General features: G+C 40.4%; 7 protein-coding genes across 15 annotated transcripts; 2 read left to right on the plus strand and 5 right to left on the minus strand.

Annotated features, from left to right (window-relative positions):
- Window positions 1-4,928: 4,928 nt before the first annotated feature.
- On the plus strand, window positions 4,929-12,914 carry LOC133974857 (interleukin-31 receptor subunit alpha). Of its 2 annotated transcripts, none has more exons than XM_062412647.1 (16): window positions 4,929-5,072; window positions 5,190-5,237; window positions 5,479-5,541; window positions 5,656-5,773; window positions 5,894-6,039; window positions 6,146-6,282; window positions 7,895-8,036; window positions 8,233-8,321; window positions 8,625-8,832; window positions 8,957-9,145; window positions 9,962-10,093; window positions 10,316-10,474; window positions 10,996-11,142; window positions 11,266-11,350; window positions 11,465-11,537; window positions 11,634-12,914. In XM_062412647.1, exons 1-16 carry the CDS (start codon window positions 4,997-4,999, stop codon window positions 11,982-11,984), a joined length of 2,163 nt encoding a protein of 720 aa, XP_062268631.1. In that variant the 5' UTR covers window positions 4,929-4,996; the 3' UTR covers window positions 11,985-12,914. The 2 variants fall into 2 exon arrangements, with proteins under 2 accessions (XP_062268631.1, XP_062268632.1); XM_062412648.1 differs by having other exon boundaries at window positions 8,960-9,145.
- Window positions 12,681-22,275, minus strand: srek1 (splicing regulatory glutamine/lysine-rich protein 1). Of its 3 annotated transcripts, XR_009924704.1 has the most exons (12): window positions 22,025-22,275; window positions 21,735-21,868; window positions 19,620-19,735; window positions 19,384-19,533; window positions 18,660-18,838; window positions 17,717-17,847; window positions 17,539-17,641; window positions 17,344-17,451; window positions 16,694-16,765; window positions 16,409-16,523; window positions 14,658-14,860; window positions 12,681-14,491 (listed from the first exon to the last, which is right to left on the minus strand). XR_009924704.1 is itself a non-coding variant. In XM_062412650.1 (11 exons), the coding sequence occupies exons 1-11, from the start codon at window positions 22,150-22,152 to the stop codon at window positions 14,717-14,719; spliced, it is 1,377 nt and encodes a 458-aa protein (XP_062268634.1). In that variant the 5' UTR covers window positions 22,153-22,275; the 3' UTR covers window positions 12,681-14,716. The 3 variants fall into 3 exon arrangements, 2 of the variants coding, with proteins under 2 accessions (XP_062268634.1, XP_062268633.1); XM_062412650.1 differs by having other exon boundaries at window positions 12,681-14,860; window positions 17,344-17,448; XM_062412649.1 differs by having other exon boundaries at window positions 12,681-14,860.
- Window positions 22,276-24,214: 1,939 nt separating this feature from the next.
- Window positions 24,215-77,596, minus strand: erbin (erbb2 interacting protein). Of its 3 annotated transcripts, XM_062413422.1 has the most exons (27): window positions 76,874-77,590; window positions 68,046-68,111; window positions 52,747-52,941; window positions 52,459-52,576; window positions 50,727-50,805; window positions 50,507-50,596; window positions 49,772-49,828; window positions 47,448-47,511; window positions 47,067-47,141; window positions 46,202-46,346; window positions 45,020-45,092; window positions 43,486-43,615; window positions 43,279-43,394; window positions 41,749-41,818; window positions 38,113-38,212; window positions 35,935-36,056; window positions 35,452-35,625; window positions 35,099-35,284; window positions 34,854-34,971; window positions 34,584-34,767; window positions 32,412-33,942; window positions 31,372-31,515; window positions 29,588-29,644; window positions 28,905-29,078; window positions 28,141-28,233; window positions 27,937-28,011; window positions 24,215-27,252 (listed from the first exon to the last, which is right to left on the minus strand). In XM_062413422.1, exons 3-27 carry the CDS (start codon window positions 52,930-52,932, stop codon window positions 27,145-27,147), a joined length of 4,269 nt encoding a protein of 1,422 aa, XP_062269406.1. In that variant the 5' UTR covers window positions 52,933-52,941; window positions 68,046-68,111; window positions 76,874-77,590; the 3' UTR covers window positions 24,215-27,144. The 3 variants fall into 3 exon arrangements, with proteins under 3 accessions (XP_062269406.1, XP_062269407.1, XP_062269408.1); XM_062413423.1 differs by lacking the exon at window positions 31,372-31,515 and having other exon boundaries at window positions 76,874-77,589; XM_062413424.1 differs by lacking the exons at window positions 24,215-27,252; window positions 27,937-28,011; window positions 28,141-28,233; ... (11 more) ...; window positions 43,279-43,394; window positions 43,486-43,615 and adding an exon at window positions 43,637-44,768 and having other exon boundaries at window positions 76,874-77,596.
- An 804-nt stretch (window positions 77,597-78,400) lies between these two features.
- nln (neurolysin (metallopeptidase M3 family)) lies at window positions 78,401-87,771 on the minus strand. The gene is made up of 13 exons (XM_062413425.1): window positions 87,622-87,771; window positions 86,892-87,142; window positions 85,666-85,814; window positions 85,085-85,189; window positions 83,997-84,099; window positions 83,749-83,909; window positions 82,411-82,546; window positions 80,974-81,340; window positions 80,223-80,424; window positions 79,934-80,120; window positions 79,709-79,837; window positions 78,842-78,978; window positions 78,401-78,745 (listed from the first exon to the last, which is right to left on the minus strand). Exons 1-13 carry the CDS (start codon window positions 87,663-87,665, stop codon window positions 78,602-78,604), a joined length of 2,115 nt encoding a protein of 704 aa, XP_062269409.1. The 5' UTR covers window positions 87,666-87,771; the 3' UTR covers window positions 78,401-78,601.
- A 95-nt stretch (window positions 87,772-87,866) lies between these two features.
- On the plus strand, window positions 87,867-96,673 carry sgtb (small glutamine rich tetratricopeptide repeat co-chaperone beta). Of its 3 annotated transcripts, none has more exons than XM_062413427.1 (12): window positions 87,867-87,965; window positions 89,498-89,610; window positions 89,950-90,053; window positions 90,694-90,769; window positions 91,665-91,764; window positions 91,992-92,096; window positions 92,211-92,349; window positions 92,916-92,978; window positions 93,322-93,359; window positions 93,446-93,529; window positions 94,400-94,520; window positions 95,854-96,673. In XM_062413427.1, the coding sequence occupies exons 2-11, from the start codon at window positions 89,511-89,513 to the stop codon at window positions 94,509-94,511; spliced, it is 921 nt and encodes a 306-aa protein (XP_062269411.1). In that variant the 5' UTR covers window positions 87,867-87,965; window positions 89,498-89,510; the 3' UTR covers window positions 94,512-94,520; window positions 95,854-96,673. The 3 variants fall into 3 exon arrangements, with proteins under 3 accessions (XP_062269411.1, XP_062269412.1, XP_062269410.1); XM_062413428.1 differs by having other exon boundaries at window positions 87,868-87,965; window positions 89,495-89,610; window positions 95,823-96,673; XM_062413426.1 differs by having other exon boundaries at window positions 87,869-87,965; window positions 89,495-89,610.
- Window positions 96,674-97,274: 601 nt separating this feature from the next.
- trappc13 (trafficking protein particle complex subunit 13) lies at window positions 97,275-107,381 on the minus strand. Of its 2 annotated transcripts, XM_062412904.1 has the most exons (13): window positions 107,241-107,381; window positions 105,807-105,875; window positions 103,428-103,527; window positions 103,239-103,323; window positions 103,013-103,140; window positions 102,299-102,371; window positions 101,929-101,973; window positions 101,480-101,497; window positions 98,622-98,755; window positions 98,314-98,512; window positions 98,111-98,211; window positions 97,700-97,847; window positions 97,275-97,607 (listed from the first exon to the last, which is right to left on the minus strand). In XM_062412904.1, exons 1-13 carry the CDS (start codon window positions 107,284-107,286, stop codon window positions 97,500-97,502), a joined length of 1,254 nt encoding a protein of 417 aa, XP_062268888.1. In that variant the 5' UTR covers window positions 107,287-107,381; the 3' UTR covers window positions 97,275-97,499. The 2 variants fall into 2 exon arrangements, with proteins under 2 accessions (XP_062268888.1, XP_062268889.1); XM_062412905.1 differs by lacking the exon at window positions 101,480-101,497.
- Window positions 107,382-108,316: 935 nt separating this feature from the next.
- LOC133975313 (lysosomal membrane ascorbate-dependent ferrireductase CYB561A3-like) lies at window positions 108,317-111,797 on the minus strand. The gene is made up of 6 exons (XM_062413241.1): window positions 111,687-111,797; window positions 110,816-111,004; window positions 109,715-109,923; window positions 109,453-109,607; window positions 108,703-108,859; window positions 108,317-108,519 (listed from the first exon to the last, which is right to left on the minus strand). Exons 2-6 carry the CDS (start codon window positions 111,000-111,002, stop codon window positions 108,475-108,477), a joined length of 753 nt encoding a protein of 250 aa, XP_062269225.1. The 5' UTR covers window positions 111,003-111,004; window positions 111,687-111,797; the 3' UTR covers window positions 108,317-108,474.
- Window positions 111,798-118,409: the final 6,612 nt, after the last annotated feature.

Below are 118,409 nucleotides of genomic sequence, written 5' to 3' on the forward strand. Positions count from 1 at the left end.
GATATTGTTTTTCTCTGCGTATTCAAATGCCAGTTCACGGCACTTAACTGGAGCAAGGCCATGGAACTGGTCAGCTAGATGTTTCAAGTGTTTGGCAAGCTCCTCCTCCATCTCATCTGTGAATATTCTCTTTACCTCAGCTACTGCACCCCAGGCTACTGATTTTACTTCCCCTTTCTCTTTTTTCTTTATGAATCTTTTGAGGTTTGTCTTATCAATATTTCTATCCCTTCCAGCTTTTCTTAAGGACTTCTTTCCTTGCATGATCTCAGCGGCTGCACTCTCCATCTCTGCGAGGGGTGTTTGGCCCCAGGTTGTCTTCCTGGTGTATAGTTTCTTGGCATGAAGGCTTTTCTACAATGTTTATGACATTAAAAATAAAACATATATAATGTAATATAGCACTAAAATATGTTTAAGACTAAACTTAACCTGTGGTTCATGGTAACTGTCTCACTTTACCCCACAGCCACCGTTTTAGAAAAAACAACATCTCTTAGCAATTCAGGCTAATCTTCAGCTAGCATCAATCACATGGGTTTATATGTTGGAAGTTCACCAACATGTATGATATAAGTTTGTCTACCTAATTCTATTTGTTTTGACACAACAGTTGATTAAGTTCAAAGCAAGAAAAGTTACTTTTACATGCAAAAAAACAAATTTTTGTGAAAAAACATACTTATCACAGCACCAGCACCAACTTCTCCTTCATGGCAAGGGGGGAATGGGAGGGGCTTGAAAACGTAATGGTCACATGACCACAAATGTGTTCCGTTGCTTAGATACAGGGGGTGTCTCACATTACCCGATGTCCCACATTAACCCGCTCTCCCTGCAACAAATGTAGTAGTTCATACAAGTACCAGAATCACTTGATCTACATAATAATCTGATGCAAAAAGTTGCCTTATTTGTTTTAGTGGATTAAGCACAAGTTTGTTATGTGAAATATCATGACAATCAAGTTACAAAGTGCAATACAATTTGAAACTCCTTTGTTCCATGTGCAATGAACCTGCTCAGTTTGCACATTTTAAACAAGAATATTCATTTTAATAACTTCAGTGGACCAAGATAGTGCTGCTGTGGTGTACCACTTTGTTTCGTATGTTATACTATACCGCTTTAATGTCTTTTATCTTTTGCACATGACTGCAAGCCACTTTTCCAATCTGGGATAACAGACGACTGAACTGAACTTGACTTTTATAAAGAAGACATTATTTGAGCACTACCTTGTGCAGCTTTTCTTTTATTTACAAAGACAAACTGTTTATGGTTTTTGTGACTGTAAAATTCTGTTCACATTTATTCATGAACATCATAAACTTTATGCATGTCTTGAAGTATGAGAAACAAAGGTTGCTGCTTGTGGTGTTGAACCCAGCAGTGTATTCTCTTTCTCTCGTGTGTCTCATATAGGGGTGTTCACTCAGAGACTTTCCACTAGAGGACACTGTGTGCTGATGCTGCTGATGCTGCTGAACAGATGTTACTTTGTTTAGCAAAGTAACATCTGATTTGTTTAGCACTGTCCTGACTGTAGTTCCTTTTGAAAGGAAACTGCTGGAGTTTAAAAGTAAGAATTATTCTCAAATTAAATAAATTCACAAAGGCACAAACACAAGGTACAAATATCCTTTTCAGGTTTCTGTGTAGACATATGACAAAGTATGCAACTACTGTCGATGAGACACTGAACTTAAAATTATTTACACAGAAATATTCATAGGCTTGATTTATTCTATACCACATATAATTGATTATGTTGAGTTTGAATTCAAACATTCCCCACCCCCATCCTGTATGTTGTTTTCATTATCAGGACCACTTAACATCCACGTCAGTCTCGGTCACATGTGACTATTGAGAAGTTGTTAGAAAAAGTGCGGTCAACAGGAAGTCACCAGATTAGATTTTCACCTCACTTCAATGATTTTAGTCATATATTTGTTCAGCTGTCTTCTTTTATTAATTCCGTATACTGCTTATCTTTTGAGGGTCGCGGAGGGACTGGAGCCAATCCCAGCTGACGTTGGGCGAGAGGAGGGGTTAAACCATGAACTGGTCACCAGAGTATCACCGGGCTGATATACAGAAACACACGTTCACACCTAAATCTCCAACTAACCAAACCCCAGTCTGCATGTCTTTGGACAAACTCCACACACCAAGGCCCTGGCCAAACTGAGATTTTGAGGGGCGAACTTTGCTGTGAGCCAACCACTTTACCACTGATCCGCCTTTTACCAACCAAAAACAACCAACAACTTACTCAGGTTGCAATTATTAACAATCGGTGTTTATAGCGTTCCTTAAACATGAACTTTGCATGTTCCAGTAAACACAGTAGTGATGATAAATACCAGTTCAGTGTAGAAAGGGAGGCTGGTTCAACATCAAACTAAATTCTAATCAAAGCAGAACACTGCGAGAGAAAACCCACATCATCTTTCAACTATCGTTGCCCACGGGCGACTTGCAGCACATCGCTGATCTTAGAGATGATAAGAAAAATTGAAGGCGGGGAAATTTACACATGAGAAAAACGTGAGTGGGCAGGAACTTACACATTCATCGGAAATTGATTTCCTGTGGCAAGGATCTTAAACATTCTTTTTTCTAATTTGAATCATGGCTTTTAATGGAACCCATACGATCCTCCCAGTTCCTCTAATCTGTTTACGAACACATCTAGATAAGTGTTTCTGAGAAAAGAAAGGTTGTCTTCTTCTGCCTTGTGCCTGATCAGACGACTTCTTAAACCTAGATTAAAAACAATGGCAGAAAACGTGAAAAGACGAAGCTTGTGCAAGCTTCAAACTTTGCTCCACAGCTGGCGACGTGCTCAAAAAACAGTGTTAAAGATGAAGCTCCTGATAAAACAGCGTTGATGACATTCTATTGGCCAGCTATCTGAAGTCGGTGAAGTGTGAACTGAACTTCCTGTGTTTGCTGCTCAGCACTGAAGAAGGAACATGCAGTAAAATGTACATGTGTGTGTCTCTGTCTTTGATTCTATTTTTAAAAGCACACATGACAGCATGTGCACATGTAGGTCCCTTGTTGTAGTTCTTACTTAGGTTGGTGACACTTTTCTAAGAGCTCCTTTACCAAGCACCAGGTGCAGCCTGCTTCCATAATGTGTATAGGTCTTAATTGTAGTTCAAAATAAGTTTTTTCAAATAGAATTGTTTTTGCGACATGCTTAGTTTGTTGTAGTTCCTTTAATAATACAGATTTTAGCAAGCTGTAGTCAAACTACAAACAAGACAAACATAGAACTACAAACACATAGGACAGAATTGATCTCAGTAGAATCGGCTTGGCTGTGGAAAAGAATATGGATACTGTCTGCCTGTAGTTTGCAAGAAAGTGAGCGAAGATACTTTATCTTCAGTCATTGGATTGTATTCAGTTTCATTGCTGCACAAACGATCCAGCAGAATATGCACATGATTATCAAGAAGAAGTTAAAAGAAACAGATCAAATGTTTCTGTGAAGCGACGCTTTACAGATTTGATAAAAAATGTATGTAATCACTAATCATTTTCAGCCTGATTCATGATTTATGAAACCAGGTAAAGTCAGAGAACGTCTCAATGAGTAAACATTTTTGGAAAAGTGCATCTTTCTGTGAATTCCTGTCTCATTGAAGGAACTCAGATTTCATACAGTGACAATTTCTCACATGTTATGTGTCAGTCTCACCTATGATTGATGATTCATACAAAGGAATCAGATTTCTTCTAAGCTGGTTTGTCTGGAACATAATTTATTTTAACTACTCATCCACCAGAAAAAAGTCTGGCATATATGCATTTTCATAGATGCTGATAAAATGTTCTGTTGTGTATTTAATATGAGTATAAATGTTTATTCCACACTGATTTTTATCAAAACAAAATACAAGAAAAGTTTTTGTCTCCATCGAGGAGGTTATGTTTTCACCCCTGTCCATTTCCTTGCTAGTTAGTTTGTCAGTTAGCAGGGTTATGCAAAAGCTGCCGGACGGGTCCCCATGAAACGTGGATGGGAAGGATGTGCTATGGGTCAGGAAAGAACCCATTACGTTTCATTGATTTCCAGGGAATCATTCATGGATCTTGATGAAAAAATTGGGCACATTTGCGGGACTGATATTCATGAGCGTGTGTGATTCGGTGCAGCTTGATTGAGTTTAAGGGAACTGTTGGGTCCAGGCACATGCCCCTCACGGCCATTCTTTATTATGTTTTCAGAAACAAAACTTTACTTTTGTTTACATGTACATAAAATTATATTTGTACTCTACCAACTCTTCCATTCTGGTTTTTATTGTTTTGGCTTTTTCAGAAAGGAAATTGCAATTTCTATATTTATGTGTACTCCATGTCCACTTAGATTTAAAATAAGTGTGACTATTCTCAGCGCACAGGTAAACTCTGACAACTGATTCTCACTGCAGCTCTTTCAGCCACAGAAACCGAAGAAAAGGCAAATCTGTTCTCTTAAATAAAACGACTCCTCCCCTGATTCAAAGTGAAACATTTGCCAATCATGCCTGTCAGTGAGAGTTGTGCAATTTGTCACTCAGTTCAGTTCTTTGAAAGCAAAATAGGCCTCGAAAAACTTTTTGTAGTCACAGAGAACTTCAGGGGAAATTATCCATTTAAACAATCCACTGCTCTGACACTTGACAGTCATTTCCCCCCGGTTTATACAACACGTCTAACATGTCAGAGTGAACGTGTGATGTGAAATGCTCATGCCTCGTGTGCACAGCAGCTCTATTTGTGGAAAGAAGAAGTGCAAACTCCAGGGAGCCTACAGTAAAGTCTCTCCTATATGAACTGTGTGAAATCTCGCCCCCGCCCCTCTACAGTGAGCGTAGGACTCCTTAAAAACATTTCCTCCTCGCTCTCACTTGTCTGTGGGGCATCATGAGTGTTGGTAGGAGACCGTCTCACACGCTCTCTCTTGGTTTTAGTCTTTCAGTTGGTCTTGTGAAACATGTTCGCTCGTAGATTTCAGTCAGATTTTTTAGAATCAAGATGTTCTTCGTGTCTTCCTCATCTTTTCATCCTTGGTAAGTAAGCTGTTAAATAACTTCGGATTTAGCATTTTCTTTATATCGTTTTTCTAATTAATAAATGTCTGCCAATTAACGGGTTAAATCTACTGTCCATTGTTATTCCCCCTCTAGGTCTGATTCTTGCTTATTTTCTCTCCTCTCATGTTCAAGCATCTAATGGTTTGTTATTTTATCACAATGTTTTTGCCTCTATCATCAGTAATGATATCAGACAGCTACGCAAATATCATTTTCTCAAAGGAACCACATTATTTGTAAAAGATAATTACAAAGTGCCTCTTCTCAGAAAAGAATAATCTCTCATTTGTTTTACTGTGAGATAACAAATTCTTGTAAAAATGACACAACAATAAGGGGGATTACTGATCTAGTTTCACACCATTTTCATACCATGTTTCAGGTCAAAGAATGTGCCGGTCAAAGAATGAAACTTCCAAATATCAACACTGTCGGCTTCACCCAGGTATCGGATCCATCGCAGGTTGAGTCATCAGCCGCACTAAACAATAAAGACATTTTTAAGGACAAAAGGTTTTATTTTATCTTAATTATTACTGTTTTGCTGCTTCTCTTTCAGATGGAGTCCATGATTTAGATTGTTTTGGTAGATTTAAGAATCGTGGTATGAGAGAGTGTGTGTGGAAACCTGGAAACCACACATCAGAGAAGATATACACACTGTTACTGATACAGAAGTAAGTTTTCTATTTTTTTCTTCTCCAGCTCATAAATACGAGAGATAACACAAATATTTAACATATTTGTAATGATTCTTTAAAGGCAATCATCTCATTTCTAACTATTTGTGCTCCTAGGAAAAAAAAGGAATATTGCAACATCACCGAATCCTCTATAATCGTCAAGGTATATGACAAACTGAACATGACTGTCATCGTTTTTGAAAATGGCGAGTCAGAGAAATGCACAAAGGCAGTTTTCAGCGGTTCACCGAGTAGCCTTTGTGAGTCCCATGATCACATTGATTTTTATTTATAGGTATATATATTTATATATTTTTTCTAACTCTTTAACAGATCTAAACACAAATTATTTTTTTTGTATTTCAGTGAGATGTGATCCTCCATATGAAGTGTCCTTCCGCCGCCGGCTGGGAAATCTACATGTGAATGTGAGCTGGCAACAGACTGTCGTAAAGCATTTCTCTGTGAGGTATAAGGTGCTGGGAAGCCTGTTATGGACCGAGGTCAGTATTCAAAACCTGTTAACACTAAATACTTCATTGTGCAGAAGAAATACAAGTTAACTTGTAACTTTATGTGGATTAACTGCTGGACTGGGTTACTGTTGACACCCAAACGGGGATGTTGCCTTCCAGTACTGTCCAGTAGCAAGACTTAGGTGAAAGGGATCTAATGGCAGAAACTAAATATCAAATAAACCTAGTGATGTTTATTCAAAATGTTATGAATTGTTGTTTCCTTTACCCTAGAGTGAGCCCTATATTTAAATAGTTTATATTTAGCGGAGCGGGTCCTCTCTATGGAGGCCACCATGTTTTTTTACAGACGTCCAAACTGGACAAACTAAACAGCTTTTGAGTTTTTATAACAACTGAAGGTTTCCACAGATTCTCCTTCATGTGTGGAAGTCCTGATGTCAAATTTCATGGTAGTGTATCCCCTGGGCTTTTTACCCTCATTTAACCATGAGGATGGCATTTCAAAAGTCTTTAGGGGAAACCTTTTGTTAGCATGATTGTCCAAACAAAACCTTCTAAAGACTTACACCAGGATCAGTGAAATGTTAACCTGCCTGAAGAGCTGCAGGGAATTCATTTGGATACATCTTGTGGGGACCATGACCTGTTGTGTAAAGCTGACAATGTGGGATCTTGTAAAGTTGTAAAGTTTCAATATGTCACAGATGATGGCTCCTTGATTTACAGAGAAGGCTGCAAACCCCTTTATTAAGCGAAGCCGTATCTGAAAAAGTTTCCACTTCCAAAACTGAAACCTCCAAATACCAATGCCCATGTCAATTTGGCCGAGCTGGTCAATCTACATAAATCAGCATCATTTGAGATAACCCCCCGTCCCTAAAATAATTTGGAACATGTAAAAGAGGGACTTTAAAGGAGACATATTGTGCTTTTTCAGTTTTAGCTATCCACTTTCCTCTAGTGTGTTCTAGGTGTTTTGTGAATGTTTAAGTTCTGCATTGTTAAAAAGCACAATACTCATGTTAAAGAGAACTCCCTTCACCCCACAGAAAATAACTCCTGGTCAGTGGTCATATCATCATGGTTAAAATACCCCCCCCCCCCCCCCCCCAACAAAGCCATGTAGATTGAGAGCAGTCCACGCTGGAAGCCGTTGGCCAATCAGAGAAGAGTGGTTTCGGCCGACCAATCAGAGCAGACTGATATTAATGGACAGGGGGTTAGAGAGACAGGAAATAAAACCAAGCATTTAGACAGTTGAACATTTAAGCAGGTAAACCCTTACAAGCAAAAACACAAATTAAAATCCTGAACATGAATATGAGCAGAATATGTCTCCTTTGAAAAGATGGGCTGTGCATGGGCTGCTCTGTAAAGATGCTAATACCTGCTCTCTGGATAGAAATGCTGTAACGGCTGAGTAGGCCTCCAGGGTTTGTACCCTTGCCACCAAGGGGAGGACCCTGGTGAGCACAGCCCAATCTTGTGAAGCCAGCCTTGCACATATGCCATGTGAACCAGGGCAAACTCTTGATCAGGGTAATTTGGGGAAACAATGACTAAGAATGAAATATTTGGTCGAGAGAAAAAGGAAGTGGATTCTTCTGTCATTCGTTGATTTCTATGTTTTTCACAGCCACCAGTTCAATCCCATAACGAAAAGGGATGCACCGTGGAGAATCTAAACTCTTCTGTGTTCTACACTGTACAAATACAATGTGTCACTACTGAGAAATGCTCCCAGTGTCCATGGAGTGAGTCCTACACGGTCCCATCAGGTCAGTTTGTTTCAACTTTATTGTTTGAATGTAAAATAAATGATTTCTGTCCACTCTGTTAATTGAAATAAATCATGATAAATAAATAAGAGGCAGTTGACAACAGACTTTTGTTTTTAAATAGATTTTACTCCACTATAGACAAACCTCTGACATATTGTTCCTTGTTTTGCGATAACTAAACATCCTCTTTCAGAGCTGACAGCACAGCCGGCCATCGTCCGGCTTGAAGACAGTGACATCACAGAGAGAACAGGCAGCAGGCTGCTCTCTCTGCACTGGAAGGTAATTTTTTTAATAAACATCTCCCTTCATTTTCCACCTTTCAAAAATATAACGGGGAAATATATCCATTCACTTGAGAGGGAAAAAATCTGAATTCATGATAATTTAATATAGAAATATTATTTTTTTATTTCTTTTGATTCACACAAACCTTCCAAGTTTTTCTTTATGAAAAAAGAAAATTATCTTTGAAAATAAGAAAATCATGGCAGATTTTTCTCTCCTCTCAAGTGAATACAATGCCTTTTGCGTGCGTGCACATTGCTGATGTGAGCTTGATAACAAAATGAGCCTGTTTGTTAGTTTCCTGCCACAGAGTCGTACAATGGTTACTATGTGACCGTTGCTAAAGCGTCAGGAGAGGGTCCGTGCGAGCGGATGAACACGACTCGGCCTGAGATCAGACTTATTCTCTCCTTCTCCTCTTATCGTCTCAACATCAGTGCGTGGAACAACGCCAGCATCTCCCCAGCAGTGAGCCACACGATACCTCAGCGAGAGGACGTGCACAGTGAGTACGCTCAGTTTCACAACAGCTCAGCCTTTTCAAAAGAAATTCAATCAAATATCCCCATCAACACACACGGCCTGTGGCTATTGAGATTAGATTGAAAACGATGAAACCTTTGCATCAGCAGGTCTTGAAGAGGGGAAGCTGAACGTGACCGTCCACAGCAACACATCTCTTACTGTTTACTGGAAAGACGATCTCATCAAAACCTACGTGTGCTTCTCTGCTGAGTGGATGAGAAAGAGACATCACAGAGCGTCCATGTCCTTTTATCAGAACGCTTACAACTGGAGGACCTTATCTTCTTTACAAGGTCTGTGCATATATGGACATGCTCTGGCCAGCTCTGATTTGCATGTGACTCATTTGTATTACCAGGTATTTGCCCACAACGTGGTTGCGGGATGGATTATGTTAAGTGGTGTTTCTTTTTTTCAAATGAAGGAGGTGAACATTTTTTCGAACAGACGAGGGTTCACATCTTGAACCTCACAGGATTAGATGACAAGATTACTTTGGTTCATTTAATTGCCTCATGGCTTTAAATCTCTCGTCTATTTTCCAACACTTTAACTACTGGATTTCGGCAGTGCATGTTGTCAGTTGTCGTCCATTATCAGTGAATGCTCGGAAGATACAGTCTGTATAAACGTGTGACTTGCTCTATTACATTTCTCAGGTAGTTACAGGTTTCTATCAAAATCCATACTACGTACCGACTGAAAACGCCTGCACCCCCAATGAAGCCACATTTAAATCCACTAGATGCAGATTCTTTGTTGGATCCCCACTAAATTGCACCCACTCATCGATAAGCTCCAAATTAGATTCACATACAACTCTATGAGTAATCAAAAACTATTTTTAAAAACACCCTCATATCCCCCAATGTTAAAGAGAGTGGGGGCTGGGGAAGAACTCCATCCACAGCTTAATTCAATGGGTTCTTCCCTAACCCATTCCAAATCCTTCCATCAAGGCTGGTGGTAATCTGTCTGCTAGTTTTTGCATCCTCCTGCAAAGTGCAAACTAACAACAAATGGAGACAGAGCTGATTTTGGTATGTGATGCAGTGTGTTTAGCTTTTATTTCTCTGAGCTCATTCCTTTGCTTTCATTGAAATAAGCAGAGCCCCTGGAGCCTTACAAGAGATACAGCCTCATGCTGCACACACGACCAAACAAGGAAACTTGCAACATCAAGTACATCAACAGGAGTGAGAGCACCTACGGGACGACACAGTTCTACTCCGTCCAAGGATGTAAGACACACTCTCTCTCTTGTCTTCACACTCTCTCATTGTTTAACTGTATAAAGTATAAAAGAGTAAGTCATAAGGCTCCATTCACTGGGGAAAATGAATATCTCTGCACGATTACTGTGGCCATCTAATAAGGTAATATCTAAAAGGCCAATGCTGTGAGTTTCTTCTTATCAAGTCCATGACAAAAGAGTCTGACTGTTTGAATTTGTGGCTGCAAAGCTCCCGTCAGCGCTCCCAACGTCAGCATCTGCAACATGACGAGGAATTCAGTGGTGCTGCAGTGGTCGTCCATCCCGGAGGACGACATCAGAGGCTTCCTGCTGGGTTACATGATCCACTACACGGAGTACCACCACGGGGGGACGTATAGGGAGAGAAGTGAGTCTCATACACCTCAAATTGACCCAAATACAATAAATATACAGGACAACATATGGATTGCTTCCAGCAACGTAAGCTGATTTCAGTGCTGTCTCAGTCTACATACACTCTGACCTTTGACCACTGAAATATAATCACTTCATCTTTGAGTCCAAGGGACAACTGATACAAATTTGAGGAAACTCCCTAAAGGCAGACTTGAGATACCACATGTTCAAGAGGCAAGAAACATGGTTGGTGTAGCCACCGTGATCTGGATCTTTAATCACCAAAATCGAACCAATCAATCAGTGAGTCTAAGTGAATATTTAAGCCAAATTTGATAAATTCCGCCAAAGGCGATCTTGAGATATCGGGGTTCACAGGAACAGGACAACTGGACAATCCGAGAACATGCCTCTGGCCACTGGCTGCCATTGGTGCTGAGGCATGATGTTGATATACTTAAAGAGAAAGTCAACACGATCAAAATATATTATCGTATATATTAACGTATTAAAAACTGTCCCTCTTTGCAGATATCACAGTGGATCCACAGTCTGACACCTGTGAACTGGGGGATCTGGAAGGAGGCACAGCCTACCAGGTCCAGATATCAGGTTTCACCCAGGCAGGAGCAGGAGTACGAAGCACAACCTGCATCTTTAAAACCAAGATGCACCACGGTGATATAGATCCTACAACTTTTCAACCTTTTAAATCAAATTTCAGATTTGCAGATTTGCATCACATTCCAAAGACACGTCTTTACCAATAGTGTAACTTCCGCCATGTTTTTCTTTCCACAGGATATTTTCGTTATCTTGCTGGTTACATCATTCCCATTGCTGTTGTGGCCGCTGTGCTGTTTTTTGCATCAATAATGATAAAGAGGTACATTAAGCATATCAAAATCTGCACAAACTCAGATACTCTTTACATTGGCACGTACAAATCTACTTTCAAACTACTCTGTGACTCTCTACCTCCCATTTCTACTTTATCCAGAGCGAAAGTCATCCTGTGGCCCAGCATACCGAACCCTTTGAACAGCAATGCAATGCAGAAAATAGCAAGACTGGTAAGACTCTGTGCTATTACGAGACAATGTATCTCCAGTTATAAACCAGTATATTAAGGATTGTTTACTGGTGGATTGTGTTTTTTTTCCACTCAGGAACTCCTGGATTCCCTCAAACACCTGAACGTAGAAGAGTCCACGGACAGTCTTCAGATAGTAGAGAAGGAAGCTTTGGTCCCTCCCAACACATTAGCATCAGTGTTAGTGCTCCTCCATGACGAGGAGGAGGAGGAGGAGGAGGAGGGACACTCACCAGAAATGACCTGGTTCCATAGTGACATCGAAGAGCATCCAGCTGGAGATATCGAACCCGACCACACTACAGACAACTTCCGCAGTCCCCCTTGTGCCTTTTCAAGTGACTACACAACAATGGAGATGTTCCAGCAGCAGATGCCTCAGGGCAGCCCGGCGAACCCAGAGACTGATCCACAGGACACGTATTGAGGTCAACATTGGACCACATCGGACAATTAAGTTTCAGTTCAACGCGGGAGGAGGAGGAGATGTCCACGATTTTCTATTGTCAATGAATGTCAGAGTCAAGTGACAGTCCAGATTTGGACAATGTCGGGGGGAACTACTGTTTCAGAATCAGAATCAGAATCAGAAGTATTTTATTGCCAAGTAGGTTTACACCTACAAGGAATTTGCTCTGGTTATTGGTGCTTACAATGAACATAGAAACATAAAACGCAATAAATACAACATACATAGGAAAAGCAATAAAAAATAGAAAACCAGTATATATTTACTCACTGTTTACTTATTTACTCACTTTTTTCCTTATTTATACAAAGTAGCATTTATTTTGACATAAACCTTTCTGAATAAAAATTTATGAAAGATAAAAGATACAAAAAGTGAAGTAAAAAGTGAAATGCAAAACAGTAAACAGTGTCCGATTGCAATATGCAATGTAATACAGTATTATATAATATGAGATGTGTTCATTTATTAATTTAACACATCCTTGAGGTGTGGGGGTGCTGGTAGTTGCAAGTCTACAGCTTGGATTCAATGAGTTGTAGATAATCTATAACCAAACTACAAGTGCATTAAGTGCCAACTGCTAAAGGGACAGTTACAAGACTAACTAGAGTAAATAAGGATTCAACAAACAAGCTTATCATGAAGAACATCTGAATGAAAAGTCTCTTTATTGAGTGTTGCGTTGGAAACAGAATGAATATATTGTTAGATTCAATCTGAGGACGATCAGATACATTCAAGCTCTTCAAAAAGAAACAGTGTCACCAAATCTGTACATCGAGCGCCCCAGTCCAGTCCGGCGGGAGAAAGTCATGTTTCTACAGTATATGCTCTATGTGGTGGATACACAGGTATAAAAAAATAAACCTCTTGTTTTGTTGGAAATGCTCTTAACCTCATCACATGTTCACCGATTCAAACTGAATCCTCGTTTAAAAACAAGAAAAGCAGGGGGGTGGAGTTGTAAAAGCAGAAAAGACGGAGAATTTGGCAAAGACGTTCAAAAAGTAGTTAAGTCTCCTTTTTTAAGTACTTTCATAGTATGACAAGATTATGTAGAAACTCTCCTCGCTGTGGGGCCAGTTTACAGATTCTCTTTTGACACATTATTAAACACTGGCTTTGTTCACTTCAACATGACGACAACAAAACATTTGAAATAAAAAATATCCACCATATCTTCAGATTCTTTTGCTATTAAATACTACAGACAATACTTTCATATATCACATCTCACTCCAGCTATTTAACATCCAGAACAATAAATTCAGGTTGCGTCTGTCAATATGTCTCCATAGTTTAGTAGAGTATTCTGTACAATCTATGTTCGAGGCACTTCTTGACCCGTTCTGTGCTTGTGAGCGTTATGTTGCGCTGTGACGTGTCTCGTGAGGGAATTCAGCATCAGCGTCGACTTTCTGGAGCCGACGCACATTCTGCACAACAACATCCTTTTACAGTACAGGCCTGAATTGTAACTATAAAACAGTTAATTAGTTATCTCTCGCACCATCACAACAACAGGAAAAAGACGTGAGACGAGGGGATCTTGTGGCAGCTACTAGCAATGAGAAAGATTAAAAAAGCAAGAACATGAGCACGCATGGGAAAAAACAAACAGGAAGTGAAGCAACACATTCATGTTTTGACCAAATGAAAAATGGATCTTTAACATTGTTTTTGGGACCGGTTCACAGAAACAGTTCACTCTCCAATCTCACAATTACAGCACTTCAAGTCGTAAAATCAACACTTAATCGTAGACGACGCAGAGTTGGCGGATGATGGAGGGAATAGCAGATTCTTTCACTAAGTCATTAAACAGAAGGGAAGTGAGCACTTCAGCAGCAACACAAGTTTTTACACCATCAATGTTTTCATGATCTTACACTGATCTCACTCAGAAAGTAGGAAGTTGCCGTCACTTTTCATAAATCCGCAGCAGCAGAATAAGAACTACACTTGAGGCCTCGGACAGACAGAGAGAAACTTAATTGTACCTCACCGTCAAAACAAATGACAAATGAGAGGAATAGTTATTTTATTTAAACAAAATTCAGCTGGCTAACAAAGGATCTGTTTGAGTTGGTAAAACGACCTTATCTTAACTGGTACGCCCTGGATTATGTAATAATTAGTATGAATTGTTTCCAATAACCATCATGTGACTGGGCAGCATCACTCTCTTGGAAAACGGTGATCTATGAAAGACCAGATAAGGAACCGACGATTAGACAGGGTTAAAAACACCAAATGCAGCCATTTACAATAAAGTAGGAACTCCGTCCTTCCTGTGGGACTGCTGCTCGGTTCCTTCATGACTTTCTTCAAAATGACGTTTCTGAGAAAGCTCTGGAAGTCGTGTGGGAGACATTAAGAAGTCCGTGGTTACAGATTGTGATGATGAGGCTGGCTCAGGCCCGTCTCTAATCTGCTGATGCAGGTGCCTCCAGCTTTCCTATCTACATAGAAACAATAAAAATGCTTGAGTTCTTCAAGCAGTGAACAAAACTGATGGAGGACACTGCAGAATATGTACAATATCATGCAATCCAGTTCAATTCCACACACACGCACGCACACACACTCATGTAAGTGGTTATCCAGTGTTTCTGCATGTATACACACAGTGGGGGTTGATGACATCCCTTGATGCAACAGGATTGGCTTCAGTAATGTTGTAACAGTCACTTGGTGCTGTCCACGTCATTGTGAGTCTTGCTGCTGCCGTTGTGCAGGATGTATGGCGATAGTGTCACATCCTCGCTGGCTGAGTCGTCTCGCTCGCTGGCGTACTCGTCCTTTTCGTCTCTCTTGTAGTTGATTTCCGCCTGAAGTGACAAAATCCATTGGAATGGGTAACAATCAAAGCCAATTAGCCAAGAAAAAAAAAGCTCAGAAAAAATCCTTGAGAAACTCTTCCACCGGTGATTTAGAAGCTAAATGTCTCGTATCAGCTACATATATTTTGTGAGGAAGATTTAAATCCGTGGAAGGGGAAAAACTCTTTGTATGACAGCAGTCACCTTTCAAAAGTAGGTCAGTGTTTGTGGTGGTTTGACAAAGGAGCAGTGAAAAGGTCCACCTGACAATCAAGGTTAGTGGATTGTCAGGTATGTTTGATTCTGTATCTAGTACGATTGTCAAAGGTTAAGGTTAAAGATTTGCTTGCCGTTTAATATTCATCACTGAAATACTTGCATCATTTCCTTCACACGCCAACTCTGTATAATGATGATGAGCAGTATATTACTGGCTGACACCTGTTATAAATGGAAACATGTCCTTATTTGGTCTGAGGGCTGAAAGTCAAGAGACACACTAGGAGATGATGTAAGGGTTATTGCTAAGAAATGTAGTCATATGACTGCACAGTGGGAGTCTGCATTACACAGTATTATTGGTATAAAACTCTCGACACTTTAGGGATGGGTTACATAATTACATTTGATGCTTTACTATTTGCTTCATAAATCAATTTGATTGTTTAATATATTAACTCTGAATTAAATTGACTAGTTGCTGTTTTTTTATTATATAGTTAATGTGTTTTCTTCAGCTCCTCTCCTCAGGTCGACAGCACATAGTGTATTTTCCCCGTCCAGTAAAGCCAACTCAGCCGTTGCTGAAATAAGTGTATATTGTTGTTGAAAATGTTTTAAATAGCACTGTATTAAATTGGAATTAATTACCTGCACATGATTTACCCATTACACAGTTCTGTGTAATCTGCATGCTGTTTTAGCGTCATATTTGTAGGCTACAGCCTCTTTATGACATGAAAATAACACCCACTTAATATGTTGATTCCATCTTATTTTTTGTCTTCACCTTTAAGTCTCACAGGATAAAAAGTGATTGAGTCACATATTCTTTTACCAGTTCTTAAACAACAACAGACGAGCAGGAGCTGCAATTGTTAATGATGTGATATAAGATTCTACTAACTACTTGTATTTAATTCATTGCTCAAACACTTTATTAAATTAAATTGTTCTGTAACTCTTTATTGATGATTCCCAAAGATAACAATCAAGGTAAACTGCATCTCCATTTGCTGGCAGATGTCTGTTTATTGAGCACATCTGTCGGCCCTGAAGATCAGTTCACTGAGAAAGGAAAACAAAGTCTTTATTAATGTCTTCTTTCTTCTGTAAGAAGGGAAGAAAACTCTGGAGGGAGCTCCTTCCATTCATCTGCTTTCTACAACACTGCAGACACCTCATTTAGCTCCTCAGGCCTGTTTTAGTGAGGCCCGGCTTGGTTCATTAAATTGTCAGTAGGGAGAAAGCTTTATTTGCCAATTCGAAGACGAGAGATCCATCAGCGGATACTTTATCGGCAGGTATGAGCATGAGGGAGTGTTAAACCTTCATTACCTTTGCCGGCTTCGCCTTATTTTTGATCCTGTCGTCATCTTTGCGGCTCCTCTTCCTGGACGTGGAGAGTTCCTTTCTGTCCCTGCTGCGCTCCCTCTTCTTGTCTTTCTTACTTCTGAAAGAGCAACAATAAAATACCAGTCACAACCTTGCAGACAACAAACAAATGATTTATATTGTGGACACATGCTGATAAATCTACCTAGAAGCACAGAAATGATTCAGGACAAACCTAGGAACTTTAAAGGTCACTTTGTTCAGCAGAGGGAGCTCTAAGGGTTTTACCTTTTTGTTGATGGTGATCTGACTTTCCTCCGAGGGCTCCTGGATCGATCCTTGCTCCTCCTCTGGTGGCCCCTGACAACGCATTAACTGGATTAGAGCACAGCACAGATGGCAACCCACAAAAACGTTCTATACAGAGTCAAAAATATATTTATATAAATTCAAGGGTAAAAATGTAATAAACTAGGTATTAAAACCAATCGGCAGTATTTTGAACATGTAAATCAGCAGATATGAAACCTAGCCAGGCGCCAGGATCTATTTTATTATAAAAGCCTATGACATCTCCTTTGACCACTTCACTTCCTCTCAAACAACCAGAATGAATCACAAAGACAGAAATAGAAAGCAGTGACTAAGTGGGTTGGCTTCTTGTAAAAGGTGCCAAGAATGTATTAGCTTTTACAGCCACAAGCTAAAAAACTGTACCGTACACACAGTCTGTTTACATGGCGCTGAAACCACCCATGCAGGAGAAAAGATGCTGAGATGGAATGATACTTTTCCAAGAACAAAACTGATTGTGCAAGTGTGTTTATTCACGAGTGCACGTTGGGTCACATGTTAATGGATCTGAGCAGGTCCAGATTGGACTTGATTTCAGATCCTTTGGAGAGTGACACCGTTTATGTTGTTTGTTCTAAACGTACCTGGAGCGACTGCGACTGTGTCTCCTGTCTCTGGAGCGAGAACGCCTCTTGTGGCTGTTTCGTGAACTGTGGGGCTGAATCCCTGGCACCGACCTCTGTGACGGTCTGCTACGACAGGACAAAATCAGAAATGGTATCATCCTATGATCACAGAATAAAGTTGGTAGCATCTTTAACCAAACGTTAAATGGACACCTGTGTTTCGAGCTGGACTTTTTCCTGCGCGTTCTTGAGTGTGAACGGGAACGTGACTGGCGTGACCTTCTAGATCGACTGGGTGATCGCGTCTCTGTGTCCGCTAGAGGAAGAGCAGCAGAGTCAGAATCTGTTTGCAACACAACTTTGATGTTTTTACGACTAAAACTCATTGTACCTGGTTCTATGGCAGCAGCAATGGTCGACTGGGCCTCCCTCACCCTCTTCATCACAGTCTCCAACTCCTTGGCTGCAGCCTGTGCCGTCATCTCTGGGGGCTTCACTATGGCATTATTGGAATGGTTAACCCTGAAAGACATAAAACGATATCAACTGTCACAGAGCCGTGAAGGGAATTTCAAGAGTACATAACTCATTTATTCCAGTATAGGACTTTGTATCTGTTTTAAAAAGTGCTACATGAATAAAGTTTATTCTTATCATGATTTAGGCCTTATGCAACATATGCAAGTATATACTTTTAAAACCAGGTGCAAAGTTTCTGTGCTCCTCCCTCTGGAGCCAGACGAGGGCACGGCCACACACATATCGTGGGTCAAAGTTCACACAAGTTAAACCCCACTTGAAACCATGCAGTGATTTGCTTCTCCATAGAAATCGAATGTTATATATTCACCTCCTCGCTTACACAGGAATTTAACGATAGGTTAACTGTGTTATGGGAAATGTGCTTTGTTAGCGCTCCTAACCTGCAACATCGTTAAGAAGTAGTCTTTCAGACAATGGCTGACACTCTAAGACGGGAACGATATTGAACCAGATTACATCATCGTTTATTGGAGGAGGGGGGGGGGGGGGGGGGAGTTGTTTTGTTTTATAAGATTTTGAGAAAAGCGTTGATTGATAATTAAAGCCAAATATTTAAGCAATGAAATGTTTTTTTTAATTCATGTTTCTATCTGCCTCAGACACTAAGACATTTTAGTTTTTGTAAATGTTGGAAACTATCATGATCTCCATTAAGCTCTAGAATTTAGGTGTGACTTTTATTGGGTAACTTAAGTCTTAATGGTTAATCATGACATCAAATAAATTTGGCTTAGTGTTAATAAGATGCAGGGCTTCCTTTTAAAATGATAATTTAACGGTAAAATACATACTTCAGGGGCCTGTCCCCAAACATTACTCCGTTGAAGGTCAGGGCTCTGGCAACCGAGTCCTGCCCCACGAACTCCACGAAGGCGAAACGCGTCGGCTGTGTCTCATCTCCTGCCATCCGCACAAACTTTACTTCTCCCACCTGCTTGAAGAATTCCAGCAGCTGGTCCGCAGTGGTGGTCTGAAGAAAGAACCATGATCAAAATTGAATAACATAACGTTTAATGGTGCAGAACGTAAAGGTTTAATTTTCTGTCTGAACCCGATTAGAGCTGCTGATTGTTCCCTCTTGGAGGAATATTGTTGAAAAGGTGTAAAAAAAACCTATTGGTTCATTATGAAATTGTAGTAAAATGCTGCATGTCCTCCCTCCCCCACTGACTTGCGCTCACTTCACTGTCAACAAAGAACACAAACACTAATCAGAAGTTATGAGGACATGTACAGGACAAGATGTGTACATTGTGTTTGTTTGATTCAGTCTAGGGTTTATGAGACACGTATACATAGTCCAACTTTTTGTGAGCACGCAGTTCACGCGACGTGACCTGCAGAGCCAGGGCATCAGGGTTAAAGTGTCAGGAACAATCCGGATTCATGATCCACCACAATCGACTAGTAACTAAATAAAGGTTTGTGTGAGGAACGACAGACGAGCGGGCTTTGAAATAATCGTGACATTGAGTTTAAAGCCTCTATCTGACACTAATTCACCATAAAGTGTACCTGTGAGTTTAGGTTGCCGACGTAGACGGTCCGCCTGATCTCATCAATTTTGGAGGGATCCACATTTCCCATGAGGGGGGGCTGGGAGAGCGCTGAAGCTGTGGAGTCAACACTGGCTGCTGGTATCAGGTTCACTAACGGAAGGTTCAGCTGAAGGTGGAGAAACACACAGGTTTTACTTACATGACACAAAATTATGGACAACACAAAGAGTACCCCTCAAAAGGCGGACTCACGGTCTGGATCGGAGCTGGACTCGGAATCGGGAGCAGTCCGCCTCCGGGAATCAGACTTGGTGCTGGAGCGGCAGGTGCCAGAAGTGACAAGGCCTTGGCCTCTTCTGGGATTTTTCCTGCAGGACAGAAGCAGATATTAGTGAAGGCAATAGAGGGAATTTTCTGTTTCCTCTATGTCTGCACAATTAGCCCACTGTATTCTAGAGAAAAAGAGAGCATACACTTCCCCATACAACCTACAAGTGTGCTACCGTCTACTCATGGTGTACTGGTGACAGAGCTTCCTTACTGGGCTTGTATCAGATTCTTCTTTCCAGTCAATCTGAACTATTATTTTCAAGTGCAACAATCTTAACCTTTCACCCACAAACAAAAGAACACTGATTTTGTCCTTGGTCTCTTTTCATAGATCAAAAAATAAAAAACCACAATGCAGAGAATGAGTCAACACTTTGATGCATGATTCACCTGTACTGGAAACATATTGGTCATGAACCATACTATATCAAGCATGGGCGCGTTTCCGTGAGGTGTGGGGGGGGGGGGATTGTTTCGAACTGATGTAAAGGTGTGCAACACTAGACAACCCAAATGGCTGCATCACTAATAGCACACAGGACATCAGATACAGAAAAGAACAACAATTTAAAAAACTGTAGGAAATGCTAACCAAGACCTGGCTATGAGAACAAGGAATTTAGGAATTTTGCTCCTCCTTTTCTGTTAGAGAAGAGAGGATTAGTGACTGCAAATTTATATCACAACAGCTTGAGGCACTGTGGATGAATGACAATTTAAGTTTTCCAACACTTCCGGTGCTGAAAATTTTTCTTAAAAAGGGTAATGACGCAAAACGTGAATGCACGCGGCACGAGAAAATATGTTAAATGGACAATTTGTGTTATTAAACGCGTAATATTTAAATAAGAGCTGTGGTGTGGTGACTGTGAGGCAAATACAAGATTCTATCTTGAAATTTGGTGAGGTTCTTAGTTACTGGGTCTCACTTTGTTATTGTCTAGCCCCCTGACTACAGCAACAGGAGTGGGAGAGTAAAGGGTTAGTGATCCTCCTAGCATGTCCCATGTCATGTGTGACACACATCCCACCGGTATGCCGTAGCAACCTGGACAGAATTCAATCACACACAAGCTGCAGCTGTAGCGGAAAGAGAGAGGGGGGTGGGGGTTGGACAATAATCAAAACAACAAACCAAAATAACAAATATAAACACAACGCTAGAGTTAAGCAATACTGTAGTTTTCTAGATAGAGACAGTAGAGAGTGGACAACATGGGAAAGTATGAAAGGAAACAAACCAAAAAAAGAAAAGAAAAAATTAAAACGAAAGAGACAAGGTGTCCATCTTGGAAGGCTCAGCGGGCTATTCTCCGGGTCACATTCCCCCTTGAAGGATGCGTTGGCCCGATCAGGGATAGTGGCTTGGAAAACAATGCCTGACTCAGGCTAGTGTAGTGTAACAGCTGGGCCAGTCTAGTCATCTGATATGCACACATAATCACACAGAAAAAACATACAAAACCAAATTAATAAACTCAGTAGCCATCCACGAGTCACGTGGACAAAAAGCATCAGGTTAGAGGTGATTATCATTGTTTCACTGAACACAGGAGAACAACAGTGGCACCAGAGGGAGACATTGAAAGAAAAGGAGCACCACAAATGAAAACTGGGATTAAGGGCGGTTACATTAGCTGTGTTCTTATGGGATAGTCCCATAAATAGCAGTTGCCTGTGTAACATGAGCTATGGCAGGTATTTACAGGGACGGTAGCCTGGATAGTGAAGTGTCCTGCAGCTTGAAAACGTGGCTCGTGATGTCTGCACAAACCGCGGTGTGTCCCCATACACAGACCTACTCTGTGAGAACATTAGCTGGTAGCTAAGTGAGCTGATACAACCCGTGTCCTGTGTCAACAAAACAACAAAACAATGGCTGTAGCAGAAAAACTAGCCATTTGGAAGTTGTGCTAATTTCCCATGTGAGTGAAAAACAGAAGAAAAACAACCAAACGACTGAATAGAAGGGGGGGGGGGGGGGCAGGTCCACATGTCGTGTGTGTGTGTGTGTGTGTCTGTGCGAGCTGCACTCACCTTCCGCACATGGCACCACTATGAGAGCTCTGTCAACAAACACAGTGTTGGTGAGATGCTGCGCCACACCAACACTGGAGGGCTCCCGGTACTTTATATAACACACTTTGGACGAGAACGACAGCGGCGCGTTGCTGTGGAGGACACAAGCGAGTAAAGATGGAGGACGGGTTAGTTGTACAGTGGATGTGGGATGACGATTTATTGCGGTTGTTCTCGCGTGGACCGCGGGGAGGCCCCAGGTCCGCGGTGTTGCTTGCGGGCGCGTGCCCGGGAGAGGTGGTGCTTACTCGGGCGGGTAGAGCCGCAGCTCCTCGATGTCTCCCAGGAAACCGAACAGGGTGCGCATCTGCTCGCTGCTCACGGCGGAGGACAGGTTGGTGACCTGGACCACGGCGGTGCCCGGGATCCCGCTCATTGTGCACAGTTGACGGACACGTTGGCAAATCGGTCCCGGTGGTGTTGGGTTTAATGTTTGTTTCTCACCGCCGCACAGAGCTGAGTTCCACGGTTCATCCGGGCGGACGGTGTGGCGGAGGTATCCGTCTGCCCGCCGAGAGTTGCATGCACCTGGCGGGGGCGCGCACGCCCACAGTGGAAACACGCAAACAGTCGAAATCTTATGTTTAAAAATGATATATTCTTGTTGGTTTGTGTTTATAATTGACGATATATGATCCTATTGTGTCATCAATGATTTATTAAACTCATTATTTCCAATATTTCTGAGCTTTTTAATGTGGAACAATCCCAAACTGTCTAACTCAGTCAAATAAAGCTTTATTCAAGTTTATAGGGTCGTTATTTATTGTTGAAGTGTGACTTTTTATATGAAACTCTTTCTACCTTTAATTTGAAATAAATGATTGCACTGCTGAACTGATGTCTTTAATTTAATGTTGACTTTGTGTGAACTTCTCTTTAAAAATAAGCTGCCATGTGATGTATGACAGATATTTCCGCATTATTGACATTTATATAGCACGTTTATAGATGTCTACAAATAGAGTTGCTTTGTCAATCATTATTTGGCGGTTGTGTATTTGATTAATTGCTGAGATGTGTATCTCCTACAACTGAGTCTAATAAACCATTGAGTCAATACGATTATTTATCATCATTAATAAACACCAACAAACAAGATGATGTACTTTTCTATCAGCACGTTGCCATAGAGACGATGACGACAGGTAGCGTGTTTCCACTGTAGCTGTGCGCGCTCCCGCGAGGTTAATGCATTTCTCGTTGGGCAGATCTCGGCACAACACCGGAAGTTCTTTCAGTTGTTGGAGCAGTTATCAAACCAGCTAACAGGCGCGTTGCCGCCACCTACTGTGCTGGAGTATAGAGCAGTTTAAATGGCAGGGGAAAAAACTGGTTCAGCTGCAACATGCACCTTCACCACCAGATGTCACTAAATTCTACACACCGAGACTTTAAGAGGTACGTATAATACTCATACTGGTTTGCATGAAGGGAAATAAGTATATTAATGATTTCAGTGGTGCTCCAACTGAATGAAACAAGTGAATGGTGGATATTACCCATGACTGCCTGCTTCCTGAACCAGAACAGCTGCGACTGACACAAATAAACCAAACTCGGGTTAGAATTCTTAATTTTTTTTATCGTTTCCCGAATGAATATTGGAGATAAACTCAGTTTTTTAAATGCGTTAAAAGGTTTTATCAGGTATTGTGACCTTTCAATGTGTTTTCTTTCACGGACTTCCTCGACTTCCTCTACCATCTTTCTGTTTTCTCTGGTTATGATCAGCTCCTACCATCGCCACATCCAGGACATTTATATGTCCTTAAAACACGCTTTCAGTTTACTTAGATGCTCACTTTGTTCTAGTCTCATAGATGTGTTTAGATCACATCTTACATCTATTGCTCTAATGTGTCTTAATCAGTAAACCAGTCATCACTCAAGCTATTGTACAAGATGTACTCTTCAAAGGTGTGTAACCAGACACAAGCAAATCTCAAGAAATCTTCCCTCACTGAGTAGAAGATACTACAGAGATGAGCTTGTCAGTAGTTACAGGTGAAACTATTATGTTGGAAGCATTGTTGCTTTGTGTGTGATTCTAGTTGGCTTGTGCATGTTTTAGAGGAAGTGGTTCATTTCTACTTATCTGCCAGCACAGAACCCCTCCACCACTGAGAGCCCTGCAGTGCCCCCCTGTGGTAGCAACTCGCATCATACATACATGGATCAAATGGAATTCTTTGCTGGTTTATCACAGACTACTACATGTCTAACCAACCACCTCTTCATTATTGACTGCAATAACAAGCCGTAGCAAAAAAAAAGTGTAAAGTGCACGATTAAAGAACACGAACACACACGCACGTCCATTTCTCATGTTCTCTATGCAAGTAATTTATTTGCAAAATTGTTTGAGGTTCACCCTCATCCCAGTTCTATAACTTCCCCCTTTAGCTCAAACCAAGTGAATGAAATAAAGCAAAGGATTGTTGGTAAAGAGCATTAGTTTATTTTCCACAGGTTACTTCAGAAACAGTTAATTATGTACAAAATCTGGAATGTTGGATAAATGCATATCAATCCTCTCACTGTGACGGTTTCAACAGAAACCTTAGAAATACTAGCTATACATTAAAACAGGTGCCTCTGCATTGCAATTTATTGCTGGTTTTACAATCGCAAGTCACTAATGCCATTAATAACTCTTTTGTCAAATTTTCTTAGAGTATTTACAATTTGATTAATAAGGTCTAAAGTCCATAGAAGACTTCTAAATAAATAAGAACAAATACGGAATCGTAAGAAACAGACCAACATGGATGACGAAAATGTTTGATCTCCGTAGATTGTCTACAATGTCAGACTGTACGTTTTTGCCGTGAATATAAAGTGACCATTACCCCCCCAATTTTCCCCCTCTACTCTAAGAAAGTTACCAACAAAATTAGAACAAATAAGAAACAGTAAATCTGTGTAAAATATAAGATGTTTTGTGAACATTTGTTTGTGGGGAACTGCACATTACTTCGTTGCTTTCCAGCAAATAAATTTGACCAGTTTAAGATTTTGTTAATAAATTGAGGGCACAGCTTCACTTTCAAACAGGACGACAACTCATTAAAAAGGATAAAAAGTAAAATTTCTATCATATACTGTACAAACTATTCAGTGGTCAAAAATGTACTGCTGGATTGAATGGACTCTTTGCACTGTGCGTGAATTGGATCATTTCCACTTGTTTTCTGGAAACACGTCTCACTGAGTAATCATTTACCACCAACAGGCTGATTTCATGCAACTGACAGGTACATGGAACATTTGATGTTTTTCCTCTGACACAATTTGTTGACAGTCAGATGGTTTTCAATAGTGGATGTTGTTTTCTTTGCACAGATGAACACCGGAAGCGGCGGTATTCGAAGTGTCCGACATTAAAAAGCATCGGGTAAAGTGACACAAACTTCACTTGTACACATTGCAGAGATGTGATTTTTTTTTTTTTCAAGCACTATCATACACATGTCCTGTGCTGCTTCATTACAAAAAAAGAAGAAGACATTTCACAATATAAAAACCATGTTAAACCATCAGGGACTAGTAAAAGGTTGTGTTAAAAAAAAAAAACCCCGCTATGTGTTTTTCTGAATGAAAATAAAGGCTTTAAAGTATTGCTTTTTTAGCCGTTATGCAGATGAACTCAGAGGTTTGTGGACATGTGACTATTGCTCGAGTTCTGGGGTCAGAGGTCCTCCCCTGTTCAAACAGCTCAAGGTCTATGGCACTTGACAACTTGTTTCTCCCAACTCTATTCTCTGTACAGCAAAGAAGAAAAAAAAAATACATCGCTCCAAAGGTAGGAGTAAAAATGAGGATTAAAACATTTGTATAGACACAAAAGGCAAACTGTGGTCTTCTCCTATGTAAAGAAAATGAAAAATGAAAAAGATACTGCCAGATGCTGAAACCCTTGTAAAACAAACGCACACCTCAACAGTGGCTGCCTGGAAGATGAAGCCCTTGAAAATAAAACTTTAAAAATGTACGTATTCCAGCAGCTCTCTTTAGTCATCTTCTGCTTTCGCCTTCTTTCCACAGCAAACTTGCTTTGGTTAACGAGAACCACCCACCGCTTCCTCTGCTTTAGATCTACGTTGTTGGAAATAAGCGTTTTCGCTTTTTGGCGGAGAGATGAGACGTGACGACTGATACCGTTCCCATATCCGTCTTTTAAGCAAGGATCCAGCTAGCAGCTTGTTGGCTTCTCTTAGAAGTGATTACTGGAGACGGGGGCAGTTAGTCAAGCTCTAACCAAAGAAATCTGACTTCTCAGTTCACTAACGGACATGTTGTATCTCATGTTTGTGTGTAAATCTGATATGGTGTCATTTTATAGAGGGCCAAGACAATATCCTGACTGTGAGCCACCGCCAGTAAATCAGAAGCTGAGCCAAGAAATAGTTTGTACATTACCTCTTGTAAAATGTGCCATGCATCGTATTTGCACTTAACAAGCGCGTAATAACAAATAAGATACAATTTACAGATTCAAGGAGCCTTCCGTTCAATTTCCCAGTCCTATCCCACTAAATTATCACATCCAGAGATTCCTTTGATCCGTTTGTCTCAAACGGCACAGGTCGTGGCCACGTCAGGCGATGAGCTGAGCGGCTGAGTTGCTGTGAGGATATTTGAGCTGGACAGAGGACAGGTGTATGTGACCTGGAGCGTGTTCACAGGTTTATGGAAGCAGAGGCGGATGATCTTTTCCTCTTCTCAACTCCTTGATCTTGAAAGACAGAGACAAAAAGCAACAAAAAAAAATCTCCCGAAAAAAACCCAAAATCAAATCACCACCTTGATCTACATTCGTCTCCACGTGAAAAGCACATACCACTGTCCTCCATATAAACCGCTTGGCAGATCCCCCCCCCAAAAAAAGGTTTCAACATCTTAAATAAAAGTGTAAAAAAAAAAATGTCGAAGTGAATAACAGGAGAGTGGATGCCCTCCTAGTGGTCAATTCATGTCCATGCGCAGAAATATAACCCAAATAATGATAATGGATTTTAAAGAGTTTTGGACTAAGAAAAAAATGACCTGTACAGAGACCACAGTAATTATTTGCATCAGAGCATCTTCAGCTTCTTTTGTATAAAAATATATATACCACAGTGATGGCCGTTAGAGGACTCGTACTTGCAGATGTTTGCTGCCCCCTCACATGGTTCCACTACATTCAGTGGTTTTCCCAGTTTGAATCAAGACTGTGAAGATCTCCAGTAGGATAGTCCTGACGGAAATCGACACATCAGACTCTTCTGTGTATAAAAAAATATTAGAGACGACATAAACGTCTCTCTTCTTCTTCTTTCCTCACATCCCCCACGCACACTCCACAGTTCAGTCTCGGTTGAGTCTATGCTTGCATTTCTCTGAAGATAATCATATCCACAGTGCATGGAAACGTCTTTAGCAGGGACACTGCGTTGCCGTGATCGATATTCACAAAGCTGTAGCCATTTGCCTGTGGAAAAAGAAAAAAAGGTCGGTGAAAACCCCTGAAGACTCGTAACTTTTTACAAAGACTTTGCCAAGAATTCTGCAACAGTTAAACAAAGTGTAGCAGTCACCGCCCACTTGTAGGACGGCTCTGGCTGCAGTGGTACATTTCCTGTTCACGAAATGAATCTTAACTATAAACGTTTTTTTTTTTAAAAATATTGTAAAAAAAGGTAAAGGTACAACATTGTACATAATTAGTTTAACAGTGATGAAACTACGCTTCCCAAAATCGCAAATGATCCCTAGACAAAAACTGCTAGTGTGCATTTTCTTGAAATTTACTTATATAATACTAATATCGTGTTGCAATATGTTGTAGTTTGTGTCCTGTATGTATACAATGGGTGCAACAGTTACAACACGATTTTCGCCATTATTGTAAACATTTCAATGATAACAGCAAGCCACACCATTTTGACACTATTACACACGAGGATTCAACATGCAAATACATTATTATTACATATTTTTTATCATCCAGTCTTCTGGCTACTACAAGAGCAAATATCATTGTTTCAGAATTGAGTAGCATATGGTAAGTCTTCCTTGGATTGTTTCAATATTGCAGCTAATGATCCGAATCTCTATTCAGACAAAAAAAAAAATGGGATTTGAACTTCAGGAAACACACTGTTGATCTCTATACCTGGATAATTTTATCTCCAGGCTGAAGAATCTTGGCTGCCGGTCCCTCAGGCTGGACCCTTGTCACATATATGCCCTGAAAGGATGAAGAATGTTTAAAAAAAAAACGTTGCTTGCACATCTTAAGCTGACAAGAGTTGTAGAAGGCAGATGAGAATAATGCAGGGCACTACAACAATAAATCTTAGTAATGGTGTGTATTTACATTGTCATCTGGATGAAAGGGGTTTCCTCGTCCTCCCACTCCTCCTGATATGCTGAAGCCCAGCTCTGGATTCTTCTCCACTTTCACACGGAACTGAAACACACCCACATAGTTTCGTTTACTATTTATTCAGTCATTCATTGATAATAACACTACTTTCCTATATTAGAGCTAATGTACTTCTGCAATGAAAGGACTCAAATTCTGGTGCATAAAAAGACCTTTTGATTCCTAACGTCTAAGCTTCAAAGAGGAACCATTTCTTTGAGGTATAGTTTTGGGAGATGCACTGATTTGCCTTCTGAGAGCTGGATAAGATCAAAACAATTCTTAGTTTTCGACTCAAAGCCAAAGTCCAGCATTTTACTTGTGTGAAGTCTGTTTGTTTTAGTACAATTTAAACAAACAAGATTAAACATGTTATGCATCTAGCACAGTAGAGGATAATCTGTCCAATTTCGGGTAGGATTCAGCCCTCTGGACGATACTAAGAGCTACTGAAGAAGAACTGAAACTTGGCTTCCTACAGTGTAAATAAGCCGTTTTGTTCCTGTACCAGGTGAACAAAAGAAAAGGAGGACCAAGGTTAGCTGTTTATGCTAGGCTAAGCTACTGGCTGTAGCTTCATCATTGGACAGTGGTTCAAGATTTTGTAATCTCACTCATATCAAACTTTTCCTCCTATCAAACCTCATACAAGACAATAAAGAACTCCCTTAAAGTCACTTTGTAGCATCTGAGTTTCATGTTCATGCTTCCTTCACCTCTTGCTGCATTGCTTCTTGAGGGCCCCGGGGGGGTGCTTGTGGCTGGGAGACTTTGAGCATCAGGTAATCAATGAGTTGCTCTCTGGAAGGGTGGCGAGCCATGGGCATCTGGTTCATCTGGTTCATCGGAGGACGACCAGAGGGTCCCATCTGACCGTTCAACAAAGGCACCTGAGGAACAAAAACACAGCGGTGAAGTGAAAAGTTCCAGCTGAAGTTTTCCCTAAAGATTTCTGGACCTTTCAACAAGTTAGTGTACTGCAATCAATTCTAATCAATCTAGCAGGCTCAGGTATTGGTTCCACATTGGTCCTGTTTGTTGTTTTATTACAGTGTGCCAATAGCTGTATCGCTGAGAAAGAACTAATACACAGTTGAGACATTACAAACCAAGCGTGCCACCAAAATAAAAAAAATATTTTAAAGCACAATACAAACAGCATTAAATGATAATTAAGACATAATCTAACCTTTGTAAGTGCTTAACTACTTTACGACTTGTTAAGGGCTAAAATTCAAATGATTGAATTTAAGAAAAGCAGAAAACTCTCAAAAACAAGCCCTATAGCATCAGCGTAAAATGCACACAACATCTGCAAGTACAGTAATTCCGCAAATCAGCTAGGTTTAAATTGTCATTACTACCCTTTCGGTGTACTGCAGAAAAAAAAAAAACCTACTTTTCTGTGGGGGTCCAAGGTGTAGCTCTGCTGCCCTTGTGGACTATAAACATCATCCTGAAATGGAAGAAAGTGGTGATTAATTACACTGCACTCACTCCACTAAAAACCCATTTATAAACAAGGGATAAGCGACAAACACATTTTTCATGTTGGGTAAATGATATTAGGTAGTGCAGTGTTGATTTAGAGGAGAGGAAAGGAACACATCTGATTAAAATGATGAAAATCTGTGATGTAACTGTTTAAAGTTTCTATTCATACACTATGCAACATGTAATTGTGAGTATTAACTTCCTTATAATCTATATAAACGCATTCTACATGCGAATATGCAGAATCTGTAGGAGAGGGACAGTATTTTGGGGCCGGAAGCATTCCGGTTCTGTCCTTAATTTGACCAATCAGCAAGCTTTGGCTGCCTGAAGGTAAACACATTGATCGAAATGCATCAGCTATCTGCTTTTTAATCTCTTTCCATCCATATGCAGATAGCTGTTAACAGAGATTACTTAGAACCCGAAACGCCTACAAAAATCATCTCAGTTTGTGGTTTTTGTGGAGAAGGTTCAGATTGTGTTATAAAGAAACTAGTAGGAATGTATACGGTGAACTTGGCCCAGATAACAGTCTACACCGGATGCCCTGAAATATTAGCTAATTCGTTGTCAGAAATGGGACGATCCAAGAATGACCTTCTGAACATGAAGTGAATCCTAAATGTCAAGTGGTGAAGAGGTTAAACAACAGCCTCAGATGTCTCTAGAGAAAACAGCTCTGCCATCCACTTTGTAGATCACTGGGATGCACAAGTCTACATTCTTACCATTCACAATCACAGTTTTCATCCCCACACAGAAAGTGGGAGGTTAAGACATGATTTAATTAGAGTTAAGGGAGATAAGAAAATCAAGGTTGCTGGGGTGTAGTACAATCTCAGGATATGATCACAGGAGTGGGGCAGGTTGGAGGAAGAATGCACAGGGACAGTGATTATGACCTTAAAGAATCTAGCAGGTTTAAAAGGGGGCACTTTGTACCATATAAAACATTCAAATTCCATATATGGTGGTCAGCTTTAATGCAATCAAAAGCATGATTACCTTAGAGAGAAAGTAAGCTAAAATAATAATGGATTCATTAAATTATGTAGCTCCATCACAGCTTACAGTGACGCTTTTTGTTGTCAGCTGGATTCAGAGTAATTACAGACTGGCAGTGAATGTGTCAACAGAATCATACAGCAGCCAAAAATACCTTTAGGTTTAATGCTTGAATGAGATGTAGCAGCCACATGCAGCTTGTAAGACTTTATATCATTTCTTCACTCGCTACAGCTCTGTAGTGGTCCTCTGACAACAGCTTTCCTTTGTTTTGTCCTCATCTGATTCTGCCATGCAAAAAGTCGACTAACCCGACTGGCACATGGCACGAAAACCAAGTGGGCCCCTTTTAAACATGTCTGTTTGAATTAAGCAACAGTGAGCTCCACAATCATCCAGTTAGAACACATTTTATTTTTCATCAGGAAACATCACATGTTAGGGAAGGGTTTGTGAGAGATCAGATGTTTAGAGAAACGTCACCACCCAACATATACTTTCGCTTGTCTATAAAAGGACAAGTAAAAGATGTCTTCTGAAAAATCAGTGATCACTTTCTCACATCAGGGGGAGAAGGAAACAGACACTTCCTTATCTTCTATAGGATGTGAAACTAGCACAGGCTGGAAGCCCCAGCTCAGTGAGAGCTGCAGGAGCTAACTAGAAGTTGAGAGTACTCACACTGAAGCCCAGAGCTCCGTACGGCTGACCCTCTCTGGGACTAAAGACCAGAGACCCTTGGCTGGCATGCATATCCCTACAGCTGCCGTAGTGAGACCAGCTCAGCGGAGCGTTATTGGAATTATAGGAGCGAGACAGCGCATTCTGAACAGAGGGAGGACATGGAACGACCAGCAGCAACCGACATGTCAGTGGTGGCCATGCAATCCACCCAATGAGCACGACATAAAAGACACAACAGACAATAGTTTACAACATACACAGAAAAATAAGATGCAGTGAATAAGAAGCATTTTGCAAACAGCTTGGTTAGTAGACATTTATAAAAGGGTAACTCCACATTAAAGGGTCAGTTCACTCAAATTCCTGGCAATGCACCGGGATCTGGACACACACCAAAACGTTATGGTTCTTTCATACATGCACACCACAGCTGGAGGTTTTCTGCAAAGACGCGTTCACATCTGCAACAAATCCTCTGCATTATTCAGGCGAGAGGTGGAGCAGCCGGGTGCAGCAGACGGAGATAGGAAGTGACGTATTAACTCTGCTCCAGTTAGTGTCTTGAAAACATACAGACACTGCTGTCAGCTCTTATCACCACAAACTCTCTTGACATATTCGTCAGTGACTTCCACATGTGTCAGCACTTATTCACTGTGGGAAATTTGTCTCCCCTTTCTTTCCTTTTTGCATCTGTCGAGTGTTAGAGACGTCATCAAACCTTCCACATTCACACATCGACTTCTCCTGGATTTCTACAGACTTTATACTGGGAGGTCAGGTATAGAAAGTTCGGCAGAAACTGCGCATTGTCTGACTCAGACGTTTGTGTTCACACATGAACCTCCTCTAGAGAGAATACGGTGGAACTGCAGAGTTCAGTGCGTGTCTGAAAGCAGCATCAGCAATTATAACAATATTGCCTGTAAATGTGAGCATATACATATTAATAATGAGGGATCTGGTCACGGGTTAACTACTAGAAAAAACTCCTTCAGCACAAATTCCACAGATTGTACCACATTAGTACTCTTTACCTTTTCAATTTGCTTGGCCTCGATGTGACGCATCACCTGATCTCTCCAGTCTTGCGGCACTCTTGCTGCTCCCACTCCTCCTGACACCGCTCCAGGGCCGTCCAGGAGCGAGTACTCAGACTTCACCCTGGTGTTGGGCCTTTTGCTAGGGCTGCTGTGTTGGTAGTTGAAATCACAGACGGACATGGTCCTCTCTGGAAGCTCGTGGGGCTGTGGCCTCGCAATGAGAGGCCTGGAAACTCCGGGTACGTCGATACTGTAAGTGCGAGCTGACAGGGGCCTCTGCGCGGCCTGGCTCATTGCCAGCGGGCCCCTGGCGAGGGTATGAATGTCCCTGTAAGTCATATATTCCCCATCGGGCAACTGCATGCGCCTTGGGTCACCTATTGAAGCTGTGGAGGCGGTGCTACTTTGCCTCTGCAGAGTGCTGCTGCGAGGCTGGCCGCCAGTAGAATGAAGTCTTTCCATAGCCCACATGTCCCCAGAGGGTTTAGGAGCCATGGGAGGCCCCCTTTGCTGTTGCGATAGAGGGAAGGGGGGTGCCTGATTACGATTGGAGTAGTTGGTGTTGGCTAGTGAGTGTGGAGGAGGAGGGAGGTAGCCCTGGTGCTCTGGGGGGGGCATGGGCGTCCTCTGGGTCCACATGCTCTCTTTCGGTATGGCACTGCTTGTGTACTGAATATTGTACTGAGGAGGAGCGATGCCCATGGCCATGCTGGAGGAGATTGGGTATCTGCTGTTGCTGGAAGGAGGCTTGGAGCAGGAGAGCAGGTCTGAGGAAGATGCAGAGGAGTTGGGGTAGACCTGGAGACTCTGGTCATTGAGTAACTGACTGGCTGACTTGCTCCTGACTATGCTTTGGCCCTGAGCTCCTGGCCCTGGGCCGGCTCCTGCCATCCAGCTCATTGCTGCTGCCTCATATGCTTCATCATCCCCTTCAAAGGAGAACAGCCTCATGCCCCCCGTTTCCATGTTACACACACTGTGGGACTTCATCACCTGTGGGGGATGGCACCTTTTGTCTGGAGACAGCTCCTCTGTGCTGCGAGACAGAGACATGTCACTGCTGGCTGTCACGCCTGTCGAGGCCACATGCACGGCAGATGGCTCAGCTCTCACTGCTTGACTTTTGTGGCCCAGACTGCTGAAGCAGTCACTGACCTGCTGGTTTCCGTTCCGCAAATGCTCCAAGTTGTCATTGCTGAAAGTCTGCCTTCCGCCCAACTCCTCCCGGGTTACAGAACCATTCTTGGTCTTGTCCACCCCGTCCAGCTGAACCATGTTGTCAGTTGGCAGCTTGGAAATGTTCATATTGATCTGGTCCCACTTGGTGTAGGTGTCTTCCATGCCATTGTTGATTCCCTTCTCAATGAAGGCCATTCTGGCTTCCATTGACAGGTCGTAGTCACCCATTTTTTCTGGTGGCATCTGCTGGGTTTTCAAAAGGGCCTGAAGGGACGTTTCAGAGCCATTACCATTATGGAGGAGAGGGGTGCTGTCTTTAGGCTGGTTCATGTTCTCATCTTCTTGCCTGAAACAAAGGAAAAGACATCAGAATTTGTAAAAACAGCAGGAGGACCTGTCTCCCTTTTACTATTAACCCTTGAAGACTGGGCACCAAGCGTGCATCTCATCTGCGATGTCATAGTTTTCAAGACACACAAATAATTAAATGCATCAATTACTCACTAAAATACTTGCCGAAAAGACTAAATATGATTATAGGGAATGTAGTTTGTTACTGCTTTTAACCTGCAAAAAAGTAGCGCATCAGACAATGACTGATGAGCTAAATGAGGAGAGGGACCTTGACGCTGATCACAGCAGATTTTCACTGATAAACTATGAAAATAATAACGAAGAACAGTCAGACCAAGACAATGTTGCTGCTGAGGCTAAGTCAGTTAGACCCATGTTTGAGGAGAAGGCGGGAATCTCAGCGAGTTACCGGCTTTGTTTTGTTTTGTTGTCAGATTTATGGAAAAGGTGATGATTTCCAATGATAGTCAAACCTTTAAGCTAACAAATATATTTTATTTTATTTGTATTTATGCTTCAGATACTGAGAATTTTAATTTTCGGTGAACGCTGGCAATTCTATCAGCTCTTTAGAAAACCCTGAGGCTTTAGAATACGTCTTTATTATTCATGTGTTAACATCAATATACCTACCGGCTTTTCGGGAGGAAAGGCATCTTTGCCTCTCTCTCAGGGGTACACAGAGAGTTGTCCTGGCTGCTGTCCGTGGTCAGAGACACCGAGTCGGACATGCGTGATGGGGATGAACAGTTACTATTGTTCTGGTTGCTGTTGGCCACAGTGTCATCCAGCAACGAGTCTGCATCTTTCCCATCATCTGATGATCAGGAATATCAGTTAGTGAATCAGTTTGATTTTCCACTGGGAAAAAAGTTGTTCTAGTGACCCAAGAAAAATGTTTACCTTTTTTGTCCTTACTTAAAGTCACCACTTTAGGCTGGTTGATGGAGATCTCAATAAGAGGGGGTCTCATCTCTGCTATTTTCATTTCCTCTTCTTCATCCGACAGCTCCTCAGAATCCTGGAAAATACAATCTCTTTCGTAAAGCTGCATTTTTCAGATAAAGCTTCATCGTGTCCTTGCTGCACTTTGTGTTTGTAAAACTGTGAGAACTCCTAAGAATTGTGAGTTCTAAATATTCAGGTACCTCCAGTGTGTCCTCGTGGTTCATCATGGATCCCTCTGAGGATTTCAGTGGGACTCTGTGGGAGCTGTAAGACGTGTCTGAAGCGTCTTTAGAATCTGGTGCAGAGGGATTTGGGGCATATATATTGGCAGATACATGGGTCTCTTTGTCTGTTGCCACGCCGTTGGGGCAGGGGGCCTCTATCACCTGCGCAAAAACAATCCAGATGTTTTCGTATTGCATTTTTTTATTAACATGAATGTAGGATCATTTTCAAGGTTTATTAAAGAGACAATAAAGTGAGGTAAATATATAAAAGGAAATGAAAGTGACACTTCTTTCCAAATAAAATATCAGTTATATATGAAGCTGACCTTTACACCCACGTCCTGCACACCAATGTGGTTCCTCTCGACTGGTTTTCCATCTTTCCCCGACTCGTCGCATGACTCATCCTCCTTCAGCCTGTGAGCCACCGACTGGGCCGTCTTCACCATGTTTTTCAGCTCGTCTGGATATGGTGTAGGGTAGCGCTTCAGGTTTCCCTCCTTGAGGAGTACAAGAAAGCTTAAAATTAATATAATCTTGTTGCACAATCCGGTTTGTCAGAAGACAGAGGTGATGGATAGGCAGTGTTTAATGGGAACTACATTGATAACAATGTACATTAGGAACGTGCAATACAATATAGGCACTTTATTAAATGTGTAATGAGTAATTCCCTCTGACAATATTTTAATAACATGAAAACGGTTGTATCAAAAATAAAGTTGATCCCAAACTATACTCTAATAGCCCTTAGAGCTGAAGTAAATCATATCAACCCAGTTTTTTCCTTTCAGAACTGTGACACTAACCCTCGGTGGTGCTTCTCTGTCATCCTTGTCCTCGTCACACTCGAAGGCCACCTGAGCTCGATGCTTGCGTTGTTCCTCCCACAGCGCCGGATTAAAGCTCTCCGAGTCAGAGCTGGGAAGGTCTGGAGGAAAAAGCAGAGACCAGGACGCCAGGAGTGAAATTCATGCAAATACCACAGGATGGTGCAAAGACACCACAAGGCCTTCAGATAAACTCAAGGCACTGAGGAGGATCTTGAAATTGAGAATTTGACCAGTAGACTCTCAGAAATGTGGTTCTAATAAATAATGCTCAAATGTTGAAGACAAAAAGCTTTTACAATGCTTGAGCCTGTGCTTTAAACTGACATCACTGAATATTAATGAAATGGCATAAAATCAAGCTATATTATGAAAAAAACACAAATATATAGAAAGTACAACAATTAACAGTCTTGCAGGATTTAGCAGTATCTTCTTTCTAAAAATCTTTATAATCTCCATCACATATATATACCAACTAATTATTCAACCCAATCTCACACCTATTCTGTTACTCCTTTTTGAAACAATGGCTCAGCTTTTCAAAAACTTTGCAGTAACATCATACATTTGATCTGTTGTGTCCGGTTGTGTCTGATGATGTCTGACACCTGATAGAAGTGAATCTTTTAAGCTTCTGAGTTTTAGTCTGTCTGTGGTTTCCTGTGAGAAAATGCTCGTTGCCGCTACACATACAGAGAATACTTGCTCTCATGCAACCTAGTTGAGAAGAGTGATTATATTCAGTTCCTTCGAAGCCAACATCACCTGAAATTTGATCATATCAGGAACTCTGCTTATCTACAATTTAACACACATTCCAGATGGTAAATGTGCAGTGGATATGAGTCACTGGTGTTTACGCTCCACATCGACAAGTTGTGTAACACTATAATTGCAGTCAGGTTATGACTGAGTCCAGTTTCTTAGGAGAGCACAAGGAAACAGATCAAGTTTTCTCAGAATAAATTCCTAGTAAGAAACTATAAAAAAAATTGTATAAAGCAGATGACTGGCAGACAACAAATAGAGGCCAGAACTTACATGAACTAACATGTTAGGTGGTTGGGCTGACTGGCATTCACCCCCTCTCCACCTACCTGACTATAATGATGGTTACATGAGTTGCTAATAGAATTATTCGAATCATGTTCCCACGTTACAGAGTATAGTGTGATTATGACTGACTGAATGACGACTCAATGACTCAACGCTACATCCTACTACGTGTTTACACTCTGACTCAGGATATGTGACGATGAGCAGTTTGTAACTGTCGAATATTGATGGTGCAAAATGTTATAAAATGATGGGATAAAATCAACTTCATGTGACTAAGGTCAGAATACCCCACATTTCTTAATTTGATTATTATTATGCTGTCAAATGCTCTGACTGTTACATGTCTTATGAGACTATTGGCTTCATGTAGTTAACATCAGACAATTGATGTCTAATGTCCATCATGACGTTGTCATATGCTGATTCAGTAGATTTCACCCAACACAAGGTGCGACACATTCCTGGAACCTTCAAAAATCAAGCAGCTCATTCTCCACCATTTCAATTATTTAAAAAAATGCAGATCTTGAACCACTAATTACTCCAAAGCGAAGATAGGACAGGGTCAGTGCAAGATGTCTGTTGCAATAGGAAACCAAACCAAACTAACAGATGCTCGCCAGGAGGAGAAGACTTTGTCTCAGATGACAATGCCCATCATAAAATATGCATTCAGGGTTCCCTGCAGGTCACCCCCAAGACTGCCACCATACAAACAGTAGGTGTAGTCATGGGGATGCCCGATAATTTGACATTGAATACAAAATTTAATTACAATTAATAAAAAATTTAATTACTCACTTATTTTATTCAGCTTTGTATTTCCGTGCTTCAACTCCCCCAACTTTGTCAGTGTTTTGTCTTTTTAAACTGTGCTTATATAAGTCATATTAGTAAAGTTGTATAAGATGAATGAGTGCTTGGTAGTACTGATTAATGAATGCGCCCAAATCTTTAACACCCGGCTCTGCCACTAAGAGGTGATTAGTGAAATTAGGTTAGCAACATTGGCAGTTCGAGTGTGTGTCAGATGAATAATGATCATGAAGGAATATAAAAGCAGAAATTATGTTGTGGTGAGTGCACAGTACTCACACTCCTCTGTCCTGGTTTGCTGGGGGAACATGTAGTTAGTCAGCACAGTTTTGTGCGTCTCTGGATCCTCCTCTTTCTGCAGAGGGATCAGGGGCTTTGACTGTGGGAGACAAAATGTACGGTTGAGGGTTTTATCTGCAATGAATCCTGCTTTTTAAGACACTCAGTGCCAAAACAGTCCTGGTGTTCACTGTGCTGCACATTAGCCTGGCAGGTGTCATCATGATAACAACACAAAACCACAGGGGAAATAACACACCACAAGATGTACAAATCCCCCACAACTTCCCATCTTTATTCCAAGCTGAATGTCTTTCATTCACCCGGTTTTAATGAGATGTTACTCAAGTACACCACAATGTCTCTTCCTGTCGTCCATTTCCTGATGAAATAGTATGTGTCCCCTAGGCCCTGTTACACCTGTGGCACCTGCCCAACAGTATTCCTGTATCTTAGTGCTGATGTCACTGTTGAATCCCCTGGGTTTCTTTTCTGCAATGCTGACACAACAGGTGCAGTACTCTGGACTCTTACTGAGAAAAGATAATTTATGTAGCATCTTTAAGTTCTTAACCAGTCAGTAAAACAGCAGGTCATTTTCACATGCTATCATGACCCCAAAACATCAATTATTGTTTGTATGAGATGGACATGAGTGGCAGATTGATGGAGCTAATGCCTTAACTAAACTCAGTAGATTACAAACCCCTGCCAAAGCCCGACAGTCCTCATATGAAGCCACATTTAAATTTAGAAGAGCTGGATTGGTATTTGGAGCTGCACAAAATCACAAATATTCATCAGTCCCCTACACATGTCTGACTTTTTCTTTTAAGAGCCATGCATTATTCTCTGAAAGGAATATGTTGGCTTATTCTCACAGAATCTGCTGCTTTTCGTATAATTGTTAATTTAATTTATTTGAGATTTATTGACTTTAAAGATGTCGCTGTGGTGGTGTATAAGACATTTTTCGCAATTTGCTCACATTTTTGATTATTAATCAATCACTTGAAAAACTAAATAGCAGATTATTCCCTGGGAAATTGTCACTATCTCACAATATTAATAAAGGTGGAAAATAACAAATTCTGGAAGGACCTACTGATCCGGATCTGGACAAAAACTTTGGATAGGTTCTTAACTGACAAATACCAGTAGTTCTGTGTAACACTGCTAACGAACAAACAACGCTGATGAAAACATAACGTCCTTTTTGGAGGTCATAAAAGCTGTTTCCAGCACTCAGGGCCAAAAGGTGAACTCTGAGTTGATGAACCCTGAGATGGGAAACCCTAAGTGTTCACTTCCAGAAAGGCTGATCGGTGTTAGTTCAATAATCTCTAAACACGCGTCGCTCACAGACTTAAGCATGCAAGGGTGAAAAAAGGGCAGAGCAGAGCTTCCGTTTTAATTGGTTGGAGCAAGAAGGATAAATGTATGGTAAGAAATGTATCGCCAGACACAAAAACTGCAGTAGCCGTGAACATTACTAAGTTGGACAAAATAATCTGTAAATCATTAATACTATTACATTATATTTAGCATAGTCCTTACAGGTGTTTGGCTGCAGCAGAAGAAAATGTTGTTCAAAAACAGGTTTATTAATTCAAGCTCTCTAAATGGACCTAGAAGAAGTGGAAATTGCGTCAGACTTCAAACTAATTGTAATCTTAAACAAGGTAAGACTATACTACTTTCTCATATTTACTTCAGTTCTTCTATGTTTAAGACTTTTCAACCACAGGCAGCCTCAGAGATATTACATATTCTACAATATGACACAACTATGATAGGAATGTTCCATCATTGCGACTAATCAGACCATGAGAAGGGATTATTTATGAGTGTCATGTGTCTACAGCTTCGCACGGATTTCTCTTATTCACTGTGATTAATGTAGTGAGATGTTTCAGAGCAGTTGACTTCATGTTCACACTTACAATGTTTGAGACAAACAGTGTGTGGATTGTATTCAGAGCTGAGAATGAAGCCATGTGTGATATTTGAGTGTACGCAATTGTTTCTACATTGATTTCTAGATAGATCCAAAAAGATAAGGTTAGTAAATGGAGCTCTTGGGAAACACACTAATCAGGATTTTTATTTTCTCCCAATGTGCAAATTAATGAGCTCCAATATCCTCTTTGATACAAGCTGTATAAATGAGGAAATGAGGACCATGGTGAGGCCCTGAAGGAAGGAGAAACTCTGTTTGATAGAGCAAGCAACCAGGTATACTCAGGTTTTTGAAGTGTGGGTAAAACTGCCAAAAAAAAGGTGATTGCCTCATTTCCCTTTGGAGGAGCTTGCATACCTGTTTCCCCCCTGGTGAGTCATGTTTGACGTCAGAAACTGACAAGCACTCTCACCACAATATATTGCCAGTGTTATATTTTGCACGATACAAAAAATACCAACAAAAAGAAGAAAAAAACACTGTACCCAAGATGTAAAAAAGTGAAAGTATAAGTACACTCATGGCTGATAACTTGCAAACACCTGGAAGTTTAAAGCCATTATGCCCTGCAGGAAGAGGTGCAGCATCAGCGACTACACTGACGTAATAAAGAAGAAAAAATGATTGACCTGTGTCTACTACAGAGGCATTTAAACCAGGAGTTTTAGTTGTGTTTTTTGGCCAGTGGAAACGGGACTGTACTGTGGTAACTGACCTAGAGTTTCCCTAAGTGCTAACACACCGACTGACTGACTATAGAGAGCTTCTTAAATGAGAAAATAAATGAGAAAATTCTTGGATTTAATTCTGTATTCAATAGGCGGCTGACTTGAGGCCAGGGGCAGAGGAGATATGGGCTTTATGTCTGCTTCTGAATGACAGGTTTTCTGCAATTTTGATAGAGCTGCTGTTTTTTTGTGAGAATAATCCAGCCAGGATGAGAAAAAGCATGAATAATTGATTTTCGGAACACGGTGAGAACAGACTGTAATTTAGAAATATGTGTTAGCTGGAAAACATAAACAGACTGAAGCCATGCAGTATTCTCCTACTTCACTGGGCCTTTAAACACAAAACTCACTACAAAGCTTGATGTGAGCAGTTCATCAAGTCCTTTCCCATTAAAATATAAACTGCTATGACAAAGTGGGACTGTGAGACGCTTCCCCACATACGAGCTGGCCATACTTTAACATTTCCACCTCCGTTAGGTTTATCTTGTTTTCAGTCGAGGGACACATCGGCCCAGGCAATCATCCAAATTTCAAGTACTTGCCTTGACCTCTCTACTTCTGCTTTACTAGCTGCAGGATTGTCTAAATCACCATGCTATCAACCTTAAACATTTACTATAGTCAGGACATTCATTAGGATCCTCCTACACTCTGAAGAAGTAAAGTTACGGGCATTACCACCGAGTCTGACCTACATTACCATTTGGCAAGTTTAGACCAAATGTCCTTAAAGTGGTCTGCTGCATTTTTAATGGGTTTTCCTGTGAGATACTTGGCCTAAGTAGATTAATTTATAGCTCACTGCAGCGGCAAGTCATGTAACCTGCTGCCATGACAATCCCAACAGAGCAGATCATTATCTAATAGCTCTGAACTCATTGGCAGCTGCTGTAAAACATGTGTGCTTGTGATTTATATATAAAGTAAGACATGTGATCTTACCTGATTTTCAGAGAGCCACATTGCAGTCATCTGGTTCAGCTTAGTGAAACTGTAAGGAAGATTCTTCAACCTGCAGTGGCACAAAAACCAAGGAACTCAGTCATGGGGTTAGGCACTAATATCTGAAAAACACTCACAAGTGAGTTTTAAGGTAAAAAACTTTATAAAATTTGGTCAGAATCAATATAAGTATGGTGCCCCTGTGGTGAAATTTCAGAAAGAAAATATATATACTTTTCATCTAGTTCCCAAGACTAAATAACTCATGGCCAGGACTTATTATCTCGTTCACATGACTTAACAACTCGTGTTGACAAGTTATTAAGTCGTTCCCACACGTTATTATATCTACGCCATGAGTTATGAATCTGTTGTCAAGACCTGGCGAACTCATCATGGAAACCTCTTGATGAGACATGAAACGTTTCACTTAATCACGTGATGTAGCCTCTATAATGGGCTACAGTTTAACAAACACTGTCTGCCCTGACTCTGTTTGAAGCCACACTGTGACAGTGAGAGATTGACATGTAGCCTGCCTGGTGTGCGCTGCATAAGACAGTCTTATACTTTTATCCTCCCCTTTAAGTACATTTTATCCTCAGAAATTAATAATTTATTTGGAATGGGAGATAGTTAGTTAACAGATTCACCTTTTGATGCACCCCTCCCACCACTTTCTCTCTCTCTCTCTCTGAGACTTGTGCAGACAGCTCTCACCAAAATGACAATACCCTGTTGCACCCTTCTTAAAAGGGAAGTTTCAAACAATGTCTGGTTTGTTAAATCAATCCCCGCTGCTAACACACCCAGTAGATCTCAATCTCTCAATCTCAACCAGTTTCCAAATGCGCCCGACGCATCCTGTCACCAAAGCACTACCGAATGCGAACAGTCAGGCTTCCAGCGCACTGGACATTTACTGTGCTTGCTCACCTATTATCTTGCCCCAACGCGTCATTATGTCGTGGCCACACAATATCTCTTCTCCCCAATAGTCACCCGAGAAACTCCTTAAACAAGGGTCTATCACTGTGGCCAAATTGAATTTTTTACTTAAAATATGTCAGTGCCGCGGGGTCATAGCCAAAGTTATTTAATGTATTTGGCACAGAGCAAGACAAGGAATGGCAACCCCCCCCAATTAAAACCCCTTATCACGCCTCAGCTTCCAGACTCAAATTCATTCTGGCCAGAATTATGATCCTACGATCTCCATGTTGTAATTAACGGATTACATTTCTGTGTGTGTGTGTGTGTGTGTGTACTGTCTCAAGAATGAAGTCAAGACATTCTTTGACTTTTTCAGCAATTTAGTGAGGCAATTCATGCAAGGCCCCAGGAATTCCTTGTTGATTTGTTGGAAGAAATCTCAAAGAGATTTAAATGACAATGATACAAATAAGAGAAAAGTAGCAAATCCTCCCATCTTTTTTGCTTTTACAAGTCTTAAACGGTAATATGTATAAAAGAAAAGGAAATACTTTTGCCCTTGCACTTGACCCTAATTACGCATTAGTCCAGACTTACTTGTTGTTGCTTAGATTGATGACTTTGAGCCTCTGCATGTCTCCCATCTCCTCAGGCAATGACTCCAGTTTGTTGGAATGTAGAAACAGCACGGTTGCGTTCTTCCAGTTGCCCATCTGTGAGGGGAAGAAACCGAGCCGTTACAGATAAGCGTGCTGACATGCCGTGCCACCAAACACATGTACACAGACATATTTATACCCTCACCTCAGGGGGAAGCTGGGTCAAGAAGTTGTGATCTGCTGCAAAGGTGCGCATGCAAACACACTGACCGACAGAAGACGGCAAGGCTTCAATCTCGTTGAAACTGCAGTCCAGCTCCTCCAGAATGTGCAGCCTAATACAAGAGGAAGCCGAAGGAGAAAGACAAAACTATAATTGTTTGGTATATACCTTCTCATTTCTAAAAGGTTAGATGACTTCTTCTCTCAGGTCTTCCCTCTGGAAACTTCAGCTCATTTTAAATTCTGCACCCGGAATCCCAACAAAGACAAAGCTGAGCAGATCACACAAGGCCTCCTGTCTCTTTGCAGTCTTCTTATGTGTCAGTTTAAAGTGCTACTGTTTGTCTACACATCTCTCAGTGGCTTAGGGACCAAAATACAACTTTGACCATCTGACCCTCTTGATTTATCAGGTCATCAGGTGGAATAGAGTGTAAACTTAAAATGGAGATGAAGCAGTTTGTGTGTGTTTACCACAGAGGATGACAGACATGCAGACTTTGACTGCCATTGGTTTGTTTTGTTTGTTTTACAGTAACATTTCAAACTGAACCAACGTTCAAACAGAAGTGCAGTGCAGGTCGGGGCTTTTTGCTGGATAAAAAATGCAGATGTGCTCTGGGGGATTCAGATAAATCCAAAGTTGGTCTAACCTGCAGAAGGGCTGCTGTGATAAAGCACCATCAAACTCCAAAACTCAGGATTTAACCCCCTACAGAGCAGTAACAGACAAGCCTGTGCATCCCACTGTGCACTGAATAAGATCAGCTATGTATAAATGAAAAAATCTGCTTGTTTAAGCTAAAATCCTTGCATGGGATTAAGATAAACCATAGGCTTTGTCACATAATCTGTGTCAAAGTACACAAGGAGACACATTCTAACATTAAGGATAATTGATGGTGTTTGGAAACAATGGACTAAAAGTGAAAATGTACAGATGTAATAGTAATTGTCAGGTGATGCATATGCGTTTCCTTCGTGTGTGTGGGGGAGTGGACTGATTTAAAAAAAAAATAATAATAAAACACATGGCTGGATTAAACTAATCTGTGTGCTGGACCACAAAGATTCAGAGTGGATGGAGGGTCAGCATGTCAACCTGGCTCCCTCCCTCCCTCCGCAGCTGTTGACTGCTGGGTTCACCTGTCTGCTGCAGACGACATCAGTCTGAGAACAGCCATGGTGGATTTAATCTGTCAGCACAGCATGGGAGGGTCATCAGGCCAAAGATTAACATCAACTCCTCCTCAATGAGGCAAACCTCTGTTTCCATAAAAACAATATGGCAGCCTCAGAACCATGACATTACATTATTGTCATTCAGTCTCCATAATCACGGCTGTTATTAGTTACTCAATATCATCAGCATTAGAGCTGAACACATTGTGCTTAATAGAATATCTGACAGAAGTTTCATGTGATCAGTGGTTGATGAATGAGATGAAAATGGCACAATTATCCACGGATCCCTGGGTTTATTCTGACAATATTAAAGCTACTGCTGCAACGCTCACCCTCCAACAGAGTCTGGTAGGTACATCAGCTGGTTCTCATCCACTTTCAGTGCAGTCAGTTTCTTCAGCGAGCCTAGAGAAGGAGGAAAAGAGGGAGCAACCGAGAGAATGAGAGAGATGCATACCACAGCTCAGGGAAGTTATTGATTTTCACTTGCTGTTGCACCACAAAGAGGAATATCGATTAGAGCAGGTAATCTGATTAGTTTGTACTGTAAATGAGTTCAGTTGTCGACCCTGACTTCTGAGGCACTGTTCATCTGAACTCATCGGATTTTATAAGTCTGAATATCATTTACAGTAGCAAAGTCGCCAAGTGTGCTGGCAAGATTATAGGTGACCCCTCTCATCCTGAATGTCACTTCTACCATCTGGTTAAACACTCTGGGCCATCGAGAACAACACAAGACATGCAAACAGATGTTTCCCTGGAGATGTGGCACATTAATTAGAGCAGTCACATCGATGAACTTTCTTACTGTGGCACAACTTTCATGTACATAATGCATTTTTGAACAACTGTACAACGTCCATATAAAACTGTAATATACTGTAAACAATAGAGTGAATTAGAAGTGGCCTCAGACTCGCATGTCACACACGCTTGGTTCCTTTACATCAGCTCCTTTAGATTTTTCACTTGAACTAAACAACCTCCTTGTCCTTTTCTTCATTTTATGTTTGCATAGTTGTCTGGTCTGATGAAATATAGTAATTCTGATCCAAACTGTGATTCACTTATCTCCAGGGATGGAGAGAGGTCAATAATAAAAATAATAATAAAAATACATGTATGCATAATAGGTTTGGTATTTTACTCAGTCAATTTCCAATTATCAATGCTGGCAAAGGGAGCTCAAAATAACCATATCAAATTGAAACAATATTTATGGCATAATCTTGAAATGTGATTTGATAAAAGTCAACCTTACTGCGAGTTGGACAACAAAGTCTAAATGAAAATAGAGAAATGGTAATTGTATCCTCTGAGGATTTTCATTCAAATTAATTAAAATTGGTGGAATTAGCTGTAGTGTTTAGATTACTACATATGAATCGGCCCTGTGATAAAAAACAAATGCATTGGTAAGAGCTGAACGAGAGATAACCGTTTCATTGAGGATTTTCCTGAAATAACGTGTGTGTGTGTGTGTGTGTGTGTGTGTTATTTTTAATCTTTACCGATGGAGCCTGGCAGCTGTGTGAGGGCATTGTTGGAGAGCAGGAGGTCCTGCAGACTCTCACAGCCGCAGATTTGCTCATCTACCATCTCTAGGTTGTTCTTGGACACGTCCAGGTAGACCAGCTGTTTCAGCATCCCAACCATCTGGACAGATAAAAGGAGAAACAAACATTTACAATGATATTCACTTCAGTATCCTTACTGGATGTAAGTCAAGGATTGCACAGTAATGGTTTTTGGTTGTATAGCATGAAAAACTATCCCAAAACGTTCTCAGCAGTGAGGTCAGGTGAGTAAATCTCAGGTAGGAGTACTAAAGACCTCATGATGACATATCTGCGTTTTCAATATAATAAACAGAAAATTGTATTAAAGGGAAAACAATTGCTGTGTTCAGTTTTGCTTGATATGCTTGACAGACGACATTACTTATAATAGACCAGAGTGTGAATACAGCTGATGCCATCGAAAGGCTGGCAGCAGAACTAATGCTTTAATTATGACCCAGTTACAAACAAGCAGGTCATTTGGATGAATAATAAATCTCTTGTCACACATTTGGACAATCAAAGCATCATTCTAAATTAATTACTTTCCAAGAAAATAATAACCTAAAAGCTGAAGAACCTTTGCAAAACGCTAAAATGATCTAATAGTGTTCAGCCAGCGAGAGCCGTTCCTAAACTGCAGCTCCTTCCCTCTGAGAGCTGAAAGTCTAATGCAAACTGACTGTGGTTCGGTTTGATGAAAATTGAAGCCGACACGGAGTCTGAAAAATCACAGGAGATAATCTCAAGATGATGTTTTGGGGCACGGCGGGAACTGAAAGTATGGAGATTGGAGAAATTGACTGCAAAATTATACCCCAGGTAAAAACGTCAGTCTGTTCCCATCCATCCACAGTTCCTTGATTCCAGTCAGCTGCTCCAACACCTCAGGCTACGGATATAAAGAGAAAAAAAAGGCTTAAGTGGTGTGTGTGAGAGAGAGAGAGAGAGAGTGTGTATGAGAGTGTGGGTGCCTGCTGGGACAAGACCTTAATTCATAAACAAGCTAAAAATGAATCATGGGTCAATTTTTTTATTCAAATAAGTAAGACAAATGCTATCTTGCAGAGAGAAACAACACAGAGCTTCCATTTCAAAAATGGAGGAGAAGGTAAGGGAGTAGATTAAGGAAGGAGGAGGTGAGGTCACCAGTAGAGAGGTGCCCTGGGCACTGGCGGGGCAACTGACAGATACTCACCACTTCAGTGAACTCATTACTCCCCAGGTCCAGCCTCTCCAGCTGCGTGAGCTTCTGCATGCTTCTACAGATACAGAGGATGAACAGGGAGTGAGACACAAGGAATCAAGGGATATATAAAATCAATCAAAATGACAACTTGAATGGGAAACACTGAACTGCATCCATCTGATAAAACAAAAGCACTAGCCAGGATTTCAAGCAAGGTGGGCCATGTGTTTCAGTTAGCAAGCCAAAACAAACCTTCCTTTTTTTGCACTCTTAAGGTTATCTGTTAATTTTCAGGTTGAATTTTGGACAACACACATCCTCTGCCTTTGTTCCTTTCACTGAGTAATTTTACGTGGACATAAATACTGTTTAGAGCTCCGACTTGACAGAAATATGCTTTGAATAATGGAAACTGTGACGTATGCCGCTAGCCCTAAGCCATGCCCCAGAATGTGGTCTCCACATTCAGGTCACAGTCTCACATTCTCGACTGCACCGTAAACAAGCAGATAAAAACCAGGACTATTCAGACTTTGATTATTTTGAAATGATCACCATTTGAAGGAAATATTCAAGAAGACTTGAGTCCCATTCTGAGGGGATAGAGTGAATAAGTATCACCCTTTCTTTGTCATAATCTACTGACCAGATGCCTGTGAGGGCACTGAAGACCAAATGACAAAAGCTTATAGCGACAAAAAGATGCAGGAATCAAATACAATTCCACATATATAAAATATTATAAAATAACATTTTCATATAAAACACCAACTTCATGTGTCTAAATTATATAGTTCTGAGAACAAAGAATTAGAATCTGCAAGACAAGGAAACGAATAGTAATTATAAAACATAGATTTCCATAGAGTAAATCACATCTTTAAAAAGTACTTCTCACACAAAAAAAACAGAGGAAGAAACCATGACTGGAGGGGAAATAGAGATGTTCTTGTTCTGTTTGGGAACAGATATGATGTTACTTTCACAGCAGGGATGAAGTGTGAGAGCGAGACCCAGAGCAGGGATGGAGAGCGGAGGCCCACAGACACCAACATGTAGTCTGTTTTGTTTTTAGGTACTTCTCATTAAATAAGAATGTCAGACATATGGTGCAAATCATAAACATGCTTTAAGGCCCTATGGTGATGTTTTTTTAATGCTTGCTGCAATATGAAAACATCCATCATGTTGATGTACTTGAGCATTAGCCAGCTTTGTCACATTCTTACCTCAATAGTTGGCGGGAGCCACATGGACCCCCATATGAGCTGAGAGAGGTAAGAATGAGATTTGCTGGCTCTTGAAGTAAGCATATTCGTCAGTGGAAAAAAAAACTATGGCTTGATCCCAAGTTATGAGGAGCTCAATAGCCTTCTTAAAAACTGGTTTGGTATATGCATATGCTTGGTGTGTGTCTGTGCACTGAGAGAAAAGAGACAGCCCTTTCTATGTGGAAGCCATGAAAAGCGCCCTTTTGTCCACGTTTGTTTACATCTCTGACATGCTTGCGTGTTGCTCTGGCAACGCTCCCCGATCATAAGTCCTTTTCTTTGTCAGGGCTCCAGCCTTTAACAGGTCTGGCTTCTATCACATAAACACAGCGACAAGAGAGGATCTGCTGCACTGCACTTTGGACACTGCCTGACTGTCAGTAAGTCAATGAAAAATAAGAAAAAGGAAACGTGAGAGAGGTAAAAAAAAAAAAAAAAAAAAAGGAAAAGTCAGCTAACAGGGAGGAAGGATGAAAAAAAGGCAAATAAGGTTTTGCCTTAAAAAAAGCCAAAAAAGGTTTCGCCTTATTTGCCTTTTTTACAGTTTCGATGAGAAAATGGGATGAAAGTAAAATGGAATGAAACTGCAAGTGAAGCATGACGGAAGACAGAAAGAGAAAGTAGATCCCCATGTCAGTCACCTGGAGCTTTCTCAAATATCAGTGGGAGGTTCAGTCACCCAGAGGGACTCCAACCTTCTCAAATGGTGAAATAACCCTCAGCACTGTCTCAGAAGAGGGTTATAAAACCTATCACAGCAAGCAGCCAAGTAGAGGGTGCTCTTATGTAACACTAGAATTAAATACTACAGTCAGCGGTGTGGAGAGTGAATTTAGTGGTGTGTGTTTGAGTGTGTGAGTGTGTGGTGGGGGTAGGACAGAGGACACAACAGAGACGTTGCTCTAGTTGTGAGAGGAAGGAGACTCAGAGGTAGGACGGTTGAAAATCCATGACACGCGTCAGGAGGCAAACATGACACTGACGTGACACTGCTCCTTTATTTTGTATTTGTGAATGTATGATATTAGTAAAACCCAGAAAGTAAAAAAATAAAACACTTACTTTGGCAACATCTTTAATTGGTTCTCCCTCAGCTCCAAGATCTGTAATTTTGTCAACCTGGAACAAAGTAATAAATGTTTTTTTAAATGACACTTAATTACCTGAGTTTTGCAAATAGTTTTGTTAATCATAACTGTCTGAATTATTCTGAGAAAACTACGAAAATTATGAAAAACTCCCCATCGCACAATGTTAAAGAAAGTGAAACTAATTCTGGATCTGCCCCCTGATATGAATGTAAAACAAAATGTTTTTTTTTCTTCTGTGGGCTTTACCTCTCACAGATTTTCATGGAAATCAGTTTTGCTTTATATGGATTACTATAAAGCAATCAAACATTTACAATGTATTAAGAGCTTAGAATACATTCTTATAGGTCTTTTGACATAATCATTATTCTGTCATCATACTACCAAGCCCTACTGAATTGTAGATTTAGCAGTTTAAGAAAATCACTCTGGTCAAACCTCAACCAGTCATTCTGTAACAGGTCTGAAATGTTTAGTCATTTCTGACCTTCAATGTGAATGCATTCCTTTACACATTTTTAAAGTTAGTGTTCTACGCAGTTCTATTGAAATATTAAAATTAGATTTTCAATCAGATAAATCTTGTGCATCACAACCATGTGAGTGTCACGACCCCAATCATCTACTGACTGTGGCTTCACATGAAACAGTCACAGTAAAACCTTTTATTTTATTAGAATCAATGTCATCCTAATCCCAAGCTGACCTGCCAAAGCTGGCTGGTAGGAACTCCAAAAAGGCATCGTTCAGGTAGAGCTGCGTCAGACTCAGGAGCTGCGTGAAGCCATCTGGGAGCCTGACAACACACATTGTACAGGAATCACACCAAACATACTGCAAAGCTAGAGTACTGCAACTCGAAAATGTATGCGTCACATTACATCAAAATGCAGTAAATTAATTATACAAGGTCGTGCTGTACTCACTTTGATATGGGATTCACACTGGCTTCGACAATGGTTAGGACCTTGCAGTTCTTGATGTTTTCTGGAAACTCCTGGATACCTAAAGAGAAATACACAAGTTAGCATCAGTGGATTAAAAACACAACTACTCAACAGGGATTAAACATCTGAGATGACGTATCCCAACCATTTTATTACTGCTGGCACAAAACAAATGACTCATGAAAGAACTTAAAAGGATAAAGGATAATGCAAGCCATCTTGCTCGCGTTCTGCAGGAGTAGCTTTGCGAATGTTAAACAAAGGTGGTTTGTGAGTACAAACAGGATGGCTCTCTGCCTGAACTCTGAGCTCAGGGTGCATTAAGAGTAGCTCTGCACCTTTCTTGTCTAAAGAACCACAGAGACGTGCTCTTAAGGTGACATAATAAAAGAAAGAGAGGAAGAAGAGGAAAAAAAAAAGAGCAATGAGTGATAGTCTGCAAGCCCTCACGAAATGTCCACGACGTGCACATTGCAAGATGGATGACGTGACCAAGTCTCAAGGTTATTTCCACCCACTTTGTTTTGTGTCCACAACACTTTGCTCAGAGTGCTTTGTGAAGAAGGATAAGCTACTTTTAATGTCAACATGGCAACGCTCTGTTCATGAAAACCAACCACATCCTTAAACATTTGTTTGATCTGGGCTGTCTCTGCACTCACTCATTTATATTAGAATTACCTGTTTGACCTTTCTCCTTCGCCATGAAAGAGTTTTTGCGGCTGACCGAGTACCCTCTACTTCAGCTCTGCTTAATTTTAAGGTCACAGAGTGAAGATCGAGCATCTTCCACAGTAACCTGCACAGTGAACAGTTTTAGCTTGCGATGCTTAAAATCCATTTGGGAGGCACAAAGGAAAGGTCTGATAGTAAGTTTAACGTGTACGTGTCGATATGTTTGAAAAATAATCGCCATATAGTCGCATGTTGTATTCTAGGAGCAGGCTGGTTAATAGAAATGCAAATTTTAGAATATATGTCAAGAAGGTGAATATCCTTTGTACGGTCTTCTGCACAATTTCAGTTACTAATTACCACTTTACACACTTTGACTGCAGCGTTTTTTGTTCTTAACATCAAACTAGAGCAACATAATGTGAAGTTATCAAACAGGCAAACTCTAAACACAACTTTTCAAAGCTCTTAATCAAATAAAACAGAGGGCTTATCATCAAGATGGTAAATGTCACACTAAAAATTGGTGTCTCTTCCCTGTTTGGCACCACTTATATGACACTTACAATTAGCTGAACTGAGTCATCTTTTCCGTATTTTTTTTCCGGCTACGATGCTATGCTACAAAGATGGAATCTAGTATAATGCAGGTCTGTGCTCGACCTCTGCTTCTATCTCTCACATCAGGGATTTTGAGTAGTATACCCATATTGTGTGGTAACGTGGCAAACAAAAAATGCCCTAGCTTAAAACCGGAGAATATCTGCGGAATAAATCGTAACACTTTCCTGGCAATTTAGTTTCTAAAAAATTATCTCTTTTCACTGATCAGTGCCTGTAGTCGTAATTGCAACACAAGAGCAACTAGGACAAGTTACAAGTTTGATCTTGACGGGTCACTAACCCGGGGACTTGGGTCAGTTTTCAGGCCTCAGTAACATGATCTGATGAAGAGTTTTAAATGACCTTAACCTTCCAGTCAAGTGACATCGAACCTGAGTGACATTTCTGAAGAAAAGATTGCCTTGTTACTTACTGTTTTTGCTGACATCAAGCTCCCTGAGATTGATGAGGTTTGCAATCGCTGCTGGCATCACCGTAAGGTCATTATCTGGCAAGCTCAGTCGATGTAATAACTGGCAGTTAAACAGTTGCTAGTGGAAAAAGACAAGAGATACGTTTTTTTAATCAATAAGTACAGCTGAACAAGAATACTCAGTGTAACATTAGGAAACCAACATCATCGGCCAAAGCTTTTAATAAGAGATTAAATAGTCACCCACACACACAGAGTAAAACATTTCCATATGTATGTGTGCCTTACTTTAGGCAGTTCCTCGATCTGGTTGGCATCGAGATAGAGCTCCTGCAGGGTCTTCTCAAAGTTAAAGATCTCCTTAGGAACAGTCTCCAGGCTGCAGTGGGAGTAGTCCAGCGATGTTACCGTCTCCTCCTCACCCCGCAAGCAGCGGCAGGGCACCAGACGAACAAACAAGCTCCGCTTGGACATCCTCAGTCACTACAGAGAGAAAACGGAGAGATAGGTAAAGTGAGTAGAGGATTAATAGGAGTTAAGGAGGTAAGTGGTGTAAGGCGACTTCTGCTTTCACAATTCAGCTTCAAGTGTACACATTCAGAAGTTTTCATCTCACCTTTGTAACACATACAGTATGTTTTGTTTTTAGTGCAGGCTGAAAATAAATATACACATACAAACACTGATTTCGATAACTGATCTGAACATCTGATTAATAACGCTGTCACATAACGATGTGAGAGCAGTCTTAATGTCAGAACAGAACACCTGTTGTTTTCTTTGCACCAACATATGGAGAACCATGAGAGAAAAATAAATGATGAAACTACACAGGACCATATACTGATCATCAATGTATTTTTCTATTTTAAGAGAAACTTGATCTTTTTTATTATATCACTCAGCTGTCAGCCATTACAGAGCAAGAGGGATGTTTTACAATAAAGGTTCATAGCTTTAAGTGTAACAAGCAGACACAAATACAGTAGAAAAGGGAACTGGTCAAAAACCATAACCTGCATACTCAGTGAACAGAACACATTCCCAACCCCCTCAGTTCCTTTTATAAAGGGGGAATTGGTGTATTTGTCAAGCCAGGACTTATTTTCATAGGTTTGTTCAATGTGATTATAAGTCATGACAGCAATACACTCGCCAGCTCCTTTGTACAAAGTCTCAGACATTCACTAATAGAGAAGTAGTAGTAGTTGTACTAGCCCACTCGAGCCAGTTTCGCTCAACAGAAACACTTACAGGAGGCTTATGCTCTTTGTCCTAATCAACATTTGCTCTTACCAGGTATCTATATATCTAGTAATTTCCGAAATCTGCCGGTATGTTGAACGCATATCTCCAAAACTCTTCATCTTACCGGCTAAATAGTTGACATGTGTGTTGTTAAGGGCTCATAGAGGTGCAGTCCCAATTTGGACATGTGATATGTTCAATAATAATAACCAGGTGACCAGCACTGTGTAGCAATGGCTGCTGGGACTCATGTTATTGTTCACAACAAACTTATCTTTGAATTAACCGGTGAACAGCTATGTGCAGCAGCAGTGGCTTCACAGTTTTGCAGACTGAGTCAATCAGTAAAATAGTATGTGTTAGTTTTACAGTTTCAGAGAGAAAGCTGCAACCAGCATAACCACAGGTCAAGCAGCCCATTACAAACAGGCAGGGTTAGAATGGGCACTGCACTAGGCTCCAAATCTCCACAGTGGTGGTGGAGTGTAAACCCAAAAACATAAATGGGTGACAAGCAGGTTGTCAAATAGTGAAAGTTCCCCTTAACATGTCATCACTGTGACATGGAACTACACTTAATAAAAATACAGTAGATCCATCATTGCGGTTCAGGCACTTCAGTAGGATATTTCAAAACAGCCAAGGGTTACATCATAGACACTCAATTCTTATATTTCATCCAGTATATTCTGCCAACGTGCTCTCACATTTGCAAATAAGTTACAGATGGTCACTGACAATGAGTCATCATTTAGACCTGAAAACAAGTAGCTTAAAAAAATACAAATAACAGGCCTGACAATTGTTTTTATCTCTTTTAAGTTTTCATGAAAAAAATATTTTGTCCCAGTGGAACCTGATATAAAAAGCTATTTTCTCATTTATTCATGGTAAAAGCTGTTTTCCACTTCTAAAATGTCCATAGGTATGTATAATGAGCAGCTTTTCAATACCATGGATAAACTGGAGCCTCATTTGAGTCAAGTGGAGGCTTAAAATGCAGAAGGGAAGTAGGTCATGAATCAGTCGGCATTTCGGGAAATCCTCGACTAGTTTTATCCAAAAAACTGTCTCCACCACAAAATAATGACATAAAAGCAATAAAATATCTTCGGCTTAAACCTATTTGTGAAGATCTCGCAGGACAGATGGGAAAGGAGCTGTAAACCTGTCCTTTAAACTTGCTACAAGGATATGGACATATATTTTTATAGTTTGAGTCAGGTCAGTAGTACAGCATGCACTATGGAATGTGCTCTGGTCAACAGAGGCTTTGTTCTGTGGTCCGTGTAGAGAATGTGGCTTTTCCTCCCCCTCATCTTAATCTAAGCGCCGCCACTGCACATAATCTCAGAGTCCTTCACTCACTGCTTACACCAACCATCTAACGGAGATGTAAAATTGTGATAGCCTTGACCCAGGCCATCAGCCACGCCCACAGTCTGCCTATAAGTGGAACTATGCCAGTCATTCTCTGGGAAATTTTGTCAGCTGTTTACAACCTAGCATCCTCAATATCACATGTACATATTTTGCATGTCTGCATAGAGGGACTTTCTAGAAACAATGCAAATTAGATGTGACTGTTTTTGGAGATGCTCAAAATGTGACCTCTCCATCAAGTTGTCATGGAATAACCCAAAAACCTCATACTCCTACTAAGCTTTAAAAAAATCCAACAAAACACCTTTTAATTTCATATTAATAAAATATCATGAAGGAACAATAAAAAATTGATAAATCGGACTCACAGGAGGGACAGTTGGGTATCCCTTCATCTAAATCTCATTAAAAATGAGTGCATGTATGAACATGCCCACACTCGCATGAAGTATGCCCCACCAAGAGCCTCCCACACACTATTTGCTATAACAGGAAACTCATGTATAAATACACTGACTAATCTAGTCTATCACCAAAAATGATGACAGAGGGCTTGGCTCCATTCACCTCTGAGTAACAAGCACCAAGCGTATGAATGACGTGTGCTAGAGTGGGAGGAGAGGGAGGACTGGAAGAGGAGGGAGCATGGAATGGGTTAACAGAATATTGGGTAGTTGTGAGGTATGCAACCGAAAGCAATTTAGCAGCAAGAGCAGATTAAGGGATCATGAGAAAGGCTGAAGGGAGAGACGTATATAGTTTGAAAGAATAACAGGGCAGCAGAGGCAAACATGTTATAGCTGGTAGAAGAATTTAATCTCACAAGTTAAGGATGGGTTTTTAATGATAGATCCTACTGATGTGAAATGACCCGAAAATCTGTATGCTGGCTACATTACAGCATTACAAGACAAACGCCTCTATATAACAAGGGTACAGTCAATGTGTCCCACAAAACTTTATTGATTGCTATCATCAACTATTTTAATATGTACCAATAAACAAAAGAATTGATAGCACTAAACAGCATTGATTTGTGGCTTTAAGCAGGACCAGACAAAAGGTAACCGATTCCACTGACAAGTTTGTGAATCTAGAATCTAATAATTTCCCTTTGTGCCATAGAGCCCTGTTATTATCCCAAACCATAAACTAACCTAACCTAATAAGCCATACCTTTGGGTAACACGTTTCCTCATTACCCAAAACATGGCCACAATAGTTATTAGGTCAATCACATGCACACTATCATGGTACCAAGCAAATACTCACTGTATGAATACAATGCCGAAAATAGCCCAATAAACATACAATTACCCCCGTTTTAATATTTGCTAAAAGCTTTGACACTATTGATACATTCACAAAAAAACTACCTTTACCAGAGGTAATTAAATGACTCAATAGGTCGGAGGTTTGTGATACCCAGCATACAACAGCAGCAACAAAAAGATGTACAAACATTATTTTCTAAACTGTGCATTATACCATACATTTGCATAACACACCATTGACAAGGAGTTAATTCACTGCTGTACAACCTAGGCATTTCTACCATATAGGAAAAGATAGAGAAAATGATAGAGGGCAGATAGAGAGGCATCGTTTACTCTAGTAGACAAAGAAAGTGAAATGGGCTGGATAACCATGGCCTAACAAGGCAGTCTGTCTGGCTGAAGCTCCTCCAAGAGTAATCTGGAGGGCAGCACAGTAATGAGAGCCGCACTGCATACAACATAGATAGGCTTATCCACTGACCTACATGTTACTGGAATGATGACTGCCTCCACTCACCCAGCTTAAGTCCATCCACAGCTTTTTACTTTTTCACTAAGAAAGTTCAAGACAAGCACTAGAGATTTCCAGACATGTTAAGCTCTCAGATAAGATTTTCTTTTTTAGCCTACTTATTTAAGCAGCACATTTACTAATCGGGGGGCTAGTAAGAGCTTGGCCTTATCGCAGGGGAATTGGTAAAAGCATAAGAAACATGCTGTGTACTGTGTGAATGGTAGAAGTATGACTCTACAGAATGGCAATGATCATTGGCAGTTCCTCTGTGCAGCAGTGAATGAAACAGTCCAGAGGGCAGGCCTGCCACAGATCCTCACTCTATTCTCCCAGTCAGGAGCCAGGAAACCCACCCCCAGTCACTCCTGCAACTTTAGTTCCTCCTGGGTCAGTGCTGTTGCCATAGGGACGATGGTCAAGGGTAGAAGCAGTTCTCTGACCCCGGAAGTCAAAGACAAAACGCAGAGCTTACTTAACTGCTTGTCTGAAAGTGACTGATAACACAGGCAGAGGAGTTGTTAGGCTCCACATAGTGCAGTTAAAGCAAACGAAAAATATGGGAGACAAATTCTGCATGAAACTTTGACTACACTATGTCATACTTGAAATGTCTGAGTGTTTCCCTACGGTCATTCAGTCCTTCCACTGTGGCCCACAAGGACCCATTGGCCTAGTTTCACTTTATCAAGGAGAATATGTTGGGAAAAAATGTGTCTCTGCTACTAAAAGTCCAATGTTTGTTTAATCTACTTCATAGAGTTGGTCAAAGGCCATGGAGCTTTCAGACATGAAATAACCAACACTCAGTATGTGTAAAAGGTTTAAACGGAAATGCAAGTGCAGTGTTTGACAGTAGCAAGCAGCTTGTGATATTTATAGCAAGTGGCACTCGTCTGGTTGATATGGCAGAATGTGATTAGTGTGGGCTAGCTCTCGCCTTATGAAAGGAGCTTTTGATCCAGATTGCAGTGGACTGTTACGGGTTTGCTGGGACACAGCTGAAATTTTTTATTAGACAAAATGGTTACAAAAAATATTGCACAAAACATAACCTGCAGAGCCTGTCAAACACACATGCAATGGCTCTGTCTGTGAAGGAAGGGGAAAGGACAAGTCACTTCCTCAATCCAGGGTGGAGTGCAAATGGGCTATACAGTATGCTAGAATTTAAATGTCAACCCCTTTCAAATGGGATCATATACATGCCAAGTCCCGCAACGATCTGTGAGTCTAAGAAGAATTCACACACCAAAAAAATCCTTTTTTTATGATCAAACTTCTTGTTGCCTGGTCTTCTGGTATAAAGTCTGTAGACATCCAGGAGAATTCGATGTGGGAACGCACCGGGGGATTCACCACGAGCGATTGGTGGCTAGAGAGAACAACGAACCCTAACCCAGGTGAAAAAGTGGTGTTTGTCAAGAGAGTTTGTGGCGATAATATCTGACGACGGTGTCTGTGTGTTGTCAAGAAAATCACATGATCTCCGCAGCGGAGTTAATACGTCACTTCCTGCATCTGCCTTCTGCACCTGGCCGTCCACCTCTCGCTTGAATAATGCAGAGGGTTTATTCTGTTGTGAATGCATCTGTGCAGAAAAACTCCTGCTGCGTTGTGCATGTGTGCAAGTCAAACTGCGGGTAAATTCTGTAGCCAATCCCACAGGTCATGTCTCAAAATGACTTAAGTTACGACACTGCTATGGAACGCAACTTGCAAACACTAATCAGTATGTTTCCATTTGTAGTCGTTTCAGAATGCTGTGAGAGTGGTCAAGTGCTATAAATTGTATTTAGTGTTTGTTAACACTAACGTTCAGAGTTAATGTGTGATTTTACACAGGAGACTTCCATCATCTGCAAACTGTTGCTGCCCAATCATTTAATTTACAAGGAAGTGCTTTTGAGAAATTATACATCTGTGTCGATACATAAAAGGGGTGGATAAATATCTTCAATGAAGGTCAGTGTATAACAGTTCTCTCCTCTGGGTACCTCATTAACAGCATTACATTCAACTCCAGCTGGCACAACAGGAGAACTGCTACTTCTCAATAATGCAGTGGGATATCGAGCTTAGAGGACAACAGCTCAGCAGCTGACTAAGACACACAGATCCATGGTTCCGGAGTACATACTCTTTACACCCACTATTCCCTGGCACAGTTTAGACCCATATGCATGTGTACTTTCTTATTTTACAACTACTGGCAGAGGCGACATGCTGTCCAGCTCCCCACAAAACAAATGGCCTTGATAAATAAACATAGGATAACATCCTCAAATACAAAAACTAAGCAGTACTAAATTATGGCTGGTATTACGGCTGAAGTGGGAGAAATACAACCCTGTTGTATCCATAGTGGGGGTTTACAGCTTAGTGGAACCTGAAGTTCCAGTTTCACTCCCTCTTTGGTTTTGGTTCTCACCAGCGTTCTTTGGTCTCAGTGGTCTTGCGTGACTCTCAAACAAAACCATGATTGTTTTCTTTGAATTCATGGTGAAATGAAGGCAGGTAATCTGATCTGTGACAAGGACAAAGTGCCTTTTACAACATCTTCCCAATTTTCTACTCTGAGCACACAGGTTGCTATAGACTGATTCACAAGAGTGAGACGTACAGTTGCAATCAGAAATATTCAACCCCCTCACCTCAATAGACATTATAGTGATGTGGATGACAGATAATGACAATAAATGACAAAAAACCTCATCAAACAACAAAAGATATTTATTGATGCGTATTTTAGTTATTTTGACAACAGAAGTTGACTTAACTTTGAAGTTCAAATGAAAAATGTAACTCTTTCAACACATGTGTATGTGCAGTATTATTCAACCCCCCAGCTTCAGTACTTTGTGGCGCATCCTCTAGCTTTTATAACTTCTAAAAAATGTTTTCGGTAAGTTTTCGGTACACCTCTCGATTGGAATCTTTGCCCATTTTTCAAATGCAAAAGCCTCTAGATCAGTGATGTTTGATGGCTTCCATGCTGCAACTGCCTTCTTTAAATTCCACCAAAGATTTTCAATCAAATTTGAATCTGGTGACTGTGAATGCCACTCCAGGACGTTCCAGGATCTTTTTCTCAACCAAGCTTTGGTGAATTTGGAGATTTTGCTTTGGATCATTGTCTTGCTGGAAAGTCCAATGATCACCAAGGTTTAATTTGTCAACAGAAGGAATCACATTCCTCTTTAAAATGGCCTGGTATTTCTGTGAATTCATGATGCCATGTACACAATAAAGATTTCTAGTTCCTGCCGCAGTAAAACAGCCCAATATCATCTTTGACCAACCTCCATGCTGGACTATGGGGATGGTATTCTTCTGGTCATAAGCCTGGCCTTTCACACGCCAGACATAGCGCTGGTCCATACATCCAAACAGTTCCAGTTTGGTTTCATCAGTCCATAGAACTGTCACCCAAAACTCTGTAGGCTTATCCAAATTCCTCCTGGCATATTCTAGTCGACATTTGATGTTGCTTGTGGTCAAGAGCTGAGTGCGTCTTGAAGCCGGCCATTAAGTCCTTTATTATTCAGTGCATGTCTTATAGTTGCCACTGCAGCACTTGTACCAGCCTTCATCAGGTCATCCTGTAGGTGTCTTGTAGTCACACAGGGGTTTTTCTGAGTTGTTCTGACTAAGTTGCTGAGGGTCCTTGATGAAATGCTGGGCTTTCTTCCACGGCCAGGCATGTTTGAAGCTGCTCCATCAGTTGTAAACTTCCTTATAATGTTCCCAATTGTGTCTCTTGGAATATAATTTTTTGGGGAATTCTTCTTCTACCCATGGCCTTTCAGGTGTGATGAAATAATCTCCTCTCTCAGCTTTTGTGTAAGCTCCTTTGTCTTTCCCATGATTGCAACTCACCTTGAATACCTTAATGGGTGGGGTTTATATATGCATCACAGATGAAGCCAATGAAGGATCAGTATAGAGTTCCCAAAGGCTTAATAATGTTTCAACTCAACTTTAGGACAAAAAAAAAAACTGTCAACAGCTTTAAAAACAGCTTTAAAAACAACAATTTTATATAGGGGTTGAATAATTGTGACATGGCTATCTTAACAAAATATACTGCTACTCACAAATACTACATCATGCATTTTTCCGTGTTGATCTTCTGTATTACTCAACTCATAAAGAAGGCATCCGAAGCAGAATCTTGATCAAAGAACAAGATTCTGTCTACTTTAATTGATAAATCCTTAAAATCTTTGGGGGGGTTGAATATTTCTGATTGCAACTGTACATCCACTTGAACATTTACATCAAGGCCACCATGGTATATATATGTACATATAGTAAACACTGGAGCTTGAGAAAACTGAATATTATTTGAAAACTTTCTATATTTTGGGACACATAACAGTGGGGTTTCTTTGTGTAGAATCTTAAAAATGAACATATTAACACAATGAATGGCTCATGAAGAATAAGATATGGTTTAGTGTCCACAAAAAAAAATATTTAGACAGACAAGCCACCATCTGTTTTAACCATTCGTACAATACTCAGTTTTGACCATGGACAATGTGTTTAATGAGGCACTCCTCAACACACCATGACGCACAACAACACGCCCCCAATCTGCTTTAGTACACTTGGCTATTTGTTTAAATGTTAATGTTTGTCTTGGAACAAGCCCTACGGGTTTGTATCTTATTCACAAAAGTACATTCCGGCTACATACCAACATACAACAAAGTTTAACTGTATAACTCCGGTCACATCAAGGTCACCCTTTGTTTATGCACAGCTCCCTTCCCCATTCATGGTACTGGTTGGATATATCAATAATTATCTTTCCTGCCCATTAAAAACAAAGTATGTGATATTATAATATGTTTGGCTAATATTTGTCTATCTGCACTCTCAGCCTGTCGCATGGTGCAGGGGATTTAATATAGTCTCAATCCATAGTGTCTTCAATTCCCTTAGAGATCACTATCATAATTACGCAAATGAATAATCCCCTTGTTATTTTGTTGGACACAGATGGGCCTGAGGCAATTGAATGCGGTCGTATTTTCACTCCAATTATTCAGGCCGTCACAACGATGAGGCTATAGAGATATCATGGATCCTCTGGAGAACGACGAGGTCTGAGACAGTCCACTTCCAAAGGTTATGTCCTCTCTCCCATGTAAAACGATGATTAATAAGCATGTTTATCTTATGACCTATCACGCAAGCTGGTAGCAGACTATCCTGCAATTCACCAAGTCCACTAATGTCAAAATGAAAAATATATATAGAGCATCCTTGGCTTAATAATATGCACTTGATCTGCTAATTACCAGAAATTTGATACATTTAAAAGGGGAATGTGCAGGATTAACTTGAACCACATTAGTGTAAGCTTAGTGATATATTGGCTTAATATCAACATTTGAGCCTCTGTAACTTGTGATGTGCATCTTTGTTGCTGTTATAATGTAAAAATTATTGAAAGACCAATATGTAGGGCTCATTGAATTTTGTCAAGTGTTGTCACACAGTCTTTATTCTGATCGACTAAGCAATATGCTACAATGAATGGACTGTTGAGAATGACAGCTCAGATTCTGAACGGCTTGAATAAATGAAGGAGATTATTTTACTGGCAGCAACAACAACAGTCTATTATCTGAGTGGAATTTCAGAATGCCTGAATCAGTAATTCACTTCATCCCAGTCTAAACAGTTTCTATGGCTGCTTTCAGGCACTGGGATACGGACATTTTCTGGAGGGGCTGTATGTGAGAATGGATATGTTCCGGGTCAGTGGCTCCAGACATATTCCAAAACTTTTCCTGCGTGCCATCCTAGTAAATTGCCAGAAAATGTATAGTAAGCCAGTGGGCGTGATGATGTTTCGAAAATGCGTCAGTCACAAAAATGGAAGAATACAAACGTGTCAGACCTAGACAATCTGGGAAAGATGTGAAAGGCAAACTCCATTAAATGTCCGGCAAATTGGTTGCTGACATTTTCTGAAGTTTATGACATCAGCTACATAACAAATCTACGTACATATTTTATACTAGAAGTTAGTGAATCACTGCATAAAAAACTATTTCCTGTCCACGAAAATCCACATCTGAAATACAACCAAAGCCTTTCATAAGTAGCTTGTTGTGTGTCTCTCTCTGAACACCACTTCCTGGCTTCATGGAGGCTGATGACAATTCTGCTGAGAAGTGAACACCAGGGTATCCTGTGTGACAAGTTCACCATAGCTGATACTTGATGTAAACTATTTCAAAGTCCATACAAGAAATTTTCAGCTAAAAAAGCATGAGATTGTCAAACAAGAGCTTCTTGTAAACATCTGTCCTGAGGAATTAGGCTTGTCTCATGAAATGAGAAAACTAGGTGGGAGCGCTTCTTTTAGAACACTGTTTTATCTGCAAGAATTGATCACTTTGTAGAGCGAGTTGAATCTGACCAACAGGAGAAGTTTGAATTTGAGTGCGCGGGGCGGAGCTACGGACCGGTGCGCTATCTGGGAGCGCACAGGCACACACACATACACACACAGACACTCAGACTCACTCGCCCGCTCCTGATACTTCATGACGGTCTGATACGATGTTTTAAAAATTATGTGACTTAGTCAACCACCAACATTTTCGTCTCGTCAACGAAAGTTAAAATAGATTTAGTTATAGTTTTTATTTTCAAAGATCCGTTTTCATTACTTCTTCGTCATGGAAAAAAGATATTCTTCGTCATGAAATTAACACTGATATCTGGTAAAGCTAATTGAATAAAGCTAATTGAATAAATTCGCTTGATTTGTATTCTATGTGAAACCAAGAAAAACTTCTAAATCAGAAAACCCTTGTTTATTGACAAATGCTAGCAGGTATTAGACTTGACAAAGAGCAAAGCTGCCTTATTGAATTAACTACAGCATTATCTTGTGCAAGTATGCTGCCTCTTATAGCAAAGCACTATTTTTTCTTTTCCCTCTCCATATGCCTTTTTCTGCCACTTTTCTGCTACCATTTCCCTTATAGCTTGATAACCCCAACATTCAAGGTCTTTATGATACAAACACACCGAAAAACCATCTACTTTGAAAAAGAACTGCAACAAATAATGAGCTGCAACATGATGAGCAGGTCTAAAATTTACCAATTTCTCAATTTAAATTACTGATGGTGATTCCCTTCACCCCAGAGGTATGTCAAATAGATTAACTAGTTGAAACTGGCTTCAAGCATAATCTAACCGAAACCTATAACTGGAGTTTTACTAGACAGTGAATTACATAATGCATTTGTACATGTAGAACATCAAAGGTGAGAGAGGTCCTCTGAAATGGTCTGGATTGCTTGAGAGTATTTTCATCTTCATTATGAACTCATTCAGTCTAACCAGGGCAAAGAGGGAAAGTTCTCTGCTGGTTATAAATAGTTGCACAAAAATATCTTCTGCCGGCAAGTTCTTACTTAAATATGAGATCAAGTTAAATATGAGCCTCCAGGATCCCTTGCTGCAAAGAGGAGACCCTTAACAATGAGACTAGCTCTTATCAACAAAGTTGCAGTAAATAATGTTATGAAGTAGGGTATTGTGTCATTATATTCTGGTTCTTTGTCTGCCCATATTCAATGGCTTAAAAAAGGATATAGGCATTCTATTTGTATCATGAAATCAATCATCACAACAGTTAAGCAACATTATTTGGCTGACCCTAACCAATTAAAGTTTACAGTGCTCCTTAACAGCCAAGCTATCATCTCAATGCAGTTAAATATAACTGCACTAGTGGTACAGCAGCTGCTCATTACGCCTCCTCACATACTGTAAAAACACCAAAATGTCTTTATGCCTAGAGTTGTGACTGTGTTAATATAAACAACACTCAGCTGTTTCAACTGAACATTTATAAAGATAGCAAAATAACAGATAATTTTCTGACATTTTAAATGTAATTTTAAATTGATTAAAAATTACTTTTCAACTTCAATAGTTATTCCCTTCTTGAAATGAGGCTGTCTATACATGTACATACTGTCACCATTGTTAATTTGGGTTTTATATAAAACATTTGAGTTAGGAAGAAATGCAAAGTTGTGAGACAGCCTGTATTTTTTTTATGTAAATTAAATTTCAATCGAATTTGCATTAGTTGTAATGTTATTGTACCGCATGTAGAGCATGTGACAGACACAAAAAAAAAAGGTGTCAGGGTTCATTCGGCTCAGAGATTAGTTCCACATGACACTTGAATATACAGTTATCTTATTTAGTGTAACAGTTTATTTTGAACCATGAAGTACAAGAGAGCCGAGTATGCTCTATAGACCAGTGTTTCTTGTTCCGTTTCCAACTCGGAGCGCTCAAGAGGACCTGCAGGGCTAATAATCTTGGCTACTCCCACAGATGGCCGGCAATGGAAAAAGCAAAAGGGAATGGATAGTAAATTAGCAAGAAGGACATAAAGGCTGTCGCTATATTAAATCTTAACACAGCGGTGGTAAATAGCTTGCTTTTGATATGTGTGGTACTTGAAATCTATGTTTACAGTAAGTTCAATATTAATTGGACAGTGTATTAGTCACTAAGCAGTTCCTAAAACCGCTCAGTCATATCCATGTTTGACAGATGATGCAGTGGAGTGCTATGAAGGACGACGTATCATACACAGATGCTCATTTGCTAGTCAATGAGACAGAAAGACGAAGGGAGTGAGATGCAGTTTGCTAAGTCTCAATAACAAGGTCAGACGCATTCAGGTCAGAGTCAATTTGAATGGCACTTTGTTTTTTTTGACACTGCACAGACAAGATATGTAAGGAAGGCAACACAAACAGGTTTCTACTTCTATCAAATGGTTGTGAAAATTATGCCACAAGCTGGTCCCCATCAAAGACTCAAACACCACTAACCTCTTTGACCTTTAATGTGAGTATGGGAGATTTCTATGGATAAGAACCACATAAGTACAGACAAGCCAAAGATGACCGATCACAAATTTAGAGACTCCACCTGTGCCCCTGTGACACACCGAAGCAATTACCTGGCTTTCTATTTTTATCAATAGAGCAAAACCTGGCAGCAAATTTGAACTATACCTGATTGTCTATATTGGGTGGGCTCAACAGCCCACCACTGCTCATGTGTGGCTGAATGGTGCTGTAACAGTTGTTAAAATGGCATGTATTGATTACAGTGCACTCACATAATGTCACCATGTAGCAGTCCGTCAATGATTTTTTGCCCAACATATTTTGGTGTTGATTTATGAACAAATGAGGGACTAGAATGTTGACATTGGTTTGAATCCAAGTTTCGAAGGTGGATAAATGCCAAGCCTGCAGCGATGTGAACCATAAGCACACAACATGGTTATGAGTTATGGGAAAAGCCAAGTAGTCAAACAAGTAAATGTGGAAATACTGCAATTCAGACAAGGCAAAAGTCCTTCAGCTTTGAAAGGCAAACCTGTTCCTGTATACAAAGCTAAGAAAAAGAGCTGCCTCAAGTAGCAGCGAGTTGACATAACATCACTGGCTGCCTGTCATTCAGTTGTGTTGACTTCACTTTGCGGGTCATAAGACTTGCATCCATAGCGTCCACGAGACAGACACCTTATGGTTTTGGGGGACTGTCTAGACGTAAAAAAATGTGTTATCTATGGAGTATGAGTTTGGGCAAATTGAATAACCTCGTTATCCGAATGCAGTGCCATTTGTGCGAACCGTAGCAGGAAACATGCATGTTTGACTAAATCATTGCTGGAAAGGAGAGAAATCTAAAGCCATCTTAAAAAGGTTTCTATTACTAACTGATGTATGCAGTTCAATTACAAAATTAAAACAGGTAAATGGTTTAATGCAGCGGCTGATCTGGCCATGAAAATAATAAAATATAGAAAATAAATGAACTCTTCTAAACAGGCCAAATTAACTTACCCTGCCTGGTTTTATGTTGTGGTTAGTAAGTCTTTTCCCCCCTTCATTTGGCCAAGACCATAGATTTGAAATAAAGATGGACAATGCATCTCCCTGATCTCCCGCTATCCAGAAATTAAGCCTAAACACCTCGGATATACCTCAACAACATCATTGGTCTGCCAGAGTCTGCGCTTTAGCAATCAGGGAGATTGAGCCATGATCCAGAGGTTTTGTCGATAGAGGCGCTGGACCAAATGTTAGTCAGCCTCAACTGTCAATGGTTTATAGCATCAAATAACCAATGAAAACCAAACTTACAGGAAGAATTACCCCTTGAATATGCATCAGTGAGAAATAAATAAACAAGCTACTGTGAAAAAATTCTTGAACATGTACTTTTACCATTTTGATTGATCAATATTCCATCAAATAACATGTAAAAGACACGTTATGGACAACATGACATGTGTATGAACAGTCAACACCCTGAGGACCCTTTTCTAATAGGTAATTTACGACCTATTAGAATTAACAAGCTCACAGTTCTTGAGGGTCCATAACTTATCTTTGAGGGAAAACAGTCACAGTAGAAGTAATTATCAAATTCTTTGACTGACCAGGTTTAACTGAAGCAGAGGCAGAAAATGAGCACGTTAAGGCACATGAACAAAGTGAGGGCACCATAACTACACCATCAGTCTTAAATTTCATACTGCCGATTTCAGATTACATTAGCTAAATATGATATCTTTGCTGTTTCAAGTACTACAGTTGCAATATTGTATCAAGGTCACACAGGTCAGAAGCTGTGAATAGTGAACTGATCATGAAATATTTTTAAATATATGGGTAGCCATTTCCTGACCTTTTTAAGTTGAAATAGGATGCTGAATGAGGACAGAGCTAGTTTGGCAGGTGTATCATGTCTCTTGGCCTCCAGGAGAACAGGGTGGGGCCGTCCTGTTGTTTCTTGTTAGAGTTGGACTAATGTTCAAAATTACATCAGATGAACACTATTCATACAGACAGGGTTACTTCAATAAATTTAGATATGAATTCAAAAATATAAACTCCATAAAAGATTCAGAATTCTTCTGATGTATTTAATGTGACACGTAGGGTAACTGCCAAAAACTACTAAATATAACAAAATATAAGCCAGAAAGTGTTATCTTTGTTAACTGCAGGTTAGAGTTGCAGAGGGAATAAATAGAACATTTGATTCTAAGAAAGGAAAATTTCATGAAATAAATGTGGTTCTTTACATACCTTGTCATTTAGGACTCAAGCACCTGGATGCCAGTGGATGGCAGATGAAAGCAACAATTTGCTTATCTAAAAAAGACAATGAAGAAAGAGAAATTAAGCACCAAACACAGATGAGGGCAATAAAACCACTAGCAATCATCAAAATGTTTAGGCCCCATTGTAAACGTATATAAATGTTCCTGTTGTTGCTATAAGTATAATCATGGATCGATGTTTCAAAACTTGAAGCACTGATAGAACTTGGTCCATTTACAGTTGGCCATACGTTACCTTAAAAATGATAACCAAGCAAAAGTTACAACAATATGTTGAGGACTCTTCTGAGAAATAATCAAACTTCATCAGATGAATGTGTGAATATACCAAAAAAGTATCATTTTGATATGATTTAAAAGGTAAAAATAGGATTTCAGTGTATCATTTAAACAAGAGGCTATATATTATGATAAACTGTCTAATTCTTTGTGAGAGGAGACAAAAAACTGCCCAAATCTAAACAGACGAGATCAGATTATTTTGTGTTATGTCCATGTTACATGGTGGATGTTAATTAGCAATTTGGGTCAAAATTGTCCTCCTCTCCATCATCATGTAAGATATGCTCATTAGGGGTTGGCTTTGTAACTGTGGAAGCTACAAAGGTTCAGTATGTTCAACAAAAATATGATTTGTCAGCAGATTTTTCAGTAAACTAGAAAGAGCTGTTGAATGGAGGCTGAATTCATTAAGTTTTCGGGAATAGAAAAGCTCCTCCTACAGGCCGAGTTAGTGCTGCCAGAGGGGACACATAAAAGACATAAAGCAACACGTTTTATATTTTCAGCATACCAAACTTTCTCTGCAAGTCTAATTTTATCCAATCAAAACATTGAAATTTTGCGAGTTAAACATTTACAAAAATCTGAAGCGATCACGATTGAACAGTTCGAGACAGCAAATTTAAACTAACATTCATAGAGTTTGTCTACAAAAAACAAGAAGCTGAACAAGAATCAGCCTTGACATGTGACATGCTCTTGCTTCCCAGGTCAGAGCAACAATACGAGAGTGTTGTTCGTGCATGTCTGGAAAAGCATTAGCCTTGCCAGCTGATCTGAGACAATCTGATCCAGCTAAAAGATAGGATCATCCCTCCACTATCCTGATCGAGGACAATAGAGCCATAGAGCAGGAACGAGGGGGAGAGAAAGAGGCAGTGAAAAAGAGGAGGGGAAAGAATTTTTTTTGACTTATTCATAGAGTCTCCCAATCAGCTGCCAACACACTGGACTGCACTGACACTCATTAGTTTCTGCTCCACTTCCTCTTTGGTGCCTTTATCCTCATCCCATCTATTTGGGATTCTGAATCTCGGCAGACAAAAGTTCTCTCCGTCGCACAGATGAATAAAGCAAGAGAAGTGTCAATTTTCTAACTGGGGGTGTGATCTGTGGGGGAAGGGGAAAACTGCTGCCACACCAACAGCATCTCTCCCTATACAGAGAGCCCCATCGCGAGTACACTTAGAAACCAGGAGTATCTGGTTGAAGGAAAACACCTGTGCCCTATGTATATGAGCTCTGTCTAAAATGTACTTTGCACAATTCGATTCATGTGCCTCTGCCAACATTATCAGTGTTTCTTCTAGAAGTTTTTATTACCAGCTTGGGCTGCACTGACCCCCCCTCCAACCCGCGGCGCCAGTGTTGTGCAGAGACTTTCATACACCTCGCAAGAGCAAGCACAGCTTCAGCGGAAACCCACTACCAGTTGCAACCATCTCTACGCCAACGTTCTGTTTAAAAACTATATATTGTTGTTTGTTGGTGTTGGTTTATCAATAATGATAAATTATCCGATGTAATACTGTCAAAGATTTATTAGACTCAGTTTAAGAAGCATTTCCTTGTGATAGGTCTGATAAGGCAATATGTCTGAGGCGTTGAAACGTGGAAAAATCCCAAATCGCTAACTCAATCAAACAAAGCCTCTGCTAAAACACATATTTTCTTATCATACTTTATTTTAAGTGTCGTTATTTAGTGTTGAAGTGCTGAATGTGCGGCTCGATGCAGAGCTGGTGCCATGTAAAGTATACCCAGCTATTTCATAATTATTGACCTGACATTTATACAGTCGAGACAAACGTCTAAAAAGGCAATTCGGTTTATAGATCTCTAGAAATAAAGTTGCATTGTGAATGCATTATTTGGAAGTTGTGCATTTAATTAATTGCTGAGGTTTGCATCCACTTCTTTTCGAGTGTTGGATGAATGAAATGGTCAATAGTGAGACAAAACTGCCCATAAATATAAGTTCTTCCAACAAACTCAATTATATAGTACAGTCGTTTTTACATGTACATTTGTACATTGCCGTAGAGATGATTATGAAAGGTAGCTTCTTTTTTCGCGCTTGCGAGGTGCATGTAGGTCTAGGCGGGCAGACGGAACTCTGCACGACACCGGTCAACAAGTGATTCTGCTCATGTTCGCTTGTTTATGTCTGCTCGTCTCTGTCGTTCTGTATAAATAATTGCTCAAACTCCAGGGGGATTCAAACTAACACAAAGCAAAACCCTAAGTACCGAACGGGTCCCCAGAACCTCTTACGGTGTCCACCATCAAAATGCAAAATGTGTGCAAGAGTGAGGAGAGAGGACATATGCTGTGCGCCTGCCCCGAACCCGAAGCAGCGGCAGGATCCTTCCTGAAGTTGAGGGTTGGTATTGTTCAGTACCTGATCGCTGCTGCCTAGGATATTTTAGCTTCATTTCTTGAGGAAGTGGATCCATGTCGCCCATCGTTATATACAGGCTATGGCCAAAACTCATGCACTAGATCAGCGAGTATACTGTGTACACTGTGCTGCATGTGATTATACTAAAGTTTCCAATTTGAGACACAGCAGACATGTGTGTAAAAGAGGGAGAGACAGAGAGCAGCAGTGGAGCAATTAAGCGCTGCACACCAAGTCACCGAAACACTACATTAGAGATCTTTTGTGTCATTGTGAGAACTGTAAAAAAAAAAAAAAAAAAAAAGAGATTTCGGTTCCATAATGAAACTACACTCCCCCAGTCTAAGCAACATCTTCGGATAACTCATACATTTGTATTTTTCTAGAAACCATTATGGTGTAATTAGAAAGAAAACTATCCAGTCGTGTGATAAATTATGTAACTAGCTTTTTAAACCGAAAAGGGGCAGGGCTTATCACACAGATGGAGCCAAGTAATACAGTTGTTTGTTTGTTTTGTTTGCTATGCTAATAATCACATTATTTTTCATTACTGGGCTAATTGACTATGAGTAATACTGGTCTTTCTGTTCTCAACCAGACAATTGAGTTCATCTGCTCTGCTAATAGACTGTGCAGAACACAGGAAACCAAATTTAGATTTGCTCGCTCACAGACTGCAAGCAAAGCGGGCAATGACCACGACTTGTGAGTCTTTTACTACAAGTGGTAAACACACAAAGAATGAGCGATACCTAACCTGTAACATTACATCACAGGTAGCCTATATTGTATGGGGGTTAGTGAACAAGGCGCGGACTGTGTCTGTTCGACCAGTTATATCACGATAATGATATTCTATTAGTACCATCAATATAGGGCTCTCTCTTTCAGCAACAGGAGCAAAAAACGGTTCCTTAAACATGGAGATTATAAAATAAATGTTAAATATAACATATTTTAGTCTGAGACACAAGAAGAGAAACTACTGCATCTTAAAGGACCATTTTAGGTCATAGAAAATGTGACGCATGTGGTAAGTTGCATTGTGAGCGGGAGAAAATGATCTGATCTCAAGTTCAGATATGTTCGAGGCACTTACTGAAAACACACTTGAGCTACTATCTATCATAACTGAATGTAAACACAGCTAGGTTCATATGAATACAGGGTAGTAGGCCAGAGCCGGATCTGAGACTGTTCCTTAGGGACGCTGTGCCTCGTCATCACCCCGGACTAGCGGGAAATCAATCCTGGGCCACCTTTCTCATGACACTGATTATCGACTGTTTTTGTTAACCCTACCTTCTCCAGTCCAGCCACAAAACATGGACAAACAGTCCACCACATGCAGCAGACAGATCCAGATGAAGTCATTTACACTGGCAAGAGAAATTATGAGCAGCTGAAAATGTATGACTAATCACACATGAATCAAATAAAGGTCTGGTGCCAAATAAGTGAGGATTAGTATAACTGCAGGTTGTATCTAGCCTCACCGATGGAGCATTTTACAGTCCACAATAATTAAAAATAACTTATTAATGGATATCTGGCTGCATGTTCATCTGTAGTGAATATGACTAGAGAGGAACCAGGTTGCCCTGGACTTTAACAAATATAATTTATAAAGTTCTCAGGGAATTGTATTTGCTGGTTTCATTCTAACACCTTATGTGCAGTAAAATAGTGTTTCTATCATTCTGCCTGCTAATAGCCCATTTCTAAGGTTATTACTTAAGACTTTCCTCCCTTTTCCTCCCTTATGCCTGTTAGGAATTTTGGACATAAAACATCATGTGGTACCGTTATATAAAATACATGACTATAAATCAACATTGAGCCATTTGCTTTATTCTGTGCCCAATGCTCAGACCTCTTACTTTATGTGGATAGACACTGAACAGCATTCTACAATCATCTTATTATATGGAGGCAGCTCTACATGTGATGTTACAACAGAGCAGTTCTTACAAGATCTACTTGTGAGAACCCTTTTCTTTCCTCTTCTCCATTTCAATAAACAAAACCCTTTCAAAATTATTCCATTACATAAGTTCCTCTAGAGAATTCAGTCATATTCTCTGTACCAGTACCAGTAATATATTTCATTTTAGTTTTCAGATACGTTATGCAAGGGGTGAATGGAAGCTGTTCACCTCAGGCTCCTATGTGGCTTCTTATTTAGACAGAAGAAACAAAATTGAGGAGGGATTTTTTTTTTAAATATCTGCTGTTATACAGAAGACTGAAGGAACAGACAGATGTTCTTCTAATTGGGTCACAAAAGCAGAGCAATGATGAGGGAGGTCTGAATGTATCGTGGTACTGTATGTATGTGTTAAATGTATAGACTGGCATGTCAAATTCCTTTGTACATTTCCACAAACACCCGTCAAAGTCTGTTATGAACTATCCTTCCTTTGTTGTAGTTAACAGGCTATTCATTAAACATTAATATCTGTCAGTTATAAATGTATATACCTGCTATTTGTTAGGTCAGCTTTAAAAGCTACTGGGCCACGAAAAGGAAATCTATAAACGCTGTCTTCAACTCTGACCGATGTATCATCATGACAAACTAAGTGTTCGATCAAATGTTGCTGTGATGCCACCATCTTTCCTTAGAGCATAGATTTAAGTCCCATGCAGCAGATGTAGTGACAAAACAAAATCAATCAATTAAACACCAAGAACAGACATTTTTGTCTAAATGAGTAACGATAGGGGGAGCAAAATTGAAAAGACAAGCACTTCATGTCACAACAAATGTGTGTCAAGAAAAGTCTAATTTGGCACAAAAACGTGTGACGGTGCTTTTAATGCAGGCTGAGTGAATCAGTGGGTCTGAAACAGGCTATTAACTGGAATGGCACTAATTAGAGCGCATATGTCTGCCAAGGCCCAACATTCAATCAAGCTGCACCAAATTTCACACACAGATATCAGTTCACTAAATAAGCCTCATTTTTCTGTGTAAAGATCCTTGAATTATTCTCTGAAAAACTATAGACTGCCCGATTTCGCAAAAACTTGTACCAGTTCTTCTCTGACCCATACCTCCATCGTTTCATGGAAATCCATCAAGTTGTCTTTTTAGTCATAACCTCCTTGGCAGAGGTACCATCAACACATGCCAGGTCTGAAGACTGCCTGTACGAAAAGAGATACATCCATTTCAAGGCGATCTACATTTAAGAGTCATGTGCCACTACTGTGACTCTGAAAACTAATATTTAGCAATAGCCGACTAATCCAATGCAATCCTCAGAAAGGAACTGCAGAGTCATAAAATGTTTGCAGCTGTTTGGTAACACCTGTTAAATACCTGCTCATTGTGATCTTCTCAGTTCCTCGTGCTACGAATAGGATTCCTCAGGTGGCTGAGTAATCCCATGACTTTGCTTTTCTGCCACATGACTACAATTACCAATTCAAACTTAAGTTACCGCCCACAATTAAATCATCCATTGTTTGTTGCACACTTTCATCTCATTCGAGGGAGTAGAAGACAACTTCTTTGGAGCCAACAACTCATTCCACCAGCGGCTGCTGTAGGGATTAAGAAGGCTCATGGAGGCACTCATAGAAAAACATGAGTAAGACAAACTTCTACCCAAACCAGTCCGTGCGCATACATGATTATTACTAACAGCTTAAACAAAGATGTTGCACCAGTTCAAACACTGAAACTGTGTGTAGAGCGGAGCAGTGCCGCAGAAATGTGTTAACTCTGTGTTGACTCTGTCTGTTGGAATAGATGTGACACACAGAAGAATCAAAAAGTTACAGGGTTTGTCTTCCTTTCAGTGACTTGTAAGGCAAACATATACGAGGACATGAATGTGCCAGTTACATTAAACGACACTCACTCATTTTGTCAGGTTACATTACTCTGAAGACTTAAACTCAAGTAAAAATAATTGAAATGAACCACTTGCCTCACACTATTATCAGCTGATATATTTGTTGAAATGGGTCTTTAACAATACATCAGGTTGTTATTGCCATGTTCCAATGGGACTAGTTATTAGTGCATTTATTAGTTTTACTCTATTTGTATACATAGAAATACGTAAAAATAGAGAAAGCTCTCTGAAGCTGGTCATCAGACCAGAATTCAATCACCTTAAAGAAGTATATTGTCATCTGAGGAAACCAGGAAGAGTTCAGAATCGCTTAACAATACAGTGACAGACTGTTTAAATGGGAAAAAGGGTTTAACCTGGGTGAGATACAGAGATAGGGGGGAAATTCACAATGGGAGCATTATGGACTTTGGATTAACTATTATGCAGCCAGAGTAACATTTTTGGAGAAGGTAAGGAAATGTGGCTTTGCGACGTTAGTTGAAAGCATTTGTCAAGTCTTTTATTTTTTTTCTGTCTCCGAGTGGCACAACAAACTGCTGGACGAGTATCTGTAAGTGCACTGCTTTGACACTGGTGTGAGAAAAAGAACAGTACAGTAAAGGGCCTTTGTTTGAGGGAACCTTATCTAGGACTCAAGATAAGGTCTGTTGTAAATGATCAAATGCGAAACTTGATAAATGAAAGGCTCCACCAACCTTGGAATTCAACATCACATCGGAAAGTTGCCGCTGTGCATGTTTCTGTGATTTATTTCATATATATATATATATTGAAGAACAGCCTTACATAACACCATTTGCTGTTAATTCAATGCACTAACAAAAAAATGCACTATAGCTACTAATACAACAGTGAATGCATATAGTTTGAGGAAATTACCACAAGGTCTGGACACACTGAAGTTTAACATTATGCATTCCACCAGTCAGCATTATAATGAATACCTGGCTAATCATCTACAAGCAGCTGGCTACCCGCTCTTGGATTGTGGGCCTACAACAATGACAAGAGGCAGCTGGCAGATCCTCATCTTTGTTTACATTATTATCACCACACCAAGAATTCCCTTTGAAGGCTGATTAGATCTAGTGTGCGTTTTACGACGCGGCAATGGCAGCCATCAAATTCAAGGTACGAGGTTTAAGTCAGCGGAGGCTTGTCGCTGTGTTGCAAGAAGCAGGAAATTCACCTGCCTTTCAAAGTTCACGCAGTGTGTGTTTCATAACATACAAGTGCATTCTCTCTATGGCAACAAACGGCAGCTTCCTGGGTTGGTCCAGCTGGGTCAACTTTTTTTTGCATTGCAACGGGAGATCATCTACAGGGACTCCGTTTATCATCTGCATGGGTTTGTAGATTATTATTCAGACAAGGAGAAGATCTAGACTGCAAGCATTGTGTCGTGCTGAAACCACAAAGCACTCGATGATATGAGCTGAAAACGACCGCAGACCTGCTGCTATTTCCACCTGATGGTTGTTTGTGTCATGTCCTCTCGAAGTGTCTCGGGGCTGCTGCTCTTGACAGCATTTCCCTACAGAGGTGACTAACACACACCTCGAAGGGGAAAAAACACAGTGGCTGGAACTATTAAATTCCTCTAATGAAACAGAGATTAGCTCCCTCCGCATCTTTCTCGGTCTTAACGGGATTAAATTACATTAGGAGTTAAGTGGGGAGGGGGTGCGGGGGGCAATAATCTGATTAGCGAAGCGTGTGAGAAAATGAAAACGCCGATATGTTGCAGTGCAGACGGGGCTAATCCCTGCTCCGTCCGCCGCGGCGCAGTGAAGATGCTCCGGCAACACAAGATGTGACTGCGGCTTTTGTTGAAAAGACGACAGAGGGATGCATGTGCTAAGATGCTTTGTTCATTTCGATATAAAATCAGGCTATTTACTGGACGTGTGGACGCGAGCTAACACAGACAAGCACCAATGGAGCCTCAGTGAAAATATGTAACCACGTCCAGCTGTTGATGTGCAAAAAAACAGCTGCCTAAACATCTCACTGGCTTTTAAAAAACAACAGTGTTTTTTATTCAAACAAAGGTGACTCGAATATTTCACGAACCAGCAGAGTTCGTGTGAAGTCGCACAACCATTGTTTCAGTGACGGGACCACACAGCACCAGAACGGGACCTGGACGCTACGCTCGCAGCTAGCATCGGTGTTAGCATGTTGTGTGGGGCCCCACAGGCAAAAGGCAGAAAACTAGCCCAAACAAAAGAGACTCACCTCGGTCAACGTGGAGTCGCTGTCTCGGTTAATGGGGTCCGGGCTGTGGGCGAGCTGCGAGTATCAGATAAATACTGAAGCAAGTGGACATTGGCGAGAATTGTGGTTACTTCAGTGCGGGTCCTTTTTTTTGGGGGGGGGGCTAGTGTTAGCAGCTAGCTAACGCTGCCCACTTAAAGAGGCACCGTCTCCTCAAGTTCTCCCGACGAGCCGAAGCTTCTTCTGTCCTCACTTTTTTAATTATCCGAGCTACTCAATTGAAAGACAACAACCGGAAGAGTGCGAAGCAAACAGCGAGCACACACAACCGGGTCCTCGCTGTGTGCGTTTTTCACGACGCGGAGCACTTAGAAGTAAAACAAAATCCAAAATGTCCACGACATTCAGCAAGGAAATACAAAAGGCAAAAACGACCTCCGACAGAGACGAGTAGCTTCCTCTGAAGTGTGCCGCGCCCAGATGTTTTCGCTCATTATTTCCTCCGCGTTTGGAAGAGGACACATCTGCAGCGATGGCGACGGTGCTAACGAAAGGTAGAAACGCAGGTCGGCCGGAGCGGAGGGGCTGCGCTACATCCAGGGTGCTTTCAGAGGAACACGACGCGGCTGCTGCTTCCTTCTCCCCGCGACCTCTGCGCCTGCACCAGGGGGCCGGCTGTCCGCCTCTAGTCCAGCTCCAACCGCCTCCTCCAGGGACGACGATGCTCTCACTGTCTCACCCGTACACTTTCACTCTGCCCCCCCCCCCCGGTTCCCCTCGTCCACAGCCCGGCAGACATTTGTTTCTTATTTCGATCTTAACGATAAAAAAGATGGACCAAAAATGGAAATAGAAATCGAGTTTTTTTAAACATTTTTTATCAAATCAATCCAGATCCATCCACGAAATTGTTATCGCAGTTTCTTGGAATACAAGGAAATACATTTTTCTTTTTATTTAAATGGGGAAAATAGTTATACTAGGGATTCAATTCTTATTTTTTTCTTCCCTATAAATTCATAAACCAGGCCATTGCAATCCTGAGGCGCCCCCTAGTGTGTGATTTAAATTCCCCACCTCCAGGTGAATTTAGAATATGCAGAAATGTGAACCGTTCTTCAGAAAAAGTTAGCCGATAATAACTTTCTCCCGATCATATCTTAATCTCAATTTGTATTTAATGGCTTTGTGGATTGTGTCTACGGACTGTGGCGTTTTTTTACTACACCAAAATATCTTGTTTAGCGACCACAGTGAGGATTTGTGAGCCTGGCTGTTAGTACTCAAAGGCAGATCATGTAGAATGGCCCACGTCTGTGTGATTTGATGCTTTATAGCATCCAATCCTGTATATTAAGTCCTAGTGGTTTAAACAATCTATATTTCAGCTTTTCCTTAGTCTGCAATATATGCAACTTTACCAAGTTGTTGACTGCATCAACCTTAGAGGTTATAAACAAGACCAGAGCTGAACCTAACAATTATTTCCGACATATTTTTTTAAATGTCAGAACATAAGGAAAAAAGCTATCACAACTTACCAGAGGCCGAGGTCACAACTTTACATCTTTTAATGTCAAACCAACAGTCCAAAACCCACTGAACAAAATGGAACTCAGAAAAGCATCAAATCCTCACACCTGAGAAGCAGAAACCTCAAGTACAAAACATGGATTTTCATCAAATTAGAGATATAAACTGGTTTCATTCTCAAAGAGTCTCTTAAATGACAACATCAAACTACAGTGTTTATGTTTCCCGTGACCTAATCAGTCCTTTGCATTGAAAGAAAGCGTCCTGGCACGGTGCTCGTCCCAGATAGGATTCCAGCATGTCCATTCCATCAACAGAGCCACCAGTCTCCAGGATCACCCTCCTGTACTCTTTTCCAACCTGTGTTAATGCACATACGTGCTCGTAAAGTCATTTTACACAGAAACAAGATGAATATTTACAATCAAACATATAAAGATGATCTATGACACCAACCTTGGGATTAAGAATGCCTTCCTTTTTGAAACGACTAAAGAAAATGTCCATGGAGTAGACTTCGCTCCACAGATAGCTGTAGTACTGACCGTCATATCCTCCTGCCAAGTGGCTGAAACTTGCCGTCATGTTGGTGCCTGCAGAGAACATGTCTTTGTCATCATAGAAAAAGGGTCATGGTTCCAAATTATTAACATATATTCCAAAAAGTTCTGGGTTTCACAGAGGATAAGAAATTCAAAGGTGGCCTGTCCACAGTGGGGTTTTGCATTTAAATTTATAATCCATCAATAATTATTTATTCCTTCTCATGAAGGAAACAGAGAGGTTCATGCATGTATATCCTATAAGACAATCGCCTTTGGGTTAATGACAAATAAAGCTTCTAAAATATTTTTTTTAAATGTCCTTTCAATATAGATGTAATATAGATCTTTGAGTCCAGAAAAATGTGTGAGATGAACATTTTTTGGGGCTTCAATTTTTAACATTAAACCACACCAGTCAAAAACTGTCAGGTGGCGTAACCAAATATCTATAAAAATATATATTTTCCCTCAATTTATTTGTAAGTATCCCATTTCTTTTTGTAACAGCTTTAAAATCATAAGGATTTGAAAAATAGGATCGAGACATTTCACACATAAAGCCATTAAAGTACCAGTATTAATGGTTTTCTTAGTGGGCCCATTTGTTGGGAGAATTGCGCCACTCCCACATTTTGGAGGTTTGAGAAAAACCAAAAGAATGTAAGAATATTATAATTTGAATGTAGTGAAGTTGTATATTTGACTAAATCTATTTTATAGACTAAATGTAATGTTTGTCATTGATCCCTTTGCATGCTGCTGACTTTAATGTACTGACCTGGTGTAGCAGGAACACCCAAGATCTCCTGGCAGTGCTTTGCAAACACCTCCGCTGTATCTGCACAAGGGCTGGTGTGTAGCAACTGGTCCACTTTACTGAGGACCACCTGACGCAGGTTCATCAGACCTGAGGGGGAGAAACACTCAATGTGAGTATTTTTAACATCTCAGCACGTGACCAGATTTGATTTGTGCACAGATGTGAGAGAGTTAGGTGTCGGACCGGTGTTGGCCACTCTGGAGGCGATCAGTTTGTCCAGCAGGTTGTCTGGAATGGCGCTGCCGTCCTTGTAGTGGCGAGACATCCTTTTCAGGGGCTCCTTCTCCCAAACCCAGTTCTCCAGCATCTGCGAGGGAACTTCCACAAAGTCTGTCTCCACCAGGGTTCCACTGAACTCTGCAAAAGTTGTCTGACACACGCAACGAGAGTTCAGGCCCTCGCATTGTAATTAAAAACTCAACACAAGGCTCACTGCTAAAATGGAGCTGTTGATATACAGTCAGTCATCTACCTTGGAGCAGAGTTCGTGCATCACATGACCAAACTCGTGGAAATATGTCTCCACTTCATGGTGCTGGAGGAGGGAGGGACAGCCTTTCCTGGGTTTGGTAAAGTTGGCCACCATAGCTGCAACCGGGAGCCTACGCTTTCCATCTGGTCCTCTGCAGCCAGGCTGGAGCCCGAAGCACGCTGCATGGCCATACTTCCCCCCCCTGGTGGAAGTTAAGGTCCCAGTGTCACACAGTGAGGATGCAATCTGGACACGAGCAATGATGACATTACAAAGATCAAGAGCTCTAGACAGTGAATGCTTGAATCTCATTAACAACCCAGACAAGGAGCTTATGTTTTTATCTGTGTTTGTTTGCTAGTTAAAGATTGTGCAAAAACTAAACAATGGATTACCATGAAACTTGGTGAAAGTGTGGTGTACTGGTCAGGAAAGAGCCCATGGAATTTTCGCATATATCTGGAGCAGGGGCTTTATCCAGGAATTTACTTTCACATTATATAAAATTTGAAGATTGGGCATTTTTCCACCATTTTGTTAATTTCTCAAGAAATATCTTAGATACAAAAATAGACAAGAGTAGTGTGCAAATATCTATGGACAGATTATTCAGATTTGGTGCAGATCTGAATAATGCTAAAGATTATTAGTGGAGTTATCTTTATTTTCAGATCAGGGATATTTTGCATACTCTTAATATAAACACTTGGTATATGTATACAGCCTGGGTGGAGATGCGCGTATTCTCTACCTCGGGTGCAGGTCCAGGTAGAACTGGCCGATCTCCTCCCCCGTCTCTGTGTCGTGTACAGAATAAAGTTTGATATTTTCGTGCCACACATTAGCATGTTCCACCTCAGTGAACTTGAGCCCCAGCAGCTCCTGGTAAATACCAAACAGTCCCTCCGTCACCACGTCGAGCGGGAAATACTCGATCAATTTGTCCTTGTTCACCGCAAACTTGCCCTGTTCCACTTGGTTCATGTAGTAGGGCATGTCCCAGGCGTTGATCTGTCCGTCAAAATTGTAGCCCTTCATCAGGCACTCCCTTTTTTTTAGTGCAAGAATAAATTTCCTCTCCTTGATGCCTATGGGCTTCAGTGTCTCATAGAATGTGTCTGTAAACCAGGTAAAAAAGAACAATCAATTCAATAAGTTAGCTTTTTGTTTTTGTTGTTATGGCATCATTTAATTTCTTGTTTCTAGATGTCTTATTTCAGATCCAGTCTCAGATACAACAGATCCTAGAGAAATCCATTAGGTTCAGTGTGTGCGATATAGTGCCATCTAGTGGTTAAGTGTCAGACAGCAGCCCTCACAAGCTTCCTTTTTAGCTCATGTAGGAGAAACTACAGTAGCTCCCCCTCAGCCACAGATAACATGGGGTCAGGAAACAGCTTTATATTTAAAATATAAATCCTCACTTTGCAAAAATCTAACATCCACTAACCAATGTTGTTGTACTGTAGAATAGTGGCTATTTAAGTATTATTATTAATAGTAAGTCTCACCATTTTGAAAACCTTTGATTTCAAAGCACTGAATTATTTTGTAAAAAGTCTAGAGTTTAATTCAAGGTTTAAAGTTTGTATATCTTCAATGTTCTCAAAGTCAGTTTCTGCCATAAATCCTGCACACTACCTTTAACTTGCTTTTACACTCTTCTCGGCTTCCATGACCTATTTAAGGTGTCTTTGAGCATCGTTAAAGGTGATATAGCGAGTTTTCATTTTATATTTATTATAATTCAATTTATTATTGAATCTCTAACCATTTCAGGAGGATTTTCTTTCTAGACAAATCGATTATCACACTATTATACTGCATACATTCTTTTAGTACTGATACGTCCTCTATTTCCCTTATGCTACACACCCTTTCACAGTTTTGCACTAAAACCAGAAACTGGCCACACACATCAAATCCCCTCCACTTGACTGTGTGAATCCCCACTACTTTTACACAGCCATAAATTACCGTGTATTGCATTACATACAAGAGGCATGTTGTGCAACATACGATCCATTACATTGCCAGCGACAGTGTCATATTTCTCTTCTCTAGTTGAGCCTGTCTACTCTCCCATCCATCTGTCCGGTTTATATCTACAGCAAACCAGCAGCTTTGCAGATGGCCTGAGACTTGAGTATTTCTGCACACGTGCCTGAGATTGTCAGAGCAGACATACCTAGAAAGTCAGACACATTGCCTGCATTCTTGGCCATGTTCATTTCTAGCACGTAGTTAGCATGGCTGCTGTAGCCAAGTAAGTCTGCGACCTTTGCCCTCAGCTGTATCAATTGTTCCAGGATTGCCGTGTTTACCTGAAAAAAAAAAGCTGCAGAATAAGACGTGAAGATCAGGCAATTTATAAAATTTTACTAAACATCTTATTAGATTCATTTAAGTTAGGGGTAGTTAGAGTTTCAGTACTGGGTGATTTGGCGACACCTGTGCTCAGTGGTGGTTTCAGCAGGTGAAATAAAACAACAACGTCTAGAATTGGGGAATTTAATACTTCTTCTTTACATTATTTGGTAGAAATAAAGCAGAGAACAGTAAGTGATGTATCAGTTTATAATGGAGTGATATGATTTATTTTCTACCATTATTACCAATAATATTTAAGATTTAATTGCGCCAATCTTTTCCTGAATGGCTGCTGTTAACATACATTTCTGGAACTAATACATCAGGTTTCCTGTCACAGTAAAAATGTGCCTTTTAAAGACTTTAAATGTGAAACATAGCTTGTATATAAAGATGGAGGACATGATGTCACGATTGATAGCTGAGAGTGACTTGTGATTGCGGCTCCAACCCCCTAGTTCTACCAATGCTCCAAATGTGCACAATATACACTCTCACACTCTGAACTGAAAAAAGTTTGTAAGACTCGACTACCTAACACCCTTCACCTGGCATGAATCAAAAGTCCCATTTTTACAGTCTTTATGTGATGTTGTCTTCTATCATCTTTATATCTTTTCTGCTTTTTTTTTTAATTTTTTTATTTATTGTCTTTTATGTAATGTTGATGGTATATTTGTAATTGCTGCTTTTACATAATGCTGTTCTCTTATTACTTTAAGTTGTTTGTCTTACGATGTGTATGCATTTGTCTAATTACCCCAGAGTATCCTGTGTCTGCTTTGTCTGTCAAAGCCTATTTTTAAAGGTTATATCAAAAATACATATAGTCTTTGATGCGAATAAGCAGAAGTAGGAAATGTGTTTGTTGCAGTATATAAATTCAGGTCTACTATGACTGTAGGAGAGTGAATAGAAAGTTGTCCTCCTAGATACACACATATATCTTTTTCTCAAACATCCTCTGACTTGCACTATGTAATCACTGGATGTAAACAATTGAATATTGTGGAAAATGGGATTTTGATTTTGTGTTAATCATCAGGATTACAACTTTAATCATAGACACAAGTAGCAGTTTCTCCATTACAGGATCTGCTGTGGGAGAAAAGGGGACAGTGTAGGATACTCAGATTGATGATCAGCCTCCAGTTACCTCTTTACACCTGCTGTGAAATGCTGTTTCCATCTTCCTCCTGGTCTCAGGGTTGTGACACCTCTTCATCAGGGGGAAGTAATGAGGATATTCAAGTGTCACCTTGTACTTCCCATTCGCTGTCTTTTCCAGTCCGTTCAGATAACTATCAGCAAGTCCACCTTGAAAGAAGAGGACAGCACCATAAGTGAAAACTAGATAAATCCTGTTCTTACCAGCAGACATGGAATTACGTCTTGTAAGCTTACCCAGCTCCCGCTCAGAAAAGACAAGGAAAGTGTTGTCCTCATTCAGATTCTGGTTAAACTCTATGGAGAGTTCACTGATGAGCTTAGATATTCTTTTTATTTCCTTGAGAGAGAAAAGGTTAGTCAGGGGAAGTACCATTTGATTTTTAGTATGAGATATGATTATTCAGAAATAATGAGCAGGAGTTATAATCAACAGTAGCTCACGATTTAACTTCAAAATACAAGACTAGCACCTGCCACCACTTCAATGGTTGTTTATACTGCACAAGAAATGATTTATCTTCCTAATTCCTGAAACCTCTCGGCCTGTTTGTGTTTCACATATTTCGAGAGCCGTTCACTTGGCGTGTGAATTGCTAAAGGCCCAGAGAGGTGCAGTGTTGAGTTTGGTGTGATTTGGACGCATGGCACGTTCAATATCAATAAACATTGAATAACCAGGCAACCGGCGCTCTGCAGCAGCGGTGCCTGAGACTCATCAACGTGATGTTGTTGTTCACGACAATTACAACAACAGCTGATTCCCCAGTCGATGGTTCTGCAGACTGAGCAGAGCGTCACTGAACTTTGAATAAACAGCTCTTTGTGCAGCAGTGGTGGAGCGGCGTCAGGGTTCTGTGGCCTGAGACCAGCATCAGCGCAGGCTAAGCAAAGAGCCCATTACAAACAGGCAGAGTTAGACTGGGCATTGTACTAGTTTAACATCCATCCACACTGCTCATCCTCTAAGGGTCTGAGGTGCTGGAGCCAGTCCCAGCTGACCCTGGGCAGTGGGCGGGGCACACCCTGGCCCGGTCACCAGTGTATCACAGGGCCAACATATAGACCAACAACTATTCACACGCACATTCATACCAATGTGAAATGCGGAATTGGCAAGAGGGGGATGAGGAGTGAATCTGCATGTGTTTGGACTGAAGGAGGGAGCCAGAGTACTTTGAGAAAACCCACATAAAAACAGGGAGAACGTGCAAACTCCACACAGAAAGTCCCCGCAGGACCCGGATTCAAACCACGAACCCTCTTACTTAGAGACGGCAGAGGTAAGAACCCCCATACGTTTCTATACAAACATTTCACATTACCTCTTGAATGTCCTTAGACAGGTGCAATCCTCTCCTCTTGCCTAATGTAACAAGTCTGTCTATGAACCTCTTTTCCTCGGGTGAAACGTCATCTTGGAACTTTCTCTGTCAAAACATTGTCACATTAGACAAACACAATTCGTCATATAAGCAGAAATCCGAGCATCATAAGCCACTGTAAATATGTCAGCCAGCGCGGCCTGCATGGAATAAACATGTCATCAGCTACTGCTGATTAAATCAGATTGAATTTCCCTCCAAGACTAAAAACAGGAGCAATGCTAGGGTCAACTGAGGCAACAGTATCATTGCTATTAATCTAAAATAACTTGATACTCACACATCTATCATCTGTTGCCCTATGGCTGACATTAATGTGGAAAATAATCTATTACAGGCTGGATAATGTGATAAATCTTCACAAATTAGACGTCATATTTTATGGGTAATACCACATTAACACCTTGTCTATGATCTTGATGAGCCAGTGACCTAATTAAAGCAGTTTTTATAACAACCTCTCCCTACGTCATGATGTCAGTGACGTGTGTGCATTCGAGTGGCTGTGACATGAGGTGTACCTGCAAGGCCGTAATCCGCTTGAACACGTCCTCCCTCATACTTATCTCCACATCAAACTCAGACAGCTTTTTGTCGGCCTCCGTGCTCGCTGAGCGAACCTCTTTGGAAGGACAGACGTACTGAGGGAAGTCGAGAACATGGCGCGACGCTGAGGGCACAGAACAGACACAGAGGACACAGTAAATGTTAACTGTGGTTTTAACACCATTTCAGGACTGTATAAAAAATAGCCCTAAAAATTTAGGCTGGCGTTCATATAAATGTTACAAAATAAACCCCAAAAATTGTCTATCGCTCAGTTACTGATTTCCTACTCCCTCTGGTGTACTCCCACTAAAGACAATTATGTCAGATAAATCTAGTTTTATTTTCTTATTAAAAAAATGGTATACTGAGATAAGGGGTTTCCAAACTTATCAGCCATCTTCAAATTTAATAAACAAATAAATATATAATAAGATTTATGACCCCTGGAGCTGGCTCAAGGATATTGACGTGAGATAGTAAAATATAATCTGCATCACCCATGTTGCACATTTTTGCAGCTCATCGCCTCAGGGGTGATGTGGGGACAAATATTTTTTTTATTTTCACGATTTTATTTTATATGTAACTAAATATGATTTCATTTTTCTGTAACAGTTTTGGCAAAAATATAGAATTTCTATTTGTTTTTACATTTTGTTTTGATCTCTTGTAAACGTCTGGCGACCTCACCCGAGGGGTCCCCACCCCTGCTTTGACAACTACCGAGGATTTACAGCACCAAGAAGATACAGTATATGGGGTCGACTTAAAATAAACTACATTGATGGCTCGTCAAAAAGCAACAGCTCATTACCTCGGCCAAATAGGTAATGTTTTCGTGTTGGTTTGATTGGTTTGAGCAAGATTATGCAAAAACTACTGGATGGATTTCCATGGAAATAGGTGGAAGGATGTGGTATAGGTCAGGAAAGAACCCACTGGTGCAGATTTAACATTTCCACCAATTTCCCAGGTATTAAATAATATATCTTGATGATAATAATCAGACATGTTTAGGAGACTGATATTCATGACCGTGTGCACTTTGGAGCAGTTGATTGACTGTTTGGCCTTTGAGGAAGTATACGATCTAATAAGTGCTTTAGCGGATCAGGCTTTCTGACACTTTTCGTCTTCCTGTGGGATATAAGAAGGATATGAAAATAATGATTACCCGACTTGTCATGTCGATACTTACATGCATAATCCAGTTTCACATTAGCCAGGGCTTTCAGGGTGTTTTCAACAGTGACCTGTTCTGTGCTCAGGGACCCAATGTCATCATAGGCCTTCTTCACTCTGTTGATCAAGTTGTCTGTCGTGGCCCTGATCTCTTCTGGAGACAGGTCCCATCTCAGTGTGTTTCGCTGGTTCCCAGTCTGAGAGCAGTCTCTGGCGGCCACCACACACACATTCTGGATGGTCATCCTCAGGAGAGGCTTCGACAGGCTGTAAGAAACAATAACCATCATAAATTCCACATTAATTCCAGAGCTATACACCAATGGAATATCCTATCGAGAGTGAGCAGGGGATCACAGCAGATGGCACGAAAATATGGCAATAAATTCCACTTCTCTTTCAAGCCCCCACTTGAACGTCCTCGGCATGTTTCTAGTGCAAGCTGTGACCTTTTCCCCGCGTCCACACTCGGTGGGTCGGGTTTCACGACTTTGCGTTAACGGAAGCCATTCAAAACAAGACCAAAGAAGCGTGCTGGTGCTGGTGGCATAGTGCGTGAAGCAGCTGTGGCACAGGAATGAAGAGTTATTCCCCGAGTGTCACTTTAATATCAGGACTGCGTGTCAATAAAACACACACACACACACACACACACACACACACACAGCAGCAGCAGCAGTTACGCATGGAGAGTTTCAATCAGCAGCGGCTCTTTAGAGAATGTGTGCGTACAATGAAGCGCCTACCTGCAGCAGAGCGTTCGGCTCACCGCAACTCGTAACGCACACATGCAGGCGGTGTCATGCGTTTCCCTGTGCAACAGACTCACTCTCCTGTCTTCTTACTGCACTCAGTAGGTCAGTGCCACAGGAAGCTGTAGTCTCTCTCTCTCTCTCTCTCTCTCTCTCCCTTTCATGTGGAATATGCCTCTTGTTTCCGCTGTCAACGCGCAGGCGCAAAAGACGCAGGGGAGGACGTACAGGAGGATGACGCTGGGGAGGAGGAGGAGGAGAAGGAGGACGACACGATCCATCCGACACAAAGTCCACATGACGCGGTAGCAGCAGCCGAAAGCTGGATAAGACCTCAGGTAGGTGGGCGGGTGTGGGGGATGCTTAGTGGTGTGGATGGTGCTGATGGTGACGGGGGGGGGCACACAGACGTTGATTAGCATCCGTTGCCATATTGATGTTTATAAATGTGCCATCAGTGTTTGCAGGAAGCTGCCCCCCCCCCCCTTCCCATATTTGTTGTACCTCTCCTCGCGTTGTTTTGACAGATGGGCTGCGATTGTTTCTGCAGACAGCCTCGCACGAGCCGTGCACAGTCGAGCCGAGCCGTGTCATCGGCAAAGACAGGCTGCACCCATGCCAATGAATCCAATGCGCTAGAAATGTAAATCAAACTCATATATGGAGCCTGTGTGATGACTACAAGCACACCTCGCCTCCCATTGTGGTATTACATCACAGCTCCTGCATACGTGCATGTCTACGTGTGTCAACACGGGGGGGGGGGGGGGGGGTTGTTGTAGCACAGGAACATAACAACGCGTGGCTTCAGCACGTGAGGGGAATATGAGGCGATGTTTGTGTCTGCAAATGATTTCCCCAAAGGGACAAATCACCCTCAGTGTGCTGGGCTGTCTTCTTAAACCCTCCTGCACAACATGGGACCGACATGGATCCGCAGCCTGTCTTATAGTGAGCTCGTTTTATTATAAACAAGAAGCCTTTATTTCCTATCATCCTCCTTTACGTTACCCTGGAAACCAGCCAAATGCGCCACCGGCATCGTTTATAGCATTTACGTTTGAGAGGCTGCATTAGAATGGGAGAGAAAATGATAACCTACTTTATTAGGGGCTATGCACCATGTGAACAAAGGGAACCCTCTTTACAGGAAGGGACCAACAGATATGATAAACTGCAGGGTATACCTTAAATGATGTCAGATATCAATGGTTCAAATTCCTAAACAATTAAATTAATGACCAACAGCCAATTGATATAATCTGATAATTATGTGGACAAGTGGGCAGTTTATAATCCAGCCCTTAATAATTATAATATACCCTGCTATGTCATATTTCTGCTAATCCTTTAAACCAATATTTATCAATCCTACTGTGTTGTTATTATGTTTGAATCATTTTAACTCCGGCACATATTGCACCCAGATTTCACACATGATTATCGCACAGATATGACTTGAATGGCATAAAAACAAAACTTGAAACTTGAATGAGATGTGACAAACTTTAACAAACCATTTAAACCTTAATGTAAACAAATATAGTGTTAATTGTGTCCAAAGATGACAACATTTTGAAAAACCTTAAAGACAAAAAGATATGTACTTCATCAGCTTCTGAATGAGTGATGTAGTCGGACACAAATACATTGTTTGTGCCAAAGTTTGAAAAGGTACAACACTGATTATCTGTTTATTTAGTCATGAATGTTTATGCCATAGACAAAATATGTTGTAGTGAATGAAGATAGAAAGACTTATGTGTCTGTATGATGTTATTTATAACTTGAACGCGGACACATCATTTAAAAAGTGTGTTGTTGTGTGAGTGCTCTCTGTTTCACTCCAACAACTTCCTGTTCCCAGCAGTTTCCAGGTAAAAATGGCCGTGGAGAAGCGCCTGGCGTTCTCTATTGTGCAGTTCCTACGAGATCAAACACATCGCGGAGCTTTGAATTCGGATGAGCAGGAGAGCCTGGAAGGTAGGTCGACCTGCTGTATCACTTTCAAAGTATAGAGGACACTGCTCTGGTCCTGTCCACTTCATAATGAGCTGAATGTATGTTCTCAGTTCCCTGTCACAATGAAAAGAGAATAAACAGGTTTTCATCTTCAAAGAGATTCATTAATGAACAGAAATCACAGCAGGATGTGCAGTGTGTGTGGTGCTGTGGGTGTGACAGACAGGACCCTTCAAACGTCTTCATCACCATCACAATATGATGCTAGGACCAGTTGTTCAGCTGTTATTTAATCATGAATGTGCTGTCGTTGATCACATTAGAATTATGCTGTCATATGTCACTGATCCTCCACTACAGTTGCGATCCAGTGTTTGGAGACCACCTTTAAGATCAGCTCCAGTGACTGTCACCTCGCCGTGCCTCAGCCGCTGACAGAGATATTCCTCAACTCCCTGCTCAAGGTGGGTTCTGCACAACCCACTGCACCACCGCCTCACCATGGGAGGGAAGTACTGTCTCTGTGTTCACTGTATTTACGAGGCCTGTCCTTAAATGGGCCTATAAAAATAAACACAAAACAGCACAAGATGAACAAACTATGCATGACTCACAAACAGATAAACCGTGATATAACTATAAAATAGAATAAAATGACAAACAGCAGATCACCCATGACCACACGGCTGATTCAGTCTTATTCAGTCTAAAATGATCCATTTGGAACTCAGTGGATAAAGACTTGCATTTTCTTATTTCCCAAACAGAAAAATCTGGTTTGAAAATTTATGAAATGGCACCTGAGCATACTGTTGTTTTTTAATGTTCATGGTGTTTATACAGTACCTGACCTAGTTCAGCTTTTACATCATACATACAGTCAGCGCTGTACATCGTCATGATGCCAGACGATTTGATTTGTCAAACACAGGTCAAAATAATACTCATCTCCATTCACCTAAATGTTGATGTCATCAGTTACAGTATATCTGTTGTTTGCCTGCCAGCAAGTCAAAGCATCCACCATATACAGTATATATATATATTGTTCATTCACGGTATATTCCACATCAGTGATTGTACTTTTTTTCTGTTTGTACTCAGAACGACAACATCACCATCCCAGAGACGTCCCCTTCTCCAGAGAACATAGAGCAAGCGGAGCAGCTAAAGAATGAAGGTAACATTACAACTCACTTACATTCTGGTAAATAATCTTTTCATCTCCAATGGGTTTATGCACTGGAGTGTTTAGTGAACAGAGGAGGGACAGTAGCAGGTCCATGCAGAACTAAATTTACCACACTATTTATTCATGTTAATTATATCATATATCATTATTCAGGTATTGTGATGTCTTCTATGTGTTTTGACCTGAATCTCTCTCAGTACTGATATCAGGCTCAGCAGTGGTAGAGCGAATAGCTGATTAATTGGTTGCTTTGATTGATAGAAAATGAAAAGGAAACTAATTCGATCATTGATAAACTGACTAAATTCAGAGTTTTTTTCAAGCTGAAATGTTCAAAACAAATTGTGGTTCTAACTTCTCCAATGTGAATGTGTCTTAAATTGTGGTAAATGTTGTAAATATGATATAAATGTATTTTTGGTTGAACAAAATATAGCCTGGATGCCAGACGAACTTAGCCCCGCCCACAACCTTTTAGGTCGGGAAGTTCTGACTAGAATTGTGAGTCTGACAACGTCAGGCTAAACAAAATAAGGTTATTTGAAGATAAATATATATATATATATATATATATATATATATATATATATAATGATTATTTCCACTGTTTTCTGATGACAAGCTTGATTTTTTTATAGACCAACAGCCAATAAGATAATTGGGGAAATGCTTATCTGATTAATAAGAAATAATAATTATTGTTTTGCCGCAGCCCTAAGGTTCTTTATAGTTAGTACTGTTAATCTGCCTCAGGTTGAATCGTTGTAAGTCTTACAGCATACATCTCCTTAACCTCATCCTTGACATTTCTCATATGTTGTGTAACTGCAGTCCAAGTCCATGTGTCTGACCTGAAGTGAACGATCCAGTATTTTATTTTTAGGGAATAACCACATGAAGGAGGAGAACTACAGATGTGCGGTGGAGTGCTACACAAAGGCCATCGATCTGGACCTGAGAAACGCTGTGTACTACTGCAACAGGTATTTACATCCACATCATTTCACACTGTTTTGCACGTTCGTCAAAAGTACAGCAGTCAGGCAGAGATGAGACAGGAGTGAGGTACCTGATGTCTTTAGGTTAATGGGATGTAATGTTTTAACTGGACCTGATGGTGCTCGTGAACTGAGTCCCCTCCTTGTGCACGGTGCATACGAACATAATTAAACCAACCAATTGATTTAGGAAACCATAATGTCCTGTGCAGGGCTGCAGCTCACAGTAAACTGGGAAATTACACAGAGGCCACCGTAGACTGCGAGAGAGCCATCGGGATTGATCCGACCTACAGCAAAGCTTATGGACGGATGGGGTGAGTTATAATAATGTAATTTCCTGTTAAAAGAGATAGTGCTATTGAGTTGTTGTGCTCTAAGAGTCTGCTCCTGAACGTTCAGAGGTCTGTGTCTCTCCTCTGTCGCTGCAGGTTGGCTCTAACAGCAATGAACAAGTATCCCGAGGCCATTACCTTCTTTAAGAAAGCTTTGGTTTTAGACCCTGATAATGACACGTACAAATCCAACCTGAAGATCGCAGAGCAGAAGCAGAAGGACGCAACCAGTCCAGTGAGTGATAACACACCCGTCGTCTGTGCCCAAGCAATAAATCCCTCAAAGGATTGGAGTTCTGTTTCTCTTTCCTTCTTTTGTTTCTTCAAATATTATCATGCTGTCGCCACCATGTGCTCTCTCTGCCCTTTATACCCTCTCACAAAAACTCTTACCACTCATATAACACCTACAACCATTACTAATAAATAAACCTCCTTCCTTTTTCAATGTCCTTATTTTTCCCACTCCCTTTTTAATTAAATTAAATTGTATTCATATTATATACATTATCTCAAGGAACTTTACATATTAAGGCCAAGACCCTAAAAATCATACAGCAACCCAACAGTTACCAGAACAAGCTAACACTTTCATTAATGTGGAGAGAAAAGCTCCCTCATTAATTGGAAGAAACCTGGAGCGGAACCAGACACTCACTTTGTTTGTTGTTGTTTTTTCTTTGTGTTGGTCACAACACTGTATAGCAGCATTAGTTATAAAAGATGTAAAACAAGCTGTATTTAGCCCTAATTTTATATCTGACGTGATAATTTTCGTCTGTCTATGAATGTGCTCGACAGGAAGCTGCTGGATTGGGATTTGACATGGCGAGTTTAATCAACAACCCTGCCTTCATTAGCATGGTAAGAGCAGGATTTATAATAAGAGCCCTGCACATGAAACTGGCTGTGTATTAGGAACAATAGAGGCTACGAGCTGTCGGGGAAAGGTACAGTTTGTCCTGGAGACAGGTGTCTTCTGCTTGTCTTGTCACTGGTGGGTTTAAAAATTGATTTTCTTTCTCCCAATTAGTCCAATGAGAGGGACGTTAATGAATAGTTTATTTTAAAGTGGAAAAGGACCTTTCAGAAGACCGACTTATTAGCAGGGCTGTATATATCTTTTCTCCCAAAGTCGCCAAATAAATTGTTGCGATAAAACATGTAGAAAAGACCCGAGTGATTTCAGCTTTGTTTCTTTTCACAGGCGGCAAGTGTGATGCAGAACCAGCAAGTACAACAGCTGTAGGTGTTGGAAGTCCAGTTTTAAAACATGCTCCTCAGACTTTAATGACGTGTGACTCACTGTCACTGTGTCTCTGTGTGGTCAGGATGTCAGGAATGATGACCAACGCAGTCAGGGGTCCTGCAGCGGGAGTGGGGGGGCTGTCAGACATCTCCAGCTTGATCGAAGCGTGAGTTCACTCAACTCAAAACACATTATTTGAGTTATACAGGTGCCATTTATTTTGAGAGAAAAATGTTAAAGATACTGGTAGTTTGACATTTTAACAATTATTACATGGAAATTGTGTAAAAATTACAAAAGAAACCACCCTATCTTGCAATGTTTAAAAGGCAAAATGTACCTGGTTCTGTCCTTCACCAAGTTTCATGGAAATCCATCTGATTCTTTCAGTTTTTTTCATGATTTGACTTACAATCAACCCCAACCTACAAATGACGATAGACAAAAACAAATCCTTTTTTGAATCCAGACGGAAAACCGTAACCTTTTTTTACACTTTGAATCTTTTAACCTCTTTTATTCTGCTCTTTTTAATCTCGGATATTTTTGATTTGAATCGACGTCTTTTCATTTTCTCTCTGTCCCTGTACAACCTTGACTCCACTCATGTGAATGAAATGGGATTTACAAATAAAACTGCCTTTCCCTTCACATCCACACTGTGGCACTTCACTGTGTGAAAGCTTCTAAGCACCATTAAGTGGTCCGAGACAAGTTGGAACAGCTAGTGTTATAACTGTTTAATTATGTAATGGCAGCGATGCCCAAACAGACAAACAACAGTGACTCCTCTTAATCTTTATCCCAGTAAACCCAGCATGTTGAGAAGCTTTCGGTTGTATCAGGTTTTATCTGTTCTGTAATCGTGAGAAGATAAAATCGGAGCTGTCACACGTTCTTTCACACATTCAGTTGGAATATACTGTAGATGTCATCTTGCTCTGTCTCTCTCGCTCTCTCTCTCTCTCTGTGGGAGCTGTTGTTTTGGCCGAAAGCAATTCAGCAGGTAAACACAGTAATCTCATCTCTGTGTCAGGGGACAACAGTTTGCTCAGCAGATCCAGCAGCAGAACCCCGAGCTGATCGAGCAGCTGAGGAACCACATCCGGAGTCGTTCCTTCAGCGGCAGCGCAGAGGAGCACTCATGATCCATTCAGGTCATTTTCCCTTTTTCACTCCGTCCAGATCTCGTGCCCACGTCTGCTCCTGTGACAACATCTCCTCCACTGGTTCCCACTCCCTCAGCCATGCATTTAAAAAAACAACTCCTCACTAGGGTTGAAAAATTCCGGGAATATTCAAAGCTGGAAACTTTCTATGGGATAAACTGGAAATTGTGTGGGTAATTTATACTAACTTTACTAACCTTGTCATATACAGACATAAATATAAACATTTAGTTTTGTCATAGGCTGATTTGAGCCCTGAGGAAACTTTGGGCACGCTTCTGCATCTTTATGTCATTCTTACCGTAGGTCTTTGCACAGTATTTGCAAATGTACACAGCCTTTCCTTCTACATTGGCTGGGGTTGAAATGTCTCCACACAGGAGATAGTGCATTTGGCAATGCTCTGTAGCATAAGATGAGAAAAAAGCTTGTAAAAAACACTAAAGAAATGCCCGAGATATAAATAGTTGGCCAATTGGAATCGTCTTTAAAAATATTTTACAATTGATGGATAAATGAATAGAAATAGGCCAGATGAACAGATGAACAATCCTCAATCAGCTTGTTAATATATTCCCCCCGGTAATATTATCAAAACTTACCTGACTAGTCCTGCACACTACAGCAGGCCTCAATAGCCCTGCTGTAGTGTGCAGGAAGCTGGCAATTATCTGTGCATGTGATGGAGAAAAGCACAGTGGAGGGTTGAAATTCAACGTGCAGCATGTGTTGCATTCCATATATCTTTAAAATAGAGTTTTGAATGATGTTTTTAGTGCACAGCGCTTAATTTGTGTAATTTTTTATTCATTTTCAAAATTCCCCAAATTCTAGAGCTGAATATTCCCATGGAAAATTTCCGAAAATTTACCAGAAATGTTCTGCTCCTTTGCAACCCTACTCCTCACCCACACAGCCCTCCACAACCAGGCTCCTTCCTGCCTCACAGACATGCTCCACCACCAGTCACCCTGACACAGCCTCCCCTCCATACCACACAGGGCCAAGCATCAGACCTGGGGGGACAGAGCTCTCTCAGAACACAACACATCAGAGAGACTCTGACTCAAAACTCACCTTTTCAATGAGTGACAATGTTTTGAATTTACTGCGTATTGTAGTCATTTTTAAACTCTTTTAATAATTTGTAAAGAGTGTCCTTGAAAGCGCTTCACAAAAAGAACAGAAAATGTATTGTTATCATTACTTCCAATATTTAAAACTAAATCCGACGTAAAAATGTGTTAAATACGAATTCATATTAACATGAATTATTTTCTTCTATTCCAGCCTCACGTTTATTTTTTTATTTTTTTCCAAGGAAGGGCAACCATAAGGCGCGATTACAATCTCTACACCCATTTCTGAAGGCAGAGACGAGGATGGGGGTTGAAGGCACTTTACTGTGACTGAGGGCTCTGTGGGGCGGATGGACGAGCGAGCCCGGAGGCTGGACCACGAAGCGGAGCATCCCACACACATTTAGGGCGAAACATCTCATCGTAAAAAAGATTAAAAAAAAAAAGAGGCAGAACATGAGTAAATACTTTCTTCAGAGCTTTTACCGCAGAGGTCTTGTATTACATGTGATGAATTTCTCTCTTGGTGTCATGAGTCGAGGATGCTTCTGTCTGTAAATCACGATGGACAGTGAGGGGGGTGGGGGGGTGGGGGGTTAGGAATGAACTTTTACAGCATTGCAGGGAACATTTCACCCTTTTGTTCTGGTGCAGCACCCATAGAACATCAGGTTTACAGCTTTGTTTGTATATTGCATATTGTTTGACATTATTTTTGTAGACAGGGCACACCGTTATATATTCAGTGCTAGATCACGTCAGACACACACCACTGCTTCTAAATGAGCACGACTCAACTTTTCAGACAACAGTGTAATTGTATAGCAGTGTTATATACAGCCTGCGTTGTGTTGTCATTGCACTTTAGCAAACACCCCCCCCCCCCTCCTTTTGAAGCCCCCACTTGATTCTCCATCAACTTGTAACGACTGATTCAGATTGATCAGTTTGCATGCACTCAAATCTGGTGTTTGAGGTCAGATGCTTTATGGAAACTTATAGCTATGCTAAGGCAGCACAATGTTTTGTCTAAAATATGTGAATAAACGTCTTGGAAATTGATTGATCGTGCACTCATGCTTTTTTGCCTTCTGTATTTATCATTATTAAATGACATGTTTAATGCTACAAGGAGTAAATCATTCCTCAGATATGCTCATAAACCAAAAATGCTACTCGTACCATAGTCTATAAAGTGACCATTTAACATTGTAAGATTAAGTCTTAAGAAACCTTTTTATTAAAGCACTCTTTTCTATCTCTCGAGCATTTTCAAGACAACTAGAAATACGGCACAGCGGCTGTATAGCTCCATCTTGCATTCATGAGGTCACCTTGACCTTTGACCATTCAAATCAAATTAGTTAATACGTGAGTCTAAGTGAACATTTGTGGAAAATTTGAAAGGATTCTCTCGAGGAGTTCTTATATAAGAGATGATACAAGATGAGAAAGTGTTGGAACATCAAAGTCACCTTCATATTCTAATCATTTCATCCTTGAGTGCGAGAGAATGTTTGTACCAGATTTAAAGAAATTCCTTCAAAGCGTTCTGAGATATCATGTTCAGATGAGACAGGCGTACATGCAACCCCAAAAACATTAAACTTCAGGCCAGTGGCTGTCGCCAGTGCAGGCATAAAAACCACAGTGGACCATGAAATAGGTTTTTAAAATCAACAGGTATTTAAAGATTACAGAGATTTTATTAACATTTATGCACATTTACATTATAATTCAAACAACAAGGTGATCGTTTAATTCATATTATTCACAATTTCTTTTAAAATATAGCATTATCCACTTAGGTTGCAAAAAAAGAGTGAAATGCATAATTTCACAGTTGGTCCACTTATGTCTAAAATGCAAAAAAAGGTTGATAAAACTTCTAGCACTCGTTGCTCGTATATTGGCAGACCACACACACTTGTGCAATGTCATCGTATTCGTACGTCCTCTTCAGAAATGTGTCCGTCAGTCTCAGTCCAGAAATACTCTGAAACAGAGACAAATGTGATGTTAATAAGCAGCAACAATATTAGATTGCAGCATTATTATGATAGTCTTTCTATAAAGATCATCTCGTACCTGCAGACCCTGCACAGACGAGAGGAGTGTGAGGGGCAGAGAGAGGAAGGCAGCAGGACTAAGTTTTCCCAGCTGACGCCCTGATACACCGCACCAGTGGATCGACCTTGTGTTACACATCTCCAGCTCCAGGTCCATGGTTCTTTCACTGCAACAGAAGGGCTGGAAATTACAGGTGTGAAAGAAGCCTTGGAGGAAAGGACCAAAAGAAATCCAGATAAAACTGACCCATGGGTTGTTTCTTTTGCAGTAGGTTATTAAAAAGTCTTTAGTCAGCTCCCTTAAATTGTAATGTGCAGTAAAACTAACTGGATCAAGTGTAAACAATGCTAAAAACATTTAAACCTGGGTTCGGACCATGGTCTAACCTCTCAGGTGTTAAAACAGTCTACTGGACTGTGGGACTGTTACCTGCAGTTGGTGATTTTACAGATAATATCAAAAGGCTCTTCAAGGTTGACAGTGTCAGGAATCATCTCCAGAGAAAGCCTGATATCTCCATAACCTGGAGCCTGGAGGACACACAAGCAGAGGAACATCATGAGAATAAACATTTAAAGAGTGAGATTATTTGATTTAAACTGCACATCCACATCAAGACAGAATCCTGATACCATTCTTTGTAGCTGACTGGTCTGTAACCTCCCCCTCTCCCCGAGATTGGTCTTCCACACTATGTCGAGCTTCCCTATCACTGTCACACCCTTGATGACGCCGGCCTTCTCTGCATACTCCGGCTTTGGCTTCAGGCAGTACAGGTACTGCCGTGTGTCCATGGGCTGCAGGTAGGACATTTTGCCGAACGTGGACTCCCTGGCAGGGGAAACGTTACAGACGTGAGCAAATGTTAAAGCCAACAAATGAATATATTCACCCATTTTTCTGTAGTAACATCAACAAGGAGGAATCCACATGCTGTTACCCCAGATCTCCAGATGAGACCATGTTGAGCTCCGTGACGTTGTACATCATGGAGGGCTCTAGAGAGACCTTCTCCATGAACATGGGTGAGGTGGTGATGTTCTGGATCTGAGCCTCCAGGAACACTTCATCTGTCTGGAGCAGAGACGACAGGTATCAAACCAAAATTTGCTGCTTCGCTCCCAAATAAGCACAACTGCATATCTCCAAGGCGAACTGAGCAACGCTTAGATCTTATGTATTAGGATTACAAAGAGGGGTTAGGCTTATGTAAAGTCCTACTGCCTTAAAAGATATGTTCACTTTTTTTTCAAGACAGTCTTAAAACAATAGTCACATTCTCGTTTGTACCTTTGGAGATTTATTTCTCCCTGTAATTATCCTCCTGGCTATAAAGAGACACTTTCCTAAAAGATTTCACTGCTTCTCAAGTTACGACACAAGTAGGCCTCATTATAAGTTGTTGTTTTTAGGATGATGACTATTCATCCACAGACGCTAAGCATCAATACCGTACCAGGAAACAGAAAAATGGAAATTTAAGTCTTTTAGCACATTTCTGTGGGCTTTTGACCCTGTTCAGACCAGATATTATTATCAGTCCTGTGTAATCAGATCAGACGTGTTTAGCACTATGTCTGTCAGTTCACACCTAGAATGTCTTCTAAGCTCTGAGTACAGATGTGAACATACCCAAGACCCTTTGAGACGCAGTTGACATCTATTCACCAGAACCTCACTGGAAGGTGGTCTGCTGACCGAGTCGTTTGTTCACACCAACAAACAACTCGGTCAACTCAACTGATGTTCCCTGACCTGCTTAAGTTTCACAATGAACCAAAAATATGTTTACTCTACTCAGCGAATTTATTCTTGTCTACCATTGACCACATGTTAATTTTCTACCAGATTTTTCTATACCATCTTTTCATAGCCAGCATGGACAGGAGGGATAATTACCGAGAGCTTCACCCTTTTGATGTACTGTAAATATGATGATTATGTGAATAATTTCTATGATTGACGTGAAAAAAGGTAAACCTTTCCTTTAAGCTACATTTAAGGTGATTGGAGTTAACATTTATATACCAGACGACAACTTTAGACATATAAACACTCATTAGATAATCTCAACTCTATTACGTTTGCTCAGTGGACCTTTGAGGACAGAGTTAGTACAGGTGTTGAACAGCAGACTGCTCAGCAGTGGTTGCACGATGACTGATCTGAAGTCTTTCAGTGAGGTCTCGCAAGCATCAACTAGTTGTTTGATTTGAACCAATCACGTTATTCAAAGCAGCCACATAATCTGCATCTGAGAGGAGAGGAAGTGAATGATTGCTTTATTATTCTGTCACCTTCAGCAGATTGTTGTGGAACCAATCTATATCTAAGACACACAGACACACTGCTACTGACCGAGGGGGTTTTAGTTCTTCAAAAAACCTCTGCAGAGCAAAGGCCTGTGGGGAGTCAACCCACATTAATATCACTCTAGCTAATCTTAAATTTTGGTATCATTATTGACAACCAATAAGTTACACCCATTGATTGATGAAAATAAGAAACTAAACATTTGCATTCAATTGATAATTAATAAAATTAGATGAAATTGCAATATTAAAGGATAGATCCTTATAATCCTGTGCTATAATACACAGGGGTTAGGGCCACTCTGCATGGTTCTATATTAGATTTAGATTTAACATATTCTATTTAAGTAGATCTGATATGAAGATAGGTTGATTGACATTGTTTGTGGGATGTGGGGAGTAAATGTATCAATTGTATATTTTGTTTTGCTTCATATATGTTTGTGGGTTCTTGTTTTATTTATATCCAAAACGTCTTTAAACATTATTTACTATCAGTGTTAATTATAATGTAACTACAACTAACATTCACTATACTTTGCTGACATGATTGGTTCTGACGTAGTTAATCGAGGTAAAAATATCTAATCAAGCACCACATGACTTGAAATGGGCCTGTGTGATTCCTGGTTTAATATAGCCAATTAGTTGATGCTTCAGGAGAGTGAGACTCAGTGGTGTCTACAGCCGTCACATACAGTGCAACCTCTACTACACAGGGAGATACAATGAGAGAGAAGCAGAGATTAGTTCATGCCTGCAATCAAAAGCAGAACTGACCATGAACCATTCTGAATGAGGTTAATGTTAAGTCACAGCGCTGAGCGTCTCCGTTTCATGCAAAGCAATTCCAACCAAAACCTGAAACCTCACATTATTACAAACACTATCATCAAATAGATTCACTCCATTAACTAGGAATGATTGAATAATGAATTAGCATATGAAGAAAAGTAAGTTGGGTTTTATCACCACTGACAATCATCAGACTGTAATTAGTTTGAAAACAATGTAAACTTAAATCGGATGAGCATTTGATAAACATCATCATGTCTGTAATTTAATGATATTAATCTCAATGAAAAGAGAATGTCAACAATCATAGAGGAAAAATGATCATCTCCCCAATAAGGATATATTCTGTAATCAATCTAGTTCCCCCACCCCCCACCACAATTTGACCCCACACACTTCAATTAGGAAGTCCAAGCCCTGTGTAGGATGAGTTTGCAGGAAAGCATGAGCGTCCAACGAAAGGGCAAAAGGACAATAATGGAAAGTTCATGTCGAGGACTAACGGGTTAGAATGAATCAAGAAACTTTGTTTAGCTTTAACAGTCGAGCGGATTTTCCAACACTGATGAATCACTTTCCATTTTTCTACTTTGCTCCTTTCTGATGGGCCCAGAAAGACAAAACAAGTCTGTTGCACCAAAAGGATTGAGAGACATTAACGTTCAGCCATGAGAACAGAAGAAACAATTACCACAGAACTGAGGTCACTCTAATGGAGAAAATAAAATACAAGACACAATAAACAAATGAAGTTACATGCCAACGATGATGACAATGAATATTTGCAGACTAATATAAAATGCTACTGATATGAAAATGAGGAAAAGCAAAAACATCTAGCAGGAAAACCCTTCATCTCCAGGTTTTCAGATTTCTGTAGAATCATCTTTTTCTGGAGGTGTAAGGCTTTTTCCATGAGACCAATCACACACTAACTCTCTCTATAAGCATATAGAATGTTTCCTATGAAATACGATCTGAAGCATGTTACACATGCCCCATAAGAACTTGCATGTCATACAATACAGTTCTTCTATTTGCAGGACGACGTGTTGAAAGATGTGCAGCAGCACTTTCTATCTCATCCATTATCCTGCTGCAGCTCCTGCTGCCCGTGGTATTTCAAAGCGGCTGACTTACCTCCGCATTGTAGAACTTCGTCTTCACATCCAGCGGCTTCAAAACCTGATTGAAAATAGATTGGAGACTGAATGTTGTCGTTTTCTCACACTGTGTCTCCATTGGCAGGGACGAAAAAGGAATAATTTCCATGCAAATATATTTCAATATGAATCTTTAGGTAGGAAATGGAAATACAAGGCTTCCCTAAAATGTCACCGGCTGCAACTTGCTCACAAACTGAGGGCTGAAGACTGAAATAAACCAACTGCACGGCACACATGGGAATGGCATTTGCTCTGTTGTAGACCTGTGACATTTCTCAGGCCTCCTCAAAGCTTCAAGCGAGCTTACCACTGTCGTCTAATGAGAACGCTCAAATATTACCTACCTGGAATTTGAAGAACTTCCGAAAATATAGCTTCTCCCCATATTGTGTTGTGTAACTGACTGCACAGACTAAGCTGGACATTGGGACAGAGGAAATAAACAATTAGAATAGCAACAAACACAACAAATGCTGGTTTTAGATATAAACTGATAATAAATCGGGATAATCTCCAGACATTCCCCAGCGGGGCTGTGAAAATGCAAGTTTCCCAGAGAGAGGCTTAAGACCTTCTCCACAGTTTCTCCAGCCTGCTCCCATGGTAAAAACTATAGATTAAAAAAAATGAGTCCATGTTAGAACACAGCTGGAGATTCTCTTCAGGATTCACGAGTGGACTTGTTGATGTACCAAATACTAGAGATCATGATGGACTTGACTTCCCTTTAAACTTCGTAAACAAAAATAACCAAAGAGTAGGAAAGAGGTGAGTGAGCTTGTCGTGTGTGTCTCCCATAGTCTCAACATCCTGGGTTCAATCCGTATATATTTAAGTAATTCCATTTCAGTCTCCCCACATGCCCAACACAGTTCGGTTTAATCCAGTTCAAACAACGAAAAACTGACACACAAAATAATCCATTGCAGGTTTGCTGCGGGTAAAAAAAATTTAATAGGATGATAGTTTTGGGTTTAGGGTTAGAATAAAATAAGGGCTTAAATAATCTAATTTATTTTGTCAACATAGATAAATATTACACGTGGTAAAAAACTCACATGTGAGTTCCGATTTCTTTGACTTCGTGATGTATGACATCATCGATGCAGCTTTCGGGTTTGAGCTCGGCTACTGCAGAGTTTGACGCAGAGAGGTTGAGTCTCTGTGAGCTGGTCTGGAGGTCAGCCTGGGAATGATCACATGCCATCACATATTGCATCACATGACAATAACTTGTAAAAAAGACGTGAGAAGTGTATAATACATGGGTTTTTTTAACACTACCTTCACAAGAATGTCCTTCACAACTTGGTTGCTGTCATTGTGCACACTGATGTAACTGGAGAAAGTCTCCCCGAGGAAAATATTTCTGTGTAATGCAAAGATGTGGGAAAGTCAATTCACAGTCAAATCTAAACCTTCCTTTATAAAATTAACTTCCAGCTTTTTTATTTCTTAGAATTTTGTAATTACCCAAAGTTCTGTGGTAATGTGAGCATCTCCCCGAGCATTAATGTCTCGGCTCCCTTAATGGTGGAGGGGTCCTCTCTCATAAGTTGACCGAACAAATCCCCTGCAGAGAAAAAGATATTAAGCATGTGTCAAGTTTGTAACATGTCAGTGAATTTGCGTCATCTTCTACCGAGAGCATTAAAAAAACACTGGACGGAATGATGTCTTGGCACAGTAAATAATGTCCGAACAAGAGGGACGAAGGAATTAATCTAACACATAGTGTCCAAATAAGTTTTGTGTAAGTAATTATAATTCCAATCAGAGGACAAGACATATTTGACCCCTGAAGCTGATAGGTTGGAGGCCATGACTTGAAGATGCCACAGCAATTCATAGCCTCATGTTACCTCACATGAAAAATAATACCAATGACGTCACTCAGTGAAGTTTAGATTTACACATAAACAAAGCGGGATTGATCTGTACAAGCAAACACACAGAGTTAATATCAATCTGATAAAGAGTTCAACCAGTGCATTCCCAATTGAGCGGCTGAGGTCGTATTTTTCCTTTCGAAAGCTGTCCGAGCCTGAGAGAAAACTAGCTGAGCCTGACATGACCCTGGCAGGCTCTCTGTGTTTTGCGCCTGAACCTGACCCCAGATGCACCTGATGTACGCTTGTGTGACCCTGTCCCTGACATGTATGGTCATTTTAGAATTGTAAGGTCTTGATCCTTACCATGTAAAGCCCCTTGAGATAATGTTAGCTAAACAAATTTAATTGTAAAAAATTGTTTGTTATTGTAAAGGTAGTACCTACACAATTACGTAACCTTACAACTTAAAATCCTCTTACATTCCCCTCCCACCTCACAGTAAATCTGCAGGTATCAACTACAACATTAAAAATATCACTGTGCATTTAAATAACACTAACGTCTCCATTATATGCTCAGCTTTTGAGCATAAAATGAGACTTGAATTTTGCCCTTTAACTAACATAATCATATTCAGGACAAGTACGTCTGTACATTTTGCCCAGCCTGCAGGTGGGAGGATATATGTAGGCGATAGACACTCTTTGTTTTTAATAATGGTAACTTCAGTTTTATGAAAGTGGTTTCAAAGCAGAAGAGCTTTTATTGGGTTCAAATTTCTGTCCTTCAGTTCATCAACGAGACCACATGTCACTACATTTGTTGACCATTTCACTGACTAATACTAACAATAATACTATGAAGACACCATTAAGACTATTTCATTTACATGAATCTCTAATATGAATAATTACAATGACATCGACATGAGTGAGTCAAATTGATGGTAATATCCGATTCAACCAATTCATCTTTATGCTTATAAAGAAACTGATCTCAACTTTTATAAATAGCGATCCTACCTGGAAGTGACAGTGTGAGAAATGGTTTATGTGGAGCTCAGTTACTGGTGCAGGGACCACATTGCTCTGTGCTGTGCTCCACCAGAGGCAAATACAAATACTCCATCTATAAGAATCTATAATGCAGATGTACACAAGGTCTAAAGCAAATGCTACAAGAAATTAAATACAAAATGTACCAGAAAAAGACTTAAGATTTAATTTCTGTTTAGTTTTCAAATGCTTGTTTACACACTATTTACATAGTAACATAATATTTTATTAGATCAAAAAATATTTAACAGCATTCTCTGCTGACCCCTTCAATAATATTTTAAAGACCGGGTGGGACAGGAATAGGGATAGGATAGAGTTAACTTGAATGACCCCAAGGGGGGGAAGAGGTTTGCCATCATAAAGCAAAAACATTCCAAAACGTCGACAGAAACATAAGCCTTTCACACATGAATACTTCAACAGGAGATTCTCCACTCAGATGCGTTCAAAACAAAGTCTCAGGAGCGTTCAGGTGAGGGGGGCTATAGCAGGCAAAGGAAAAGTATAAAGGTATAACTTTCAAATTCTACTGCAAAGATCAGGTTTGGGTTCACAGCACATCGACACCGGCGATGGCACTTATCACTGAACACACTCGACATCTTCGTCTGTGTATGACACCACCTATTTATCCTGAGATATTTGTGTTGTTTTAATTTTATCAATACAGTCAAATGATTAGAACAAAGAGATGAAAACTGCTTCAAATATACTAAACAGAATTTTTGTACTTATGTTCATGTTTGCGTTTCTTGCCTATTCTTTTTAGCACGACTATGAGCCATGTGATAAACTAATTATTACCATAGTTTATAGGTAATTGATACGCTGCTTCTAATAATGACTCATGAGCTATTTCATGTCTTTAGATAACTAAACTCTGGAGACGTTTATATGAATTCATGGAAGTTCTCAAGCCTTACATTTCCTTCAGGCTCAGTGTTTGTTAGCTGTCTCTCACCTGGCAGATCCCGATCCTCACACGTCACTGGCAAGTTTGTGAAGAGCGTTGGTTTGGTCAACCGCATCACTGTGAAGGGAATAAGTGACGGTGGCAAGTTAGTTAGTTGCCATGATTTATGTTTTCACATATTTGTTGTACAGTTTTATCGGTGACAGTTATCTCTCCCACTTCATGAGCATATCCTAGTGTCAGTAACAAGTAGCAACCAAGTGTCAAGTGCATGCAGGTTTTGTTTTACCTAAAGTTAAGTAAAGTTCAACTATTGTTTTATGCACTGGGTCTGAACGTCAATGTAATCATCTAGAGTAGGGTTGCAAGTTATGATCATCTATTTACTGATTATTTTTGTTTCACAATACTCTGTAAAAAACAGTAAAATTATTTAATTATATTTTCTTTTCAAGCAACTTTGCAAAATCTGACGATATTTAGTTTTTCAATTATGTTTAGATAAAAATAAGCAACCGTTTCACATGTTAGAACCAACCAAATTTTGGCATTTCTGCTTAAAATGTTTTTAAGAGAAGATGCCAGTTACTTTTCACTTAATTGGATAATTACTTGTTTTTACTAATTTATAATGTAATTACTACCTGTTGCAGCTTTACTCTAAAGCAGTCTTGCAAAGCCCAGTGTCATCATCTTAGGTAGACTGAGGAAATGATGTAGTGTGGATATAACAATTCTTTTTATAGCTTTACACTTTATTATATTATACTATATATTATATTTCAGTGCAAGGATTCCAAAAAACTGTGTAAACCATTACAAACTCCTGATGTGGCTTAGGCCTGCAAATAACAAATATCTAATTGTTGTATTTTGTATTAAGTTATAACTATCAATTGAAGACAGTATTTTTATAACAAACAAAGCAATTGTTCAGTCAAGCAAATGACAGAAAAGAGGCAAATGGCTGTCACACGTTCACAGAAGCAGAATGTGACTTCTTTATTGCAGATTTTTGGCTGAAAAAAAACTCCAAACCCTAAAGATTGATCGATGTCTGATGATAAGGTTTCTTTCAATTGACTAATCGATTACTCCGAAACCTTTTTGATTTAAACCAGCGGCAGAAGACAACAACTATATTTACTGGTCCCACATTTACAAACTGGGATCTGGTGACACAGTCAGGATGTTGAAATATTGAACAGCCGAACACATGATTTGTCATCTCTTCTGCCATTATGACGTAGCTCCTGCTAGCAGATTGGAAATACTACAAGGACGAGAAAAATACTATTTAAAGATACGAGTGCCACAAACTGTCTTAATGATACATTCTGAAACGTAAACGTCTGACACTGTTAGCACTGTTAGCAGCTAACAGCAACAACAAATGACAGCAAGCTGCTACATGAACTCATCTATTTCACTCCTGAAACAATTTTATACAATCTATACATTGTTTTTATGACTCTAAAATACCTTTTAATGCGAGCAGGTGTTCCTGTTTAGCCTGAGTTACATCCATTTTAACAGAGGGAACTGTCTTATCGGGGAGAAATCAGCTGCTAATGCTAATACTGCTGCTGCTGCAGTTTAGCCCGACAGGAGACAGTGCTCTCTTCGTCTGTTGATTTGGGACGCTCTCAATGTGCAATACTGCCTCTCACAGTCCGTGGTGTGTATTACAACAAATCCGTTATTGGTGTGTCTCTAATTATAATAATATGACAATATTGTTTATTATTAATAAAATACATATAATTATAAAAGATAATACAAAGTAAGATCATAAAAATGTAACTTTTAAAATGGGAGTGAATTTTAAATAATTTACCTTTGTACCACAAACGCCAAAGTTGTGATGAAAAATAAATATATTTTTTTTATTTTTGGTTCATGCCTTACTTGTTAAGTTCAGTTAATAAGAATATGTCAACTCATCACACCATTTAAAAACTGCATGAGAAGCTAACATATAGTAAGAATTAATAGATTCTATAGGTAGAATATTCTCAGCATAATACGTAATTACCCTATAAACAATTGTTGGAATTGAATTAGTCCCTGAGTAAAACACCCCATGCAGATGTTGCACTACACTGACATCTAACGGCACATGCATGTATTACACTAGTGTGAAACAAACAAAGCTTTCGTTTATCTGTGTAATAACAAAAAGTGACTCATATTATTAACAGTAACAACTACAACGATACTACTGAGACTTCAGAACAGCCATATATTGTTAATGAAGTATTCTACACAGTAATTCTACCCTATTAATCAATTAGATTAAGTTATTTTCCTCTTCTGGAGGCCAGGGACGGAAATGACCAGATCTCACAGGGGTTTCAAGAATGATACATCCGCTTCAGAGTAAAATGAATCATGATTTATTGTATTATTTATATAAAGGTTTTTTTTTACATTTGTGTCCATCAATAAATGGTTTATTCACATACATCATAAAGTGTTTCATTAATATAATTATGTTTATAAGGCAATTATAAAGAAGATAGAATATAAGAAATATGTCCAAAAAAACATTTCAACAATAAAAATATTTTATTTTTCAGCTCAGTTAAAATTACAAAAACATTGTGTTCATCACGATCATAAACAAATCTTCGAACAACGCCAAGAAAACATGACAAGTCATCAATTTGTTTTTGGCAATAAATGTAAACCTGTGTACTATTGGCCGGGTGGCACTTTAGGTGCATCCATCATTTCTTGTGTTGTCGTCAATGTGCAGAAGCTGTAATTCAAATGACAGTTAAATTGTCATCCCATTCAGAACAAGCAGAATGAACCAGTAATGAAAATGGAAAAATGCAATGAGCATAAATGAATATCTGAACAGCCAACCTAAAGATTTTCTAGGATTTCACTGATTAACAATAATATCATGACCACTATTTCATCACATCCCCATACTCACTTGAACACGTTCCGTGTCTGTTTCTGGCCGCTGCCATTTGTTGTTGGCTAAGATTCCAAAGACGACCAAGCCAAAGGCCACGAGGAGGAGGCCGAGGGAATTTGCAAACTTTGCTTGCACGGGCAGCGAGCTGTACGGCTCCACACTGCTTCCATTACTGCGGCAGATGGAGAAATATAGTCTGGGAATGATTTCTGTAACATGAGCATTACTTTGTTCTTCATATGTGAGATTATGCGGTTTCCAGTTGAAACTGTTTTTTGGTATGAGAGATATGATCACATCACAACTGTTTATTTGTTTTTTCGACTACGGCTCATAGTTTGTCTTAACATTGATTTTCAGATTTTATTGATTCATTTTAAAGCCCTACATGCTCTGTAGAGGCTGTATCTCGGATTATCCAATCCCCTACTTACATGAGTGCAGCTTGTGATCTTTAGGGAAGGGACTGCTGTCACTTCCTAAATCTGGACTGAAAACTAGGGGTTGAGAGTATTTGCTATCAGAGCCTTGACACTCTGAAATGGATCTGAAGAGCATCTTAATAGTGAATTTAGGGTTCCAGGCTATTTTGGTCCCCTATCTCTATTGTTACTATTAAAACCATTACTTACATACTTTAGGAGCTTTCTATTGTGCAGCTATTTGTACTGTGTGTTGAAAAGTGCCTTATAAATAAGGTTATTAGTATTATTAAATAAAGAAGGACAGTGAGTTGTCACCAGTTGGATTATTTGTGGCACTTACAGCGTGAACAGCAGTTTCTCAGTGATGCCACTGATGCAGGAGATGAGACTGAGGATCAGGATGGATATTCCCAGCCAGACGTGAACCGGTTTCAGGGCGCTCCGGAACCACGGTGGAGAACAAGGAAGCAAGAAACCAGCCAAGCCGAGGATCCACTATCCATCGGCATCGGGTGAAATGACAAGAGGGAAAGTGTTTTCTTACTGTGTCAGCTCTTTGCTGGTACCATTACACTAAAATGTGTAAATATTTGCCACCTTACCTGAAATCCAAACACTGCCACAGTACAGATGCCCACCCAGCTGTGCAGGGAGTACAGGTTGGGGATGTTTGCGCCCTTGTGGTAATCGAACACAGCACACAGGCCCAACACAGACAGGAGCAAACCCAGAAGCATCAGTCCAGCGTGCACCAGCTTCCAGGTGCGCTTGTTCTGTTTCCAGGTGAACGGGAGACGATACACAACAGCAGCTGCAGACACAAAAGAACACAGACATTCATTTATCTGTCGTAAGTTTCGTAATTATTCAAATAAATGAATAATTACACATGATTGCAATCTTCACTTAAGGATCAAAGCTAGAAGTTACATTTTATATTCCCATAATGCATTCATCCAGTGCAATCAATCTGTTTCAGTTTCTGTTTGGACAGATTCCTCAGTTTTTCAGGGATCATGATTGCCAAATAAAATCACAATAAAATGCAGCAGAGTCTGAAGGAGTCTGATCCTTAATATGGGCAAATCCGATAATCCCATAATGCAACAGGGTACCATCTTATGTTTGACTTTCCCAGAATATAAAAAGCTTACACCTCTTGTTAGTGACACAGTCTTTCTGTTAAAAATGTAACAAAGTCACAAATTGCATCACTACATCAACATGATAATGGTTATTCTTTCAGACTGGGAGAGCTCCCCTCAGAACCACAGAGCAGATAAAACCACTTCTTCCACAGGCTGCATAGTGTCCCACCCCTTGTGACACGTTATTGAATGGTCATGTGTGAATGGAGGATTGCCCCCTTCAGGGCTGGTATTTTGTTATCGTATGGTCGGCTGTACGCAGATGTTCTGCCACTAATGGAAACCCCCAATTTTTCTTTCAGAGATATTTTGGTAGAATCATTATTTAAGGGCCTGCTTGGGTTTTAGTTGAGGAACAATGAGGCTACACTTTGTCGACCCTATTTATATCAGTGGAGATTGACTAAATCAATGAAAACTCTCCTTAAAATGATCATTTGAATTGAAAACTTTCTGGAAAAATGTTATTTTTAATTTTATAAGGTTAAGCTGGGGTGTATCTTAAGCAGTAACTCAGTATAAAAATATTGTCATAACTTCAGTGTGGCATCTCACCGTTGCCGTACACAACCACCAGTCCCGACACCATGAGCACAGGATGCCAGTTGAACTGCAGGGCCGAATAATCCCAGGCGAAGCCCCCTCCCCAGTGTGAGCTCCAGCAGCTCACAAACAGCACACAGAGCAGGCCCAAACACACACACAGTGTGTAGGTGGAGTAGAACAACACAGACGACCTCATAGCTGTGGGGTTGAAAGGAGGGAGAGTTAGTGTAACGTATTATATCATGAGTAGAATAAAGTGAGTCGTCTATGCTGAGTGGTACTGGTATCCTGGTGTATTGAACCAGTGGTAAAATAAGTTCCTGAGGTAAAAGTAATAATACAAGTTCAATTAAATACTTCCTACATGTATTTATAAAAAACAATAGCAGTTTTGTTATGAGTTATAGTATTTTAAGATTTGTATTGATCTTTTAGTGACATAGAAAACAACACAAACAATAATAACAGGGAACACATTTTAGTACATAAATACTTTGACATGAGTATTTGTATTCATATGTTCAGTATTTTAAGCTATATTTATAAAAATAATCAAAAGTAAAGCTACTGTAGGATGGAATATTTAGCATTGTCACACACATATACACGCACACACACACACACACATTTTGTATTAATAAAAACATGTTCTAAAATATTGCAGCACATAAAACATATACAACAAATAAAATAACAATACAAAATAAAAGATGATTATAAAAACACCTTACATAGTGTTTTGAATATTGCAGTTGCTTGAATGTACTTTACATTCCCCTACTCTTCAATACACACTTAAGACTCGAGTAAACATTTTTCTATTGAGTTAGATTTTATTAGAATTTTCCAAAAATATAAAATATAAATGATTTTTACTCACCTTACGATGGCTTCTCTCCTTCACATGAATCCGGCCTCTTCACTCTGTAAAGATCGTCGTAGACAGCGGCCGTGTTGTTCTGCCTTCTTCGTTACATCAACTCGAATGATCTTAGCTGACAGCGTCCAGCATGAAAAGTGTGTCTCATGGTTAAATAAGTCAGGTGGTGACAGTGGGGGTGTAGAGGGGGAAGTCTAGATACAAAAGGATGTGACACGGTAGCAATTTGTCCTTTGCATTATCCTCTTAGGGAAATAATGCAACCAAGTGATAGTCATTAGTTATCGCCGTGCAGTAAAAAATGATCACAGAATTAGATTACAGGCTTTGTAACACATCTCACTTTGTGCTTGGTCATGTTGTTACAAAACAAGCTGATTATGACGTGAATCATTATAAGACATAAAACAAATGCTGAAACTAATTAGGTTCAGATGACTATGGTTCTCTTTCAAACTATATCGAAGGCAAATCAAAGGCAATTCAACTTTACTTTATTGCATGACACGACAAAAGGTTGGATAAGTGATCATCATAGCGTCTGTTTTCATGAAACATAATGTGTCATTTTTGTTATTTAGTAACAAAGATACAAAGTGAGAACATAAAATAGATATTTTACAATGCTCACATTTTTCCAATTTTTTACATTTTACGTTAACCCCCCAGCCCTCCTCCCGCATACCCGCCCACGCCTCCTTCTCCTGTAGGAGGTCCCACCCCTATCTGCCTCTAGGTAAAGGGAAAAGACAAAGGAGAAAAGAGAAAAAGAAACAAAAATAAAGACTAGGAACAAAACAAAAAACACAGAGTATAAATGTGTCATCTTTTCAACCTAACCCATAATCTGCTGGAGGGCTTGCCTTTCTTTTTGTGTATGAACGTCCTTACGACACAAAGGTGTGATAACAAGTTTAGCTACGCAACCATGTGGGAGCCGGAACACCCCCTCACCATGTCATCTAATTTCACACACATAACTCCAGAAGGAATAAAGGCTCCACATTGAAGCGACAACACTGACATGTGAACAGAAGCAGATGATGATCACAGAGGGCCAGTCACACAGAGAGAGAGAGGGAGAGAGAGAGAGAGAGAGAGAGAGAGAGAGAGAGAGAGAGAGAGAGAGAGAGAGAGAGAGACACGTCTGGTCAATGTGTTAATCTCATTTTACTTTGGAATGACGAAACATGAAGGCTGGAGGATCTTGGAGCTGAGAGGGATTTTATTCCTTTAACAGCAGTGAAAATTCCATCATCAACCTTTATTACAGTGAATGGACATCATTTGTTGTGTGTATGTGTGTGAAGAGAATAATGAACAGCTACACAGTTCTACACATCATAGAGCAGCACAGTAACTGGAGCACTCAGGGCCATGTTGAGTACGATGTCTCTGGAACAAATCTTCTCATCCTCCACAAACAGGGACACAAAGTGCTGACTCTCCCAGGGCACTTCCTGAGTCTGAGACGCCAGCACACGGACCCACTCCATGTTTTCCCTGAAGCTGAACTTCTCGTCCTGGGGAAGTGGAGACGAGATCTTATCATACCCCCCGCGCTCGGAGGAGATGAAGCTGTTCATCTCCAGAGACTCTTTCGTGAGGAAAACACGCACATTCCTGTTGCTGTAGTTGCTCATTTGCAACGCAGTCTGGACATTTCCCATTTTGTTGTCCCTGATGTGATCGGACAGGACTGCAGGGGCTAGTTGGAGGCTGTTTTCTAAAAATAAACAGTGATACTCTGCATAACCTGGATTCAAATATGTGCACAGATTATATTTTTTAAATGTTTAAAAAAAAATATCCACACACGCATTTATTATTTTTGATTTATCCCTCTATTTCATCCTGCTTTTTACCCACAAACTGAATGAACATCTGACAAAAAAACATAGGAATCTAAGCCATGATCTTATATAAAGTAAAATAATAATAATACAAATATAACTTTTTATTATATTGAAAAGCAATGATTAATCTTAAAAATGTGTTGTACATGTAGTTGATACATCTCACCACCCACTTCAGTATCTGGTCGGTTTATGCAGTATATCAATATAGCCGACATTGGTTATACCATTATATCTTCCTACTTACTTACCATGTAAATATCTTCTTTTGGATTAAAAACAGTATAAATTCTCACCTGGTGATGCGGCGAAGGAGCAACACACTTAATCAAGTGGCAGCGATGCACTGTGGCGCCCTTTCTCATCTGAGGAGTGTGGGTCTGATAATATGCAAAAAACTGAGAGGGAAATAAACTGTATGTCGCTGCTTGATTAGAGGAAACCACACCATGGATCATTTTATGTTTTCATTTTGCAGAGACCTTACAATAACTGTACTGTACATCTAACATTAGGTCTGGCTCTAGTGTAATTGAAAATATATATATTTATGTTGTTATAATAGTTTTGCTAGGAGGAGCCATATGCACAAGCTTTAACTGGTGAAGATGAACATGAACAGAACCATGGGTTAGATACGTAAATACTAAATCTAACTGAGACGTGATGAAAAGCAATGTGTTGACAGACAAAACAGGAAAACAGACTTTTCACACAAGGTGAACACAGGTAAAATACACCGGGACAGGTGCAAGGGCAGGAAGCAGGACAAAGACAGGAAGCAGGGCAAGAGAGACACAAGGAAGTACGTTTAAAAATAAAACAGAACAACAAAGGACTCTGAGCTTAAACAAGCAAACACAGGACACAAAACCAAACACAAGGTAGATATAGAAATAGAAAACAGATCAGAAACAGAAAATCTGAAGTCCAAGACAGAATCATGACGTCAGATGTATTAAAAAGACAGAGGACTCACATCTCATTACATAATACAATTCGTTTAAGGTTTAGAACTGTGAGAGTGATGGCAAGTTGCCTCTTTGTAATTGCACCACCTTGTTGGACAGAGCCTCAGTTGCCTGCATGGCTTTACATATACAAAGTGGAAAAATGTAATAAAGATAAGAGGCATTTAGATTCTGATGCATTCAAACACGTATGCTCAGCACAATGAGGATGCGGCTGCTGCTGCTGTCCCTGCTTGTCTCGGACCTGTCCCCCAGCAGAGACGGGGACAAGGTCACGGATTATTACAGATACCTGCTCCTCAATGGACGGCTGACTTCCGGAGGACCAAGGACCCGACCTGAGCGTCGCTGCCTGTGCGTCCAGAGAAGCCGCGTGTATGTTCGCCTGCAGCACAAGCAGAGAACCTTCCCTTTCCACTTGGCATACGCAGCACATGATGATCACAGGCATAGTTTGACTCATCGGCATTTGACAGAGTTAATCCATTGGAGTCATGTTCCAGCGCTGGTATGTCTATTCCTGTCAATATTGGTGTGTAAACATTTTATTAATGAAGCCCCTAAATGGCTTATTGTGTCTACTCATTTGTTGGTCTCCCTTGCCACTGTTATCCACACTCCCCCCACGAGCTGTGATCTATCAACACATTTCTATTTCCATCGTGTGACGTGTGTCTGTGTTGCTGCTCTGCTGCTTGCGTGAACTACAAGCTCACCAGGTTGGACCTCTGCAGTTTGCATGGGTCTCACAAATCCCCTGAGCATGAAGCCGATGAGACAAACAGCAACAAGCAGGTTCATTTTTCCTACTCATTTCACACTGGTGATAATAACAACATCTGACGTGCAGCATATTTTTGCACCTGTTTGGAAGTCAAATTCATTTCCAAGCTGTTTGCAGTCACAGTAACGCTTTCGGCTCGAGCAAAACTACAAAAATGAAACGCAGTGTAATGTGTCTTCATGCTTAAACCGACATGTCGAAATGGAGTTGAGTGCAACCATTGTGGAATGTGAATTAATCCCTTTGAGAAACTGATCTCCTCTCTATTTGCACAGATAGCAATGCTCTGGGTCAACAGAGTGTGTGGAGTTTATTCATGTGCTCAGAGAACTGTGCCCTAATTGTTAAGTCAACTGAGCATGGAGAGAAATAATTATTACAAAATCTCACTTCCTGCTGTAACAATCAAAAGTCTAAAGCCACAAAGCTAAATGCTAACATTGTTATAATGAAAAAAACAATGCAAACATACAAACATAGAGATGTTAAGCAAGTACCGTGTTTAGAGTTGCCACTGTCGTAGTGCTTTGCATGTTATCATAAGTTGCACTGCACACACAGCACAGCTGATGCTAGTGGAGATGTTATTAGTTTCAATGCTAGCAATTGACTTGATAATTAAAAGTTGAAAAGATCAGTTAATGCTTAGGAGGAGACAGTTATTGGCAGAGATGTTTCACTTAAAGGGGACATATTATGAAAATTCCACTTTTGTAGTGCTTCTACACGTTAATTTGGGTATCTGGCATGTCTACTGTTACAAAACCTCTGGAAAAAAACAACTCTCGCGAAATAAACGTCATAGTCACACCATGCCCATGTAGGGAGTCTCGCTACATGGCTTTGGACGAGCTAATGCTAGCCGGCCTCCATCGGCCCGGTTTGCTCGCTAGCGTTATCCCGGCTCCCCTAACTCCTGGGGGGCTTCCCCAGCCTAGAGGAGCCCGGCTCCCCTGCTAGCGTTAGCTCCTGAGCTAACCGGGCCGGTGGAGCCCGGCAAGCGTTAGATTGCTGCTGCTACCTGTCAGACATTTAGGTGGCCGCATAAACAAGGGACCCCCAGGACACCTCTAAACGTTGACAGTTGTTTTCAAGTTAAGACTCATGTATTCGCCTGGTATAGTTTAGGAGTGTAATTTTGCCTCTGGTCTTGTCACCTTAGGTCGTTTCTCTTTTTCTTGAAGAGGGAAGAAGAGTTCCAGTGATGCTCATAAAAAGCAGAGGCATTCCGACTGGTGGTGATATTTCCATGGATGTAATTAAAGATCGCCCTAATCCGGGGCCATCGTGGCTCCTGTATCATTGCACAACAGCCTCAGGCCACAATTTACAGGCTCTCTCAAAGGAGAGACCCAAGAGCTGGGCTACGTCTGAGATTATTTCCTGTTATCTAAAAGATGGTGAATCAAGACCAGCAATGAAAATAAGAAAAATGTCCAAACACATCGCAGAACCACAAATGAGACAAAAAGAGGGCGCACGGCAGCCGACGGACTTCAGAGTTTTCAGGCAGAACGACAGACAACAGTCTTTAAAAGTTTCAGTCGGTCAACGTGACATTTTCCAAACTGCCTCTCCGCACTCTGGCAGCTCTTCAGTGAAAAATTCAGATGCATCACAGTTCGAGATACAGAGTATCACGGAGGAACACGAACACTTCAACTTGGACAAAAGTCTTCAGAAACTACTTTCTTTAAAAGCTGCTGCCGATGATGACGGATTCGCCGTTAACAAGCAGCTCTTGTCAATCTCCAGCGAGAATATAGAGTCCAGAAATAGACCGTGGTTTGAGCTCAGGGCCTCTCAGGATTATAATGGGGGAGATTTCAATGGGAACACAATCACAAAACAAGCGGCAGAGCTTCGGCGCTCAGAGGGAGAAAATGAGATTGAACGATCGCAGCCGAATATGGTTGAAAATGAGAACCGGGAGAGATTAGCATACACCTCACAAACAGACTCCACAAATAAAATGGGTGATAATGATGTCGATCACAAACCTGTGCCTTCTGAGGTCGGAGAAGACGCCTTAATCACGTTGCTCTTTCCAGACGCCGAGACGCAAACAGAAACAGAAGTCACTCTGAAAGCATACATTGGATGGAAATTGGTAAAAATCCCCATAAAGGAGCCGTCTCACCCCCCGGCCAATGAAAACTTTAGAACAGAAGGAGGTGAATCAACGTGTCAATGCTTGGAAGAAGCAGTTTTTTCATTAGGCATCTATGCAATATATAGAGAAGAGCGATTAGATATGAAACCAGGAGAAAAGGTGTCAGGATATAAAGTCAACCAAAGGACAGAATCCATCGTGCCGTCAACTCCCTCACACAAACTGATGGAAACAGAAAAGACAATAACATGGCACACAGCACAGACAACAACAATAAACACGGAGATGAAACAGACAACTGCAAGGCCAGAAGTGTTTGATCAAAACAGCGCAAAGACAACCGACGGACAGCCGAGTACAGATGAGGCCCCAACGTCTGCGCCAGGTCCAGGGCCCACGCCCAGATTGATCGAATGTAAAACAACCACTACCAAATCCACGCCTGGAGAGTTATTTTTTGGCCTCAGGATGAGAGAAGACGTTCGAGCACCAGAGAAAAAAGGAGATATGGTTCAAGCGCCAGAAGCTGGAAGTGAGGAAAATGATCCAGGAGGGACCTCGTTTTCAAAAACTTCCAAAACAATCTTCGAGCACACAAGAAACCTCCCAAAAGTAAGTGAAGTTGTGTTATCAGACGTCTTACAACATCCTGGTGTAATACAAGTTTACTGTGTCCTCTACTGATCGTCAGGCAACTGCTCAAAACCAGACAATATGCTGAAATGTCATTTTTGTTGGATTAACCAACTAAAAAACTTTATGTAAACTTTATGACCCCTGATCCGCCACTGCCCTGTTTCTAGTCTTTGTGCTAAGCTGAGCTACTCGCCCGACAGCTGAAGGTTGGTACTTGTGTTGTCAGCCTTTTCTTCTCACTCTGCTAAAAAAACACAGTGATCTCAACAAATTTTTCTCAAATGATTACTTTTTTTTCAAAGTTAGAGATATAAAAAACTTCTGTATCCAGCAAGATGGGAGATTACAAAAGGAGGTAAAACT

The sequence above is a fragment of the Platichthys flesus genome, chromosome 19, assembly GCF_949316205.1.
Source record: "Platichthys flesus chromosome 19, fPlaFle2.1, whole genome shotgun sequence".
NCBI classification, from domain to species: Eukaryota; Metazoa; Chordata; class Actinopteri; order Pleuronectiformes; family Pleuronectidae; genus Platichthys; species Platichthys flesus.

Coding starts and splice junctions, on each gene's coding strand:
- LOC133974857 (XM_062412647.1), top strand. CDS start 4,997: ATGTTCGCTCGTAGATTTCAGTCAGATTTTTTAGAATCAAGATGTTCT. Junction 5,073..5,189: donor TCCTCATCTTTTCATCCTTG/GTAAGTAAGCTG, acceptor TTCCCCCTCTAG/GTCTGATTCTTGCTTATTTT. Junction 5,774..5,893: donor ACACTGTTACTGATACAGAA/GTAAGTTTTCTA, acceptor TTGTGCTCCTAG/GAAAAAAAAGGAATATTGCA.
- srek1 (XM_062412649.1), bottom strand. CDS start 22,152: ATGAGCGGGATCCCGGGCACCGCCGTGGTCCAGGTCACCAACCTGTCC. Junction 21,869..22,024: donor CTGCGGCTCTACCCGCCCGA/GTAAGCACCACC, acceptor TGTCCTCCACAG/CAACGCGCCGCTGTCGTTCT. Junction 19,736..21,734: donor AGTGGTGCCATGTGCGGAAG/GTGAGTGCAGCT, acceptor TCTGTCCTGCAG/GAAAAATCCCAGAAGAGGCC.
- erbin (XM_062413422.1), bottom strand. CDS start 52,932: ATGTCCAAGCGGAGCTTGTTTGTTCGTCTGGTGCCCTGCCGCTGCTTG. Junction 33,943..34,583: donor CCTTTCCTCCCGAAAAGCCG/GTAGGTATATTG, acceptor CCTTTGTTTCAG/GCAAGAAGATGAGAACATGA. Junction 27,253..27,936: donor CTGGAGATAAAATTATCCAG/GTATAGAGATCA, acceptor CTTTTTCCACAG/GCAAATGGCTACAGCTTTGT.
- nln (XM_062413425.1), bottom strand. CDS start 87,665: ATGTGTGCGTTACGAGTTGCGGTGAGCCGAACGCTCTGCTGCAG. Junction 80,425..80,973: donor TACCTGGACCTGCACCCGAG/GTAGAGAATACG, acceptor AACTTCCACCAG/GGGGGGGAAGTATGGCCATG. Junction 78,746..78,841: donor AAGGCATTCTTAATCCCAAG/GTTGGTGTCATA, acceptor GCATTAACACAG/GTTGGAAAAGAGTACAGGAG.
- sgtb (XM_062413427.1), top strand. CDS start 89,511: ATGGCCGTGGAGAAGCGCCTGGCGTTCTCTATTGTGCAGTTCCTACGA. Junction 90,054..90,693: donor TCCTCAACTCCCTGCTCAAG/GTGGGTTCTGCA, acceptor GTTTGTACTCAG/AACGACAACATCACCATCCC. Junction 92,979..93,321: donor ACCCTGCCTTCATTAGCATG/GTAAGAGCAGGA, acceptor TTCTTTTCACAG/GCGGCAAGTGTGATGCAGAA.
- trappc13 (XM_062412904.1), bottom strand. CDS start 107,286: ATGGATGTAACTCAGGCTAAACAGGAACACCTGCTCGCATTAAAAG. Junction 103,141..103,238: donor TGAAGGACATTCTTGTGAAG/GTAGTGTTAAAA, acceptor GATCATTCCCAG/GCTGACCTCCAGACCAGCTC. Junction 98,212..98,313: donor CCAGTCAGCTACAAAGAATG/GTATCAGGATTC, acceptor TGTGTCCTCCAG/GCTCCAGGTTATGGAGATAT.
- LOC133975313 (XM_062413241.1), bottom strand. CDS start 111,002: ATGAGGTCGTCTGTGTTGTTCTACTCCACCTACACACTGTGTGTGTGT. Junction 108,860..109,452: donor GAGAAACTGCTGTTCACGCT/GTAAGTGCCACA, acceptor CATCTGCCGCAG/TAATGGAAGCAGTGTGGAGC. Junction 108,520..108,702: donor CAGACACGGAACGTGTTCAA/GTGAGTATGGGG, acceptor TTTGAATTACAG/CTTCTGCACATTGACGACAA.